The sequence below is a fragment of the Colias croceus genome, chromosome 13 (assembly GCF_905220415.1).
Source record: "Colias croceus chromosome 13, ilColCroc2.1".
Classification (NCBI taxonomy): Eukaryota; Metazoa; Arthropoda; class Insecta; order Lepidoptera; family Pieridae; genus Colias; species Colias croceus.
The window spans coordinates 866613-1010791 of NC_059549.1; the positions used below are offsets into that span (position 1 = coordinate 866613).

General features: G+C 34.3%; 4 protein-coding genes across 4 annotated transcripts; 2 read left to right on the forward strand and 2 right to left on the reverse strand.

The window, feature by feature from the left end:
* Nucleotides 1-20937: 20937 nt before the first annotated feature.
* On the reverse strand, nucleotides 20938-108813 carry LOC123696703. The gene is made up of 17 exons (XM_045643056.1): nucleotides 108783-108813; nucleotides 67117-67209; nucleotides 56965-57596; nucleotides 56018-56149; nucleotides 54758-54936; nucleotides 53963-54102; nucleotides 53398-53534; nucleotides 49437-49622; nucleotides 45783-45923; nucleotides 44875-45013; nucleotides 42771-42971; nucleotides 41403-41562; nucleotides 39138-39327; nucleotides 38324-38494; nucleotides 26474-26639; nucleotides 21704-21819; nucleotides 20938-21419 (listed from the first exon to the last, which is right to left on the reverse strand). The coding sequence occupies exons 2-17, from the start codon at nucleotides 67163-67165 to the stop codon at nucleotides 20952-20954; spliced, it is 3207 nt and encodes a 1068-aa protein (XP_045499012.1). The 5' UTR covers nucleotides 67166-67209; nucleotides 108783-108813; the 3' UTR covers nucleotides 20938-20951.
* On the reverse strand, nucleotides 83856-84472 carry LOC123696701 (fungus-induced protein 1-like). Its single transcript, XM_045643055.1, has 2 exons — nucleotides 84459-84472; nucleotides 83856-84119 (listed from the first exon to the last, which is right to left on the reverse strand). Exon 2 carries the CDS (start codon nucleotides 84117-84119, stop codon nucleotides 83886-83888), a length of 234 nt encoding a protein of 77 aa, XP_045499011.1. The 5' UTR covers nucleotides 84459-84472; the 3' UTR covers nucleotides 83856-83885.
* A 27922-nt stretch (nucleotides 108814-136735) lies between the features above and the next one.
* LOC123696700 lies at nucleotides 136736-137569 on the forward strand. The gene has a single exon (XM_045643054.1). It carries the CDS (start codon nucleotides 136761-136763, stop codon nucleotides 137319-137321), a length of 561 nt encoding a protein of 186 aa, XP_045499010.1. The 5' UTR covers nucleotides 136736-136760; the 3' UTR covers nucleotides 137322-137569.
* A 3996-nt stretch (nucleotides 137570-141565) lies between these two features.
* Nucleotides 141566-143576, forward strand: LOC123697026. The gene is made up of 3 exons (XM_045643444.1): nucleotides 141566-141665; nucleotides 141954-142209; nucleotides 143051-143576. Exons 1-3 carry the CDS (start codon nucleotides 141566-141568, stop codon nucleotides 143574-143576), a joined length of 882 nt encoding a protein of 293 aa, XP_045499400.1.
* The last annotated feature ends 603 nt before the right edge of the window (nucleotides 143577-144179 follow it).

The following is a 144179-nucleotide window of genomic DNA, read 5'->3' on the forward strand; positions in this document are numbered from 1 at the left end:
TACCTATAAACCATACGGTGAATACCAAGCTACAGCTGGAGTATAATAGGTATTATGAGATAATGATGACTGTGATGAAGGTGACGATAATATAAATGTCATTTTGATCATCAACGGGTTTAAGAAAACGTTAACTTTAACCCTAAACTTATGCATACCTACCCTTAACTGTTAATTTAGAGCTTTTTATAAAAATCTTTAAACAATCTATATTCTTAACTTAATTATTTTACAATCTATATTCTTAACTTAATTCTTAACACATGCTTACCTTAAACCTTTAATTTAAACCTTAATTTACAAGAAAATACCACAAAATGTGGTTGCAAAATTATGTCCATTTATGCACTTGACGTTCCTATGCTATTAAAATATCGTCAGAGCATTAACGAAACATAACTTTGTAAATGAGAACATACTTCGTGAAGTTAGAGGTACACCGATGTGGTTGTACAAAGCATTTTGCTTAGATGCTATGAAAGCTTTATGTAAATAAGTTATTAACTATTGTGTAGAATATTTCAAAATTACAAGAATATCTCGTGAGTTAGAATTTAAAATAAATTACAATTTACTACTAAAATTTGAAGAAGATAATGGAAGAGAGTTGTGATTAAAATTTTTAACGCATGAAACGTTAGATATCTAGGTATGGTATGGCATAATAAAGCTATTTTTTTTATTTCTTTTTTAAGTTCACTTCTTCTAACAAGACGTATTTGAATTCATAGTTCTCATAATAAAAGTAAATTTTACAGTGAGCTCAAAAATTACTAAACTGATTTAATGAGCTTTCAATAAGAAAGCTTCATAATAGACTCTTGTTTTTGTTAAGTTAAGCATCTGATTTTACTTACAAAACCCTACAAATTACGATTAAAGATTAAAGTATCAAATAGAAGTGAAAACTAGAGCCACAAGAACAGATATTTGACTTGTTAATTCGACCAATCAAAGCGAAGCCTGTCGAGTTGGTAACGGCGAATGTCAAAATCAGTTTGAACTCCATTCATTTTGGCGAACGTTCGTACCAATGGATGGAAGTTAATTTCTAACTGCACTGTGTTAAACTAGATTTTGTGGTAATTGCATTTTCTTCGAGTAAAGTATTTTCTGCTATTATTTCAGTAAGGTGTATTGGGGTCGTTTCGAATGAAAAAACTACAATGTGTAATCAACACGTGATTGATTTAAAAATGTTTATGTAATTATTATAAAACATATATATATATTCATAAAACACCTCACGATACATACAATAAAACGATCCCCTGAAGCAGAATTCCGAAATATTCGAAATTACCCCACATCTGAAATTCCCCCAATGCGCTACAATATGTTCGTTTATAATTATTATGTCTGCAGTTACATTCAGAGAGGACAGATTATTTGTTTAGTAAGTTAGTTCGTATAGGGATACACTTAAATCATAGCAAATAAATACTGTTTATTATTTCACGAGAAGAAAGCTAGTTGCTTAGTCATAATAAATTTATTATCATGTAACTTAATACCATCCCAAAATCTTTTTTTCTTTCAATTATTAACACCGAACATAATGAAAGACAAATTTCTTCTGATAAAGAAATTGCACCCTTACCATGCAAATTACCAACAATTTTCTATCACCTAGGTATATCATTTTTTTTCTACAAAACCTGATTAAGGAGATTCGAATATAAATATACGATTTAACAAATAAATTCTTCGTAGGTGGCGTGTGATAACGAGCTGGGTGGTAATTGAATAAAATTGAACAGTAAAATAGCAGTTTATTCGTGATCACGACGGATGACAATTATCCTTCCGGTACGATAGATTTGTGCAATTTCGTTCAGGCTATGACACAAGCGGAAATGTGAGAGAACGAATCATATCACTTCATTTAGTTTGAAGTTTGAAGCGTTTGAAGTCATACAAGTGGTTATTTACAAAGTACACTTTCCTCGCTAGACATCCTCGCACATTATTGTTGAAAAAGTACCCTAATGGCTTGGAACATATTAAGGGCTTGATACTGTTGCAACTAGAAAATATAGCCACATTGACTCTTTAATAAAATCGACGATCGGGTCCTCTAGGATAACATTAGCCTGTTTTGTAAGGATTTCACAATTTTTACAGTTATCATGATAATCAAAAACAAATATAACAAACCATTAAATAACTAAATAGTAAAAAAATATTTCATCGCTACTCTATTATTCTTTGTTCTTCTGAACAGAAAAAAAGATAATAAGCAATCGATGTCCCTATTCAAGTATTTTTACCAGTTATGTATTCAGTATCTTTTAGTTTTCATATAATATTTTAGATTTCGCGGTTTTCGTGGCCCAAGTTCGCTCAATTTAACTTCTTGTTATGCTCGACGTTAATTAATTTAAATTATATTTTTCGACAGACGTTGTTAGTAGCGAATATTGGACATATGTGGGAGTTCTGGGAATATTATAACATTCATTTTTGATGTTTTTATTATTATGAGTTTTAATTAACCGCTAGGGTATATGATATTTTCTATTTATCAGTAAAGTATTAGGATATGTGGTGGTAGTGGCTGAGTGGTTAAGCACTGGTTTAGTTTAAAGTCGAAACTACATGGATTTTTCAATGAAATGTATTCGAATAGTAGGAAAACGTCGTGAAGAACATCTCTAACAAAAAGTTTGGTGACATGTGACATCTAACTACCTGCATTTGGTCATAACCCTGCGAAAATTATGATGAAATAGCTTGAAAGTGTTGAAATAAAAGATGAATTTTGTATATGCATATAATATGCATGCAAGCACTGAAATATAATAATGTATGTGCAAGAAAACAACACACATATAAACTACTATCCAGTATGTATAATACTAAAAGCAAAACACATTGAAACATATTACTTATTTAAGTACTTTCAGTTATCACTACTACTTACTATCTACATAGTATTATAGTAAAACCAAAACGCAGATATTTAAACGTATTCACAGTCAAACATATTCTCTATAGATATAATTCAACACATCAAAACCAAAGCTACAATGACAAAGCTTTTACCATTACAAGCCCATCCAGCAAAACATCGTTTAAACCAAGGTTTAAACGAGACTAGTTATCTATTCAGGTGCCTTTTGTCTCGGTACACAAAAGGCCACGGAAGTGGGGGAGGGGGGGAACTAGTAGTGGGAGGGAGGGGGGTACTAATTGCATCCCGCCTGCAAGTAATTAGCAGATCTGGATACCTTGCTCTGTGATTAGCGTGGAATGGTTTTCGATATTTGCAAGTTTGGGTGCGGGATTATTTTAATATGATAGTTTAATGGGAAATGTTTTGGATATACGCGATTGTAAGCAGTTTTAGTTACAAGGAGATAACTGTTCTATTGTCATAATTTTATCTTACATTTTACACTATAATTTATATACTGGATTACATTAAGAATGTTTGGTTTTCCAAGGGTTTTCCTATGTTTCTTGATTACCAGATAATTGAATCACATAATTTAAGTTCTTATGTCCAATGATTTTCTACAATTCAATTTAAACAACACCGTTGAATTCAATGCGTGTGCTTAATCAATTAAAAAAACTAGTTTATACATTTTGAATTTTTTATTCGAAACAAACTCTAACTAACTTAAACTGCATAATTACCAGTTAGAAATTCTAACAAACAAGAAAGAATTGCTGACCTCTTTTATTAAATAAAGCTGTATTTACAGTGACCGTATTGTACTTGTTTAGTAATTATTTCTTGGTTTCAAATATTGTTGATAACTATTACTTCATTTTATATTTAACTAGCTTTCCACCCGCAGCTTCACCCGCGCTGTTAAAGAAAAACCCGCATGGTTCCCGTTCCCGTAGGAGTTCCGGGGTAAAACCTATCCTATTTCCCGGGGTAAAAAGGAGCCTATGACCTTTCTCAAAATATCTCTATACCAAATTTCATGAAAATTGGTTCAGTGGTTTAGGCGTGATTGAGTTACAGACAGACAGACAGAGTTACTTTCGCATTTTTATTATTAGTATGGATTTTTTGTGTGGAGCGTAGTTCGTTAATAGTTTAAATAAATGTCGAAAGAGGCAAGAAATTATAAGAATTAATTAATAGGTAAGACAAAATATGTTTGCATTTTGCTGTCAAATGTTTTAATAAATGTTGACAGCGCTGATTAGTTGCCCCGAACGTGCGTGAACATTTTTTTCTTTTTGCATCTAAAAGTAATTAAAAACTTAAAGGATAAAACGAAATAACATGACATAGATGTGACATAGGTTTATTATATACTTTTAACAAATCCTCACTGTAAAGTATTTTAATTCCCCGTTTAATAATATAGATTCAGCTAATAATACACGCTAACGAAGTGTCATGTCCAGTCGCCATATTTATTTCTACAAAACATAGAAGCCAGTGCAGTGATCTGGGCTGACCTAATTTTATGGACGGCAAAAACTTAGCTAATGGTACTGTGAAGTGATACATTCGTTGATGTAGAGTACTGGATGTGGCGCTATTACTCTATTTTTTTATATTTGTTATGACGTCGCGTTTAATTCATACAGGGTGACTGGTTAGACGTCAGACGCATTTTGACAGGAGTTTTGCTAATCAGCTGTCCGATTTCCATACAAAGTCCAATTTTTTTTCTACGAATTCAGAAAAATTGTAGAACAAAAGTTGTTCAGTTTCATAAGTAGAAGCTCCTGTCTAAATTCGTCTCACGTCTTACCTTTCACCTGGTATTTATACACATTAGACAACCCAGTTTTATTTGACCAGAGTTTTGAATGAAGATTAAAAAAAAATGCTTTTTACAGGTATATTAGCTTTTATCATATTTCAGGGTTCCTACGACAAACTATTTATCGTAGCACGTCTACAGACTACGTTCCACTGCTACGAGCTACGTCACATGCTACATTCGAAATAATTAACAGTCCTAATTATTACTTCAGTCATAGATAGCGCTGTAAGAAAACACCCTTAAATCTTATCCAGTACTAATTTAGCACTAGATCTTCGTTGGCTAAGTGACCATTAATTCGGGGCCACTCACCCGAGACAATCTAAATGACCAACCCCGAATTATCCCCTGCAACTATGAATTTTGTATGTATAATATGAAATAGTATGTACTTGTCTTTGTTTGATGTACTTGTCTTGGTTTAATGAGGGTATAAAGGGACGCTTCAAGTATTTGACTGCTTTAAGTATGTTATAATAAATTGTGGATCAATTGCGGTGTCAGATAAAATCCTAAATCTATACTAATATTATAAAGCTGAAGAGTTTGTTTGTTTGTTTGAACGCACTAATCTCGGGAACTACTGGTCCGATTTCAAAAATTCTTTCGGTGTTAGATAGCCCATTTATCGAGGAAGGTTATATTATCACGCTACGGGCAACAGGAGTGGAGCCACGGGGTTGAAACCGCGCGGAGCAGCTAGTATAAGATATGCTTCGATTTTGTTTGAGCTCTATAATACAATTCAAAAGTAATAATGATTTACTGACTACTTATTCATTAAAAAAAGTCCTTTAATTTAGAGCAAATCTGTATCGCTACAGATCTTGATACTTCACAAGTAAAAAAATTTGATAAAAAATTACAAATTATATAAAAAGTGAGTAGAACATTGTGAAATTTAAAAGCACCTAAGTAGTTGTTATTTTTGTCTATTTTACCATTGTGACATAAAATAAGAGATATAATTATGATTAATGTAACGAAAAATCATTATAGATATCCTTATGCTACTATTGTATGTGTGAGTGACTAACTGCGTTTGTGTGTGTTAACTAATTGTGCCTTTAACGGTTTAAAGGATTTCTTTGACAGACAATCCTCACGTGGATTCCGTAATTAAGTACTTAGGTACATAATGAAACATCTGGGCCTTATCCCTTTACATTACAATAAATTAAATGTTTTGTGTGGCTTCACTTAACTAAGTAGGTTTTATGAAATGGTTTCAATCGCTAGTGTATTTAATGAAAAGTTATATTAAATTTCTTTTATAAATATGTAAAAAATATGGAACTACTTTGTATTATGCCACTAGCTGTGCCCCGCAGTTTTACCCACATTGCTCCGCTCCTATTGGTTTTTGCGTGATAAACTAGGACTCCAGCCTTCCTCAATACATAGCTAACACTGAAATAATTTTCAAATCGGTCCCCTAGTTCCTAAGATTAGCGCGTTCAATCAAACAAACAAACTCTTCAACTTTATAATATTAGTATAGATTTGCTTTTTACTATTTTAATAGTTGAACGTAGTAATCGTAACTTCCATAGCTTTTGACATAATTATTATACAGTTAAGTTACTTGACATGAGAAATAAAGAAACAAAGATTGTGAAGTGATTAAACAAATACTTAAAAGACTTAAAAAGTTTAAAAGAAAGTGAGTTGTAGAAATAGGTTGGCAGGTCAGGCACACTGAACTTAAGAAGTGTGTTTTTGTTCTATATAAACTAAACTAATATATTTAAGTTTAAAACTGAAAACCTCATTTTTATTTTCCTTGCTGTGTACCTATACAATGAAGAATAAATAAATAAATCCTTAAAATGTTAGAAATACAACTGAACTCAGTATCATCGTCAGACTTAACAAAAAATGCATTTTAATCATCCATTTACGAGATTCAAATTTACATACCTACACTTCATTATATTAAATTAATAAAAAAACCCCTGATACCAGTATAGGGAATTTACAATATTCACATTATTAAATGAATGCCATTTATTAATCCTTACTGAAATTCCATTAAGGTCCATTAATTAATTAATTCCAATTATGAAATGTTTTACCTGCCATAATTATATTTTGTAGTTACATTTACAAGCTTTCCGCCCCGGCTTCGCCCGTGGTACATGTTTGCGTTTTCGTTTCACAAAAACCATCCTCGCCGTTTCAGCCGTTCTCGAGTCTTTTACTTTAACACATTTAGCGTTTTATTTTTATATTATACTAGCTTTCCACCCGCGACTTTACCCGCTTTGTCTAAAACCTAAAAAAATACTAAATATTCTTAAACTCAAAACTCAAACATTCAAACATTCATTTATTCAATTAGACTACTATTTAGTAGCACTTTCGAATCGTCATTACATAATTATTTTAACATTTACCACCGATTCGGAAAGCAGTGATCTATGGAGAAGAATCGGCAAGAAACTCCATAGTTGCTCTTTTAAAATCATGTCGATATTACATAATATGTAACTTATATCTAAATACATAATATATCATAATATACAAAGAACTGTCCTGTGGTTTTTACGCGACAACCCTCCATGGGTTTTTATCGTCCATATATTCCTGAATACTGTAGTACGCTCTCTGAACTAGTACATTTTTTATATAAGTTTTAAATTTAGAACTACTAAACTCTCTAATATTATGAGGAATTCTATTGTAAAAGCGTATACCTTGACCCATAAATGAATTTTTAACTTTAGCTAATCGAAAAAATGGCATTTCAATTCTATTTCTGTTCCTTGTGCCATAACAGTGTCTATCTCCTACTCTTGTGTGTAAGTCGGCGTTTTTGTGTACATGCAAAATATTATTAAATATATACTGTGATGGTAGAGTAAGTATACCAGTATTCTTAAAGAGATCTCTTAGTGAGTCCCGAGCACGTAAATTATATATAGAGCGAATGGCTCTTTTCTGTAAGATAAATATAGTTTCTATATCTGCTGCCCTATTAAATACTAAAACCTTTCTCATTAATCACTCTATTTATAAAAAAAAACCGCATCAAAATCCGTTGCGTAGTTTTAAAGATTAAAGCATACATAGGGACATAGGGACAGAGAAAGCGACTTTGTTTTATACTATGTAGTAGTATGTATACGTATAATGTTTTTCAGTGTAAACCGTTGACTAAACCAGGAGATAACGTAGCCTATAAATTATTCAGCAATCAGAGGCTGCAATTCTCACTTGAGACACTTGCAGACATCTGTGTCTAGACTTTAAATACGTGTCTTCAGTCTAACTAATTGTACTCGAGAATTGCCTGAGGATTTTGGGAATTAAAGCTATTGGAACTTTAGTTACAGATATTTCAAATATCCATATTGAGTAATATAAATAAATTTCTAATAATAATATTATGGAAGTACTGAATTATATAATGCTGAAAAAGATTGGATATTTTCATACTAAGGTAATTCGTCCCTTATTTATCTAATTACTAGCTGCGCTTCGACGTTTCACCCACATGGCTCTGCTCCTGTTGGTCAGCGTAATGTTATAACATTGTAATGTTATAATATATTATAGCCTATGCCTATGCCCTATAGCCTACCTTGATAAATGAGCTATCTAACCAAGATAATTTTTCAAATCGGGCCAGTAGTTCCTGAGATTAGAGCGCTCAAACAAACAAACTCTTCAGCTTTATAATATTAGTATACATTTTCTTCTCCTACTATTACTTGACGCTAAATGGTAAGTTACTTGCACATTCACGAGAAAACAACGGAACGAATTTGTATGTTTGACAAAGACATATATATAATACTAGCTTTCCACCCGCAGCTTCGCCCGCGCAGTCAAAGAAAAACCCGCATAGTTCCCGTTCCCGTGGGATTTCCGTGATAAAACCTATCCTATTTCCCGGGGTAAAAAGTAGCCTATGTCCTTTCTCGGGTATGAAAATATCTCTATACCAAATTTCATGCAAATTGGTTCAGTAGTTAAGGTGTGATTGAGTAACAGCATTTATAATATTAAGTATGGATTTTGCAATAGCATTGAGCCAATTTCTATACACTACACTGTACGCATAAGTGAAGTCAGAAACAAGCATGTATTTAAACGTTATAAAAACAAAATCGTCCCATGAAAACCACCAACAAACAAGAATTTACCGCAAGCATACTAAAAAACAAAATATTCAAAACTTCTGCTCCATTAATATGAAATTGCGTCGTAAATTCCAGCTGTTAATAATAATATCACGTTATTAGTAAAGAATTTAATATCAGTGCTCCAATTACGCTGCATGCCGCGTGACCACGGATCGATTAGCTCGAGACAAGCTTGTCAGTTTCGCCTTTCCACCAGAGTTGTGCTACAATATTGCCTTTGATATTCACCAATCAAATTCATGTGCATATAGGTACTGGTGGGATTGGATTCAACTAAAGTATGTTTTACTATGGATTGATTCGTGCTATGGATGTGCATGTGGGAGATTTTTTCGAGGATAATAGTTTGACAATGAAAAATGCGCTGCGCTACGCTTCGCCATATCTGCGCCAGCCCTAACTTTACTACATGGTATATAAAACAAAGTCGCTTTCTCTGTTCTTGTATGTTTAAATCGTTAAAACTACGCAACGGATTTTGTTGTGATTTTTTTAATAAAGTGATTCAGAAGGTTTTAGTAAGTATATAATTTATTAGGTTTAAGACAAAGCGGGCGAAGCCGCGGGCGGTTAGCTAGTTTGGAATAAATTGGATACAATGTTTATGGGTTTGATTATAAGTAAATTAAAAAAATACTGTGTGTAAAAATTACCGTGCGGTAGAACTTTAACCTAGGTACTCAAGGTCAAAGGCTATCGCTTCTGCATAGCCGAGGCTTATAATATGACCACAATTATTTTGTCTATTATTTCAAAATGAGTACAAAAACTGGTAGCGTTAAATGCGATAATAATTACGAAAATAAAATCGTACTTTGTTTTACTGAGAGATCAATAATTATTGATTACTTTGTAAGTTTGAAATATTATGACATGTACATTTTATAATATAACTAGCTTACCACCCGCGGCTTCACCCGCTTTCTCTAAAACGATTTGAGATTTAAACTATCCTATCTCTCAAGTTGGATCGAACTGCACATAGTGTGCGAATTTTATTATAATCGGTTAAGTGGTTTAGGAGTCCATTGAGGACAAACATTGTGACACGAGATTTATATAATATATATATATAAGATATAAGATAAGATAAGAAAGATAAGATAAGATTAAGATAAGATGGAATTAACTTATTTAATTAGTATGTTGTATTCTCTATCTCTATCCATTCTTTGAGAGTAATGAACAAAAAATTATTCTAATAACTTAGGCCCCGGAACCACAGACAATAGAAAATCTATTGTGTCTGGGACCGATCGGGCCGCTTGGGGCTCAATGGGTTATAAGACATAATATTTAAGGGTTATGAAAATAAAACAAACATTCAATAAAAACACTTTATTTTATCACAAACAAAAATATGGCAATACTTGTATTTGTATATGGACATCCATTTTAAATTTCTAAGTGCAATAACTTAAAATTATATATTTATATAAAACAAATAAAAATCATACAATATTTTTTAATCAAATGACTAGAAATAAATAATTGAGATCAAATTAAAATATTAACAATTCTTTTTAAAAATATCCATTTACAAAATTTATTTCAATGAATCCTGTTATCTAATGTTCTTATATTTTTCTATTTTATGTGTTTCGATGCTTTCCTCAATAAGAAATGCTTTTATAAATAATATATATATTATGTATTATGAAATTAATTTTTAATTATTATAAAAGTGATTTCTTATAGTATCACCTATTGAGTATAATATATAGGTAATTAATGAAATAAAATTCAACATGTTTTAATAAAAAAGAATAAGTACCTAACATAAAAGGTTTTTAAAATACTATTTGTTACAAAAAATATTACAAATGAGAATTAATAAACGACTTGTGTTAACGTTTAAATGATGTTTTAGTTCATAAACAAAAATACTTTACATAATATTAGTACAGGAAGTACTTTAAATAAATAAATTTAAATCAAATTACCTATGCGCAAAATTAAAATATGTACTTATCACGTAAAATATTTTAGAGTTTCATCATATTATATACTATGTAAAATGTATACAATAGTAATGTGTATCTAATGTGTATGTATATTTATTGTTCAATACAAACTAAGGCCCATTTATTAAAAATTGTTTATCTGCGACCTTTCTCTATAACTGTCATATTAATAATTTGACTTATGAAAAGAAAGCAACAATTTTAAACTATATTTATACTGTACTAGTGGTTCGCCCCGGCTTCGCCCGTGGTACCTACATGTTTAAACTATCCTATCTCTGAAGTTGGATCGAACTGCACATGGTGTGCGAATTTTATTATAATCGGTTAAGTGGTTTAGGAGTCCATTGAGGACAAACATTGTACAAGAGATTTATATATATTAAGATGGGTCTGAAAATTAAATTAGCAATACTAAGGGGTAATCAATATAATAGCATAATATATATGTAGTTGCAAATACTAAACAATTTTTTCTACATCAATCCCATATTCTCAATCGAATCATATCACATAGATATTGATAGATATTGTTTTTTCTAAGAATATATTTTATCTTTTGTTAAACGCTCATATTAGGTACTTACAAAGATTATTATTATAAATTGTAATAAAAAATAAAATTATTAAGATAATTATTATCTTAATATCAAATTGAGTTATATTTTATGCTTAGTAAAAAAAAAATCCGTATTAATTTCGTGCTTTAATATGAGCGTTTTACAAGTAATACAATAACGTTCCAATCAATCTAAAATATATCTAAAGAAGGATAATTTTGAATAATTTAATGTATTGCACTGCCCGAAGTCAGTCTTCAAATAAATATTAAAAACCAGTGCTTTTTTACTTTAATATTGTGATACAATTACTCTACATAATTTAAAGGTTATAAAACTCTATGATACTTTATCGTTCTACAATGGGAACTGTTGTTATACAAAACTGCAGATTTTTGAAGTGAAACTTCTTTATCGGGGTTGGTAAAAAATTTGTGTAACATTTTTCCGTTACGCGCCATCTTTTTCTTATCCCTACCACGCGTGATTTGACGTATTTCTGGAAAGTTGCATATAGTAAATTATTTTTTGAAAAATAAGGTCACAAAGAAATTTCACTTCTTACGTGTGTACACTACTAGTACACGCACACATTTTTTTATTTAGTCTATTCGTAATGTATGAAAAATGTTCATTAATTTCATGTTTTATTTACCATACACATACGTGAATTTCACTTTTTCTCCATTGGCATTGTAGTACGTAGAAATATATTATGAAAAAATATTTCTTGTGCTCCAAAAAATAATAACATAATCAAAGGTAGAGACGAACTTTTTAAAATAATTAATTTATGATGCCTGGAAGAGATCACTCTTTAGTCATAAGGCCGCCCTCTATGCTAGTTTAGCCATAAGTTTTAGTTTTAAGTAATTTGCATTATCTAGCATATTAAGGTGTTATAAATTAATAAATAATTTTAAAATAATTATGAAAACAATATAATATACTTCGTAATCAATTTAAAACTTAGAAAATAATATATTAAACTGCAGTTTTGTATAACAACACAGTTAATATTATGTTAAAAATATAGAATGTGATAGGTTGATGATATGAATGTATTTATTCACAATTTGGTCCTTTACAACTAATGGGGGTCTACGGTGTTATTATTGTGTGTAAATAAATTAACGGCAGTTGAAATTAGAAGAGCAATACGGACTTAATCTTCATAAATCAGAACTACCCTTGGATCACATACAATATCAGGTTATTGATGAGACGTAGGAATGATGCATATACTAGGGCAAAGTATTCTAAACATGATAGTCATAAATTATATTATATGGAGTTAAAGAAAGAGGTTGCGAATGCGATTGAGCGTGAAAAAACATGTTATTTTGAAACGTTTGTAAACACGAATTTAAATAACCCGCGTCTACTCTGGAATAATGTTAAAAAAAATGTTAATATCAGTAAAAGTACTGACAATGCGTTGCCGGAGCATCTTAGAAAGCCGGATGATATAAATTGTCATTTTTTAAATATTCCTGGTAGATCATGCGCGTCTAAAGAGGACTTACATTTCTTTTTAAATAACAAAAAAGGGTCTTCACTGTTTTCTTTTGCGGCTGTCTCTAAAGACGAGGTGTTTAAGCATTTCAGATCATTGCATTCTAATGCTATTGGTTACGACGGAATCTCACTAGATATGTTAAAATTATCCTTGCCCTTTACTCTTGAAACAATTACGAATATCATAAACACATCACTTAAGACTTCCACTTTCCCTTCCACCTGGCGTAAAGCGCTCATTAAACCACTGCCCAAAACTAACAATCCAAATTGTCTTAAAGATCTAAGACCAATTAGTATTTTGCCATGTCTATCAAAGATTCTCGAGAAAGTTGTATGTGAGCAAGTCAGGCGCTACTTAGATTTAAATGATATGTTGCCAACTAGGCAATCGGGATTTAGGAAGCAAAATAGTACCATAACAGCTCTGTTGGATGTGGTTGACAATATGCTTGAGGCACAGGATCGAGGAGAGGGGAGTCTGTTAATCCTCTTAGACTACTCCAGAGCCTTCGATTGTATCAATATTGAATTGCTTCTCTGCAAGCTTTCATACTACGGCTTTGATGATAACTCTTTACAGTGGTTTAAAAGTTATCTTTCTTACCGCTCACAAATGGTCGAGTTAAAAGCGGACAGTAGTCAAAGTGCATGTTCGTCTGCATGGGCGGAAGTTTCCAGAGGAGTACCGCAAGGTTCTATTCTTGGTCCTCTTTTGTTTATTTTGTATACAGCCGATGTAACGCAATGCATAAGGCATTGCAAATATCATATGTATGCGGACGACATCCAATTATACCTCTCGTTCAAGGCGAGTGAGATGGACAACGCTCTGGAAAGGCTACATGATGATTTGAGTCGTATATCGGTTTGGTCAGAATCTAATTGTCTTTCTCTCAATTCTAGCAAAACCAAATATATGATCATAGGCACAACTCATCAAATCAATTCAATATTGGCTCAACAACCTACCATATTTCTAAACGGAGAACCAATAGAAAGAGTGACTGAAGCGCGTAATCTTGGTGTAGTGTTTGATGAAGGCTTGCGATTTCACAAGCACATTTTAAATATTTCAAAAAACTGTTTTTACCGACTGAAACTGCTTTACCGGATTAGACAGTCCTTGAGTGTAAATGTCAGGAAATTGCTTTGTGAGTCGCTTATCTTGTCGAAATTTAATTACGCGGATGTGGTTGTAGGGCCTAGGTTGCTTGAATCAACGAAAAAAATAGTGCAACGGGTGCAAAATGCGTGTGCCCGCTATTGCTACAATATTCCCTATCGTGATCATGTTACACCGTACTTGATCAAACACAACTCACTTAAAATGGAATATCGTACCCACTTACACCTGGCTACGCTTCTCTTTAATTTATTAAAATATAGAGTACCTGTATACTTGTACAATAAATTGAAATGGTTGGCGGATAATAATACAACCTACGAGACTAGACACGCAAACTCTTTGTTGGAAATTCCCCTGCATAGAACATCTACTTTTAGGGGGTGTTTTAGGTATCGAGCATCAAAATGTTGGAACGACCTACCGCCGCCTATTCGTTCACAACAAAGCTTATCGTCTTTCAAAAAAAAGTTAAAGTCATATCTTCTTGATTTACAAAAACGTTAACAAGAAAAAATTAGCATCCCCAATATTTATTTAATTGTTTGTTTATTTATATATATTTTTTTTTATTTTATTTTATTTACTTTTTTTTTTATAAAATATTGCTTCCCCATTATTGTTCTTATTTGTTTATAGATTATTTAAGTATTTATCCAATAACCTCTTTGCTACTTTAAGTCAATGTGTAATATTATCTATTCACTAAGTAAGTATAATTATAATCAAGTACCTGTTTATTACAATATTTAAATATATATATATTATTTTTTTTAATAACTTTTCACTGCAGTTTGAGCAATAATACATCCACTGTCAGCAAGGCATCCTGAGGCAACCACTGAAAATCAGTGTATTGCACTGAGTGGCAGGCCTATTGTGGAATACATTATATTTAAGTTAGATTTAAGTTTCTTGTTTCTTTTTTTTGTATTTTTGGTATATGTATATCCATAATAAACGTATTTTCATTTCATTTCATTTCATTTCATAAATCAATCAATCAACCATATTTTATTGATAAGAAAATATAATGTTAAACATTAGATTATGGGCCGATTTTTCAATCCTTGGTTAAAATTAACCGTCCGATAAAGTATTACACGAACATTTTAAAATGTCACCTGTAAACTGTCAAATACGGACAATTAGAATATAATATTGTTGAAATGGTAGTTTAATACGTTATTCGATGAATAAGTTTTAACCAAGGATTGAAAAATCAGCCCTTAACCTAATATTAACACAATACTTATAAGATTCGAGACAATTACTCTCGAAGAAAAATATTTACGTTCGAATGCAAAGAGCTTTTTCATTGAAAAAAAAATTTGAACATTAGTGTTGTAATTTTAATGCTTTCTGCTTTTTTATATTATTGGAGTCTACCCACGACATCGCTACAGCGCGCACGCAAGAAATATCGCACGTAAAAATCATAGTGTTTATTTACTGTTCTTACGACTAAAGTTATAATAAATAAGTGTGAAAGATGCCGACAAAAAAATGTGCAAACTGTAATAAAAATATAACTTTAAAGCAACCAGGTCTAGAGTGTAGTAGATGTAACAAATCAGTCCACGCGTCAACCGTTTGTGCAAAGTTAACCGGCAAGCAACTGGCTGCACTTCGTAACTCTGACGGTTTGGAATGGAGCTGCGATCACTGCCTCAGTAATGTGTCTAGTCGTTCTTCCTTCTTCGTAACGCCAGACGAAAGCTCAGACGACGAGGATGCCCGCTCCAGCTCGACCCTCGATCAAAAAAAACTAGTGGCGAGTATTACACGAGAAATGCAAAAAATCATCAAGGCCGAACTCGGCGATCTAACAACCGCAATGGAACATATGAATGGACAGATGACCGATCTCGAAGAATTAGTAAAAAGGCAGGAAAATACCATCAAAACATTACTTAACAAAAACACCGACCTAATTAACAAAAATAAAAATCTAGAACTTCGGATTGCGGCTGCTGAACAGCATATTAATGAAATTGATCAAAAATTGCTAGCCTGTACTATTGAAATTGCAGGAGTTCCAGAAGCTACCAATCAAAATCTAAATAGTGTGTTGGAAAGTGTTGCCCAGAACTTACAAGTTAACATATGTGATGTACTATCATCCCGCCGCATGCCAAAACCCCAGAATCGTCCCCAACCAGGAAACATCATCGTGGAGGTCAAATCAAATGTGGTGCGTAATCAATGGCTTGCATCAGCTAAACAAAAAGAAATCACGGTTGGTGATATCTTGCCCCGATTGCCCTCAGATCAAGCGACACGTCGTGTGTTTGTCCGCGAAGCATTAACCCACCGTACAAAAACCCTCCTCTACAATGCTCAACAAAAATTAAAAGACAGTTACAAGTTTGTGTGGTGCAAGGCTGGTGTTGTGTACGCTAAAAAACTTGATGATAAAAGTCGGCCATTTATAATAAGATCTTTGTCCGATATAGAATCCTTGTTATCTAAGTAAGTAGGTAATACATTGTGTCATATTACCTATATATCTTGTATTCTACATCTAATATTAATAAGTAATAGGTATAACAAATAAAGCCTTAATTTTAAAATTTCTTTTTCAAGCATTAATGGCCAAAATAAATACATATAATCACTGTTTAGAAATATTTGATTGTACAACAGTCAATTCATTTATTAATTGTGTACCCTTTAACCAAATAATTTTTTTATGCTTGCATGTGAATATCAGATCTTTAATAAAGAATTATTCTAAACTACTAGTACTCATAAATTCTTGTAAGTGTCCGATTGATGTTATTGTTTTAACAGAAGTAGGTATCTCTCATTCAATTTGTAATTTATATAACATACCTGGTTATAAAATGCACACTGAGCTACGATCCAAACAAAAAGGAAGTGGAATAATAGTTTATGTTAAAACTTATCTTAAATTTACTACAATACCCATCAAAAATACTAGCTTTGAATCAATTATTGGTACTTTAATTACAGCCGATAACTACTCCGTAACACTATGTGCATTTTATAGACCACCTCAAACAAATAAGAACACTTTTGTGAACGAGCTATCTAATGTATTGGATAACAATAAGACATCCAATGTAATCATACTCGGGGACGCAAATATAGACTTAAAATCATACACTGCTATTAAAAACACTTATTTTGATATGTTGTCCGAGCACGGATTCTCAATGGGAATTTCAGATTATACTCGAATCGAAATGAAGTTAGACAAAATAACAAAGTCTTGTATCGACCATTTATTTACACGATTAACCACTATGAATCCGTGCACGGCCGTGGTCGATACCGTTCTGGCAGATCACCGAGTTCTTTTGTTAGCTTGTGAAAGTATTCGTACGCATCTTATACAGCGTGATTCCATAATTTGTAATAAAATGTTTTATGATAGTAAAATATTATTTGAGGAACTAAATAACATAGATTGGTCTGTAACAAAAAATATGTCCTGCCCTACAAACATTTACAATTTTATTCGATCCAACTTTAAATCTGCTTATGATAAATCTTGTAAATATAAAAAACAAATTAATATCAAAAAAGTTAAACAACCGTGGATTAAACAATATATGATAAAAATGTGCGATGAACGCGATAAATTATTTAATAAATGGAAAAAAGACACATCAAATAAATGCCTCAGAGTAAAATATAATAAAATCCGCAATAAAATTAATAAAATATTTGAAATTAAACGAAATAAATATTATGAAAATGAAATAAAAATGAATACAAAAAATCCCCGCAAACTCTGGCAAATCATAAATTCAATATGTGGTAGGGCTGCTCTGTCAATTGATGAATTTATTACCAATGCTTTTGATACAGAAAAAGAGACGTGCGCTGTCATCGACAATAAATTTGCGAATGAATTCAGAAATGCAGTTAAAAAAATTTTACCTTCCTGTCCGAATAATCTTCTATATGATAAACATTACATCAGACTAACCAACGTTAGCATCTATTTAAAAAAAGCCAACCCTAAAACTATAAAAAAGATTATTTTGAATCTTAATAGCCGAAAGGCGCCTGGTAGCGATGGCATTAGAGTAATAGACGTTAAAAGTATCTCAAGTAAAATAGCAACTGCCATTTCACATCTTATCAACACTAGTTTTCTGTCAGGAATATATCCTAATGAGTTGAAGCAAAGCTGCGTTCGTCCTATATATAAAAAAGGAAAACAAGCCGACGTAACCAACTATCGACCAATATCCCTTTTGTCGTCTATAGATAAAATCATTGAGAAATTTATAAGTGATCAAATACACTTGTTCTATTCTAAAAATAACGTAATCTGTAATAATCAATATGGTTTTCAACCACGTAAAAGCACCACTTCTCTTCTTTCAGATTTTTCGGACACCGTGAACATTCACCTGGATAACAAAAAACATGTTTTAGCTCTTTTCATAGACTTTTCTAGTTAGTACTTTTCTCTCTTTTTTTTTTTAATAAATTCTGTGAGTCGTGTGTTACCTGTTACTGAAGGAACAGCCCAAGGGTCGGTGATCGGTCCCCTCCATTTTATCACTTACGTAAATGACATGAATAACGTTCTTAAGCACCGCACTTCCTACCAATATGCGGATGATACTTGTTTGCTAGTTGCAAATCATAATGTTGAAAATGCGCTTGTTAATCTACAACAGGATTTTGATCGTATAAATAAATGGTGCCACGATAATGGTCTTGTTCTTAATGCAGATAAAACCAAATTAGTACATATTCGCTCTCCGTACAATAAAACATTGTTCGATGCAAACAATGTGATAGTAGCTCATAATCATTATTGTTTGCATCAACATAATGTGCGTAATTGTAATTGTCCTAAAATCGAAACTGTAAGTAGTCACACGTATCTGGGACTTATAATTGACAGTAAGTTTAACTGGCAGCCACATATCAGCTCTGTTTGTGATCGACTCCGAGCTATTCTAGCTAATATAAAAATTATTAAAAATAAAATGCCTTTCAAAATTTTGCTAATGATATATAACGCCCTAGTCAATAATATTATAAGCTACGGTATAAGTAGCTACGCCCGAACCTTTAAAAGCTATTTGAAGAACATTGAATCACTACAACTAAGAATATTAAAACAAATAGTATCTCCTAAGATAAAAACATTATGTAAAAATAGTAATGAAAATCTCTTTCACCATTGTAAAGTTTTGCCGGTGGAATCTTTGTTCCATTACACTATATTAAAAGAACAATTCTTTAACTTTGACCTGCAGAAAAAACTTGATATAGGTCTACCAGAATCTGATGGCATATTTATATTTAAGAAATAAAAGATTTTCATGTGGCAACTTATTTGACAACTATCAAATTGGTTGTCAAATTATTTGTCTTTTTGCAGTTGATGAATATTTTTTAGGATTTTGTCTAAAAAATATTCGAAAATGTCGAAAAAGCCGCTGCGATCACAAGCAAGAGGTGTTGTTTATAATGTGTATAGAAAAACATTCGATGAAGAAGGGTCAAACACATCACAATTTTCAATTTTGAAGATTTTATTGGTAAATTGGACTTACCCGCTTTGATACTTTAAATTAAAAAATATTATATGTAGGTAACTATAATATTGTTTGTTGATTAGAATATAATTTTATGAAAACTTATTACAGGAGTTTCCAATATGGCTATTCGTCAAGTCCAAGCTGTCCAAGTCAATTTTATAATGTGTGTTTCTGTTAATACTTACGAAAATAAACATAGTTTTATTTTATTTTTATTTTATTTTATAAAAAAATTGTAGGCAGTTTTGATCTACATTATCATTATAATATTATCGACATTTTCACATGGCATACTGGTAATGAATATACAAATATAGGTACCTATGTGTAAATAATATGTAATAATATGTATTACCTGTATAAAAGTAATATGTATAATTGTATATTACACATGTAAATATGTACCTACATAATATTAAGTGGATATCTCATTATTAAGTATAGTATTGTCCACTTATGTAATGTGACTAATGATATTGAGGACAAAATAAAAAAATAAGCAGTATCAAGATCGTTCAGTCCATTTTCCCCAGGGTTGCACACTTAAAATTTTGATTTCCCTAATTGCCATCAGATTCTGGTTTACCTATAACGTAATCATTACCCGTCAACAAACCAACCAACGCTTAATCATTCCAAAAATAACTAACATTTACGGTAAAAGAACAACTCGTTATTTAGTTCCTCAATTATTAAATAATCTTGATTTGAACTTTAAAAAAACCATAAATAATAATAATGTTAAATCTAAATTAAAATTGCATTTTGTAAACAACCTGTATAATGTGGCATAATTATTGTATCTAACTTGTCGCGAGCACACGAGCACGCTGTGCATTGAATTTTGTCGTGGATGGATTGCTTTGCATGCCGGACAAATCTTCGTGGTTTTTGGCATGTTCAATTATAATGTATTTTTTCTTTTATTGATAAATAAATTAAAAAAAAAAAATATAGTCCGTACTACTCTTTGTATATTGTTACTACAATAATAATTAAAGTTAAATAAATGCAAAAGCGTAATATACATGATGCCTTACTCTATTTTACAAGTTGGATAATTCGCTTTGAGCTTGTGAGTCCACGATTGTAAGCAAATTAGGAAATTTCTAAATTTTGTATATACAGTTTTTCTAAGTGCGTTTATAATAGTGGTAAGTTTCCAATTATAGTAAAAACTGATTATGCAAACAATTATTGATTTGTATGTCTGTTTACTTCGGTCTTATCTCTGAGGACCTAACTTCATAGGTATTTTATTTGCCCATACGTGATGTTTAAAAGTATTTGGGTTCATTATATTTTGAAAAAATATTAATTTAATGTTCTTGCTCTAACTGGAAACTTTCCTAAACTCAACATTTACACTTTAACATCGAATCTATCAACTAATCGATTACTATCTGGCGAGTCATCCGCGAATTTTATCTCATTAGACGAATCGTCTGCAAATCGGATATCATTGAAATCGCTTCGTTTCAACGTGGAGTCCTTTTCTCTGCCCTCCATTACTCTTTTTAGGGTCGAGTCGTCGGATTTTTTATGAACTTTAACAGGAGACATTAGAGTTAGTTCCTTCATGGGTATGTTCACGGGATTATCGCCTTTCTTCCTCTTGTTTTTCCTGGGTAGTTTGGGCGAGTTTTGCAAGTCGCTAATGCTGAAGTTCAATGGGTGGATGACGCTGCTCCTGTCTATGACTTTTCGCATGGATTTTATGGATTCGTTCGATCTGTTGGTTGGGTTTCGTTTGAGGGTGGCTGTTGGTCTGTCTTCAGGTGACTCTGTGTTGCTGCCCGGGTCTGGTCGCAGTTCCTTTGGAACGATTTCCTGTGAGAATTTAAATTCAATGAATTTGAATCACAAATTAGATTTTGACTGCTGTTTTAATAGCAAGGTTACATTATTAAAACAATATTTATTATCTATAAATATACCATTAAATTAGTTGATTTTAGTTGTAAAAAAATGTGATACTAAGTGTTAATAATTGCACTATTCTCTCGACTGACAATTAAAAAGGACTTAAACAAAAGAGTATGAATTCATTTACAAATTTTAACTTCACTTGTTGGAAATTTATAATTAAAAATATCTTTTCTTATTTTACTTACCTCATAAATAGGAGCTTTGTTGTCATCAACCTCTCTCATGATGTCCCCCTCCTCAAGAGGGGGTATCCAGACTAAAAAAGCGGGATCCATTCCTAGATACGAGCCAGGAACAGAACCTAGGACAATGTGATATATCATTTCTCAACGATACTTTACTATGGTGCCTATTTTATTATAAGTTTCTATGATTCATACAATTATAATATGACAAGACAATATAGATTCTTATTAGAGGAATATGAAAGCTTTTATTTTTGGATTCATAAAAAGGGGCCTATTTCCATCATTAAAAAATATTTTTATTGATCGAGAGGTGTCTAAAATATTTGGAGGATTTATTCCATAAGAGCCGATTTCTCAATCCTTGGTTAAAATTTATCCGTCCATTAATGTATTACACGAACATTTTAAAATGTCACCTGTAAACTGTCATATACGGATAATTAGAATAGATTTTTGAAATGGTAGTTTAATACGATATTCGATGAACAAGTTTTAACCACCGATTGAAAAATCAGCCCTTAATCACGTAAATTAATAATTATTAGATACACTTGTATTATTATGAGACAAAATAATGAAATATCAAAGATGGGATTAATACAAAAATTATCTTTCAATGCGTCTAAACTGGGTGTTATTATTCAAATTTATAGACTCAAATCAAGCAAACTAAATTCGATAGACTATTTGTTAACCTCACTATTTAAATGAAGTTTTATACTATAGTGAATCGTTAATATAATTTCTGTTTAATAGAAAACGGAATACACATGTTTTGCTTTTCCTTAACTTAACTGGCTAAGGGTAGCGACCCTCTGTATGTTTGTATTACCGGATTCAGGGAAAGAATGGATATAAACAAGGCTACCCTTTCCCACCTTGAAGTAGGGTTCCGCTTACCGGATAAGCCCTAATGAAACAAACGTTGGTTTTATTTAATGCGTGTTTTATGAAATTACGTGTTTTTGGGAATGAGATATAATTTATATTAATGAAAATAAGCTAGCTTGTTGTATTTTCGTAATCTGGTATCTAAAGTTTGTTTCTTGTTTAAAATTCAATGCTGCTGTACTTCACATTGAGATAATATTAATATGGAGCAGACACCACGAACAAAATCTGTGCGCCAAGCGCGGCGGCGCGGGGCGCGCGAATGACGGCTAGACAGTCATAGATTATGCGATGTCACTGACTCACCGCTATAGAGGCGACACTTTGTTTCATTCTGTCTATTTTATTGGGTGCCACTCCTTACATGCACGTTGACTTGAAATTTTCTTTGTACTTACTTAATATTTATTTTAGGTATAAACTGACTTTACTACGCGGGGCTAACAATATCTGGCATATAATATAGGATGATGACTATTTATAGTGACGTCATATGGAATAATTTAATTTTTTTCGTGTTTTAGGTTCAGTCAGGGCTATGGGAAGTTTTATTCCTTACAAATTGAGCCTTTTTTAGAAAAAAAAATAATGTTTCCCTTTCTTCACGGCCCAGACATGGAAACCTTGAATAGAAAAAATATTAATTACTTATCTCTGAACTAGCGGTCCGCCCCGGCTTCGCCCGTGGCACATATTTCGCAATAAAAAGTAGCCTATGTTCTTTCTCAGGGTCTTAAGATTGTCTGTGCCAAAGGAGAATGCCCATGAAAGTATGGACCACAGTACAGTGTTGCGTCAATGCCAGAGTGGTTTTGGAGGGTTCTTCGATATTCAAAAGATTTTTACCAATTGATTTTTTTGTGATAAAAACAGGGGTTTTCAAGATATTGAGAAAAATGTGAAATAATCTCAAAACTTAAATAACCCCGATTTAGTTAGGTTTATGTGTGATTTAGGTAACATTTTATCGTCCAAAGGTTATTTTTCGATTAACATATTTAATATATGCGTAGAGCTTATGCTTTTAGACAAAGTCTATCTGTTCATCGGCTAGTGTAGGTAGGCACCAGAAATCTTCCGGGACGGATTTCAAGAAAACCTAAATATTATATACTTAAAAAATGCCAATTGAGTTTTTATTCGGTTTACATGTTGTTGTTGTTGTTGTTGTTGTTGTTGTTGTTTGAATCATTTTTTCACTACATATTCGAAGAAAGAAAGAAATAAGAAATAACTGGTTACCTACCAAGCTATGTCATAATAATATTTTTTTTATATATACATATTTATATTATTTTACTTCACTATCTTTGTTAAAACAACCTACAGTGTATAAACAATACCTTAAAGAGTGATTTTATGTTAATTGAATTTTTTTGTAATTCAATGAAAACAATAATATAATCGATATTAATACATTTAGCTATTTACCATAGTAAATGTAATAAGTTACCGCTTGGTTACCGTGGTAACCGGTAATGGATACTAAATCTATAATAACGGATCTAAACAATTACATGTCTTATTAGATTTTACAAAACATTCCCTGTTCAAAATATATTTTCCGATGGTAAGAAGGCCTCTAAATTGCCGAGATTTTTTTTAATAGTATTGTTGTCTTGATGCATGAGAAAAACCAGTACCAAAAATGGGCATTCTCCTTTCATCAAAATCGGTCCAGTAGTTTATGAGCCTATTAATTACAATCAAACAAACAAACAAAGTTTTCCTCTTTATAATATTAGTGCAGATAAATAAATAATAATTCAATTATACGTTCAAGTCAGTAGCTTATACAATATCAATTAAAAACTTGATTAAAATCAATTAACAAAAAAAAAAAATTGGTGATTAAGTAATTGATTTTCATATTTCATGATTTCACCTTTTTTCAATTAACAACCAGTCTATGCTTTTCTAAATATGTAAAATTATTATTTTATACTATAAAAATATACGCCAGCAAATATTACTAACAACACTTATTTCATGCCCAATGTCATATCTTAAATTTTTAATCTATGACAAAATGTCGCCCGCCAAAAATTTTGCTCTAACTAAGTTTTAAAAATTATTATCTAGTTACTTACTGATGAAAAGTTATTCCTTTGCACTTTTCCGTATTCTTTGTATTATTTGTTCAATATCGTAACACACACGTAGGCATATTTGATGCGTTTCACTTTAAAACAAATAAAAAATGAGCGTGACGTTCGCGCCAATGCAAGCAGCAAGCGACTGAGTGCAGTTACGCCACATGACGTATGTTGAGTGGAACATAAGTGATGTAGGCGGTATCGTCTCCATATTAATATTATCTCAATGGTACTTCATGATTTTGTTGAAATATTGATGAAAGCGATTGTAGAATTTTCTAGACGGCTTTATGTCATACACAATAGCCTTGCCACGTTATTAAATATATATATTAAATCTTAATATATATAAATCTCGTGTCACAATGTTTGTCCTCAATGGACTCCTAAACCACTTAACCGATTATAATAAAATTCACACACCATGTGCAGTTTGATCCAACTTGAGAGATAGGATAGGTTTTATCCCGGAAATCCCACGGGAAAGGGAACTATGCGGGGTTTTCTATGAAAACGCGGGCGAAGCCGCGGGCGGAAAGCTAGTATATAATATATTATAAAGGCAATCGATTGATAAAAATAGCGCCAGCTTATATTGAATGCCAACGGGATCATTAGCACTAATTGTAATGGATTTTTAGATAGTTCAAAAAGCATTTAGATTTCTAACTTCTAACTTACCAGATCTAAGTTTTTTTTACTTCGAATTAGATTTCAAGTCTTTATTTATAATTCTAGAATTTCAATACAAATTAATAGATCATTTAATAATCGCATAACTAATTACATAATGATATTATAATTAAAAGTGCTCCTGAAGTGGCACATTGTGGCTAATTAGAAGGAATTTACTTACACTAGTGTGCCATTTTTGAACATCGAATGTTGTGTTGGTAACCTATCTACACTTTAGTCCAGTTGCAGAGCTTGACCGACCGTCAGTGCGTACCGTCGGTCCTGACGATACGCATCAACAATTGTATGACTATGACACTAAGGGCGGCCGTACACGGACCGCTCGAGCAGTTAACAGCTGAGCGCCGTACACGGACGGCTCGAGCGGTCGGCGTCAACTGCTCGAGCCGTCGGTTGTTGACCGCTCGAGCCGTCGCTACCAACCGCTCAAGCGGTTGATTTTTTTGACTAGTCAAGTCATTGATTTTCACGGGGGAAGGGAGCCGTCGACGGCTCTAGCGCAGTCAACGGCTCGAGCAGTCAGTGTATGCCTCACGACCGCTCGCGAGCCGTCAACGGCACGGTGGAATTTCGTCATGCAGTTGACGGCTTGAAGCGGTCGCGATGGCTCGAGCCGTCACGTGTACGGCGGTGAATGAATGCCTGTTCACCGCGCGGTCGCGGCTTCAAGCGGTTGGTCTCAACTGCTTGAAGCGGTCCGTGTACGGCCGCCCTAATGCGCATGACAATACGCGTGCGTATGGTCGGTCTAGCTATGAACGGTTTTATGAATTTCCATACATATGACAAGCGCGACTGACGTACGCACTGATGGTCGGTCAAGCTCTGCAACCGGCCTTAGTTATAATATCATTGATATTAGAGTTCTGACAGACGAACGGCAAGTTGTGAACGGCAGAGGCTTCAGCCGTCGCCGCCTGTCGACGGTCGGCAGTAGCGCAGTCAATATGTCGACGGCTGCCGTCGACGTGCCGACGGCCGAAGTAGCCTCTGCCATTCACAACTTGCCGTTCGTCTGTTAGAACGTTACACGTAGTTACACGTAAATTAAAGTACAACAAACAAAGCCAATATTCACATTTACCCGCATTATTGACTTCATAGTCGTAGTAGTCGATCTCCATCTCGGGGTGTGAAGTGAGGCTCAGGTCGGACCGCAGTAGCCGCCGGTTCGACGTTTCTTTGGTGCGTTTGGCGTTGTCCCTCACTCGGGCGGAGGACACCCCACTTAAGGCGGGGGAGTACCAACCCTGGGTAAAAAAAGGAATAATTATGATTTTTTAATTATATTAAAAGTAGCGTTGAAATTCCATGGCTCAGACGGGAGTCCGAGAGGCTAGGCTGGTCCGTTTTGATAAAATTTTGAATTGTGATCGTTTTTTTAATGTATTATCCTTACTTCCTAATAATATTTACAATAAAACTGTGAGGATGAAAGTGTGTTTGTATGTTTGTTTCCTTTCACAAAAAAATACTGGACGAAAACTAGTAAATAATTTATATTTAATCTTATCTCCATAGGTACACCTTTTTACGATGAAAGATATAAAAGTACCATATTATATTATTTTGAATGAGTTTTCCAGTAGAGTTATTCATAAATTAACAGATTGAAAATTTAATGGTGTACTCTTAGATCTACTGTTTGTTTTGTTAATGTGTTGGCATGTCCCTGATAAATGAATAATAATCCTTGCTATTTTTTCCAATATTTAAATATCTCTTTCATGAATAATTATTTCTGAAATTTGCAATAGGTACTTACTATCGATATCGGAAAGCTTTTCGCATGAAAAGTCGTTTATGAATAAGGTTCCAGGATAACTTTGTAGTGAATGAATAGAGGTATTAAACACTTGACCGTAATTTGAAGCTTACATATTGAGAAGGCACCTAGCTTTTTCCGCCTATTTTCCCTCTCTTTCTCGTTGTACGTATGCTATCTCTCTCGCACTCGGCACACCTCCCACCAGGTGGCGGGGCGCACGATAATGTGCAGGCGCTAAATCTTCTTCATTGGCGTCTAGCTTCCGCCGCCAGAAGGTTGTGTACCAGACTACAACCTTGGTGCTATTAAGTATTAAGTATTGCATATAGCAAGTGTAAAAATGTGTATCCCGTCGCATCGGTACAGTGAGTTATTTTACATCTATTCTAATGATATTTTACTTAAAAATGAGTAAAAATATTTTAAATCAACGGTATAACCGTTGGACTATTTAAAATGTTGAAGATTTTAATGAATCCTTCAGCAATAGTTTATTTTTCAATATGCTTAAATACTTAATAGCATGAATAAAGATATTTAAAATTAACGATACAACCGTTACATTTTACTTGAAACAGTAACTTTTCTTTTGAATTATTTTAGTATGTAATATATTTGAAATTAATATTTGAATCTTTAATACTGTGAGTAAAGCAATTTTAACGGATTTACCGTTCGGTTTTACTCGAATCGTTAATATAACTTTTGTAATTATTTGATATTGACTAGTCTATATATCAATTACCCTCTCTCGTATATAGATATTTTTATCATTTTATTTCATTTTTAATAATGTGTTTATATTACAAGGTTACAAGTGAATTTTTCGTGGAAAAATTTCAATTAATAGTATGGATAAATCCAAGGCTAACGCCTTATAGCCAACTCAAAGATTTACAGGCATGCAATCCATTGCTACGACTTTATTACATTGTCGTTATCACTAGGAACGGTTCGGAATTCAAATCATAGTTTATTACTAAAAATTATCGAACGAGATGAGTCAGCTCCAAGAACAAATTATATAATATTATGTATTAATTGCTGTTGTTTTTTTGCTGTTGAGGGCGCTACTGCGACACAGTAACAATATACTCCGTATTAAAACTACATTTAAAATCAAATTAAAGTGAGTTTAGTGATGCAAAATCGTGTAGAGTGTCAAAAATCGCGTGAATTTAATCATACAGTGAAGTCATAGTTAAAGTTACCGAAAAACTTACAAAAAACTTAAAACAGTGAAGTGTACACAAACAATAATATAACGAACTTTTTGAACCTTTTCTCGCAAATCCATGAACCAATACTATTCCAGTGACAATATATAAAAGTGAAACAGTGCAAATAAATAAAAACTGAGTAAATCTAAAACAAAAATTAAATAATATAACCTCATAACGGAATGATATTGCAAAAATTCATTTATCATTGTTGGTCGATATAAATAGTGAAACAGCGCCATCTACCAAAAAAGGTGCACACTATTTTCAACTTACGATCTACAGAAAAATCAATCGTGCTATTGCCGTAGCAGTACTATCTACCGCACAGAGAGGGCGTAACGAGTACCAAAACAAACCAGACACAATGGAGGAGATTATGAAAGCACTACAAAACATCCAAAAAGAACTGAACGACCAAAAAATTGAAATTCAGAAAAACGGTGAAAGGGTAACAGAACAAGTTACACAAAATATAACAAATAAATTGGAAGAAAAATTCGCCATATGGGAAGAAAAACACCAAAGTTTAAAAGAAAAAGTAGAAAACCAAGAAAGGAGAATTCAATTCATGGAAAAACAAGCAAGGGCAAGAAACATTATATTCTTTGGCATAGAGGAGGGCGAGTCATCGTATAAAATCCTTGAAAATAATATAATTAAATTCATCAACGAATTTCTATCTGTAAAACTAGAATACAGAGATATTCAGGAGGTAAAAAGATTAGGAAAAATAGGTGATAAACCGCGTCCCATACTTGTAACTTTTACTACCCTGGGCCTAAAGATCAACATTCTCAAGCAAAAAAATTTATTAAAAGACACCCAATACTACTTGAAAGAAGACTATCCTAAATATATTTTAGAAAAAAGGAAGGAACTACAAAAGGAAGCAAACAAAGAGCGCGAGAAAGGCAATAGAGTCACGATAAAATACGATAAATTAGTTGTTTTAAAATCAAACAACAAAAGAGCATTACCAACCTCACCTGAGCCTCAAAACTATCAACCGCAACAAACACGTATTTCACAAACCACCAAAAAGAATAAAACAAAAAATCCAAACTCACCAATACGCAGATCAAACAGTGTGTCGGAAGGTTACGTAAGACCAGGCTTACTAAACTACTTAGTAAACAAAAACGACAAGAATACTTTGCAGCACCAAAACAACGAAAATGTGAATAAAAACAACCAAATATAGCAACTACCGCTCCCCTCCCAAACGAATGTACCACTCAAACAAAATCAACAAAGAAACAATAACCATCTTCCAACACGGCTGGTCACCGAGGAAGATAACGACCAAAACCCTCCAACGATCTTAGCAAATAACAAAACACAAAAAGAGACAACCGTAATTCCTGAAACGCTACAAAAGCTATACATATTAACATACAATGTAAGAACACTGTCGACTTACAGTCACCTGATTGAACTAAAGGAAGCACTAAACAATGTTAAATTTGATGTAATTGGATTGGCTGAAATTCGACGTACCGGGACAAAAATCGAAGAATATGAAGACTTCATTCTCTGCTACACGGGGCTTACACAAGGGCTCTACGGAGTGGGCTTTCTAATTAACAAACGCCACAAAGAAAGTATAGAAAGTTTTACAAATATCAGTGAAAGAGTCGCTCTATTAAACTTAAATCTACATGGTTGCAAATTATCACTTATACAAGTGTACGCGCCCACAGAATCAGCAAAAGAAGAAGAGATCGAAAACTTTTACAATGAAATATACAAAGCACTCGACTTGTCTTACCAAGTTTACATAATCATGGGAGATTTTAATGCTAAAATTGGCCAACCAAAACCAGAAGAATATCTGATAATGAAACAACATGGATATGGTATTAGAAACCAAAGAGGACAAACACTGATTGACTTCGCTCTTGAAAACAAAATCTCGATCTTAAATACCTTTTTTAAAAAGAAACCAAATCGCAGGTGGACTTGGCGTTCGCCAAATACTAAACACAAAAATGAGATCGATTTTATTTTATCGAACAAACCAAGCATGATAAAAAATATCGAAGTTCTAAATCTCAGCTACTCCTCAGACCATAGACCAATTAGAGCGACATTTACGTGGACAAAACAAACAAAGAGTAGAAGCAGCTACACATCTTACCCAAACTCTAAGTTGATAACCGAAGAAGAAATCAAGAAATATAGAGAATGCGTCACCTACCACCTACCAGATTTATTATGCATTGACGAAAACACTCCAATTCAAACACACTACGATAAAATAGTTAGCATCATAACCCAGAGTCTTCAAAAAGCTAGACAAAACACAAACAAAAAGAATAACATCCTATCAGAAAGTACTAGAACACTTATAACAAGAAGACGAATACTACAACAAAACAAAAATAAAACAAGAACTATTAAAAATGAAATTGCTGCGTTATACAAACTTATAAGCAAAGAAATAAAACAAGACTACGCAAGTTACAGATCAAATACTATAGAAAAGCATCTTAAGCTAACAGGCAGCACAAAAAGAGCTTTCAAACAGTTAAAAACCAACAAAACTTGGGTGGAAGGTTTAAAAAAATGGGAACAAATATCAAATAAGCGTAGGGACGTTCTACATATAGCAACAAGCTTTTACGAAACTCTCTACAGCGACCAGAACCAGACGACCGCTTATCAAAACATAGAATACAACACTAACATAAAGAGCCTGACAACAACTGATAACATAGTAAAACCATTAGATAACAAGGAGGTAGCTGATACGATAAACAAGCTAAAAATTGAAAAAAGCCCCGGCCCAGACCATATCACAAATGAGGCCATAAAAACAGCGTGTTCCTTATTGACTACACCACTAACACAATTGTTTAACCGCATACTGAAATCGGCCAATATACCTACACAATGGTCTGAATCAAATATAATATTGATTTATAAAAAAGGAGCACCATATGACATCGCCAACTACAGACCAATAAGCTTACTGCCGTGCTTATACAAGATCTTTTCGTCTATTATAAATCGAAGAATAAGTGTCATTTTAGAACCCGAACAACCAATAGAACAAGCAGGCTTTAGGAAAAGCTTCTCTACCATCGACCACATTTATACTATAGACCTACTGATTGAAAAGTACCAAGAGAAACAAAGAAATCTACATATTGCCTTCATAGACTATAAAAAAGCGTTCGATACCGTAGCACATTCAAGTATCTGGAACGCTCTAGAAGAACAGGGGGTCAATTTTGAGTACATACGGATAATTAAAAGCATATACAATAACAGTTCAGGTAGAGTAAAACTGGAAAAAATCGGCCCAAGATTTCCCATACAAAGAGGAGTAAGACAGGGCGACCCGATGTCCCCGACACTGTTCATCGCTATCTTGGAGCATATATTAAGGAAGCTTGACTGGAAAAACTGCGGCCTATATATCGGTGGAAAGTACTTGTGCCATCTCCGTTTCGCGGACGATATAGTTCTTCTCTCTGAATCAAGTACCCAACTACAGTACATGCTACAAACACTAAACGAATACAGCAAACAAATCGGCTTAGAGATGAATCTAACTAAAACGATGTTAATGACAAACAGTAGAGTGAAACCCACAATTTCAGTTGACAACAAAACATTAAATTATACAGATACATATATTTACTTGGGTAAACAAATCAGTTTTGACAAAACAAACAACGACCAAGAGGTAGAAAGACGGATACAACTCGCCTGGAATAAATATTGGAGCCTGAAAGAAATATTCAAAAGCAATATGGCGATACAAATTAAATCTAAGGTCATGACGTCTTGCCTCTTACCATGTATAACGTACGCCTGTCAAACCTGGAAATTCACCAACAGTATAAGACAGAAAATATCTACATGTCAACGAGGCATGGAGCGCAGTATGCTCAACATAAGAAAGATACAAAAAATAAGACATACTAAAATCAGACAAATAACAAAAGCTACTGACGCACTAAACCAGTCTCTAAAACTCAAATGGAAGTGGGCGGGACATGTAGCGCGACTTCAAGACCAGAGATGGACAAGGAGAGTAACGTCATGGTCCGGCCCTCTGGGCAAGCGCTGCAGAGGAAGGCCGCTTACGAGATGGCAGGACGATATTGTCAGGACGGCTGGCCATGACTGGATACATAAAGCCCTGAATAGGGAAAAATGGAAAACGTTGGAGGAGGCCTTTACCCGAGGAGGGGTTCTGGAAAACAAATCAAAATACTGAAAAAAAAACATTAAAAACTACAAATATATTTAAATTAATATAAACAAGACAAATATAGGTTAAGTTTAGTAAAAAAAAAAAAAACAAATGTTATTTAAGTTTCTTGTTTTCTGGAAATATAAGGCTTTTTATTTTTATTATTTATTATTAATTGCTGTTAGCGTAATTGCATGAATCACGGCGTGTCAGAACATGTCGTGATATGTTATAAATTGTACGGGAGTTGGCCGCTTTGAATAATGACTGAATTCGCTCATGTATGTATGTACCATGAATATACCACACATTCAAGACTGTACGTGTCCTTTTAAGAGTATTTATCTGATCCGTATTTATGTGAAAACTAGCGGTCCGCCCCGGCGCCGCCCGTGGTACATATTCACGTTTTCTCTACATAAGAACCATCCTAGTACTTCAAGGAATATAATAAAAAATTAAAGAAATCGGTTCAGCTGTTCTAAAGGTATGCGCTTACCAACACATTTTGGGATTCACTTTTATATTATATAGATAGACATATTACACACGGATAATTTGATTGAAAATTACGTTTCCTATGTTTCAAATAATGCAAATTTTTGGTTAAAACGTGTAAGTACCAAAAATTTTACAATTAAGATTCTCTGGTTTACCGAAATTGAGCTGAAAGGGACGTTATCGTATAGTTATCGGAATGCCTTAATTAGTAATTAGGTTTAGAGACATTTGTTTCAAAGGATTTACAATTCACTTATTCTAACGTTTTAGAATAATATTATAAACTTGTACACCTTGACAAAAAGTAAAAAATTGCGGGTGAGTGGAGATTATTTTGTGCATTATTATCGTCCTACGACGGTATGGCTGCGTTCGTAAGGAATGTTAACGGATATAAAGCAACTAAATGTGACATCGATTTCATGAACTGAAATGAATATTATTCGAAGTTCTTTTTAAAATTTAGTGTAAATTATTTGAATTATGAATTTTGTATTAACTAAAGTCCTTTTTTATACATAATGAAAAATTACCTTTGTCAAATCAATTCTTATTTCATCCTGGACAGCTCTCGCTAGCATTGAAAAATAAGTTAAAGGACCTTGTTAATTGTTATATTATTTAAATTAATATTAACTGCTAATTTTTTATTAGCACCTTAAACCTTGATCAGAGCAAAATACATAAATATGTGGCCGCTACTCCTAACAGGGGTTAGCCATGCAACTTATGCAATTACCATCCCTCGTGCAGCCGTCGCTCGCAGGGAAATGGTGCAAATATATATCATCCCTCGCGGGGCTTTGATTACAACCGTCCATTACGGGGAAATGGTGCAAATATATATCAGCCCTCGCGGGGCTTTGATTACAACCGTCCATTCCGGGGAAATGGTGCAAATATATATCAGCCCTCGCGGGGCTTTGATTACAACCGTCCATTACGGGGAAATGGTGCAAATATATATCAGCCCTCGCGGGGCTTTGATTACAACCGTCAATTACGGGGAAATGGTGCAAATATATATCAGCCCTCGCGGGGCTTTTTTACGGTTGGTGCAAATTTACGAAGGATTGATCAATAAAATGATCATAGATATTTGCTTTCGCCAACAAGGACCCACGAAAGAAGTTTTAGAGATGACAGTAACGGATCTTCACTCTAATAAGGTAGGTAGAAAAAGGTTTTTGAAATCTACTTCATAGAGGGACATCTATACAATATAAGTATAGTAATATAACCTACTATACAATATTAGAGACGTTAAGTAATGGGCGCATGAAATTTGAACTTCGTTTTCCTAAAAGGGTACCGCTTACGCTCATTTAATCAGGAAACCATTGGTTTACCAATTATGGAAATTGGATCTGAACAAATTGTATTAACCAATGCAGAGCCTATTCACAACAAAGGAAAGCGAGTCGGATCAAGTATCATCTCGTAGATGAATAGTGGCGATGGTTTCGAGGAAGCCCCTACGTCACCAAACCTGTGTCAACGCGACGGTATGTTAAGTGTCGTAATTCAATGGCACTAGCCGACCAATTTTCACATAAAAACATCGGAAGAGACCAAAACGATTGAATATAACAAATGACAATTGATTGTCTCATACCTCTTCTAGGTCTTATGACCTCTCATAGGCCTATTTTAGTTACCCGGTCTTGTAGGCAATTTATTCGACTCGCATATCAACCCATTTGGCCTCATTATGGCACCCATGAGGTTTCTTCAGGGGTCAAACAATAAATCGCTAAAGGACTAGGATAATCATTTGCTTCGACAGTTTCTTGTTATTCCACCAGGATTATTATATATGATAAACGTTGATACACCTATCAACGTAAACGAGTGCTGTGATTACTGATGGTTGATTTACTTAGGATAGAGGATAAATAACGGAAAGTCAATCTTTCCAAACAAAAGCCTCGTGTTATAAGACATTACTTGGAACCCCTACCCTTCACGAGAAAGCTCTGCCAAAGGACTTCTCATTTCTTTGATTTGAAGGGGGGGGGGTTGCAATAAATGCAATGCAATACAGACTATACTACTAGACTATGCATTTAAAACATTACCAAGTCTGGTAAGCGAACTAAACATTGCTAGTTTAGTTCTTGCTATATCGCTGTCCGTGCCGGCTTCTCGTGTTTACGGGCGAATTAAGTTTGTCTGTAGTCATATATACAATGCTATGCAGAGGATATACTGTATTTAAAATATGACATAGTCAGGTAAGCGAACTAAACTGCTAGTTTAGTTCTTGCTATGTCGCTGTCCGTGGCTGCCTCTCGTGGTTACGGATGAATAAACTAATGTCCTATCTTCGCATCCAAAACCAACTGTCCTCTCATAATCTTAACACAGATTCTTTCGACACAGCTCTCCACGAGCTCAGTTCTTCAATTTTGCACTCGCAGAACTGCGGACAACACATGAGCAATGCCTCCATTGTTAGCAGTTACAATCAAGGGGTAGCTAAAGTAAGCTAGCCGTATTAGGGACGTTGGAACAACCGACCATATACAGGGCAACTTTCTTTTGTCTAGTGTGTTGCTTAGACTGTCGTAGGCTTCCTACGCAACAAAGATGGAATCAGATCTGCACCCTTAATGCAGTTAATCGAAAGGAGATACTTTCAGACGATGATAGTATTCAAAAATCCACCATATTCCTGAACATAATAATAATAGCATAGTTAAGCTAATAATCTCTCTTGCCATTGGCCTGTAGCAGAATTCCTCGGCGATAGATTTGTTTTCGTTAGAGCGAGTAAGGGTTGTTGAGATATGAGAAACCCTAGTCAGTTCGAGACCTGAACAACGTGTAAGAGTACCGCTATTTCAGTAGTAGTAGCACCGATAGGGACGAAGGAATTCTGGAAAGCGGAACTGAAGACCCGGTCAACAGCACCATCCACCTAATAGACAGTGTTCAGTGCTGCACCACTAGTCTGCAAAATGACTCTGAAAGTGACAAGGTGACAAATGTGGAGAAAGTCAAATGATATCGTCGGAATAAAAATCCTCTTTGCCTCCGTCTACCCAAAACACATACGGAGTAGCTAGTAGTAGTTGGTTGAACCGGATAAATTTGGCTCATTTCCTATCTGTTGATGGCCTAGTGTTATACATAAACGGCCTTACTAATAAAAAGTTAAACAATGGATAAATTTCTACCATTTTATACAATAGCTGTGTCCTGCTCTTGCTCACATGAAACGTCAATCATAAAAACAAGACAGGTTATTGCAATGACTGATCCATTGCATAGCGAATGGGTAACATTTTATTAGTAAGGCCGAAACACTATTATTATAAATAAATCTGTGGTCACGTTATGTAACTCCGAGACTTTCGGTAAATAAGTTCTAATGCAAGTCATAATATTGTATATATCTTAAAATCAATTTTATTAAAACGAACGTACTTAGCTGTAGTAATAGCACGTTTGTTTACAGCACAGCACAGATAAGCTCTTATGTTTTTAGTCTCTAACTCCCTTGAGTTCAGTTATCATAAACATAATATAGTGTTATTATAAATAATATATCAGTATTTGTTTCCAGTACATATACAGCAACCATTTTAGCGTAGAAGTAGAAAGTAAGAGTATTATTATTTGGTATTCTTGCCTCATCGGTGATCGGCTGTTGCTTAATTTTGTAAGCATCATCTAGTCTAATAGTACTTTAGATGAAATTTACGCTAAAGTAACTTTATTTTTTCAAGCCCAAAAGATTAACTAAGGTATGCTTGAAACAAATTCATAAGTTCTAACACTTTTAATCATTATGATTTATTTTTTGGTTCTTATTTGATTAACTTTTCTTCTGTAATTGTTAAAATATAGATAATAAAAATTTGTGTGATTTATTGTTATACTATCGGCACACCTTACTATTACAAATAAAGTAATAAGTAATTACTTATGTATTCAAATTCACATTGGCGTCCATATAATTATTATACACCAGGTGGGTAACAAACGGGTCTCAATATGTAGGTAAGCTTCAAATTACGGTCAAGTGTTTAATAGCTGTGTTTTACCTGAAAATAAAACACATATTAAATACTTACCTATATTTGAAGCTTACACTTAACGTCCACCTGTTGAGGATTTCGACTCAATGAAGAAGATTTAGCGCCTGCACATTATCGTGCGCCCCGCCACCTGGTGGGAGGTGTGCCGAGTGCGAGAGAGATAGCATACGTACAACGAGAAAGAGAGGGAAAATAGGCGGAAAAAGCTAGGTGCCTTCTCAATATGTAAGCTTCAAATATAGGTAAGTATTTAATATGTGTTTTATTTTCAGGTAAAACACAGCTATTATAAACATTGAGTGTCAACCTCATTAAAGAGACGGGACTAGCACTTTAAGAGTCATTTTAGGAGATTTTTATCAGAATCCTTGGGGAAGCGAAATCAATTATATTATGTGGTTAATAATTATATTGAGTATTTTGTCAAAGGTTACAACAAAAAACGGAAAATGAATAATTAAATTAGACATCTTTTTGAAAATATTTTTAATAAAAAAAATATCATAAAATGTTTAGCGTATTCTTTGAACCGATAATTTCTTACTTCTCTTCTAATTTCTAAGTTTCTGTGTAGCATTTGAAACATTTAAGAAATAAGTTGTTAATAGCAACACAGTCAAAGATATTAAGTTAATGTTCTCTAGAAACAGTAATATAAAATTAAAACAGATAAAATGAAATAGAAAACAAACTCTAACAGTGTTTAATTACCTACACGAAAACAGTCTGAACATTATTAAAATGATAATAAGTATTTAAATATAACTAACACTAGCGGTACGCCCGTACCTTACCCGTTACCCGCCCGCCCGTTACCCGTGGTACATAATATTATCGCATATAGCACTAAGTGATCACTTGCATATCTAACGGTGAAACAATGTCTTAAATTAATCCAGTAGTTTCTAAGATTAACGCGTTCAAACTAACAAACACTTCAGTTATATATAAGTACTAACTTTCCAACCGCGGCTTCGCCCGCGTTTTGAAAGAAAAACCCGCATAGTTCCCGTTCCCGTGGGATTTCCGGGATGAAACCTATCCTATGTGTTAATCCAAGTTACCTTCTATGTGTGTGCTAAATTTAATTGTAATCGGTTCAGTAGTATTTGCGTGAAAGAGAAACAAACACACACACATCCTCAAAAACTAACTATCGCAAATTGCAATATTGCCATCTTCTCCACATACTCACGTTTGTAAGCGTAGCAGCTGAAGTAGAAGACACAACACTCTCTCTGTCCTTGTCCCACACACTGTCTCGGTCCTTCTCGCTGCAGCTGTCCCGCTCGCTCACACTGGTCACGCTTGTGCTGATTTCTGCGGTAATAGCTTCGCTCGTAGAGGCTTGTTGTGGTGACGTCACCTATATCATTTTTAAAATTAATTTCTATTGAATTCTATGTGATAATCTATTTTTCTTATTAAATAAAAATCATAGAAAAGGCTATAAAATGGAAGCTACGAGGATCAAAACAAGATGGAAGATAAAACGTCCGTTTCTCTGTCAAAATTCTGTTTATTTTTATTACCTACTTCATGTTAACCCCTTCGAAAGTTGCTCAATCCCGAGGTTTGGCTATTTTACTTTTTAGTTTATTTTTTGTTTGTCTCTACAAACGTGAATGCGTTTTAAATAAAACAGATAAGAAATATTTCCATTGAATTTTAGTAAGATAGACTTAAAGTTGTATAAATGAGAAAAAGTATTCTTTGTTTTGTTCCAAGCTTCCATCCAATCATAAATTTACAACCCCTTCCAGAGTTGAATTATTCAGCGTCAAAATGTAAAGTATTATACAAAAAATGTTGCTTATTACCAGTCGATATATCTTTGTCAAAAAATAATAAGAAATATTTTTTTAAAGTTATGATTGTTCCAATGCTTTTTCCTATAAAGACGTTAGAATACATACCGGTGGTAAACGTTAAAAAATTATATGACGATTCAAAAGTGCTTTTATAAGAAGTCTAATTGTGTAAATAAAGGTTTGAGTTTGAGTTTGTACCTGAGCAGAAACATGCGTGGACACAGTATGGGACCGGCGCAGAGGCGACGCTTTAGCCCCACTGGTGAGGGGCGCACTGCTGGACGACACGTTCTCAGGCGTCACTGTGGCCTGTGACGCGTGGCTCCCCGCACTGCACGCGCTGGCGATACTCGCTGCGTCTTCCGCGTCGGATATATCGTCTTCATCTCTGTGGAATGTCATTATTATTTGCCTTTTTTTTAATAGGGATTAAAATTTTTTGACGTAACAACGTCTTATAATTCGATAGAGCCGCCTGCACGCACGAAAAAACATGACTCATGCGGCGTTACCTCGCTCTGAGGCGTTCCATGTAAGGCTTGAAGTGCGAGCGAGAGCGCGGAACGAACGACAAAGAAGCACAATCGGACGTTGTCACGTTCAACTATCGTCAGTAAAGCAACTTTACAGACGACCAATTTTTTTTTAGTACCTAAAAATTTAGGTCAGAATCCAAAATAATAGTCAAGAGGCAGATGGCAAACGATTTGCAAACAATATTGGTGGTCTTGTGCAGAATATTGTTTTCTAAATGTATTAAGTGAAATAAAGTTAAATAAATAGTGAAATAAAGTTTTGTTATTTCAGTTTGAATCAAAATGAAGATTAAAACACACACACACACTTGTAAAAATCCTAAAATGACACAGTTCATACAGATTTTAATTACTTAGTTAAAAAAATAAAACAATATTTCGTATACGGAATTTTACCAGCTAGCCATAAAGATAAATCTAAAATCCTTAACAACCCTTAAATTAATTCCAAAACCAAACACAAAATACGAAACAAAATAAAAGAATACATTACTAAACAATTCCATTTAATCAGAATCAACAACGCTCGATCAAAAATTGATTTCAAAGTTCATTGACAGTGAGTATGAGCAATTACCCTTCAAACCCGAATTCAAGTACTCCAACAAGTCTATTAATTGTGTATTACATTCAATGGCTTGAACGTGTACAAACAATGAGTCTATAGGACTCTAATTACACCCTGAAGCCCTAGACGTATTTCGGTCATAATTAGTGTTGTACTTGATCACACGTTTTGAATGGATGGAAAACAAATGGCTTATTGGGTGTAGAAATATTTTTGTATAGGACAGGTATTGAACAGTCAATAATTAAGCCTTGTGGCTATTTAAGGTGGGGATTTATTTTCTTTTTAAACAGGTCTTTGACAATAAAAAAAGTTGAAACAAAAATTACAATTAGAAAACTATTTTAGATATTCCGATTTTCTTTATAGGATTTGATTTTTTATCAAAATTAATCATTTGTTTCAATTTCACTGCTTTCAAAAGCGTTTAGATTTGTCATATTAAACAATTTAGATACAAAGCATTTGAGTAGATGCTATTGGAAAATTTATCTTACAGTAACTAAATAAGATTCAATAAACTATAACCGCAGACTTTATAAAATATGAAATTTCAGTCAACGTATCAAAATTGGAACCATGCCCATCATAAAGAAACGGTAGCAGCCAAGTTTGTAAGCACGACTGAATTTTATATCACAGTTGTCTGAACTTGTCTCTGTAACTTCGTTTTTATCAAAAACAATTTAAGTTAAAGTATCTGCAAATGATCGCAAAAGTTTTAATTTCAATTTTACAAAAACGGAGACGAAGATTGCATTTTAGAATATTATTTTATATTTTTTAAGTTTATTTATGGAGGTTGTAAACTTTATTCCCTACACGAATGCAATATTTATATAACATTTACCAGGGATAGATATGTAGTAAATCACAAAATAATTAGTTATAATTTAAGTCTATGAAAAGAAACCCCATATCGAAGCAAATTAACTAAATATCACATACAAAACACATTATATTACATTTAAGTAATAATGATAACTGCGTTAAAAACAACCGACTTCAAACTTGCACTTGCAACATTTAAAAATACAGACAAAAATGCTCATAAAATAAAAACTACTGGGCCTATCCGAATAAAATTTTTATGGGACCAATTCGACACCATCCCGCATCAAACAAAAAAAAAAGAATAACATAAATCGGTTCAAAAACCTCGGAGTAATCGGTGTACATACATAAAAAAAAACATACCGGCCGAATTGATAACCTCCTCCTTTTTTTTAAAGTCGGTTAATAAATGTTGTTTTTAAACTATTTCTGATTCATTATAGTTTTACAGTAATTAAAGTATAGCGTTTCTAGTGATAACAGTTCTAGATAACACAATTGAATACCCCCAAGAAAGATACCAACCTTTGATCCACAATTTCCGAGCCTCTATCCGCGTCCCTTAACCTCGTGTGTCTAGTTCTAGCTGGTAGCAGTCGTCGCAGAGACACTCCCCCCACCACCTCACTGAGCAACGTGCTCCGGGATCCTGATGTCGCTCCTAGCTCTAGTGATGCTGAACATGCTGTAGAGAGATTAGGAGATGACGAAGATATTCTACACTAGCTTCCGCCCGCGACTCCGTCCGCGCGGATGTCGGTCTTCGCGTGGATGGTTTATTTCTCCATTTTGAGTAACTCTAACAATGACATCTTAAAAATATCTATTGGACCCAAATACGGCTAGGCCTATAATAATACGTAACGCGTGTTCGCGGTTCTACAGAACAACGTCTATGGAAAAAACTGAAAAATTAAGATTAATTTTTTTCTACCTATTTTTCCAGGATAAAAAGTATCCTATTTTACGCCCAGGATAATAAGGTATAATTATACCAAGTTTCATCGAAATCGAACCGTTAGTTTTCACGTGATGCCTGAACATACAGACAGACAGACAGACAGACAAAAATTTTTTTAATCACATATTTGGGTTTGGTATCGATCCAGTAACACCCCCTGGTATTTATTTTTTCTATATTTTCAATGTACAGAATTGACCCTTCTACAGATTTATTATATGTATAGATAATAGAGAATAATACAGAATATAATCAATCTAAAGAGCTGGCGATGCACTTGGTGTAAGTCAATTGCAAATGCATGTTGTGCAAGTACTTGGTTTTAGGTGATTACTGTCGCCGATAATAATAGTCGATATGCTAGAGACAATTATATTAATTATTACGATTGTTGTGACGATAATTAAAATGGAGTTAAGTAGAAAACGATCAAAGTTAGTATCAATTCTGTCAATTGAAATAAATTTTCTCTCGTATTACAGGATTTTGGAGTTACAGAGGAATGTAACATTTATAACGTTATTATTTACCTGAATGATTGAAATGATGAATTTTTTAAATTTCATTATAGGGCCGATTTTTCAATGCTTGGATAAAACTTATTCGTCGAATAATATATAAAACTACCATTTTAAAAACGTATTCTAATTGCCCGTATTTGACAGTTAACGTGACATTTTAATATTATCGTGTAATACCACATGTAATAGATACTTTATTGGGCGGATAAGTTTTATCCAAGCATTGAAAAATCGGCCCTAAACAAAATCTACAATTACCTATTCATTATAAGACACATAATATAATCCATATAATCCTTTAAAATGAGAAATTTATAACATAAAAGCCGTGTGGCTTTGATGGTGTAAATCTCTATACCTATTAAACCTATTATAGGTAGTTTTAATTTAGTTTGGTGAAACGAATGGTACCGTCGCTGTCAGTGAGCGACTCCTTGTCCGCAGCCCGCTGGTAGGCCCTGGTGCGGTGCGCGCTGTGCACAGCCAGCAGCACTGCGGCCGCAGCGGCCAGCGCGGCGAGCGCGGCGGCCGCCCCCCGCGCGCCGCCGCCGCCGCGCCACCACGCGCCCGTGCCCACCGACGCCCACGCTGCGGACGCGTTGCGGATGGGCTCTGGGGACGAGGTTTGGGTATTAGACAGAAAGAAAGGAAATACATTTAATCACAAATACAACATTTTAGCTTACGACTAATACATTTTGAGAACAATAGAAAATAAAAAATAAATATTACATCAGATATATTCTAGTATTTGGTCAGTATTTGTGATAAGGTGGACTACTCAGCATTTGCCTCTCCGTATTAGTGGAGAGGCGCCGGTTTTCAGTAGTCCCCTCTACTTGCTACGCTTGGAGCACCAGAACGGTTTTTTTTTTTTTTTTTGGGTAGTAAAATAAATAGCATAAACGCTTGTTATAATTTTGAGATAGGTGAATAAAAGATAAGTAAGACAGTTATAATTACAAGTGATAACTGCGTTAAAAACAACCGACTTCAAACTTGCACTTGCAAAATTTACAAATACCTACAGACAAAAATGCTCATAAAATAAAAACTACTGGGCCTATCCGAATAAAATTTTTATGGGACCAATTCGACACCATCCCGCATCAAACAAAAAAAGAATCACGTAAATCGGTTCAGAAACCTCGGAGTAATCAGTGTACATACATAAAAAAAAAAAAAAAATATACCGGCCGAATTGATAATCTCCTCCTTTTATTTGAAGTCGGTTAAAAATAGAAAAGAAACAATATATTATATTATATCTAAATATAAAAATGAAATATATATAAACATACACATATAAATATATACATAATGCATGCATTCCGTACAAGTATTATAAAAAACGACGTGTGACTGCCGCGGTAAAGCTATTGCATAGCATGCCTTCAAGCCTCGCCTCCGAGCCCGTCGGAGTGGGGAGCGTGAGGTTTTTCGTTACGCAATTTCTCGATTCGGTCCTCGCGCTCAAGGCTCGCGATAGAAGCTATGCAATAGCTTAAAAAAACAGTTTTATCCATACTAATTATAAAAGTGAAATTTTGGCAGCCATGTAAGCGTAAAATATGTTATGATTTCACAAAACTAAAATTGTTATTCGTGGTTGGTGGTTTTATCATGGCTAGTAAGGTATTGCAATAAGTAAAGATATACTATCGCTACACTAACAGCTAGTGTTTCGAAGATATGGTTTTCTACTTCTCCCAAGAGAGATTCATTAAGGCATTTTATCTTATTACATTAAATGATTAACATGTTATCTAGATTGCTGTCAAGATTATTTGGAATTCCAATATTAAATTACATATAACATACACGTGTGAAATAATATTTATCATTTTTAAGCTATTGCATAGCTTCTATCGCGGGCCTTGAGCGCGGGGACCGAATCGAGAAATTCCGTAACGAAAAACCTCACGCTCCCCACTCCGACTAGCACTCCGACATAGCATGCAATAGCTTTACCACGGCAGTCCCCGAGTGACACACGTCTTTATTTTAATTTAGTTAAAAACATCTGTCACCAAGATTATGTTTAAGAGGGGTTAGGCGGTCAGCGAAAATTCAGCTATTCGGGCCTGAGGTAAGCGGTGAGGGGGTCCGCGTTTAGTATGGAATCAACGTGCTCCAAACTAAAAATCGTAAGCGCCATTCACATTTTTATCAAAAAGTGAATGAAAATATTTAGTATTTTCTAAATCTAAAACAGTCACGAAATCGACAAGGTAAATACCTATGTATTTGTGATTTTATACGAATTATTATCGTAAAATACGGTTGTAATGAGCATTTATATGATATTTTAGAGGTAACTTCAGGATTTTTTTTATCGAGCAAAATGTTTCCAATCGTGTTTTGGAAACAGTCATCCCATCACACATACATTCTGTAATACATATTAGAAATTCCAGTGCGAAAAAACTTCAATATTTTCAATTATAGCTCATAGAAAACAGTCCATTTTGCCGTGTTCACCTACTAAGGCCCCTTAAAGATTCTTGCTACTAACCTATCTGTGTAGCATGCGCCAGGAACCCTCCCGTGCACCGCTCGCTGGTGTCAGCCGACCGCAGCTCAATGAGTATATGTCTGCCTCCAGCTATCTCCACCATACCACTGCTATCTGTCGTCGTTTCTACGTCTTCTGACTGTGTGAATAGACATCATTATCATCAGCGTGTACACTAATACTAAATTTTCGATCTTAAACATAGAATTGATTTCATGGGATATAGTTTTACTTATATCCCATGAAATCAACATATAATAAGTTCAACATTTAAAATAAAGTCATCTTGCCGGTTCTTCTCCATAGATACTGCTTTCCGAATCGGCGGTAAATGTTAAAAATACTTATGTAATGACGATTCGAAAGTGCTACTAAAAGTAGTCTAATTGAATATATAAATGTTTGAGTTTGAGTTTATAATCTGCTTTATGTTTTTGCCAAATTCCTTGTTTTCATTTGTTTCTACAAATACAAATTCATAGCACAACGCTAACATTTACTACTGTTACAATTTATTATTGAAGAGTTCACATAAAAATCACCAGGACAAGTGATAACTGCGTTAAAAATAAAAACAACCGACTTCAAACTTGCACTTGCAACATTTACAAATACAGACAAAATTTGCTCATAAAATAAAAACTACTGGGCCTATCCGAATAAAATTTTTAAGGGACCAATTCGGCACCATCCCGCATCGAACAAAAAAAGAATCACGTAAATCGGTCCAGAAACCTCGGAGTAATCGGTGTACATACATAAAAATAGATAACCTCCTCCTTTATTTTTAAGTCGGTTAAAAATGTATCTGCACATGGCACTATACCAAGTTTCATCAGAAGAATTCACAAACACAGCACGAAAAATATAATATCTCAGCAAGTGAAATATTTAACTATATTACATACCACAGCAGCACTATCAGGTCCGTCCCAAGAAGCTAGCAGTGGGGACCCTAAAGAGTCACCGTTACGTGCCCGAAGGGACTGCCCCGCACAGGGCAAGCGCACTGCTTCGAAACGCACGCGCACTATCAGTCCTTCTTCAGCCTGTAGAATAAAAATAAATATAAGAAGGTAACTAAAGAGAGTCTAGTGTAGTAACTACCTCAGACTTTCAGAGGCAGAAACTTTGTGTTACAAGGGTGCCAAAATTGTTATTTTTTTGTCATTGAAGTACATTCGTATCAAATAAAATTTTGTTTTCCTTGCTAATGCTTTGCGTTAGTTAATAGAAAAATTACTTTTAAAATATGCTTTTTGAAATGTTTTGGTAACGAAGTACTTCTAGTTTTAACGATACTACGTTTTGAAAGTATTAGGTATATGTAACTCAAATCTATTTCTATCTATTGAACAGAATATATTATGTATTATCTTCAACAAGAATCTTGTCACACCGTCATACAATAAACAAGCCGTAATCCCAGCAAAATATCTTCAATATAAGTTCGTAAAACCGATACCGTCAATATTATTGTAGACTCGCCAGTTGGCTAGGCTAGATAATAATATTTTGTTAGGGACAGTCACGTTACAAGTCTGTCAGTTAGTAACTTCGACCAACTGTCGAACTAAGATTGGAATTGTTTATTTGTATTGAGCTAAAGTTAGAAAAGCGTTGATTATTAGGCTCAGATTACTGTAGTTTCTTTATCTTTGTCTTTTTAGGTTCAGAATACTTTGATGATAATAGCCTGTCACTATTGATTTATGGCATTTATTTGTAAGTTTTATTGTAACAATAGCTTTATTGTTGTTGTAATACGATAGTGTAAGATCTTTAGAGGTAATAAGAAGTATAATACAATAATACAGAATACAATTGCTCTTTCTCTTAATGATTTCCAACGATGCTACTTGGTTTACATTTTCAAATTTCTAGCAACGTGGAACATCATATAGTCATCCAGTTATGAAGTTCTAAATTTATTTGTGCACTAGTTCAGCTAATTAATTACACTGCACATCAAACTGCAACATCAAAAATTGCATCCGAAAGTTATCGAGTTAAAACAAACTCGGTTATTCAGAGCAAAATTTATAGTGTCTAAAACGATGTCAAGCGTTGAAAATTTATGATTTCCTAGTTTCCTGGAAAATTATTGAATACCCGGTAAACTAAACGAGCCTGTACGGGAGTTATCGATGGAAGCAAGTTTTGATGGCTTACTGAAATTCAATATAACTTCCATCGAAACAGAAATGAGATACAGTTTTTAATAGTGTTGAGAATCGAGAATCAATTTGGTAAATAAGCTAGTAATAACGTTTTGGTGTTTATTTGAGATAAAATAGATATTATAATAAATTTTAAGGATGAAAATAAAACGGAGAATAAAAATTAAACAAAGCTGTCTTTCGAAATATTTCTGTTTTTCAGTTGTAGATTAGAGCCTATTTACATATATTGAATCACTAGCGGTCCGCCCCGGCTTCGCCCGTGGTACATATTTACGTTTTCTCTACATAAGAACCATCCTTGCACTTCCACAAACACAATTTAAAAAAAAAGAATTATCGAAATCGGTTCAGCCGTTCACACGTGATGCCGTGACAACGCGAAAAGGGTTTCATTTTTATTATATACTAGCGGTCCGCCCCGGCTTCGCCCGTGGTTCATATTTCGCAATAATAAGTAGCCTATGTCCTTTCTCGGGTATCAAAATATCTCCATACCAAATTTCATGCAAATTAGTTCAGTAGTTTAGGCGTGATTGAGTAACAGACAGACAGACAGACAGAGTTACTTTCGCATTTATTATTAGTATGGATAGATAATGATGATGATGATGATAATTGAAGATTATAATTAATATAGTCATTTATTCGTACAAACAACACACAAGACGTTTCATTTAACATTTCAATTATATATTTTACTTTGAAATAAAATCAAACTATTCAAAAATACCTTAGCTAAATATTATTTAAAATATATTATATCACAAGTATGTGGCAAGTTCATCGTAATTTCCATCTATTTAAAATTACCTTAATTGCCAATTATTATAGCTTCCATATTTATATATCTGTATTTTTTACCAAACAATATGCGATACGCAAATATTCGTCATAAGAATAAACGTATCTGAAGTAACTGTTTATAAAATAAAATGCGGAAAATTTATTTTTTCAGTAAACTGCAATACGAATGTTTGTATCAACCCGCTTCATTCATTCACTTATGTTTATATCTGGTGGTTTATATCAATAGTGTTTCGAAGCAGAATAAATACTTTTTCATTGAAACTGTGTGTTTTTATTGTTTTCGTTATATTTAATTAGTTGAAGAATTACAGTGCTTGGATATAGTTTTTTAGGGAAGTAAAATTTAATATGTTTGCGTATAATGTGACTGTACTACCGTAACGTCCACATTTAGTATGGTTTTGTTTTGAAATTTTTGTTTGGTATTCATAATGCATTTATAATTAATTGAACGTTTCTGTAAAAAACAGGCTATCTCTTCAGCTATCATTTGAAATTTTCTATTTGTGTATAATATGTATAAACATGTGTTTGAAGTAACAGTTCCATTTGTTTATATTTGTACCAATACTATAAACTATGAAATATTACCTACATAATTCAACTACTGAACGAAATTTGAAAATCCATACTAATATTATAAATGCGAAAGTAACTCTGTCTGTCTGTCTGTCTGTTACTCAATCACGCCAAAACTACTGAACCAATTATCATGAAATTTGGTATGGATATATTTTAATACCCGAGAAAGGACATAGGCTACTTTTATCCCGAGAAAATAACGCAATCCCGGAAATCCCACGAAATCGGGAACTATTCGGGTTTTTCTTTGACTGCGCGGGTGAAGCTGCGGGTGGGAAGCTAGTATTTAAACAATTGTCTTTATAGACACCTACCAAGGTGTGAGGAAACATTTGTGTAATTGTAACACGCTATACCTATGTGCTATTTTTTAATGAAATTAATTTAATATAAGATACTATTTATTCAAATATTACTACTAGTATAGAAAATGTGATAATACGTAGGAAATATTAATATTCGTAACTGTTTAGTAAAGAGCTTTGCATAGTTTCCCTTGTACATAATAAAACGATATTGAGATGCCTTAAATGGTCTGACGAAATTTCTGGGCAACTCAGTCGTAATTGCCATCCTCACTCATAACTAACTTATTGCATCGAGTCTAACTTGTTTAGGGCACTCAAGTTTGGGCTAGCTTAGACCGTTTCAAAATCGTCCTGTAGTTTGTACTTTGTATGTGTTATGATCTTAGTTACTTTACTTATTACAATTAAAGTATATTCGTGAAACTAGGATTAGTAGTGAAAAGTAGATTATAAGCATTTCTAACTCTTATTTATTCAATAATCGGACTGATGTCATGTCGGCATGTCTTTTGTTCGTTCAAAAATGGCTGATCAAATTTAATTATAATTAGTATGTTGAATTAGTTCCTGCTTAACATTTAACTGCTTAAATTTACATTTAAGAACTGTTTAAAAACTAACAAAGTAAGTCCGTGCAAATTTGGGGCAGGTATTTTTTATTTCTACTTGTAGTTAAATTTACCTGCAAAAGCCAGAATGATCTAGCAGGGCAGACTCTAGCAGACCCCGCAAGTAGTCTGGCGATGGGAGCTAGATGCAGAACACAACCACAGCGACATCTCGCACCGATTTCAGCTACCACCATTGAGGAGTCTCCCGCCCACGGTCTGGCAGAACACTCGCATGCTGCTAACTCTACTGCTTGGCCCTGGTAATGAATAATTTATTTTAAGAATAGACAGACAATAGCACTATAAACTTATTTGACGTAAAGATTGTAAGGTAATGTAAAAATTCTGTAGATGGGAAGAAGGAATACTTAGGAGGTTTATATTAAATTGTTTGTGTGAGGTTTCTGCGTAATGTGAAGCATAATAACAATGTTTATAAATTACTATTGTATTGTAAAGAGCTGGACGTGATTTTTATTCGTTTATTTTTCGCTTTTAAAAACAGCTGCTGCTTTAAAAATAACACCACAATAGTAAATGTAAAAAAACACAAATATCTTAAAATAAAATATACTTTATTTCAATTCAAAACACCTGTGAAAAAATTCTCTAATGTCAAATACCTCATAGAAAAAATAATTTATACGTTTACAAACTATGATTAAGAACTAGTCTAATCTTCTTTCTGTTCCTCTGTCACTTGCGCATCCTCATCTTTTTCACCTGCATCACCCTCTTTCCCTGTATCTTCCTCTTTTACTCCTTCACTTTCCTCCCCCTCAACATGCTCTTTACCATCATGTTCCTCAGTTCCTTCACCTTCTACATGTTCACCTTCTGCTTCCTCTGGAACTTCTAATATCACCGACTTAGATTTCCTTTCAGCATCAAGCCGTGCTTTCGAAATCATCGCCGCTTGTGAGTACTGCAAATCTTTGAGTATAGACTTCTGTATTTCCAATTTACTGTGTTCCAGTTTCTGACCGATACTCATCTCACTTTCTGGTATTTCTTCAGGTTCTCCTTCGCTCGAGCTCACAGAAGACTGTGTTGAAGTCATGAAAGACGGTAAACTATCTTTTGGTACTAGCGGTGGTTCCGTCGATGGAGGAACTAATTTGACGCTAGGAATGGTCTTTATGCTTCCAAGAGATGCTGAAGAAGCCACAACCGTCTCTGATGAACGTTGTTCAGCTCCAACTGATTCTTTAGATGGAGCTTTTGCCATAGTTTTTGCAGCAGTTTTCTTTTGAGCTGGTTTAGGCATAAACCCGAGATCACCTTCTTCATACACGCGTCCAAACGAAGCCAACGTATCCATAGATTCTGCTCGTTGCATTTCTTGATATTGTGATATAATTTCAAGTAAACGTGCAAGTAGAAGTTGCCTATCCATTATTTCTCTTGACGGATCTTTTGTCGCCCAATCATCCAGTTTTAGAGCAGCTTGAACTGCTATTGCAGCTTCTCTTAATATCTTCTTTAACTTTGCACACTCTTTGAACACTTTTGAAGCTTCAACGGTAGCTTTATTTTGATCACTCATTCTAGCGTGTAGGTTTTGTTCTAAAATTCGTACTTGTAATGATAAATTTTCATTGTCTTTTGATAGTTTTTGTACTTTTACCTCAAGGGTTTCGAAATCATAGTTTTTCTTTTCAAAGAGCGCTTTTTCTTTTCGAATATCTTGAAAGGCGGATGTTAATTGATCGATTACTTTAACTTGAATAACATTTTTATTGATAGCTTTATCTCTTTCCTCCTCGGCAAGTTCTTTTGCCACACGAGCAGCTCTTTCACTTTCTTTGTATTTCTCATTCTGTTCAGCTAATTTCGCTTGTGTTGATAGAATGCTATCCAATTCATTATTTATAGCAATATTTTCTCGGATGACTCTGTGAGTTGAAGCAGCTATTCTAAGTTCAGTGGCATCTTGGAAATCTTGTGCAAGTTGTAAAAGTCTGGCTTCCATTTCTTTTTTCAGTTTATCTTTGCCAATGACAAATTTTTTTTCAGCGTCATAAATAATCCTTTTATACTTCATCTCTTGATCTTTAAAAGCCTGTTCTTGGTTGTCAAACTTTCTCATCAAGTCATCTCGTATTGCTCTGAATTCTTCTAACGTGTTTAATTTACCCGCTAGAAGTTTATTTTCTGACGTCAATTGATCTTTCATTATTGTAAAATTCCTTTCTAACTCGTTAACAGTTTCTTTGAATTGGGCCGTTTCAATTTCTCTCGTTTCCTCTAATCCCTTAACTTTTTCTTTGAGTTCATTGTTTTCTTCGTTCTTCAAGTTGAGAGTTTTCTTTAAGTAGGCGATAATATCAGCTCTATCTTCATCCAATTTATCGTAAGCTTTTTGAAGTTCTTCATTGCGTTGTTCGTATTCATCAACTGCTGCGCGAAGTCTTGCTATTTTACGATTGCAGTCGGTAACTTGAAGTTCCAAAAATGTTCTTTCTACTTCGGTGAATCCTGCTCCCCCTTTATGACCTCCCTCTTCTTTGCCCTCTTTACCTTTATCCTTTTTTGGAGCCATATTTGTGTATAATAATTAACTAAAATAAAAAATCCAAATACAAGTTAATGCGCGAATGTTGACATGACATATTATATTGAACAAACACTGTGTTGCTAGGCAACACTTAAACATTCGTATTGGTTTCTATGGCAATAGTTATACATCAAAAGAGTTTGTATTGTATAGGTAATTTCACAGGTAATTTATATGTTGACCTTATTGTGCTAGATCAGCAATACCTTACCAATGTACAGATTATTCAATCATTCTGGCCCATAAAATGTTATAAACGCATACGAATAGGAATAAGTAACAACTAACAACACATCCATATTTTATTATTTTCAAACAGTTAGTGTTCAAATATTAAAAAAAAACCTGGATATTTCCAATAGTTTTCAATGATGTTATCCTCGTATTTTATCACTTTCTTCTTATATTATCCAAACCTTTAGACATGACGTCATTGTAAGTACACAAAATCGAATAAATTTTTGAATTATATTTAACTAGTTTTCCGCCCGCGGCTTCGCCCACGCAGTCAAAGAAAAACCCGCATAGTCCCGTTCCCGTGGGATTTCCGGGATTGCGTCATTTTCGCGGGATAAATCATAAAAAGTAGCCTATGTCCTTTCTCGAGTATCAAAATATCTCCATACCAAATTTCATGAAAATTGGTTCAGTAGTTTAAGCGTGATTGAGTAACAGACAGACAGACATAGTTCAGGATACATCGCCCATTTTTGAAAGTGACTACTATCAAGCTAATTTTCCGTTTGTAGCTTTATTTTGATGAGACGTCCAATAATTTCGTGTACGAAAGTCTCGATTGTGGTAGCTATAAGAGATAATAAGGATAAAAATTTTTGATTTGATGGTTCTCAAATATTTATTACTAACTGAATTTTTTTTTGTTCAATCTCAAGATAATTACCTAAATTATTCGAAAAAATATTTGTCCTACAAAATCTATGGTTGGTTCAAAGAGTCCCCCTTTCCAAAGTGTATCGATAACGAGGTCAACATAAATGATTACTAACAAGCTGATTTTTTTGTTTTCACTTAGTTAATGTTTATATAATTCAACAGACATATTGTCCTACAAATTGCGTAATAAATATTTGAGAACCATCAAATCAAAAAATATTATCCTTGTTATCTCTGTTAGCTACCACAATCGAGAGTTTCGTACACGAAATTATTCGGTGTCTCATCAAAATAAAGCTACAAACGGAAAATCAGCTTGATAGTAGTCACTTGCAAAAATGGGCGATGTATCCTGAACTAACAGAGTTACTTTCGCATTTATAATATTAGTATGGATTTCAAAAATTATTTACTAACTTGAATATGAGCAACACCTGTTGAAATTCGTATTACAGGTAAAATTTTAGCTGTAATACATTTTGCTTATTGTTAGTTTCATTTGTGTGACTATATTCCACTTTTGATACAAATAATCGGGTACATTTACACCAATCATCACAAAATACATGTCATTTACATACCTCACAGTACTTAGCTCCATACGCGGGTGGAGGGGAGTCGCAGAAGCGATGCCGGCTGCGCGTGCGCGTGGAACAGTGCGCGGGCGCGGGGCATGCTGACCAGGGTGACCATTCGCCCCAACCCCCGGCACCGCCGTCTTGTTAATAAATAAAAATAAAGAGCGTGTGTGTGGAGCTCACGTGTCAGAAGTGAAACTTCTTTGGCATGATTAGAAAATACCAAAATCGTCGCCTTACTCCACGACGGTATTGCTGCCTTGAAATTTTACTCTCAACGCGCCTTAAAAAGTTTCACTTTTTGTTCAATTGTCAAGCTAAATTTAAAATGTCCTTTGCTTTTCCGTAGCGACATAGAAGCTTTAAAATTATAGTATACTAGCGGTCCGCCCCGGCTTCGCCCGTGGTACATATACACGTTTTCTCTACATAAGAACCATCCTCATACTTCAAGGAATATAATAAAAAAATAATTAAAGAAATCGGTTCAGCTGTTCTAAAGTTATGCGCTTACCAACACATTTTGGGATTCATTTTTATAGTTATATCATCTACAGTATGCTCATACCTGATAAAGGCAGCGTAGGCAGACAGTCCATCCGTACGTCCGCGACCGCGCCCGTGACAGCCTGCGACACGTACACGAAACAATACTCCGGGTATCGCTCGCTGAAGAGACGGCAGTCGAATGTTGCTGTGTGCTGACCACTGCATAAATATTATAAAATATAAGCTACTTACTAATATCTTAAGTAGTACTTAAGTATTTTGAAATAAAATTCGCTTTAGAAATAGAAAACATTTTACACGTTAACACGCAAAATAAACTAAGAATTCATGACATATTATATTATAATACAATATGTTAAGAACTTATCACTGACAAGCGATCTCTGCCAGACAATATTTGAATCAATATAAGGATTTAGATTAAAAATTTAAACTATTAAATACAAACATTGTTTAAGCTAGCAAAATAATATGTTGTATTGATAACTTGATCGAAGCAATTTTCGAGATCTTGACATAAAAAATATATTATTATCCAACTTACCGGCGCACCCGCCGCTCGGCCACGTATCTCAGCCGCTCAGCGTCGCGGCCGAACACGCGCACCCGGTCAGCACCGTCCAGCACGCACCCCGAGTGCGTACATAAAGTTGTTTATCCAATCTTACCATCCTTGTTATAAAAATAGCCACTCAAGAATGCACCCTAATTCCAAGATAAAGAACGCATTATCCATTGTCGCTCTGCATCGCAGTCGACAATAGATAATGTTGAGCCGATGGCAGCCACTCCAAATTTGTCACACAGAAATGCACCCTGTAAACTGTAGAATAAAGTTCATTATCCAACGTACCGTCGCACCCGCCGCTCAGCCACGTATCTCAGCCGCTCGGCGTCGCGGCCGAACACGCGCACCCGATCCGCGCCGTCCAGCACGCACTCGGGGTACTGAAAGAGGACTCGCACGCCATCCCCGCATGGGAACACGGAGCCACCATGGACGTTGAGCACGAATTGGTCTGACCAATCCGCCTGGTAGAATAAGATTTACATTGTAATTAATTACCATCCTATATTTTACTGGTTGTATAAGAGAAACATATTCGTGGAATTATAAAACATCGTCATCTACAAAATAATAAAAAACAAGTATTAAAACTGGGCAAACGTAAACATTCATAAATGTTTATAAACAATGAATACGCTTATTTCTGTGCTTATTTCAAAAACATCCAGATTCTAGATAATAATTGAGTTAACTAAACAAACGAGAGGAATTCTATTTTTAGCAGGCTGGATGTGAGTTTTTCGTGATGATACAAAATTGACTGTTAACTACACTTTAATACAAATGCCTTGTTATGTTATAACCGCTCCCCACGTCAACCTTTCTAATATTTTAATGTAATGCAACACAAAAATTAAAGATAACAGATATAATATAATATGAATATAATCCCAGAATCCCTAAAACAATGAAATTTAAATAGTCATCCGCCATATCACGGAACGGCCAATGAATAAGTAAATGCCCAAACGGAGAGGTAAAAATTCATCCACAACGCGATGAAACTCAATAAACAAAACTTTACACATTACGCGGTTCGGACGGATCCTAATAAATAAAGGGTCTGGATGAAATATTGAGAGGCCACTCGAAAACAAATGGCGAAGAACCTGTATTGAGTTTACGGGAGTTTTATGACGAAGTAAAGATGCATAATAAACTGAGCCCGATTGAGCGATGAACGACTTTATGAATATTGTAATGGGTTTTGTGGCTGCGGAGTTGTGATTTTATGGGATTAATATGAGGTAATGTTATTAAATTTTAGAATAGCTGTGCGTTATATGGGTGATAGGTAAAATAAGCTGCTGTTAATTTAGTGCGAGCTATAACTATAACACCTGATTAAAATATGCATCATAATTTTAACTTTGTCGTCTATGATTGATTAAAATCTATGTATTCAAAGAAAAAAAAAACTTGCCGCAGGGAATGAAAACTGAATTAATCTCAAAGATTCAATACTAAGTAAGATTATTGCTGGTTACAAAGATGTTAAAAAATAAATAAATAATCAAACCTTAAAAAAATAATAAATAATCTTACCTTAACAAAAGCCATAGCTAAGTCTTGAGGACCAGCTGCGGCTGCTGGTCGTAATGTTAAAGCATAGTCTCCCGCCTGACCGAAGTGTTCACAGCGTAGTGTCATGGTTCTACGACCAGGGAAGCCGTACATCTGTTAGAGAAATATCTTATTTAGTCAGGTAATTGATAAAGAATTATTGTATGATTGAGTTACATGTCACTTTATACAATTAAGATTCATTATCTGAGAGACAAGTCAAAGTTAAGAGATCTTTTATACTGTCGTATTTCTACATATTTTTTTCGCAAATCTTTTGGAGTCGAATGTGCAGTTACAATAAAAATAATCAACATAATACTTTGAAATAATTTAGTTTTAGTAAAAACAAATTCAACTTTTAAAGAACTTGCGAAACACGGCAAAAAGATTCATTTGTATTTCACAAGACTTTATTCCACGGTTTAAGGTTAAGCGTCCTCTTTCAAATGTACAACTTCGTATTAATTATAGTGAATCCTTTAGAGGATTTAGCGAAATTGCACCTGAACATTTGCATTGCACTTGAATCAAATTACTAAAGAGCTTTCAACTGCTTCCATCACGTTGTCATTCAGATTTATTTCACAAAAGATTAAACTCAGATTTCTTAAACGTAACATTAAGAAAACGGAGTTTAATCTTTTGTGGTGAAATCACAGTTAAATATATAAATAAACATTTTTCAGGACAATTTTCACACACGGCACGATCTGATCCCCTACTTAGCTTTCGCTTGTTTTATGGAAATCAGATGACTGATAAACATATTTTTATTGTTTTACATAGATACTTAACACCCAGACACAGAGCAAACATCCATGTTCATCACACAAATATTTGCCCCGGGTGGAAATCGAACCCTCGACCTCAATGCTGAATGCTTAGAAATAAAAAAAATATTTTAAATTCTGTACAAATTCACCAACCTGTTCTGAATAGAGTACATGAGCGTGCGAGCTGATGTTTTTACCATCGCACAACACAGCACCACCGCTCGAATGGCCACAGTATAGAAGTTCCAACCAAAAATCTGCACTCGTCTGCACTGGAGTACACACCACCTTCGGGAACTCCAGAATTGCAGTCACTTGCCTCTCCGGATACGTCTGAATTTGTTCTGGAGTGACATCCAAACTAGCCGTCGGCCACATGACATCAAACTTCCAAGATTTCACCACACTGTCCCCCGTTTCCATAATTCCACCATCGGACACTTCTCTCTTAACTTTAACGGTATTGATGGTGGTATTTTCAAAGTCGAGGAAGGTTTCTTTGTCAGCGACTATTTCTAGGTAGTAAATGCCTCCTCTAGAGAAGTAGCCGCAGGGTAGGGTGAGTCGGCTTTCCGCGTCTAGAGCTAAAGGCATGGTTGCTAGGAGGGTGCGTCCGTCGTCGTCATCTCGGGCGAGGCGCACACGCAAGCTGCCAGCGGTCGCGCCACGGACGTAGATGTGGACGTCCCCGCCCAAAGCGACCAGGGTCGTGGGTATCTCGACCCATACTTGGTTGAGGTCAACGCGTTCTTCGCTTGTGTAAGGATTTACGAAGAATGCTCCACCTGTAATTGAATATTTTGTTTAAAGATCTCAAAGCAGACTAGGATAATATTATTTTAAAAGGAGTTCAATGTAGACAAAATTCTTATTAAAATGGTATTGTATTTTAGAAATTAATTTATTGAGCTGACTTGATAAGAAGATTATTATTTCAGTAAAATGAGTTAAATTCAGACACAATTATTCTTAAAATAGAATTGTATTTTAGAAACTAATTTTGTATCAAATAACAAAATAAACATCTTTTCAATGTTAATTTATAATCAATATAAATTTCTAAGAAAGAAAAAACTGCGAAAGAACAATTAATGTACAATATTATGATCAAACTAGCGGTCCGCCAAGGCTTCGCCCGTGGTACATATTTCGCAATAAAAGGTTATAAGCCTATGTTTTTTCTCAGGGTCTAAAGATTGTGTGTGCCAAATTTCATTAAAATCGGTCCAGAAGTTTATGCGTGAAAACCATACATACATACATATCTAGTTACAAACCTATAATATTACTAAAGATAAAATTGATTAACCCTTAAGAGAAATGATACCTATCTAGTTTTATATAATTTCGTGATAATTTTGCTGTAAACTTTACAATGTATTTCAGAGTTTATAAAAATAATGACAATAACGCTCATGTCTTACTTAAAATCTTTTTAGCAGGCTCATTTCGCGCATAAAATGTATATCACTCATTCATAGACTTTATTTTCATAAAATATACTTAAATTCTTCCATAAATTGCCTAACAGCGGTTTCATTATAACCACTTTAAAATTCATAAGCGTTCTTGAACATTAACGTCTTCACTTTGAACGTAAAAACTAGGTTTATTAAAGTTGAAAAATAATCAAACAGAGCTCTAATGGAGTGTAAAACAGTTCTAAAGGACAGAGATTAAATCTTTCGCAGAACGATGGCTGTGGGTCTCAATTAAATTTTGAATATTGAATTGAAGGGACTATGTATTATCGCTTTGGATTCTGTGATCCTTGTAGACAGGTTGATTGATGATTGGTAATTAAGTCATCATGTTTGTTAAAGATTATATCGCAAATTCAAGAAATTGGTGATGTGTGATTTGAAACATGTTCAATACAAACACTATTACAAATTGACGAAGGTAAATTATAATAAGGGATTAACTATAGTAGTATATATAGTTTTATATTATTATAAAACTATATATACTACTATAGTTAATCCCTTGCTTATTAAAGTGAAACTTTTATTACATCGTCTCAAAATTTTTGGTCTGTGTAGCGCATGTCGCGTGACGCCCGATACGTACGATAATTATCGTACAAATACGATAATTTTTAGTTAAATGTCTATAGTGTGAAAAAAAGTTTCACTTTTACCGTGGTTTCATAAAACCACACAAAATTTTAAGATTTTTTATAACATAAAAATAACTACGTTAAAAACAACCGACTTCAAAAACGGAAAAGTAAAAAATAAAAAAGATTTGATATTATTCTACATAATATTATTTAGATGTGCTATTTACCAAAAAGGTTTGATGTCGGTGCACGGGCTTAATACTAAGTGCTTAGTTCTTGGCAGGAGTCAATTTGACGCAGACTATCTTTCTAGGGTTAAAAATATTAAAAGATCAACCTCTAAAAGTATGAAATAAGAGATTAAATGTTTGTACACGGTTAAAATTAGGGGACGCAGCTACTATAATTCTCATAAAGAAAAATAAAAATTTATGAGCAAGGAAAAGTTAAAATATTATTTTTTGCTCCGTTTATACGTAGAACGACACCAACATTATACCATTTTATTATACCTAATTTTACTTGCTTTTTAGCTAATTCTCAAGAATATAAACAAATAAGTTTAAGTAGGTCATTATGTACATTGCCACTATAAACTTAAAAAATCTAAGGCTTCGCGCAGTTCGCTCGCAATATTTCTCCCATGATAAAAAACGTTCATTCAAAAAATTTTCAAGCTCAACTCGATTCTCACGGTCGTCAAATTATGAAAATTGCGCAAATTTCAATGTTGATTATTTTGGACATTTCTCACGGGACAAGGAGAAGAAATTGTTATTCATGAAGTTTGGCAAATTGTTGGAAAAACACAGTAAAGATTAAAATTTCATATAAAATCTTGTATCTAAACGTCTTCTAATATTATAAAACTGAAGAGTTTGTTTGTTTGGACGCGCTAATCTAAAGAACTAGGTACTTGGTCCGATTTGAAAAAATTTTTCGGTGTTAATCGAGGAATGCTATATAATATCACCACGCTAAGACTTAACAGGTGAGCACTGCGATTAAAACCGCGGGACACTGCTGGTATATGATATAGGTATCTATTGTTTCAGGTAGAAACACCTTAAGTTTGTTTTCGTCAATAATAATAAGAGGTTTTCCTACTGTTTCTTGAGATTATCCTAAGTAAACGAATTTTCTATTCGTTTTCAAAAACACTCTTTCATACAAATACAATTAAGTTTTTTATCCCTGTATCAATATAAAGTATTTAAACCATACAAATACAAAGAACTCATTAAACACAATTATTAGCTTAAGTATTCAGGAACAATAATATTAATCAGAGCTCAGAACAAAGGGATAAACAAATATAATTTAACGCCCGAAATGTCTTACATTTTCAGACCGCAGAAATTGATGCGTCTTCAGCTAACCAGTATAACTTGACCCCTACATTTTGAGCGCCCTTTGAAATTACTTACAAACTAAAGTTGTGCTAACAAATGATGGGTCAACGTAAATTGGTGTACATAAGTACCATTAATTCGGGAAGCTGATATAAATTGCAAGTTTTATTTGCGAAATACATTTTACGGTGTATAAGTGTGGCGGGAAAAAGATTTATGTTGTCTTATGAGATCAAAGTGTCGTTAGGAATTGTTGATTACGTCTTTATTCTATTTTTTTCACTCATTTGTTGGGGAAACTTGGACCGTTTTGAGGGGTTTTTGTAAGCGGCAGAAGCGGATTTTTACAACGACATGCCAATTATATTGTTATATTATGCTTTGCTCATTGATGACACATTTTGTTATTACGTAATAAACGGAATTAAAATAATTGTCACTATAAAATTGCACTTAAAAAAAGGAAAGTGTGCTGAAAAACCGAAAAAATACGGTGATACAGTCTTGATACCCATATCAAGATGATATAATATAATGAATGAATAAATTGCTTTCATTATGTACTCAATACCATTTATTGTTATTGTTATTAGATAATGAATAAAAACACACTTTTCAAAATCATGGTTACCAGACGGGGGTATTACTAAAATAATCCATTCTTAAGCGTTATTGGTAGCTTTGGCTTTGCGTGTATTACAGCCAAAATAAATGTGTCTGCTCTCCACCCTTAGGGCATTTACACGCGATCGACTGAAAATTTTCTTAGAATTAATTATCAATTCAAATTAAATCATTACCAGGAGTATCATTATTAAAAGACTTCAAAAAAAGGAGGAGGTTATCAATTCAGCCGGTATGTTTTTTTTTTATGTATGTACACCGATACTCCGGCGATTACTCCGAGGTTTCTGAACCGATTTACGTGATTCTTTTTTTGTTCGATGCGAGATGGTGTCGAATTGGTCCCATAAAAATTTTATTCGGATAGGCCCAGTAGTTTTTATTTTATGAGCATTTTTGTCTGTTTGTATTTTTAAATGTTGCAAGTGCAAGTTTGAAGTCGTTTTTAACGCAGTTATCACTTGTAATGTATTCAGTGGTAGAGTAACTCATACTTAGGGAAATGCATGTCTCATTTATTTATTCCTCCCCAATCTCATTTAAATACTTCACTACATCATACTAGTACTTATAAAATAAAGACGCTTTCTCTGTCCCTACGTCCCCTTGTATGCTTAAATCTTTAAAACTACGCAACGGATTTTGATGCGGTAATTTAAATAGATAGAGTGATTCGAGAGGAACGTTTTAGCGTGGTCACGGGAAAACACGGGAAAAAGATAATACTCACGTAAAATTATACACAAGACAAAAAAACATACATTCATCCTCACAATTTATTTATATTCTTCTCATTATTTACAGCTATTTTATTAATATTATCCATAATCTAGTATTAACGGGTAATTAATTTGATATATGAACCGGGAATCGATCAGGTCCGTAGCCACAACTCAAGCATACAAACATTCGTTTTTATATAGGTATTTCAATAAATTAAAAAATTAATTATAACGTTGTTTATTGTATTTCAAACTCAAACTAAAACATTTATGTATTCAATTAGACTTCTTCTAGAAACACTTTTGAACCATTTTTCAATTTACCACCGATTCGGAAAGCAGTATCTATGGAGAAGAACCGGCAAGAAACTCCATACTCTTTTACATTTAATAGTAAATTTTAACGTTAAATTAATAATAGGCTAAAAACTGAATTAACTAAGCCTTATTATTAAAAGAAATAAAAATGTTCTGGCATAAAAATTAATAATAATATCGTACTTTAAAATACTTCACCGTAAGCTTCAGCGATTTCCATATAAGTTTGACTATTCTCTAAGATAAATAAAATAAGTAAATGCAAACAGAAAAAACATATACCTATCGGTGAATAATGAGATGTTCATGGACTTCTCATATTAATATTTACTTTTAAAGTAAAAGTAGATAATAATAATTTATAAATTACCTTTAACAGCACATGTGTCGATGACCTTTATTTTTGGAAGAATCACACCGCCTTTTCTGATTATTATGACGTCATTTTCATCATTTTTCACTCTTTTTAATAACAATTTACTCAATTTTCTTATAATTAATTTATTAGGTAACACTGCTTATAACAACAATTTTTTGTAACTAAAAATGCTATATAATTATGGCGGCATATTTGAAATTAGAACACACTGAGAATTAAAAAGTTAATTTTTTATGGCGCCGCGCTGCGTCCAAAAACAATTAACGTTTACAAAAAAAAAAAATTAATACATAATATTATCTAATAATTTTAAAAATAATTAAGTACTTAAGACAGATATTAATTATGACGATAAAAAAAGTATCCACAAATTATAACGTATAAAAATAAACTTTTAGTTTTACATAAAATATTATTTCTTTTAATAATAATTGACATGAGCCTAGTACCACTACGTCAGTAATATTAATTATCTGCATAAATTATAATATGTATACCGTAATATATTATTGGTTTGGGTATAGGTAAACTCGGAGCAATTAACTAGGTATAAAGCTCACTGTATGTTCTAGAATCTAGATTATATTAAAGTGCCATAAAATTTTATTATCTGTATATTAATCGTGACCATAAATTATTCGATTCATTTATTTATGGAAATGAATACGGTAAATTTAAGAAGTGTTTAATTTTGTAGATACCTTCGTAAATAAATATTATTTGTCATGAACAAATTAATATATTTTGTACCTACTGTGAGTATTATAAGCGGGAAAGAAAAAAAAAGAAGTTATTGTTTTAAAGGTATGTACCTACTTTCAAATGTTTATAATTATGTACGTTTTAGGTTATATTGTTGTTTAAAATAGTTGATAAATTCAGGTTTATAATATAAACTTCAATTTTAAATTCTACAACCACAGAATACTTAGCAATAGCTTATGCTAACTTTATTGTGTTTTCTTGACTTGCTTTTGTTTTCTTCGTGTTATTTTACACCATAACTAATTAATTAATTGTATACAAGTGTTGACTTATTTTTTTTTTATTTTTTTTTTATTTTTTTTTATTTATACAAGTGTTGACATTTAACAAATTATTACTTATGCTAAAATGTCTGGTAAGGTTAAAAGTTGAAAACGTATTGATTTTGTAATTATTATTTTTTGTTTTATAAGAGCTGTTAGGTGAGTGGGTTAGATTAAGCAATGCATTTTTTGTCTTTCCTTTTATAATTAATGACGATTTCTAGTCATCTGAACATAATTTTGTCGTCACAAAAACATGTTAGATCTAATATTATACTGAATAAAACCTACGTGAATTAACGGATACAATAATGCTTTTCCTGAAAAGAAATTTTTAGATCTTAACTAAATGTTAAATAAACGCTAGTGTGTACAAAACCATATTTTGATCTGTTATCATAAAATGTTGTTTTTCAAAGCCTTTGTTTACGTCGACTCGATAATTCTGTGCCTCCAGTGAATAAGGGAATAACTCAAAAACAGCACTTTTCAGGAGAGACAAAAAACTATATATCAACACTAAATCTTTGTAACTTCAAATTTTTAAGCTTGTATGGGTAAGATATGATGTTAGACTTTAGTTTTACATATAAACAGATATTGTAACAACCCCATAAATATACTTTTTTCGTGTTTTTTTGTAGTTGTGGCCTTATGAACGAGTACTTCATGGAATAACTCAATGTATTCACATAATTTTTTTTTTGCTCTTTGCAATATAACGACTTATGCCCTAATGCACTATGTTCATAGTCGCATAACACGACTTATATTATTGCCAGTTTTGGTTTTATAGAAATAATGCGACTTATCATGCTTGAAATTTGTGTACTTTATGACTCAATTGAGGCCTTTTAGTGGAACAACCATGCATGTAGCTTGAAAAACGAATGAAGTCAACGGATTTTTTATCGTTATTAGATATAATAAAAACAAAACAACATTTAGGTGTTTATGCATTTAACCTTAGAAGTCCAATCTACGTAAATTTGATGTACACCGCGGCGAAATATCTTTGTCTTTTCTATATTTACCATCGAATCACTTCGAAATCCAGAAACAACTCATTAGCCGTCGAGACCTAGCAGTACATAGTTGGCTCTTCCCGGTAAATTCCGCCATTTTGTAGTAAAGAGGATGTTGTACGTCATTTTGATTGGGCTTTTCGTAACTTTTACGATTGTTTAAAAAAAATATTTTGTGATTTATTTGAATATTTTTTTTCCAAGTCACGTTTTACATGATATAAGTAGTATACTATATATTGAGTATAAAATGGGATCCAGAAAACTTTAACACTAGGACGAAAAACCTTCAATTTTAGTAAATGACTGTTGTCCTCCGCTGGATTTGTCATTTGGACTCCAAGAAAGAGGATTGGGTGGCTGAGATGTTGTCTGGTGGTTATAAACGAATATGTCATGGTGGTTATACATTGAGGATACAAGCACTATAAAGAGATAAGAGAAGCTCGAAAACCATATTCCTGTATGTTCAGTTACCTTACAGGGAAAGTTATAGGTGGTCTGTGGCGATATTTTACGGCATGATATGAAATTTTAACAATTTCTATATCTTATAATATCAAAATAATATAGATAAATAAAGAAAAAACAATGAGCCGCAATGCAGCCGCAATCGATATTGCGGATTTTTTCCTATAAAAAAGGCAAATTACAGTGGCTAAAACGCTATATGAGAGAGAACACAATATTCAAGACTGGTTATAATTTTTTTTTCTATGCGTCTATAATTATAGTATTATTGGTTAGATTACATTAAAAAAAACTAAGTTGTTATTTTTTATAAAACTTACCCAATTATAAGAAAAAAATATAAGTTTAACATTTTTGTTGGCTTTTTTAGAAAATTCAATTATCGTTCTGTATTTATATAAACAAAGAGTATAATATAATTAAATGCACTTAATGTGTTAATTAAAACTGTATTTTTATCTATTGCAAAAAATAGTTAATTTCCATAGAAATATTATTAGTATCCCAAGTTGACTGATAAAAACATTTTTTTTTAAATATAAAGATTTATTATTGCATATTTATTGAAAAAACGATTGAAAAATATTATAAAGCAAAAAGAAATAGTGTCTGTTGTTTCCGTGCAGTATTCAAATAGACCAATAGTTTGGAAAATCCAAAAGTGCACGCCTCATAATCTCATCCTTTACAATAAAATTGATTATTTATAAAGAGTACACTATAAATATAAAAAAGAAATAAAATAAAACAGTTGGAAAAGTAAAGAAAGCGGTACCGTAGTAATTGAGCTATTTTTCTTGTGGCCCCACCTAGATGTGAAACTGCGCAGGTTTAAGGGACTGACTACCAACTTATTTTTTTAAACCTTGGCTTATAGTATAAAGAATCGAGTTTATAATGGTGAATTTTGAGTACACTATAAATATAAAAAAAATATAAAAAATAAAGAATATATATAGATATACTAAAATTATGGAGAACAGTCGATATTTTTTTTTTGTTTATTTAATAACAATTAAACCACATCGAATCAGACCCTGAAAAATGAAAGGGTTCTATTCCTGAGCATACTCAAGCGTAAGTGAAAAAAAAAGACTCGATTAGTAAAGTATTTCGGTCGCTATCGTGTTAACAAGAAAATCCTCCGCACATACAGACACACGGACGTCCAAGACAGAACTTTTTTAAACTGTTTTTTAACTAGTTTAAATAACAAAAATGACATCAAAAATATCATGAATGTTAAAAATTGTGTTTTTCTTAATATGTGTGTGTGTGTATTATCTTACAAGTGCAATGTATGATACATAAAGACATTTTAAGTTTGAAAAATCAGATGTTTTGCGCGAAGTGACAGTAGTACCCACCTCAACGCTTCGCTTATGAGGCGTGCAATAGCAACACGGCATTAATGCGAAACTGTTTCATTTCGTCACTTGAACCAATGACACAGAGTTGTTCCTTTATGCTCATGTTAGAAAAATGACACAAATGCGTTTATATACTAAAATAGTGTTAGCACGGATGGAACAAAATGAGTTATGTCTTTATTCAAAAAGTATAACTACACATACGTCCTTGTGTTCGTGGGTTATTTTGACTCGAGACGAATAGTTCCTTTGCGATTGCCTAAAATGATGGATAAGGTAACTTATACCGTTAATCACACCCTACTTATACCGTTTGGGTCATTCGAAAAAATGGGTTAAGATGCAGCTAGAGATATGTCCTTTTGATATGTTGTGTATTTTGACGAGCTGAATCCAATGGTGCAATAAAAACCAAAGGGAATAACTCGTCTTACTCCCTTATTCACTGGAGGCACAGAATTTATAGAAGGGGTTGCGGTGAATAAAATACTTTTTCGCTCGCTAATGTTTTTGTTAAAAGATTTATGGAGTAACTTGACCGGCGGCTAACGGGCTTGGGGAATTTAGATTCTTTTTCAAGTGTGCTAAAGTATTTTTTCGCGTAGTAACAATTTTATTGAGGTGTTAAAGTACATACGTACTTGTAGGTAGTGTTAAGCGAAATAAAATTGATGAATGATGAATATTTATACAAAAAAAATTGTAAAGAATGTTGTCATTTTTTAAAGTATGTCAGTATTATAATACTGCAAATTCAATAGGTAGGTAAGTATATTTTTTTAGGTGTAAGGTGAGATTCAAACCTGGTTCATACCACCAATGCAATAGTCTGCTAGACTTTATAAATTAAACTCTATAAATTTATCTGAAAGATAACTCTATCACTATTTCAAATATTTTGAGACAAATCTTTCATCTTTATAATATTATTGTTATAGATAAAAAAACACTAACCAGCCAAAACCAGTAGCCGCAAGACAGCGGCGATGTGCGCGCGGCACATCGCGTCACCGCGCCATCAATCTACCCTCCGCCCAGCCATAGTTTCTGTAACAAAATTATATCATATTTAATAAAATTATTGCTTGTATAACATAGATCACAGTCATACCACAGTGAATACGAACAGTTCACTAACACACACACACAACGGTGCATTTACATCAAACGAGCGAATGGTGGTTCTAACGCCACTATATCAAATTATCTAAGTGTAAACAGGCGTAGAGCATTTTTTCATTGTGCGTTCTAAAATATTCTATGTAATGTAATTTACTGAATAACACTGAATACGAGTTTTCGTTTGTAACAAACTAAAAGGTCACGAAAGAATGCTCTTGCTCTAACTCTAGCGTTCTGTTCGTTTGATGTAAATGCACCGTTAGACAACTAAGTTTTAATATCTATACTACCTATACGTATTCTATTTACTGTAGTCATAGAGTATGTAACAAAATATTATACATTTAATAACCAAGTACATATTACACCTTTGTGGACATACGGAGCTGCGTAATTGTTGAACGAATATAAATATCAATACCTAAAAATGTTTAAAAATGCAATTAATGCCCTAATCTAGAAAAATTTATAGGTAATACATATTACAGAACAACGGTTGTGCTAATCGTACATAATTTCATTACAAGCGACATCTATTAATCAAGAGCTAACATACAAACAGCAACTCAAACTAATATTGACCGGTCCGGTCTAGTAATAACCGGTTATATCCGGATATAACCTGCTACAGCGGGCTACGACCGGATTACGACTTTCATAAATTCGCAACTGGTTCATATTCCGTTTGATGTTTGTGTTCGAACGATTAAACGTGAATTTTAGTGATTATGCCCTCACTAATCTAGGGATTAGTGAGAAACTAAGGGAAAATTAATTCAAAGCTTGGTGACATAGATACTAAACTAAGGATACATTTCGATGCCGTTGGTAATTTTTTTATTATTTGAGTCTTCTGTGTTGAAGTAAGTACCTAGTAGTATAGCTTCTTAGTCTAGGGATACAAATAGACATAAACAACAGTTACAAACATAATTATAATGTTAAGCATATATACCATTAGGTATTCATTTTACTTCGACTAAAATGATTTAATTTTATCGTGATAAGAACAATCAGTTGATTTTTAATAAAAAATTCGTCGTAGCTCCTACAACTATGGTTATGAAAGAGTATTTAATAATATTATCTGAGGAATATAAAACTGCTTATTTAGACCTACACTCATAAAACTCTTTCGCGAATAGAATACGGGAAAACTGATATAAATGTTAACTTAAAACATTGATATACTCTTGATAATTTTGTTCCTTTTCAATACAACAGATTTTTTTTTATATTTGACGATATGACAAACTAATTTAGTTGATGAACTGTTATTAATTTCCCACTATCTGTAAGTTTATAATATACAAACTGGAATAACTTGACCAAAGATAACTAAACTAAATGAAGTGGCAGAGAACATTCAATAAGCCCAGGATGAAATATGGCCGCTACAAATCAACATGGCCACTGACCGAGCCCATTATTTACGCTAAAACACTGCTTTTAGGAATGATTGAATTGAATAACTGAAACAAGAACATAACTTCATTAATTAATTCTGTATTTCGGGCAATGTTCATGTACAGGCTTAATAATTAAACATCTTACTAATATTATAAATGAGAAAGTTTGTGAGGATGTGTGTGTGTTTATATGTGTTTGTTACTCTTTCAAATACTACTGAACCGATTACAATAAAATTAGCACACATATAGAGAGTAACTTGGATTAACACATTAGGATAGGTTTTATCTCGGAAATCCCACGGGAACGGGAACTATGCGGGTTTTTATTGAAAACGCGGGCGAAGACGCGGGCGGAAAGCTAGTATTTATATAAGAAGGAAACACTACCACATAGCTGTATAAAGGCTGTATGTAACATATATGCAATATGTATAGATTTTTAAAACACTTGACGGATTTTAATGCGAATTTTTAATGATAGAGTTTAAGTACCTATACAGGTTGTATAATCGTTAAGTGTGCAAAGGCGATTTTTCCGTAACTATCACAGATAACCAAAAACTGAAATATTATCAAACAATATCGAAAGTACTTTACCTAATGAGTAAAATGGCCGTAATACATTTTTTTAAAATAAAACGGGAAATATCAAAAAAAAAATATTTCTCGTTTTACTTATTTTTAAAAATTTATTACGGCCATTTTACTCATTAGGTCAAGTACTTTCAATATCAGTTTAAAGTTTTTAACCGACTTCAAAAAAAGGAGGAGGTTATCAATTCGGCCGGTATATTTTTTTTTTTTTTTTTATGTATGTACACCGATTACTCCGAGGTTTCTGAACCGATTTACGTGATTCTTTTTTTGTTCGATGCGGGATGGTGTCGAATTGGTCCCATAAAAATTTTATTTGGATAGGCCCAGTAGTTTTTATTTTATGAGCATTTTTGTCTGTAGGTATTAGTAAATTTTGCAAGTGCAAGTTTGAAGTCGGTTGTTTTTAACGCAGTTATCACTTGTTTGATATCTGCAATAGTTTCGAAATAATCGCTTGTGCACACTTAACGATTGCACCCTGTATAGTTTGGTAAGTTTTAGATAGAGCGGAAAAAGGGAGAGGAAAACTAGTACCTAATATGTAAATAGAGACTATGAGTGGCCGTTAAATTTCTACATAATATAAAGTTCAATGAAATTGTTGGTGAAACTGAAATCTGAATATAGTAGGTAATAATTATAGGTACGTAACAGGTTATATTTTATGCTCCTTCAGGCTTCAATGACTTCTGAATTCTAAATATTATCATCAAAACAACTTTTTCTCTTATATAATTTTCTCTTCACATCTAATACCAAAGATAAATAAGTATTTATATAAAAGAACACACTGAAATAAATTCATCCATGGGAAACAAACACAGACCCACAAGTTAAAAAAAAATAATTTTTATTTAATTCGTACATTCATTTTATACACACATTCCATAGTTACATTTTTAATTTGTACAGACATTACAGTACAGTACAGTTGTACAGTCATTTTGCGTGCATTCGGTTAACCACAGAACAGAACTCGAACGACCAATATTGTTGCGGTTTTAATGAAATCATTATTGATAATTAAATTAGATACAATATTTAATAACTGATATTTTCAATACTTGATCGTTATGTGTAGGGTTCGTCAGGTTGATTTTTTAAAATGCATTTACATCTGTATGTTTGTATGTATATCTTACAGTCAAAACCCTTAATCAGTCAATAACGGTTTTGACCGACATCTTTTACTAACCTTATTGACCAATTTTACCAGTCAATAAGGTTTTTGACTGGTTAAGGGTTTTGACTGTAACATATACAACTCCTTCAGATTCGATTTTCACGGACAGATTCAACTCAAACTTTGTGTATGTACACTAATCAACGATCGGTGACAACAAAATAATATCATTATTTTAATCATGTTTTTTAACCGTACTATATTAATTATTGTATCTTGATTTACTTTAAAAAAAATAATTAATCAAGTTCTACGAATGGCTCCCTAAGGCTCTCCTAATGTTTTACTTAGTGATACGTAAATTTAGAGAAAACCAAGTAATTTCTATGTAAGTAAGTACTTATTTTATATCTTTAATCTATTCTATATATTGAATATCATAAATTATAAAGATTTTTGAATGTTTGTAACGAATAATCTCAAAAACAACTAAACAAATTTAAAATTTCCTTCACCATTACAAAGCTACATTATGCCTCAGTAATCATACATTTCCTCTTTATTTTTTGTCCAAGTCAACCCGGGCAGAGCCGGGATAAACGACTAGTAATTAATTAATTTACTTTAAACTCACCTGGGAATTTTTATGAATTATGAATATAATTCTCATGAGAAAAGGCTCGAAATAAAAAGCCTTTCCCGGGTCGCAACGTTTTAAAAAGCCCATTAATAGTTAATTACTCATTAAATAAAGCGTCGCCTTAAAGAATGTAAGAATATTGTGCCAATTTTATTTTTTTTTATAATTTCAAGTGAAGCATTTTTACCAAGATGAAATCCTACATTCACTTCTAGTTTTTTGCTTAGATTTTATTGATATCAGAACTGCTAAGTTGTTTGTGGCTAACCTTAACATCTATAGAGTACCAGGTTGTTTAAATCTAGATTATTTTATACTAGCTGCGCACCGCGGTTTCACAGGCGTGGCTCCGTTCCTGTTGGTCTTAGCCTGATGATATGTAGTCTATAGCCTTCCTCGATGAATGGGCTATCTAACACCGAAATATTTTTTCAAATCGGACAGCAGTTCCTGAGATTAGCGCGTTCAAACAAACAAACTATTCAGCTTTACATTTATATTACTAGCTTTCCGCCCGCGGCTTCGCCCGCTTTGTCTAAAACATAATAAATTATATACTAAAACCTTCCTCTTGAATCACTCTATCTATTAAAAAAAGCCGCATCAAAATCCGATGCGTAATTTTAAAGATTTAAGCATACATAGGGACAGAGAAACCGACTTTGTTTTATATTATGTAGTGATGAATGATTAAAATCCGTTAAAAAAAACTTTAATTTCCACAGAAACTCTTTTAAAACTACCCCATCCCCATATCTTAAAGCTTTCTGATAATCCATAACTTCAACCAAAATCAGTTTCAATGTGACGGTGATCGAATGAAGCACTCATTGTGTGAAGCTTCAGGTAAGAGTAACTTAGCAAGTTTTCTCATTATGAAGATGTCGACCGCCTCGTTAACAACTTTTGTGCTGTTACATGAGTGTTTTGAATACAAATATACTGGATTGGTTGTTAGGAGAGCTATGTTAATAGACTGCCTGATCGTAGGTTATAGTTTATCTATGTTTAAATTATTATTAACTAGCTTACTGCCCGCGGCTTTGTCCGCTTTGTCTAAAACCTAATAAATTATGTACTTCCTATTGAATCACTCTATCTATTAAAAAAAACCGCATCAAAATCCGTTGCGTAGTTTTAAAGATTTAAGCATACAAAGAGACATAGGGACAGAGAAAGCGACTTTGTTTTATACTATGTAGTGATAGTGAAGCTTGAAGAAAACGATATATCTACAGATTCAGCAATATTAAAGAGATAAACTATAAACAAAATATTAATCCTATAAACTCTGTGATATTATAAATTCGAAAGTGTGTTTGTTTGATTATTTTTGTTTCTTTATTTCTTCGTCACGTTCATGTCGTAACTGAGCGATTTAATAGGTATGTGAAATGTTTCAAAATATAAAATTTTTGCATCGAAGTTACTTTATGCCGTGGAATTACATCTCATACCGATAGGAATTTTATTATTGAATTTATATACCTATCCAAGCGTAAACAGGAACAAAAAATATGATAAAACAACAGAAAAACATTTTGATGAGTCCCATATAATATTGCCTTCTAAATTTCGATGCTATTTATAACGTAGATGTATTGACTCCCTCTGGGCTGTTATTTAGTTTATTATCAGTAATGTACTACGCTCGTCGCTATTAGTTAATTCCCAAAGTACTTGTAACTTTGTAGCAGGCTTATTTAGTACATGGGATCTAATCCTGTTTCGTACTTGAGATTAATGAATAATAGAATTTAGAAATGATAATATCACTTATATTGTGTTAGTAAACTTCTTATAACTCAAGAACGGTAGATATAATTTAAATATTTTTATTTTGTTAGCTGAAGACCGAGCTCTATGGCGTGCCTTAGGAGAGGCCTATGTCCAACAGTGGACGGAAAAAGGCTTAAGAGAGAGAGAGAGAGAGAAGTGTAAAGGGGAGCCGGAACGAGATGCTATTAAAAATGTGACCTATTTGTTTCAATAAGTTTATGTAGTTTTTTTTAACTGCTATAATGTCATAACAACAAAAAGCGAAAGAAGTCATTGAAGAAGTTAAAAACAATTTCATAGGTACTACAATATAAAAATGTACAAAAAAAAACTATAAACCGCGTGAAAGTTGTATGCAAACACTATTTTTGTGCATGTAATCGCCTCTTCATTGAATACATTATATTTTAACCTCTTTAAAAACATTAAACGATTTGCATTTTCAGTTCATTTAAAAGTTAACTGTGATAGATACTATAATCTAATAAAGTCCTTGGAATTAAGTTTCTCGAATCTCGTGTTACACGCAAAAGAACGTTCTTGATTAATTATGCCTTATATCGTAAATGCAGTTCACTGCATTATTTGTAATGCAGTTTTGTGGTTAAGTGTTAATTTACTTTGAAAATGTACTGAAAAATTAGGATTCGTTGTTAAAGATAATATTTTTTTTTATATCTAGTGCTGACAAAACAAAGGTCTCATTTACGAAGCCAATTCAATGTTTAGAGTGATTGCAGTGAAGTTTTGCGTAGTTGAGTTTAAGTTCAATTTGTTTTTCATCGTCTAGACTAGTCTATATCTCTGTATAAGATAAGAAAGTTGGATAAACTACATGTAAGTCTTTTATATGAATTTATCTCAATATAAATTTATTAATTGCTTCTTATCAAGAACCTACATAAATAAATTTCGAATAAATACCACTACATTCCAAAAATTATAAGTAATAATACTATTTATTGAAGATACTAAATGTGTCCCGCGTTTTTACCCGTATTGTTCCGCTCCTATTGGTCTTAGCCTGATGACATATGTATAGCCTATAGTCTTCCTCGATAAATAGATTATCTAACAGAGATATAATTTTACAAATCAGACCAGTAGAGCGTTAGCTCTACTATTAAGTACCTATTCTGTGCCAGTAGTTCCTGTGATTAGATAGATAGATAGATAGATAGATAGAAACATTTATTTAACTCCACAATACTTATATAACGTACACAATACAATTTAAATTAATAATGAAAACACAGATAACAAACAATTTCAAACAAATAAAAAACAAGTAAACAATTAAAATAACGATAGGTAACAATCTTATTAGTACAGAAAAAAAAAATAATAATAATAATAAAAATTAATGTGAGAAACAGTAAGTGGAGCCAAACCAGGTAGCCACTCAGTATATGTTGCAACACAGTTGCAACACTGATTTTCAGTGGCCCCTCTCTGTAGTGATTGGAGCGGCAGTACGTTCGCAAATATATTATATTATAATTAGAACATGTAAATAAAAAACACAAGATATACATACACATAAATAAATTTCAGATTTTTCAACAATAACAATACAATACATAATAATACAATAACAATACATAATAATCAGATAGAATGATAATATACCTACATAATATTAAATATGCTACGACCTAATGAAAAATACGCAACTAAGGCTGGATTTTGAACTCCTGTAAGAGATATTTTTTATATTTAATTTTAAAAGAGTTTAATGTGTTGGAGTTTAATATTGGTGGTGGAAGATTGTTCCAACACTTAGTTGCGGAGTATTTGAAACTTCCCCTGAAGGCAATTGTGAAACTCCTCGGCATGGCAAGTTTATGAAATGAGGAACGGGTGTCATAGGCGCTGCCTTCCCCCATCCAGGTTAGTTTATCGTATAGATATTTCGGGGCTTTCGTTATAACCACTCCAAAAAGGAGTGACGCGAGGTGCAACCGCCTACGATATTCCATTTTAAGGCACCTAGCCTCTACCAGGTACGGAGTAATATGGGTCCTGGGAGGAATATCCCAACAAAAACGCGCACACGCGTTTTGAACACGCTGTATCGCATTCTTGCTACGGCATAATAACCTGGGACCATACATAACGTCGGCATAATTGAACTTGGAGAGTACCAGACTCTCACAGAGTCGGATTCGTACATCGACGTTTAGGTGTTGTCGAATGCGATACAGGAGCTTAAGTCGATAAAAACAATTAGCTATAGTTGTATTCACATATTTTTCGAAACGAAGGTTTTCATCGAAGATCACTCCTAAATTTCGAGCCTCATTTACGCGTTCTATAGAATTATTTTCAATGAAAATAATTGGGTTCTCACACTCAATCCTACGGACCATATTAGGAGTGCCTAAAACCATATATTTTGTTTTATCCTTATTAAGCACCAGTGAGTTCTCGCGAGACCAAGCTGATATACGATCTAGATCGCTGTTAAGTTTTGCGGTTGATGCAGCTGTCTGTGAGGGATCAAATGAAATATATAATTGAATGTCATCAGCATAGGCATGGTACTTACAGTGCTGTATACAATCAAAAATATCGGCACTGTAGAGAATATACAGCAATGGACCGAGTATAGATCCCTGAGGTACACCCCTGGTTACTGGTGTACACTGAGAAAATGAAACTGATCCGTCCTCCTTGTTCACGGCAACCGTTTGGCACCGTTTACCACTGAGGTAGCTACTGAACCACGCCACCGACTGCGAACTGAAACCATAAAATGTTAGCTTGGATAACAGCAATGGCACATTGAGAGTATCGAAAGCACGTGAGTAATCTAGCAACACCAACAACGTACCCTTGCCACTATCGTGCGCGCTCAAAATATTGTCCAGCACGTCAGTCAACGCCGTAGCCGTACTTCGGTTCTTACGAAAACCGGATTGTAATTCAGGCAATATATTATTGCCCTCAAGATACGCCATCAATTGCTTATGCACAACTTTTTCAAGCACCTTTGACAGACAGGGCAGAATGCTAATCGGGCGGAGGTCTTTATCAGCTAAGGGATTTTCTTTTTTGGGGATAGGTTTTACAAGTGCATGTTGCCATAATGCTGGAAAGGTACTGGATGATATAGAACTGTTAACAATGTCCGTTAGCACCGTTAAGGTCATAGACGTTGTTAGATGGAACATGTCTAGTGATATATCATCAACACCAATGGCTTGTGATTTTAACTCTTGTAAAGCTTTTAAAACAGTGTCCTGAGACACTGGCTTTAGATTAAAAGAAGCGTCACTATGACGATAATGTTGATATCTCGTAAGTGTTTGGGGGAGAACATGATCGTGTCCAGGTATGTCAAGAAAATGAGCACTTAATTTGTTTGGGTCGCGGAGATGCGTTGGAAGGATAGGGTCTGACCTCTGTTTGACATTAACCTGAGCCTTTATATGTTTCCATAACACTTGCGAGTTTTTAATATTAGCATTGATGAAAGTGTCAAAGTATACCGTTTTTTCGCGAAAGATAGCCGAATTTACATACTTTTTAAGTTCAGTGTAAAACGCTTTATGACAAGACTTTTTAGATCGTCGAAAAGCATCATGAGCCACATCCCGACGCCTCATCATCATTTTTATATTGTAGGTCAACCAAGGAGGATATTTATGTTTTATACAGATAGTCTTTTTGGGTGCATGGAGATCAAAAACATATAAAATAAGAGCAGTTAGAGCGGTCACTTTGTCATTGACATCATTCAAACCAGAAATAAACTCCCAATCTAAGGACCGTAGTGTTTTGTTGAAATCCTCCAAGTTGATATCTTTAATTGGCCTTGATGAGATCCACTTTGGTGTCGGCTTATCAATTTTGAAGTCAAAAGTGCATGAAACAAATGCGTGACCACTAAGGTCCTTGATATAGTCTATTTCAGTATTCAATACAGTGGCATTAGTACACACCAAATCAAGTAACGTTTCACTCGTATTCGTAAAATGCGTAGGATTAGAGATAATCTGCTTTAAGTTGGTAGCAATTAAGAAATCATTTAATTTTTGGTAATTAATGTGATTTACATCTAAAAAATTTACATTGAAATCTCCGACAAGAATAATATTATCACTCCATATGAATGAACCCACAGATTCCATTAAAGCTGCCAAAAATAGATCTATCGACATCCATGGCGGTCGATATGCCGTGCCGATGACAATAGTTACACGACGCACCACTACCTTAATCCACATCTGCTCAACCTCATAATTACTAGGGTGAGACAATGTACGTGCATTAATGCCATTCCTAATATAATATCCTACACCTCCACCACGGGAACGAACACTCGGAGGGCGTGGTACATGCCGGAGACAATACCCGGGGACACGAGGTGCACGACCGCTTTCTCCTTCCCGGAGCCAAGTCTCGTTAATGGCCAGCAGGTCCACACCGTGTCGGTCCATCGCGACTAGAAACTCATCATGCCGAGTACCAAGGGATCCAGGATTTAGCAAACCAATTTTAAGTTTATTTTTAAGACCAAACATCATTTACAATACAATAGCACAAAATACAAATAATATATAGGTAGGAGTAGTTTAAAAAGATAATTTGAATACGATGCTTTAAAAAGAAATAATATTAGAATTAATATGTTCAGTGGAACGACATGATAAGCTTGAAATATGTAATATAATATAATATAATTACATGTAGTATAGAATATAGATAATAATATGAATAAAATACATTTTAATACATTTACACAGCAATAAAATTTGTAAATATTTTGAATTCGTCTACCGCCCAATACGTGACAAAATAGCATAATAAAGAATAAAAAAGAAATAACTACTACTTCCACGTAATATCTACAACAATAACCGTGTCTTAAATATTTAATACTATAGATTGTCATTTTTTTGCCTACAAAAAATAAGAATCCATACATATTAACATACAATAGTAGACAGCACACAACTATTATGAAATGATTGTTGAAGTTATAAAAAATGATGATGACAATAGTAATTAATGAGTGAATAAGTTCATGATATTGATTACAGGCTAGTTCTAAACAACTTATTATTATAGTTAGCAACAAATTAATCTTTACCAAAAACACTATCTATATCCCCTATTGATTGTATATAACAAATTCTTGAATTAGAGTCTTTTCTAGCATATATTCGACCACCCCTAGTCCATATAAAACGCCAATCATGTCCCTTTTGTCGTGCTAAATAGAACAGATTGCGATTCGTACGAGTTAGATGTTCATTTATATAAAACCGGTTTGTTGTTGTGCCTATCCCAGTACCGGCCGTGTCCGCGCCGCGTCGCACGCGCGCCGCGCGTAGAAGCTCGTCTCGCAGATGCCGTCTAGATAAGCGAACGACAATCGCGCGTGGTTTTGAAGTGACGTTAGAACTCTGGATAGTGTTTTGATGACGACGTAGACCAACGCGTTTAGCAGATACTATATCATGTTCACTCAACTCGACCCCTATTTTTTGTGCCAGCGTAATCACTACATGTATAGGGTTTTCATTACTGGACTCAACTACACCTGTTACTTCCACATCGTTGAGTAGGTTTAGTTTTTTAGTTTTTATTAGCGCGTTGCAAACAAACTCTTCAGCTTTACATTATAGTGTGATTATAGTATAAATTACTAAAACGGCACATTAATTGACCAAAGAACATTTGAAATATACAAAACGATTATTCATAGTATAATAGCAGTATAATAGACGTAATTACTACACCATTAATATTCCGGACAGTTACTTAATAGACAAATGGTTCCTTGTTTGGACATTAGACGAAGGCAGGTGCTTGTCTTGGGATTAACATAGGTACAGATGTTGTATGGTTTTACTTGTCGTTTTGATCTTAGCGTGATGATATATAGCCTTCCTCGATGAATGGGCTATCTAACACTGAAAGAATTTAACAAAACAAGAAAACAAACATTTTGCGTTTCATTTTTACTATTATTAGTTAAATGCAAGTTAAATGATATAGATATTAATTATGACGGTTCAAACGTCAAGATATTAAATGATTTAATAATCGAATTCGTAAATGATGAAGGTATTTCTAATACAATGTCCTAAATTGATTTACTCAATGGAAATTGAAGGAATGTAGGCAAGGCTTAAGAGAATTCCCAATTAATTGAATCACAAGGGTTTGTGCGACAAAAGCCTTAATTAGTGAAATTGTAACCCTACATGTGTACATAGGAACGCATTAAATTTGTCATAAATATTTATTTGGATATTAATATCTATGGATGTAGTGATAAGTTAGTTTTTGCTTCAGACAATGCTCATATTATTATGTCATATTATGCTTCCCAAATCTCAATATAATTTGTAGGCTGGGTAAAATATTATGTAAACAATTTGTAACATTCGTGTATAAAAATAAATTTAATTTCATGAAATACAACATTTCATTATGTTCTACAAATCATACAATTTAAATATAAATATAACAACTGCATGTTTTTATAAACAAACATGACTAAAATTGTTGAGTTTTTGGAAAATATTAATTTTAAGTTTTAACTTACAAAACCGAAAACTCCTTATCTTATAGATTATTTACCTACTAGTTAACTCCCTACTGCCCATAACATATTATTATGTCCCAAGACACAAGTATTTCACTTAGTTTGGGACCCACTGTCGTACATTAATTTTAAAATACAAATGGACAAATAAATACAAATATGATACCTATATCATAAGTCACTCTACAGGCATATAATAAGCGACGAATTTAACATTAAATAGATTTTAATATTCAATTATTCTTTACTAGCGAGGATTTATTTTTGTAAAGGTTGAGAATTCTACAGAAATGCTTATCACATTAATTAGAGAATGGGGTATTTGTTCGTCTATTGTAATATCTGTTCGAGTGGAAATCGTTTATTTGGATTCTACGAAAGGTCCAGTTTGATGTTTCATTTCATGTCCTCTTATTTGAAGATATGTAATATATGATAGATTTATATCTATGCAAATGATTCTATAGTCAATGTCAAATCAGGAAATCTTAATTGTATTTCATTGTAATAAAGGTATCTAGATAATATATAATGATAATATCTATAATGATTAATCTGTCGTCTAGGTTAAGTTATTAATTACCTCCATCTTTTAAATTATAAAAGTAATTATAGCATAATATACTCCAAAACCTACAATACCACAAAATGACAGAAAGGGTTAAATCGACTTTACCAAGTACCCAAAGATCTTACGATTGATAAACTTGCACATTATAACCATACATTATTCGAATTAACCCGTAACTTGCCTGTACGCGGGTGTTAAGATCCCAAGTTCCCAATGTCCAAATGTGTTTAGGGTACAGAACTTAGTCAATGGTGGATTAGTAATCTCGTAGAGTGGAAAGATACCGTTTTGGAGAAGATTGTATTAAATTTGTACTTGTATTATTATGCAGATTTAAAGCTCGACTACTGACTATTCCAATGAATAAATTCAATTTCAAATATTTATTTATTCAATTGCACTTCTGAATCGTCATCGTTTTATAATTTACCACCGGTTTGGATTAATTATTCTATTGTATTTTAGAAGGTGAGTATTTTTAACATGTTTTTTTTTTTTCAAAGAAATTTATTATATTCCGTCGGTAAATATTTAGTCATTTAATAAAATGATTGCGGAAACAAAATAACTTTGTTTGCACCTTAAAAGACTACAACAAAAAATATTTTTAATTAATAAACAACGAGAAATATAATTCAAACTAAACCCTTTACTAATCCCGTGTGTGTACGCAAACAACACCTGTATTTAAGTGCGTTATTAAAATTTCACATCACACCCGGGCTAGGGTTAATATACTCGCTATAAACCCACCTCTAGAGTGTCATATAACGTTAGTGTTGCTAAAATACCTCAACCGTTATACCGCCTCTACACGCTCGTGCGAACAGCGAATACGTTTATGTGAGCGGTAAAATATGCATTCGTCCTTCTTCGAATGTGTGAATGCGGCATTATGTTAGGAGTTTAGTAAGGAATATAACTCGCGACGATGGAGTATCGAATCAAAATTTCCATTGACTGATTATATGTATATAGCGTATATCATGGTCAATATTGTTTTGAAAATATTGGGAAAATTGTTAATTTGCATGTTTTTTTTTTAATTTTGACGTAATGAAAGCTTTCATAATAAATAGATTACCTATTTTAGATATATAAATAATCATTATCCGTTATCCGTGAGATTCATTTCAATAGTCAACCACAATGCAAATTAATATTAATGATAGAGCAGCACAGTAATCGCAGTATCACACAAAACCAAAGCATAAAGCATGCTATTTATGAACTTAACATTAAAAGCTTGCACAGACAAATACGGTCTGTCAAACATTGCTAAACTCCGATCTTACCCCCGGGGAGGTGAAAAGTCAAATTGAAAGCATTTTCAAAGTCGAAGTTGTGTGCATCTACGAATCCCTACCGATTTGAATATCTCACCGAGGAAACTTATTTCGCGGGACTCAGATATATCCGTACGATGTGCATTTGTTTATATTGTGCGGGAAGTTATATTAAAATGTTCGCTCGCTTCGCTTCGGTTTTGAGTGGGTTTATATTGAGAGGAAGGAATGAATCTTGAAACGGTTTGGTTTTCCGTAATTATTGCAGATATCAAAAAACTTTAAACTGATATCTAAAGCCCTTTACCTAATGAGTAAAACGACAATAATAACTTTTTAAAATAAAACGGGAAATATCCTAAAAAATTACATCAAAGACGCCCATACATTTAATATGGTAGTAAAGTAAAGGACGACTCTAGAGCGCAGTCTAAATGTTTTAATATCTTGTTCGCCTAAATAACTAACATCAACACTGAAATCAATAATTTGTAGAGACGTACTGTCAAGGATTATATGAAATTATGGGTTTTAAAGTTACTAGCATAATATTTTAGATGATGAAAGAAGATGAAAAACGAAAAATACATAAACTATTCTCAGCGTAAAGACAAGTAATTTATAAACTGCATATATTACATCTATCATGGACAATTTCATATTACGGAATAATATTTATACGATCAAACGTGTCGAGACCCAGTACGGATTTCACACTCGAGTGGTGTAAAAGTGATTGATCTTGAGTTTTTCTCGAACGGTAGTAACAAATGATTGGTGCTATTTGGTAGAGTCTTTTATGTAAGCTAGTGTCACTAATGTAAATGTATTGTTATGTTTGTGGAGCAAACACGCATCATCTGTTAATGGTAGATAGACAAATAAATAAATAAATAAATATTTCAGTACAATTTTCACACACGGCACGATCTGATCCCATACTAAGCTTTCGCTTGTGTTACGGAAACCAAAACCAAACATACATATTATATAACTAGCTTTCCGCCCGCGGCTTCGCCCGCGTTTTCAAAGAAAAACCCGCATAGTTCCCGTTCCCGAGGGATTTCCGAGATAAAACCTATCCTATCTCTCAAGTTGGAACGAACTGCACATGGTGTGCGAATTTTATTATAATCGGTTAAGTGGTTTAGGAGTCCATTGAGGACAAACATTGTGACACGAGATTTATATAATATATTAAGAAGAAAGATTTTAAATAAATACTGATATAGATAATTAACACCCAGACACAGAGTAAACATCTATGTTCATCACACAAATAATTTCCCCGGGTGGGAATCGAAGCCACGAAGGCTTGGATGGCAGAGCCACTACCAACTAAGCCAAACGGTCAGTCATAATGCTGAATGAAAAACTGTTGAACTGCTTAATTACCTAGCAGAAGTTTTTCTTCCATATTTTGGACCTTGAGTCGTCGGTATCAATGTATGTATAATAATCAAATCTAATAATGTAATGTTACTGACAAATTGTAGTTTCACTTTCATTATGAGGAAAAACTTTTACTATGTATTGTTTCTTCTTGATGGAAGAACATTTGAGACCAGTATAACTTCTTGAAGGAACAACGTTTTAGACTATAAATATTGTAGTATTTAGAATAATATTCCTTGACCTAGTTCACTGTTCAGTCTATTCATCCTAACCATAGATCCTGACTACTCATGTCCAAGCAAGGTACTAAAATCCCATCCTGTTTTCACACACACAATATATCAAGGCAATGGAGTAGAATTGGCAACAACGCTCCATTTGTTGCTTGCCAAGAACATTCGACTTTGATAAAACTTTTATATTTTATATTTTCTACCTCTGCATACGTTTTCTGCATAGACGTAGGAAATTTTTAAATACATACTATATGTGGTATTCGGTAAAGAATGAAGATTTTGTTTGTTTGTTTGCTTGAACGCGCTAATCTCAGAAACTACGGGTCCGATTGGAAAAATTATTCCACTGTAAGATAGTGCATTTATCGAGGAAGGCTAGTGACGGTATGACTTATGGGAGCGGAGCAATACGGGAAAAACAGCACGGCATAGCTAGTTAAGAATTTAAAAAAAGTTATATTTCATGTTTTTTGTAAATTATATTTTTTATTATTTTGTAGGTAAATTATTATTGCCTTTATTGTTGTTAAGTCATATACCTATTCCTTAAACATAAGTGTGTAATGTGTATATAGATCTACATCATAGTAAACATAATTAATCATTAGTGGTTTACTGTAGACATATAGTTCAGAGTGGTCTAGTATTTACACACTATAGATGATAGATGGCGTGGAGTGTCCCTTACGATAAGAGTTATAGATTTATTAGATTGTTAGTTTGGTGTCATGAGGGATGATGTTTGGTAATATGAAAGGAAGACACTTTCAAGATTTATAATTTTACTTCGTAGCTATATTTTAAATTACTTATGATTACGCTTTGCATTGTTGAGTCGTAGAGTCCCTCTTAAACTTAGAAACCTAGCACAGTGTATTCACATTAAATAATTATAAGGTAGAAATGTGTGTATGTGTTATGTATGAGCGTCTATATCTGTGTTTGTGTAGTGTGCATTAAATAAAATAACAAATAAAAATCAACAATTTATTCAACTAACAAATCAATAGTAAGAATACAGATTCCGGCCCGGGTAACCGCCATAATATCCTCTGCTGTAGTACGGCCGGTACGTGCCATAAGATCCGTAGCCGTTCCCGTAACCGCCGCCGTAACCGCTGCCGTAACCGTAGCTTGGGTATTGACCGTAACCGGAGTAGTAGGGACGGCTATAAAGGTAGCCCTGGGCAAAGCCGAGGGCTACCATGAGGCACGCGAAGATTAGGAGGGATTTCATCTGAAATTAAGTTTTATTTTGATGAAAATTAGCAAAAAATACATCACATTTAAAAGCATGTTTGTCGAAATAATGTATTTATTAGTTTCTAATAAATTTCACATTTCACTCATTTTGCTTGGTTTTTGGATTTCATTTTGGTATTTTTTTGCAACGATGTAGGTAGGACTTACATCATTCCGAAATAGATAAATAGTATTTTTTTATCAGCATAGTTAAATAATAAAGTAAAAGTATTTTAAACGTTTACTCAAATAAAAATTGAACACCTTTAAATATCTCTAAATACTGTAGAATTTTCCTAATAATCGTTAATAATATTTAAAAAAAAATTCTTACCTTGACACCAGTTTTCCAACAGAAACCAATGTACTATAACTACAGATGAAATAAATTTCCTTATATATAAAATTTTCTTATCATTACATTACTCAGTTATCACAATAAATCGATTGATTCATTAAAAGACGATCATACAAAGTGGAAACTTCTTAATTGTAGTTTTTTTTTTTATGACATCATTTTTAAAAAATGCATCGGGTAATTCCCGATTCATCAGATAATTATTCCTAAACTAAACAACATTAATATTGTGAGTAGGTACGTATAACGATACAAATATTAAATATATTTTCCTAGTAGGTACTGAAGTTGCACTAAACACTAAACACTAGTTGCACTAAATACTATGCTAACAATCAAGGTTTGCTTGTAATACAGTTATAGTTATTATGATTATATAGGTTTATATTTCAGTGGGTGAATTCACTTACATTCTTCAATTAAAATATGTCTTAACAATACTACACTAACAATAACAAACCTTTTATTTTATTTCATTATAAAACGCATTTAATAAATGCAATGTAAAATAAGTGTTACAAACATATTATTATCAATTTTCTAGAACTTTCCAAACTATTAGAAACTTATGCATAGACGTAGGAAAATTTTGAATATTACATGTGGTATTCGGTAAAGAATAATAAATACGATTCATCTGTACTAATATAATAAAGCTGAAGAATTTCTTTGTTTGCTTGAACGCGCTAATCTCAGAAACTACGGGTCCGATTGGAAAAATTATTTCACTGTAAGATAGTGACGGTATGACTTATGGGAGCGGAGCAATACGGGCAAAACAGCACGACATAGCTAGTTAAGAATTTAAAAAAAGTTATATTTCATGTTTTTTGTAGGTAGGTAAATTATTGCCTTTATTTTTGTTAAGTCATATACCTATTCCCATGCCTATTCCATAAACATAAGTGTGTATCTAGATCTACATCATAGTAAACATAATTAATCATTAGTGGTTTACAGTAGACATGTAGGTAGCTCAGAGTGGTCAAATATTTACACACTATAGAACCATATGGATGATAGATGGCGTGGAGTGTCCCTTACGATAAGAGTTATAGATTTATTAGATTGCTGATATGGTGTCATGAGGGATGTTGTTTGGCAATGTGAAAGAACGGTCGAGATTAATCTTTATTGTAACTGTGCTTTTAGCGTATTCTCACATTCATTAAAAGGAGATGGAAATATAGTTTATTTATTTATTCAAATTAAATACACACAACAGGCCACGATCTTGCCGGGTCCATAGGCGCCATATCAATTTTACGAGCAGATCGCAACCCAACAAAATGTGTACAATTACAATACTACAATGGGATACAGCTTAAAGTTATCTAAAGCGTATTACAATAATTTCATATTTAAAAATCCGATAATTCAATATTACATATAAAAGAAAGACAATAAAAATAATGGTTACATTACACAATACATTAACAACAAAACTAGGACATCATTTCAAGTTTCGACAGATATGTTCTTTGAATATGTTTATAGTTATGTGTAAGTGCATGTGTATCTCTGTGTGTGTGTGCGTCTATATCTGTGTTTGTAAAAGTGTTTTAAATAAAATAACATCATTAAAAATCAACAATTTATTCAACTACCAAATCAATAGTAAGAATACAGATTCCGACCCGGGTAACCGTCATAATATCCGGCCGGCCGGTACGTGCCATAAGATCCGTAACCGTTGCCGTAATCGCCGCCGTAACCGCTGCCGTAACCGTAGCTCGGGTATTGACCGTAACCAGAGTAGGGACGGCTGTAGAGGCAGCCCTGGGCAAAGCCGAGGGCTACCATGAGGCAAGCGAGGATTAGGAGAGATTTCATCTGAAAGTTAGTTTTATTAATACACATCACCAATAAAAATCAGCAGTGAATATGTTTTTTTTATCAATTTTAAGCGGTTTTGTCGCAATAATGTATTTATTTGTTTCTAGTTTCACATTTCACTCATTTTGCTTAGTTTTCGGATTTCATTTTTGTATGTATTTTGCGACTATGCATGTGTATGTATGATGTCATACTGAAATACAGTAAATCCATACTAATATTATAAATGCGAAAGTAACTCTGTCTGTCTGTCTGTTACTCACTCACGCCTTAACTACTGAACCAATTTGCATGAAATTCGGTATAGAGATATTTTGATACCCGAGAAAGGACATAGGCTACTTTTTACCCCGGCCCCCGGGACATAGGATAGGTTTTATCACGGAAATTCCACGGGAACGGGAACTATACGGGTCTTTGACTGCGCGAGCGAAGCCGCGGGCGGAAAGCTACTTATATATGTATATATTTAATATTTATTTTTATGTAAGCTAGTGTCATTAATGTGAACATAAATGTATTGTTATATTTTAGCATAAAAGATATTTTAAAATGTATTTCTAAAATGTTTACCTAGGTACTTAAAATATAAAAATTGAACACCTTTAAATATCTCTAAAAACTTTAGCATTTTTTTTTTCTGAGTAATACAATATTTAAAAGACAATTCTTACCTTGACACCAGTTTTCCAACAGAAACCAATGTACTATATCTACAGATGAAATAAATTTCCTTATATATAAAATTTCCTAATTATTACATTACTCAGATACCACAACAAATGGATTGGTTCATTAAAAGATGATCATACAAAGTGGAATTATAGTTTTTTTAAAGACAACATACTTAAAAAATGCATCGGATAATTCCCATACAGATAATTATTACTTAACTATGCAACATTAATATTGTGAATTCGTATAACGACACAAATATTAAAAATATTTTACTAGTAGTGGAGTTTATCAATCAAGGTTTTTTTTGTAATAGTTATAAGTATTTTAAAACATTGTTTTTTATTTCAGTGGGTAAATACGAAATTCACTTACATTCTTCAATTAAAATATGTTTTAACAATACTACACTAACAATAACAAACCTTTTATTTTATTTCATTAAATAAGTGTATAAAATAAGTGTTACAAACATATATCGATCTTTTATAAAATATCACAAATATTTCGTCAATTTTCTAGAATGTTCCAAACTATTGGAAACTTATGCATTTAATCTCAAGGAATACGTTCATATGAGTGAGGAAATGAAAACGCTTCGCTGAATACCAAGCAAGGCGTAATGTATTGAACTTTTTATAAAAACATCGAGTTTATAGAATAAATCAAATGTATTGGAGTTGTCTTACGTGTGAGTTATATTTATGTGTTGAGTTTTTTACATCTTACTAATATCATAAATGTGTCTACATTTCTTATTATAAAGATACTTTGTATTTTTAAAACTTATTGTTTATACGAGTTATTAAGAGATTGTCTTTAAGTTTTCATTTTCGTTTTCACCAGTAGAAAGTTAGATAATTTCTGAGTAACAAACATACTGCCATGCCGGTTTCACAACTTTATTTTTGTACTGTATAACTTAATTATTAGTAAATAATTTATGAAAATGTAATAAAAAAGTGTTAAATATGCTATCAGGGACATTGTCAGCAAGCGCGAGCGGTGAAACTTAGTTTTACCCAGATAAAATGGAAAGTTAAGCGTTCAATATAAAATTATGTAAATTGTAATTATGGAAAAATCTCTAGAGCATCTGATTCATAATAAATTTCACGAAGAACTATTACCAGTTATTAGGATATTAAGGATCTATAAGAACACTAGCAATCTATTAACGCATATAAAATGCTATAAAAAATATTATCAACTCCATAGACAGCCTTTTGAAAGTCAAAATAGTATAAAATTGCATTCATTTGAATGGGAACCGAGGCTAGCGCCGATGTTCATGAAATAACGCTTTCAACTGAATATCAACTGTTGCAGGCTGGATTGAAGTAATACATTCTATACTAGCTTTCACCCACGACTTGCTTGCTATGCAATTTTAGTTATGTTAAGTATCCTGCGTACAAATGTGCAACTTCTGTTTAATGATGTGCTTTATGGATATCGTATGTCTAATAGGTAAGTGGTATTAGTGCATCGTTTCATTACTTGAAGATTAGTTTTTTATGGATATTGAAGGAACGTTAAGACGAGGTATTACCTAGTGTAAAAAATTGAGATATACCAATTCATGTATTTACACTATCATATATTTTACTGGAGAAGGGAATAGTGATTTGATCTAATTTAGATAAATAGCGATTTGATTAGATTAATTATAATTAGTATTTAACTATATAACAAAAATAAAACATATTGTGTGTTTATGTGCATTGTGCAGTGCACATTTCAAATTAACGCACATACGCATTTTAAATGTAATATTCATCTATAAATTGAAAAAGCAACTTAAAAAGTACAGTCAATTAAAATTAAAACAAATAAAATCATCACATTTCTAATCATTTATTCGAACAAGCCATATCAATAATCATTGTGCCAATTTCTTGGATTTGCACTATCCTCAGGGATACCCAGGGGAATATCCCCCATTGGAATATCCATTACCAGGGTAATCCCCATTAGGGTATCCCCCATTAGGGTATCCCCCATTAGGGTATCCTCCATTAGGGTATCCCCCATTTCCCCCGTATATCCCAGGGGACCTTGAAGGAAATCTAGGATCGTATCGGGGTATAATTACTCGGTTGTACCGCTTGTTGTGATGGTACCGGCGTCTAGCTGATACCGAAGCAAATAAAAACAGAGCTACAGAAAATAATATGAGTTTTATGTTCATCTGAAAAAAGAAATATTTGTATTTACATCTTATTAGTTTGTTAATGCGATAGTAAGAAAAGATAAATGAATTAAAATGGATGATCGGATGTAGATTACGTTTGGAAATCTTTTGCCAATGCATTAAAATTAATTTAAGAATAATTATATTATGATAATAAAAATAAAACAACAATTTACCTTTGTAACAGGATTATCCAATGAAACAAGCAAACAACCGTAATTTAGTTCTTTTATACCGATAGTTAGTCTAATAATAGAATATTAAAAATCTATTAACACAAATCGATAGAGCGATTATGATGTTAACCGTAAAAACAAATAAGTTGTAGATATGGTTATATTATATTGCATATCCTTTATTATTTGAGTTTTAAGAAATAATTATTTTTAAAACATTTTAGAGATTACCAGTTAAGCTTTGGCATGATAAATCGACTTTAAACTACGAAATGCCGGTTTTCTAATACCTTTCTATGAATTTAGAAGCTATTAACACTGTTCAATTTTAATTTATTCACTCATTAGCTAGAATCACAAATTAGCAAATTAGCACAGTGCAAATTAATTAGTATTTTCATATTAAACAGGCGCTTGGAAATTATTTTCCATTTGTCTGCAAGTGCATGGGAAATTAGTTCAATTAGTATTTTCAATAATTAAACAGCTATAATTTAAATGTAATATCGTGTTACATTGTTTTTAATTTTAATGAGATAATTTTGAAATTGTAGTTCATTTGCAATCTACACTGAGTCAATTTCAAGTTTTGTGGTTACGAGATACGATTTGGCAGTGAGACAGATTCGTTTCGGCACTTATTTTATTTGTTTAATGGATAATTTCATTCACAATAATCCTCTCTTGTCATCTTGAAAGTATTTACTTTTAATATTCTTAAGAACATGTGTTCTTAGGTATGTACCTAACTAAGGTAGATGTTTTTTCGATTTATGTAAAAAATGTTTAATAAGTTAAAGGGCAGTGACAAAGTGATTCCCTGAATGTTAATACATTTTATTTTTGTAAAAATCTTGTAGAAAAAACTGTAAACTTACTGAAAGAACTAAAGCATAGCAAAAAAACTAACTTTTTACATAGTTCTATTATATGTTTTTTCAGATGAAGTATCTAATAATATTATGGCTTGCGGTGGCGTCTGCGGCAATGCAGATGCAATGGGACCTATCTGGGCAAAACCGACCAAATTATGATGATCACACATCACAAGGACGAGGCTTCTTGCATCAGCTCTTTTATCATCGGCCGAGTTATATTTCGCAGAGACCGATGTATTCAAAAGTTAATGTTAATGATTTTAAAGTCGGTTCGCCACTATTGGAAGTGTATAGACGGAGATTGTCTCGTGGTGGTTGGATTAACTCTTAAATAAATGAAACAAAATTGCATATTTTGAAAAAAATATTAACAATATTGAATTAATCATGTCTATAGCAACCCTAAAGTCTATAATTTAAAAATGTAGAGTAAAATCAATCCAAGAATTTCGTCCTTGTATAATTTTACTTATTCTTATTGTTTGTCGCCAGTTATTGTTAGTAAAATGTATAATAAATGTTTTGCCTCTTGTTTTGTGTTTTATTTTTGATTAATTAACTCTTTAAGGATGTCTCATTGTTTTAGCACAAACAATTTAAATACATTCGGTCCTACACATTACATTCTTCTACGCAAAAAAAAAGTACAAGCTCTCCTTATACTTTTTTCTGTAAAGCATAGGTAATATACATAGTAAAGAAAAAGGCAAGTTCAATTTCAATATTTATTCAAACTACAATTAAATTTATTAATATACAATTCTAAGTGGTGAATTTGATACTCTTCTATAGGGATACAAATTCTTTCTGACTGGATATACAGCCTGATTCCAACCACGCTGTATGGGAAAACGGAATGGTATTCTATCTAGATTCAGGTTTTGGAATGACTTTTGGAATAAACTTTGTAATGGGCGTTGGTATACTCTTTGTAATTGATTGTTTTCACTTTGGAATGGATTGCGGTATGAACTTTGTATCGGGCTGCGGTATGAATTGTCTATTGGGCTGAGGTACGAATTTTGTAATGGGCTGCGGAAGGAACTTTGTATCGGGCTGCGGAAGGAACTTTGTATCGGGCTGCGGTATGAACTTACGATTGGGCTGCGGTATGAATTTTCTATTGGCCTGAGGTACGCATTTTGTAATGGGCTGCGGAAGGAACTTTGTAAGGGGCTGCGGTAGGAATTTTGTATCGGCCTGCGGTATGAACTTTCTATCGGGTTGCGAGTTACATTTTGAAATTTATCGCGGTCATTTCGTAGGGGCTCTTCACTTGTAGTTTCGATTGGATTACGGTATAAATTTTGAATTGGTTGCTTTTCAATTTGGAAGGGGCTGCGATATATATTTTGTAATGGCTTGTGATTTGCAATTTGATATGTGTTGTGATTAATACTTTCAATTGGATTTCGATAAAACGTTTGAAGTGGGCTTTGCCTATCAATTTGGAAGGGATTGCGGTATGAAGATTGTAACGGGCTACGGTACAAGCTTTCTAATGGGTTTTGCTTTACAATTTCGAATGGGCTGCGATTTAAAATTTCAATTGGAGTACGATATAAACTTTGGAGTGGGTCTTGACTTTCAAATTGGAATGAATTGCGGTACGAATTTTGTAATGAGTTATGGTATGAGTTTTGTCTTGGATTTTGACGTTCAATTTGGCTGCGGTATAAACTCTGCAATGGATTACGGTTTACAATTTGGAATGGGTTACGGTATACAGTTTGTAAGGGGATTCTGTTAATTACTTGGAATGGGCGGTATACATTTTGGATTGGATTGCGGTATAACCTTTGTAATGGATTCTGGTAGCCCCTTTCAACTGTGTTGCGGTACAAATTAGGATATACATGCGAAATAGCGAACGGGTTTGACTTCTCGATCAAGTTTTGATACGATTTTTCGAATATTCCCGGATATAGAGATGCTGCAGAGGGGTACGAAGTGTGGTAGGCATTTTTGTAGAAATATGAGTTGTGGTTTTCATTTGAGTACGAGAACGGGACGTTCTCGTGTGCTTTTGGCATTGATAGTAGTGGGTTTGTTTGCGGTGTATTCTTCAAACGGTATCTCTGGAGATTTGGCCAGATATCAGGAAGAGAAGCAGGCTTGTTGTACAGCTGTTCTTGATGGGATGGATCCCATTGATCCCACATTTGTTCAGCCACCGCCGATGTGAGGCATATAGCAATACTTAGAAGTAGCTTCATCTGTAAAAAAATGTAGTTGTATAATTTTCAGAAATAGCATCAATTATAATAAAGTAATATAAAGCGTTATCTAATTACATTCGTAAGTAGGTAATTAGTTTATAATAATTAACCACAGACCTCATAATTAATACATGGAAAATACCATTTTGCATGAAATGGATATTTTGAACACTATAATCAATGAATAAGTGTATTATAACGAATGAATGAGTGTAAATTCAAATATATTTTATATATTATGAAATAAATGTTATTAAAGGCTTAACAGTTGTAAAGGTACATTAAATATCTAGACACGCGGCAGCGTGTCAAGCCGAGTTCAAGCGAAGAGAACTGGCGAGCAGCAGCCGTGTGTATATTTACACGAACCATTTCGAGCCACTTTTCACCCCCTTATAACTCGAAAACTATTTAAGTTAAATAAACCAAATTTGGTACATATCAAGAGGACCTCAAGATAAACAAGAACCTTAAATTTCATAAATACAGATTAAACAGTTGCGTAGATATTAATATCCAAAAATCGCAATTTTTAAGACTGACTGACTTATAGACATATACAAAACCTAACCCACTTCCAGATGACCTAGAAAGTTCAAATTTTGTAATCAACTAGGTAATAGTGAGTGTACAAAGGAAAAAATCAGAAAATACTGAATTTAATTTGTATTTAATTTTTTTTTCAATGACATTAATTTTGTTTGTATGGAAAAATGGAAAAGTTTAAAAAAATAGAAAATAGTATATTCACCTTACTAGTCTTTAAAAATAGATCAAAACTAATCAGTGGCCGAAAAAAATTTTGAAATCCATCAATAAATGACTGAGATATAGATTATTGAAGTTTACATATTTTAGGACGAAACATCTGTAGATTCGAAGCGCCTCTGACATCACACTCACTCGCGCTAGTATCGCTAGGGCTGATCACTTCGATTGCATGATTTCTTTATTCAAAAGTGTTATTAAACGTAAAATAAAAGAAAATTGTAATAAAAATATTGCTCATACAGTTAAAAATAATATATAATTTTACATATTCACATTTAATTATTCTTTATTTATGAGTGTTTAGTTTAGTTTTAATTTCAGTGTAAATAAATAAATAAATAAAATCTTTATTTTGCTTTAAACATGGTATTCAATGGTGATACAATTATATTAATAAAGCACAAACATGTTCAGCCAATACAAGCATGCAAAAATAATTACCATAAATGGTGTAATGGAAGAAGGCTTCGTCGAAGGTCGAAATGATTTAATTTGCGTAATATTAATATGAGTGAAACATCTTTAGGCGCGTTTAGAGTAAAATTTCAAGATCGCTTCATGGCAATACCGTAACGTCATGGAGTAAGGCGAAAAGGATAAGGTTTTTAGAACCTCACAAAATATAAACAGTATGTCAAACTAGCCTCATCAAATTATGGGGTTCAATAGGTCATTTGTTGTTTGCTTGGTGAAAATAATTATATTATTCAAATTAAAAAAAGTTATATTTTGGAATAAACATTGTTCTCTAAGGGAAAATAAAACAATTGAGTTTTCAGTCAACCTAAGAACTTAATACATCTTTGTAAATAAATTTCTGGACTGTCTGCAGAACTTGGCACACATTTAGATCTCATTTCTTTTTTTGGCAAATTAAGTCAACGATTGAACTCGGCTCCAAATTTCACATTTATGTTTTTGGTGGGATAATTTTTACACTGATAATCCTCATAAAAATCTATCTAAATAAAAATCGGATAGGCGGATAAAAATAACTTTTATAATTACTTCAGGGCAATATTAAGGGTATATAGATTTTAGAAGCCTCTTCGAGGACTCCTCAGTTGAGATGGTATTCTTTTAATTAAGCTTACAACCCTCATAACTCTTGAGAAATTTCGATACGCGCCATTTTTATTTGAAAATCGATTTTTTTCTCTCTAATTATATCAAACAAACTGAATACAATGAAATATTTAAAAAGGTAATACCTACCTATTATAATATCAAACAAGCTGAATACAATTAGGAGTTATTTTAAAAGGTAGGACAAAATTGAACTGAAAATAGATTAAATAACTTTATACACATTGAAAAGGAAATTCACTGATTTTGTGCGAGTGAACCCAGTATTCATAATCACTGGATCAAAAATAATTAAATTAAAAAAATCTTCAAAGTTAATTACAAAATATGAATGACTATCAAAGCCATTAATATTTTGTTTTCGTTAATATTTTTTTTTGTCTCGAATTATCAAATTTTAGCCAGGACATTCGTCGTATTCGTTAGCCAACGTCCGTTTGAAAATTATTTACTGTGTTTTTCTTACTTATGGAAACTATAAACTAAAATTTATTATAATATTATAAATTAAACTTACCTTAAAAGCTGATTGTGATGATGAGTGATCAGCTTCTGATGAAAAACATTAAATTCCCGGTCTTTTTATATTAAAATATAAGAACAAGTTAATAGAAATGCGGTTACAAAAATAACTGATAACAAAATTCTGCATCAATCTTATCAAGATCATTATTTTATCTGTCTATTAAGATGCTCTTTTATCTTGCGACAAATGATCGAATTGTAATGACATTAGAAAGTGAATTTAGTTTTCTTAGTTATTCTAACGAACGTAGTTAGCTCTTCAAAACACTTTTAAGTTAGTCTCATGAAGAAAATAATATAATATATTATGTAAGTATTTTAAACAATGTAATAATAACATAATGTCGTGAATATTCTTAAAAGTACTTTTTAACAAAATTAGGATTAAAGCGGGCATTATCTAATTTAATTCATGTGAGTTCAAAGATATTATGAATTTTTAATGAAAATAACATGTTTATAATATTAGAGCTTTTCTTTCATTTACCTACTTACTTCAGGGGCATAATTTTTATCGTGACAAATACTATGCCTATGTAATTTCTCATTACTTAATCAATCTCTGTTTCAAATATCATCAAAATTCGTTCAGTCGTTTAGGCATTTCATCGTAGACGGACAAATAAAATTACTTTCACTATTTTAATATTAGTGGGAACTAGGGATGTATTTTTTGCTTCAACCCACGATTATTTTTGCATATTGCTTTAATAATAAAATAATTAGGTATATTTTACATTGAAGCTTTAAGGAATTTAGTGAATTTTGAATCCATAAGCTTTTAACATTTGTTTCTCATCATCATCATCATCATCATGAAGGAATTTAGTGAATTTTGAATCCATAAGCTTTTAACATTTGTTTCTATTAATAACTTACTAAATCTTGAATCCTTTGGAAACTTACAGAATTGTCTTCTATAAGTAAATAACAACTTACGTTATCAATACGAGAGGTAACCTACAAATTGGAAACCTATATCCGACTAGAGCTAATCAGGGACTCTAAACAAAACATACGACGCAATAACCCGCCTTCAGTCGAGTAATTACAGAAATAAATCCCGTTCAATTTAGCACAAGAAAACATTCAAGTTTAAAAAAGTAATTAAGGAAACTTTTTAATTCGTTTTATTATAATACGATTAGAGAATACACTTTGCAAATGAAAGTTTTTAATGAACTTAGTTGTTTTGTTGCAATTGTGATTTTTTTGTAGGTACAGTGTTGGGCAATTAAAATAAATTATAACATTTAGAATTTTATTAAAATTTTGCCGTTTCTATGAGAAATTGTTTTTAACGCTTCCTACTCTAAGCTTACTTGTTATTCGAGAATTTAAATGCAATTCTATATTCTTTACTAGCCTTAACTTTTTAAATATAGCCACGTACCTATTTCAAAAATCACATAACTGGTAAAATAGTCTTCGAAATAAATCATTAGTTCTCAACGTTACTTAATAAAATTAAACTTATAAACATCACCTTTTTATATTACTACAAATTAATTATATTATATACACATTCATTTGATTTTCAGCGATTTTTTGTATATTATACTGCTTAAAACTTAGTTCAGTATGATCGGTTTCTACCAATATTCTTCCCAAAAACTAAAAGGCCGTGGCGCCAACGGCAGTCTGGCACCACTCGAATTATCGTATATTTTGCAACAATTTACACAGAAAGTATTGCCAATTTCGCACCTCCCAGTTTTGGGGAAAATGGCCATAAAACAAATGAAATGTCCCGCTGTTCCCCACAAAAGAGATTCAATTCCCCCAGGAATGGCACTTCGCCGGGTTTCTAAGGAAACATAATGTAAATAAAAAAGTTCCAAGTAATATTTTTGCAGAAGCTCCATGTTGAGTGTTGTCGCTAAATTAGTATTAAATATGATGGAATGCCGGTTTAGATGACAGTTTTTATTTACTCCAGAAATGTACGGAAATACTCACTCTAATATTTTTTGTTATTCGGAGCGACGTGATAATAAAGCGAGTATTAGGGAAATAATTTTGCTATAAAAGGTACCATAGTATCGCAGAACTTATTCTTCATTTTAGAAATTCATTTGTTTGAAATAACTATTGGTATATACCTCTTTAATGTTTATCATGTCTATATAGTTTCCAAATACTCTATTAACCTATTTAACTGTTGAATTGCTGTGATCCAATTTAATTCAAAAACGCATTTAAAAATTATTTTGACAATCATTATGCAATATACAGGTTACCTATATTCATCCCTGCCTTATTAATGTAAATAAAAATAAATAGAGGCACAGATTAGATACTAGGAAGAGGCTATTAATTTTTACTATAGGTTTCTACTATTAGATATAGTGACACCTGTTTGTGTATGTACGTACACTAATATCAATCATTATAATATGTACATATTCAAGATAAGGAATCGGTCAGGAAGAACATTATACCTGTTCATAAAACTCCAAGAGAACTCAGGAAATCGAAATAATCCCCTCTAACGGAACACAAACTAAGTTTTCGGACCGGTACGACCGTCGAAACGCAATTACGTTTATGATTGTTCCTGTTACGTGAAATGTGGAGTAATCTACGGAAACCTAACTGTGGGATGAGGCATTTTGAACCTGTCTTTTTCGACTTTACTGACCTAATAAGCAAAGGTATACCAAACTTGCTAACTCTATATGGGATACAATTTGATATGAGATAAACGGTGAGATAAAATGCACATAGGTAATATTATAATAATATTAAACCAAAATTGTATTTATTTATTTACAAAGATCCATGCAACAGTTGTTACATAAGCAACTCGCTATACAATTATATAATAACTTTTATAATTTATATGCACAACAATAAAATGAACACAATATGCACAGAAGCAACATGCAAAAATAAATTAGGCGACATACCTAATTCATTAGAAAAACGTATAGTAAAAATATTTTGAAATTACCCCTTTTCTCATTAGAGTTATTTAATTCCGTTTATCCTGGAAATCAATGTTGTTCAAGTCAGCATATAATATAATATACCTATATAACGGTTCTAAAAATAACACATACCTACTTATTTTACTTTTTAGAGATACGTCCTTTCTTAGCACAACATAATATGGATAAATATTTTCTTCGCAACGTATAAAAAAAAAAAAAAAAAAACTAAAACATCTAGCATAATATTCGATGCAAAACATGTTGTCATGTTATGAAAATGAAACTAAATCTACAACATACATAGAATAACGGATTAAAAACGAATTCACAGAATTTCTAGATTTTTGTTTAAGCCGGGAAAATCTGTGTAGAGATAAAAACATTTTGATGTTGCTAGTTTTTACGAGAAATACGCCAATTTATTTTATTTTAGAATGTACTAGAATTAATCATTTTACTATGGACTTACTATATATTATAAATTCTTGAAACGTCCTTTGAATAAAGTTTTGTCGAGGTGAAGAAGTTACTGTTCACACGGAGAATAAAAAGCTATTGGAATTGTGTAAATCTATTCTTTCTACGTGGTTTCCAATTTACATGTCAGCAGTGTAATTGAATTTAAAAGGAATAGAAAATGTAGTGTTGGTGTAGTTATAATGGGTGTCCAGCTACTGGGAAAGGAAAATCTTTACATTGTAATTTAGTTCTGAATTTTAAAATTCAATTGCAAATACCATTCCATCTATGTTCTGTTATCTATTAATTTATAGCAGGAAAGCCTTGTTCCAACGGATTTTTTTTACAGTCAGGTTAAAGTTCCTACTACGTGACTAATCGTTATAAACACGAGTGACCTTGTCCCTTTCTTCATGAAAGTGTGAAGAAAACTTGTTTGTACACGCTAACCTAGTGTGTAAGTAAAATTCATTACCTCCCTACATCTATCAAAAGGCAGGTCCACACAGAGCGCGCAGCCTCGCAAAGCATTTTACGCGCGAGGCTGTTCGGCAATGATTTTATAATTAAAAAGGTGTACATGTTGTATTACCACTGCAGAAGTTGCGCGTCGAAATGTGGCTAATCTCTTATTGGTCACGATAGATTAATTATGGCATCATATTTGGACATCCAATTACGTACGTCATCGTGCTCTTTTTGAAAGTCTAATGTAACCTATCTATGCCTTTTTGCTAGTAATATCATTGCTGTTCGTCTATGTGGACGTTGTTTGGCCAACGAAAGTGCAGTAAGCAGTAAAGTTTGCAGCCGCTTTCTTCATCCACATAGACCGAGCCTCGCGAACAATTGCCGCGCTTTTGCGAGGCTGCTCGCTCTGTGTGGTCCCGCCTTATACCACATCTATCAATTACGTTCCCGTGTTGTGTTGTAATTCATCATGCGCTTGACGGACAAAACAACGTGTCTGAAACAATAATAATCATTAATGGAGCGGAAAAACTGGTGTCGCTCGCAAGTTTGGCTCTGGCTTGTTGGAACTCGATTATTTCATTGTTTTGAAGGATTGACTGTGTAATGTTCTTGGATATAAGGTATATGAGCATTATTTGTGGTAACTAAATGCACTTTCTTAAAATACTATTGTATATAATAAGGTTGGTAACGCAACTTCTAGGTGTTTTTTATTTTAATCTGTCATCAAAAACGCATAATTTCTTTTTTTTTCAGGAAGTCATCAATTACGAATTCTAGTGTTCGTTATGATCGATAGGCAGAAAATGATGATCAGCTGTTCTGCAACATTATTCAGCTTTTTCATGTAAAGAAGAAATTAAAAGTTAAACATGTTATAATAATAATCACAGTTAAGACTTTTTATTAAAAGCAATACATAGTAGGTATAATATGCAATACAAGTAATATAAAATACCTACACTACTGACAAACTTACCACGTACATAAATTTGTAAAAAAAAAGTTTCTGAAAGCGTCTATGATCAAACTCTAATAATAAAAAAACTCTAAAAAGATACAACTACCATCTAAATTATTCGAATCACAATATACGAGATTAACTTATTGCGAGTAGAAAATGGACGGTATCTTACTCTAAAACGAATGCTAATAGTTTCTCGAAATAGCATTCGGAAATCGGAGGAAATCCACCGGTTCGATGGAACACAAACTGAATTATTTGACCGGTGGGGACTCGCAGTCCCTCCATGATTGTAATGTTCCGTAGAACTTAGAAATTGCGAAAAGATGGAGAATTTAATTGTGTTGTTGGTGTTTATTCCTTTTAATGTGCTCTTGTTGAGGCAAATTAAATTATTTAGCATAGGTAAATCTTAATGGCACCTAGCCATTAAGATTTACCTATGCTAAATAATTATACTTTTTTTTTGTATAATCGTTGGAATGATACCTATCATTCCAACGATTATACAAAAAAAAAGTATTATTCACTAACTATGAGGTTGTTTGTCTTGTTATATTTTTAATTTCTCTTGCCTTGCTGTTTCATGAAATGTAATAAAAATTATCTTTTAAGTCTGCAGCTGGGAGGCTGAGCGACTTAACAAAGTTTCACAAAGCCTTTTCAATTACTTATTCGCGCTTTTCTTGCATTTTTCTTTATTTGTTATTGTTATAGTTCTTTAAGCTTTCATTTAAAGCAAATCTTTTAGATTCGAGATATTATTTATAAAAAAGCTACCTTCAATTATTGAAGGTAGCTTTTTAGAAATCAATTCGGAAAATGAAGAAGGGTATGATAATTAATCTGAAAAATAGTCTATATTATAACTTATTCAAAAAATATGAATATTTTATATTTATAATCTGTAGGTAAGTAGGAACTAATACATAAATTTATATAATCTATAATATAAAAATGAATCGCAAAATGTGTTGGTAAGCGCATAAATCGAGAACAACTGAACCGATTTCATTAATTCTTTTTTTATTACATTTCTTGAAGTACGAGGATAGTTCTTATGGAGTCGAGAAAACGTAAAAATGTACCACGGGCGAAGCCGGGGCGGACCGCTAGTATTCATATAAAATATGATTACACCTGTACAATATTAGATACACGTCTTATTCTCTCAGTAAGAAAAATTGAAAATCTGAATTTCTGAGTTCTATATTATTACTTTGCAGGGAATAGAATTAATAAAGTGGAGTGAACTATAATGTATGTGTCGATAAATTTTAAATACAATAACTTAAAATGAAAATTAATGTGTATTAAGTTTGCAATACTTATTTACTGTAGCTCTGTAATTATAATTGAATTGTGGTTTTGTTAATAATATGTTGTGTTGTTGGATAATTATTGTAATAGTGAAAATGAAAGCTGTAAAAATTTTATTTGATGCTTACTACCTATTAATTGTTCATAGCAACCTTTGTGTTTCATATATTTAATTGTATATAGTAAGTATAAAAAATATAACCGCGTTCAATAATTTACAGATTTGTATTTATATAAGTGCACTTCATATTATAAGTGCATTGGGCAGACATCCTTTAAACAGATAAAGACATGAAAACCTAACAGAGAACACAAAATACATAGAATCGATTCTTGCAAGAGCTTACATTGTTACTTCGCTAGACATATAAATTGTCAACGACATGACTCAATGGAAAGGCCTAGAACATAACGAGCTGATCGATGCAGTCTGCACGAATGTGGGAAATATTTAGTGCAGCAGGTGCTCTATGCCTTTTTAGTTCTGTAGTGATATGGAAATTTGAACTTTATTGCTAGAGAGTTAGAGTTTAGAATTGATTGGGTGAATTGTATTGAACGATGATTTAGAATGTAGGGGCGCAGAAAATAAACCGTATTTTCTGCGTTCGCTGTTAATTATTTTACACCGAAGATTTATTTTGTCTATAAGAATAATAATATAAAGTTAATCATAAAAATATGTAAACTGGTGTCATTCGTTTAATTACGTATTTATTTAAGCATTAGTTGCGGAAAATGTGATACCTCTATGTTTTTATTTAGATTTTTAGCAGAATACAACCAGCATCTGAAGTCACAACGTAAAAAAATGTGTAAATCTACCAGTGCAAATGTAAACCAAAAAATAATTTATTACCGAAATGAAAATAATAATGTGCCGTAATGTAATAAATAACTCTGAATATAAGAGCTTTTAGAGTATCCATTATAACTTTTTGTAACATTAAGAATAACTTTGCTTGCGAAATTGTCATTGTGTCTTTTGGATTTGAAGTCACACAATTTTATTACTGGGAACATGACATTCAGAAATATAAATAAGTAAATAAAATGTAATAGCCTAATATATTATTTAAAACTCGAGACATAATAAATTGACTAACAATTGGTTAAATAACGTTGAATTAAGTTTATTTATTACACAACCTATTTATTTATCAAAACATTTTTATTACCTTTCAAAAGTACGTGACATGTAAAAATTAAAAATATTACAAAAAGAAACACCCCTATTTGTAATTTTCCTATATTAGTACCGTAAACATAAATCGCCACTAAGCAGATTGCACCTTTTATTTGATAACTTCATATACTTCTTGTTATTGTCAGGCTTTTGAATAAAAAACAGTTTTCCTCCTTGTTCAGTGGCATACTTAAAGCGAAATTTTTATGATAAATATGTATGTACTTTCAAATGTATCACCGCAGATCAAGGAAAGTTTCATTAAAACATGCATATATTATCGTCTTCCTTTTTTATAATATTATTTGTAATTGATTATTGAGACATTACGTACAATTTTCCTCGTCTCTTATGATCCGTTTGGAGAAATTTATAAGAACTAAATGATGCTTCATGCGATGATACTTCATTTTCTCATACCTACAACATTATAATACTGTTATATGAAAAAAAAAACGCTTTGGAGCTAAGTTTGGAGCTGTTAAATTAAAACTATAATTTATTTAAACTGAATTCAACCTATACCTACTATCTCTATTTATTGTGTCGACTCAACAAATTAAACAAAACCAAAGGTAACTAGAGGGATTCAGGATTGCGGTCGATCGATCGCTGCAGCGCTGCAAAGTCGTGCCGTTTAGAAAAGCAGCGGAGATTGCAAAACCGCAAGCGAATGTCGAGATAATATATGATGCATCTTGCAGCGGCTTTATTAGCTGTATTCACATTTGGCTAAATACCAAACCGTTAATGATATTAGTTGAGAAATATGATGCTGGTTTAAATTGGATGACATTTTCAAACATATTATTAGCATATCTTTCCTTTATTTCCAAATTCACCAATTCACTAGTTATTCCATGATCAATACAAAATAGGTGTTCGTTATAATAGCATTACCATTTTATCTATACTAATATTATAAAGCTGAAGAGTTTGTTTGTTTGTTTGAACGCGTTAATCTCAGGAACTGGTCCTATTTGAAAAATTATTTCGGTGTTAGACAGTCCATTTATCGAGGAAGGCTATAGGCTATATACCATCACGCTAAGGGCGGCCGTACACGGACCGCTCGAGCAGTTAACGGCTGAGCGACGTACACGGACGGCTCGAGCGGTCGGCGTCAACTGCTCGAGCCGTCGGTTGTTGACCGCTCGAGCCGTCGCTACCAACCGCTCGAGCCGTTGATTTTTTTGACTAGTCAAGTCATTGATTTTCAGGGGTAAAGGGAGCCGTCGACGGCTCTAGCGCAGTCAACGGCTCGAGCAGTCAGTGTATGCCTCACGACCGCTCGCGAGCCGTCAACGGCACAGTGGAATTTCGTCATGCAGTTGACGGCTTGAAGCGGTCGCGACGGCTCGAGCCGTCATGTGTACGGCGGTGCATGAATGCCTATAGTTCACCGCGCGGTCGCGGCTTCAAGCGGTCGGTCTCAACTGCTTGAAGCGGTCCGTGTACGGCCGCCCTAAGACCAACAGAAGCGGAGTCACGCGGGTGAAACCGCGGAGCGCAGCTAGTTATTACATAAAATGTCCTTCATCGATGATCGACGAGAGAATTCGTGTTCCTCTACAACTATCAGTAGCAAAGCTCTAAACTAAACTGATTCAATAACACGATAGATATTGGCAGAGTATTCTGTCCAATGCCACATCGATGCCAAAACTAACCATAAAACCGTGTTCAAGTATACATACACATAGTATGTCCGTATTTAAGCAAAAAGGAACCACCCAGCAAACACGCACTTCTGAGATATCAAAGGATTTACAAAAACATTTGCAGCTCTGTTAGATGAAGAAAAATTAATATTTATTTTATTTAAATTCATTGATAAATTACTTATTTAAGTATGTGTATATAAATTTGTTCTGAATATTCTTAAACTTTCTAGATAATTAAGAAAATGTGCATGTGGTTCCTTTTAACATTTATCAATTGATAGGTTTTCTCTTATACAAAAAAGAACCACAACCCAGGGATTTTAATGATATAAATGAAACAATGTATTTATAATATCGTAATAATGCTTTAATTAAAAAGATATATAAAATAATACTTATAGAGGACGTTCATTCGACGTTATCATCAAATTGGATTTCGAAATCCACCGTGTCTAGTCCATCTATATGGTCTTCTATTGCATCATCACTAATAAAATTGTTATAAAAACTCTGTGCATATTGTGGAATGAGATGTAATATGGCCTGAATATCGCTTGAAGGTGAAGAAAGCTTCTCCAGAGGCATCGACGTATAAGGTTCTTCGTTATCTTCTGTAATAAAAAGAAAAAAGCTTTAAATCAAAACAATAAAGCCACGTGGCTTTTATATGTAGATATAAGGCGACAGCAAAATATTATTAGTTCTTATAAAGCCGTTTCCCTACTAGACGACTAAGTATGTTGCAGGTACATGCGCCATGTACAAAAAACTGGCTAAGTGCGAATCGGACTCGCGCAACGAAGAGTTCCGTACCATTATCTATAAAAACGGCAAAAAAATCACGGTTTATTGTATGGGAGTCTCTTAAATATTTATTTTATTATTGTTTTTTTAGTATTTGTTGTTACAGCGGCATCAGAAATACATCATCTATTAAAATTTTGACTGTCTTACTATCACAGTTCATGAGACAGAGGGACAGACAGACAGACGGACAGCGGAGTCTTAGTAATAGGGTCTCGTTTTACCCTTGGGGTACGGAACCCTAAAAATCACACGCAACAGTGACCAAACCTAGCAAAAAATAAAATAAACTTGTTAAAATTTTGAATTTCGTGGGCTAATTCATCGACAGTTGTTTTTAAAACAGGGTTTAGTAGTTTCGTCTCATAATGACAGATGAATCGTAACAAAATGACTCTTAATAATTCGACTCGCCTTCGTGAACAACAACAGTGTCGTTAAAATACGTAAATCCACACAGGATTCCTCTTGTACTTACTAATTAATGAACTATCTTTTTAAAATCACTCCACAGTCGGGAATGAATCAAAAGTGGAGCGTACCTGCATCTCATAGATTCAATAAGTACTTAAATGCATTAAATAAAACTACTTACCCGTTGTATCTTCATTATTATCTTCGGGTTTCGTCTCCAATGCTTTTCTTACCAATTGCTTCCTTATTTATTACTAAACATTTTCACATTTAATTTTAAGGGTATTTAACAAAAAAATAGAACTTACTTCGCGGAGAAAAAAACGGCCGTCACGTATTTGAAATACTTCGCTGAATGTCACCTATATTGACAGATGTTCGACGTTTTACCTACTTTAAAAATTGGAGTTTAGCACTTTGAGCTATTTAAGACGTAATGAAATACGTTGTTTAAAGAGGAGAAGCATTGTGCACAAGTCAAGGCATTTGGTACCGTATAGCGATGATGGGTCTTAGGATGTTTTACAATATTTATTTATGCATGATAGAACCGAATGCTTGTGGTTTTATTTTGCAATAAAAATTACAATTAAATTATGAATTTATTTTACGCATAACCATACCACTGAAACCTGGTTCCATTTTGTGTATTAAAAATAATTGTTATTAATAGAAATATGTGTAATGTATAATGGTACCTAGTATGTGCGGATCTGTTTTGTATAAAATGACATGATAGTAATATCGTTTATTTCTTTGAACAAAGCAGTCCCGTGGTGCTGTGGTTCGGTTTTGCTTCATATATATTATTCGTTGTTGCTGGTGGTTCCTTTCTGCTTTTAGTATACCTTGTTTCCAAGGTAAAAATCATGTGGTTCTTGTTTGTATAAGAATTTAGACCACTTTTAAATGAGTATTCTTCAAGAAACCAAAAAAAGCAAATTTGTCGAGTGGTTCCATTTTGCATAAATACGGACGTATATAAATCAATGTAATATAGGCGACTGGCACACCGCACCGCACTACGCAGCGTCGCGCGAAAATGTTTGATCTAATGTATGCAATTTCTTTCAATGTATTGAACTGTGCATGCTTTTTATACAACTGATACTCACAAGAAACGTTAGAATACGCAATGACGCTGCTTAGCGTAGCGACGTAGCATGTGAATGCGTCACCTATGTGCATCAATTGCACGCACGTGAATGCGATTTATGTGTACTGTGCGTATTTTCTGTACAAACGAAAATACTTACAAGCAACATTAGTAAACGCATTCACGCGCTACGCTGTTTGGTACGGGCGACGCAGCGTAGCGTGCGAATGCGTAATCTAATGTTCTATTGTTTGCATTTGCACGCACGTTAATGCGTTTTCAGTGTAATGTGAGTGTTTTCTATACAGAGATAAAAGTAACGTTAGAAAACGCGCTAACGCACTACGCTGCGTGTTGCGTGGCAGTATGCCAGTCGCCATACACTCGTAACGTCCGAACCAGCGTAAGTTGATCCGACTTGTTTGGACATATTCCAAAAGCGTGTTTCCCAAAATTATGCACTTCGCTGTCACATGCATGGGATCATTAGGGCTATTGGTCGTTTGGTTCTGTAGTTCTGTAAGTAATGCTTTATTTGGCTTTAACTTTAAAATCCAGTTCCAAAGTGCACTTAAAGGGGTTTTCAATTAGAGAGAGCCGCTAGAGACCATACAACGACAAATGCACGACGAATGTAATCTATATCAATAATTTTTTTATGTTATGAAATATTATTTATTTTCTCTAAAAACTTTTTATATTCTAGTATTATATATTTAAGTAAAGTACAATCCACCTGTCTCATCAGTAGCATCGAATAGTTAAAGGCGCTACTTGAGTAAGACAAAAAGACTCGTACTTTCAATATAATATGTTGACGCTTTCATTAAAGTTGTACAATAAACACATATAAACAGTAAAATGCGAAGAGTAATATATTAACATCTGTTTCTTAATATACGTACTTAATAAAGAACTACCCATGTAGAATTAATACAGAATCAAATAACTTATGTACATTCAAATATATATTAGCACCTAAAACAAACATCTCTAGACACACATTCATTATAAAGTTAATTATTTCAACAAATGTTATATTGGAACATAATTATAGAAGGATATTAGTTTTCTAGCTCTAATTAGTACTTCAATTAAAACCTTGTATGGTTATGACGTAGGCCAGTGGCGTAGCGTGGCTTAAGGAGGCCCTGTATCATTGTGTTGTCACCCCAAGTTTTTTACAAACATCAGAAATGTCGATATTATATTGGTTTTTTATAGAATTTTTATTTTTATTTTTAAATTTTTAATTAGAATTTCTAAGCAATCCTTTTAACATATACAGATATATACGAATATATACGATATATACGAATGATGTTATAGCGATAACATCATTCGTATATATATGTAACGGACTGCTTTAGACTTTAAACGGACAGATTTACAAACTTTGTACACTATGTTGATGATGAATGATAGACAATACAATACAATACAATGATATCAATTATTTTAAGATACACATACAATATATATTAGGACTCCCTTTAGTTGGGGGCCCCATACCTATCTATAGTAATCTATACTAATATTATAAAGCTGAAGAGTTTGTTTGTTTGAACGCGCTAATCTCAGGAACTACTGGTCCGATTTGAAAAATTCTTTCAGTGTTAGATAGCCCATTCATCGAGAAACGTATAGGCTATATATCATCACGCTAAGACCAACAGGAACGGAGCCACGCGGGTGAAACAGCGGAGTGCAGCTAGTAATTCATATGGCTGATAGAGTACGCCCCGTAAGGCCTAAATATGGCGCTTGGATGTTGTCCAACGAATGTTGTTGATAAGTGAGAAAATTATGCTCGTAACCTAGATTGTCATCATCAATCATAATTACTAGACTAGACTTGATTTCTTTCGGGCAAGGTAATATATCAAAGGCGTATAAAAATGTGTTTTACGTGTTTCTTTTCTTTTTGGTCAAGTAAAAAGTGACCTCATTGGTTTAGGTCAAAATTTGCGAAGGGATATTTTCAAGTACTATCGTTTCTCTTTGTAAATGACTAAGCCGCCCACGCTACAATAAGTTTAAATCATGTTTCATTATCCAATAATTGTATTGTTATTTGTGTTATTTTGTTGGACTGAAGACATAATAATACAGTCAAAAACATATAGTACCTGTTTCATCACTTGCTCGTAAATGCTTATAGCCATCTTTCTTAAATAATAATTTATCAGTTTAACTGCTAATACTATATAATACATATCCAGATGCTATGAAACTGGCCATTAGGCTTAAAATACTTACAATATTATATTAATTAGAATTCATGTTCTATTTTACAACGTGGTAAGTACATTTCTCTTGAATGTAGAGCCTACTATGAAATGACAGAATCAATTTCTATGCACCATACTTGAAAACAATCTATGGTGATTAATTTGTTACGCAATTAATCGTATTATTATAAAGTTTTTTTCGTATTACATAACATTTACAAGTACTTTATAGGTATCAAAATCTATCTTAGTATCAAAAAGTAGATGAAAATGTTGCTCTATGTTATAAATTTGGAATAAGTTAAAGTTGCCTTTAGCAATTTATCTGAAAGTGTGCGTAAACTTTAAAGTACACAAACTGGTTTAAGAAAAATTAAGAGTTATAAAATACTCACGTATTGCTGCAGGATTTATGTAATCTGAAAAAATGCAAAGCTTCATTAGAATAATAAATAACACTTAAATAATTTTCTACATTTAAAAGACCCGAATGGTATTTCAGTTAACCAATATAATTAATTGATTTTAATGTTATAATAATGCTAAGATCAATTTTACCAATTCATATACATAATAACTACTTTGAAAAGGTTAAAAAAACTGAACGAAATAAAAAAAAGTCATGAACAGTGTTAACAACTCAAACCGACGATACCTCTATAAAATTAATAAGTTATCGAATAACTTAATTAGTTAAACTAATATATTATTAATTAATACATTCAATATATTAACTAAAAACATCGTCAAATTCAACACATGTTTTAGGAAAGCACACGTTGTTTGCGCAGCTGGATAAAAACGCCTAAGTACCGCGCCGCTTTTCTTGCGATGAAATTTATTGTGAAAACATACGGAACGAGAACATGAATATAAACGACGCGGCCGTCATCAGAAAAATTGTATGATTTTTACAGTATCTTTCTTTTGAAGAAGATATAGTTATCTGTGTTCCCAGACGAGTACAATAGGGGGTCTTCAAGCAAAGAGTGAACCGGTACCTACTAGGGAAGCGCGTGCCATCTTAGCCATCAGGCGAGATTGTGGTGAAGCGCTTCCTTATCTAGATTAAAAATAAATATTATTTTTATGAAATTTACTAAGTCAGTCATTTAATTAAGATAGAGACCTTATGTATGAAGATTTACAAAAAAAGCTATAACTTGCCATAAAATGTATTTTATTGTTCTACCAATGCAAGCAATGTTCGAACTATATTTGAAACCAAACCCTCTAAATTACATGAAACATGCTATATTCAATAAAGAGCAATTACGTTACGTTACCTTATAACGAGAAGTTTGAAGAATAAACAAGGTTGAAACATCTTTTCAATTGGAGTCGTAAAACATACAACAATCGTTACAAGATATTGTTCAAATATAAACGTCCACTGCTTGCTCTCAACAATTGGGAATCAGTTCACAAAACTTATTCTCATTATTATTATCATACCAATATAATATTATCATCATCAACCATAATACGATCTAAAAATGCGAATACCACTTCTGAAATCTGTGCCTCCAGTGAATAAGGGAATAACTCAAAAACAGCACTTTTCAGGAGAGACAAAAAACTATATATCAACACTAAATCTTTGTAACTTCAAATTTTTAAGCTTGTATGGGTAAGATATGATGTTAGACTTTAGTTTAACATATAAACAGATATTGTAGCAACCCCATAAATATACTTTTTTCGTGTTTTTTTGTAGTTGTGGCCTTATGAACGAGTACTTCATGGAATAACTCAATGTATTCACATAATTTTTTTTTGCTCTTTGCAATATAACGACTTATGCCCTAATGCACTATGTTCATAGTCGCATAACACGACTTATATTATTGCCAGTTTTGGTTTTATAGAAATAATGCGACTTATCATGCTTGAAATTTGTGTACTTTATGACTCAATTGAGGCCTTTTAGTGGAACAACCATGCATGTAGCTTGAAAAACGAATGAAATCAACGGATTTTTTATCGTTATTAGATATAATAAAAACAAAACAACATTTAGGTGTTTATGCATTTAACCTTAGAAGTCCAATCTACGTAAATTTGATGTACACCGCGGCGAAATATCTTTGTCTTTTCTATATTTACCATCGAATCACTTCGAAATCCAGAAACAACTCATTAGCCGTCGAGACCTAGCAGTACATAGTTGGCTCTTCCCGGTAAATTCCGCCATTTTGTAGTAAAGAGGATGTTGTACGTCATTTGACGTATAATTGGGCTTTTCGTAACTTTTACGATTGTTTAAAAAAATATTTTGTGATGCGACCATTTCGTGAAATGGCCACTCATATCATGAAATGATCAAATCTACGATATGACCACGACAGTTATACATTGAGGATACAAGCACTATAAAGAGATAAGAGAAGCTCGAAAACCATATTCCTGTATGTTCAGTTACCTTAGGGAAAGTTATAGGTAGTCTGTGCCCTGTGGCGATATTTTACGGCATGATATGAAATTTTAACAATTTCTATATCTTATTTATTTTATTTTATTTTTTATTTTATTCATAAAAGGCACCTTACAGCTGTTATTAAGATAAATTATACAAATTACATATAAAAACGCCAATTACAAGGCACACCAGTAATAGTCCAATTGTGTGACAACAAGAGGTAAACTAATTAATTGTTTTCTTGTTGGGAACAATACTTGTTTTCTTTTTCTTTAACAAAAGTACAATTGTTCTTGATGAAACATAAAACGTACATAAAAAATAAATGTGACTTCTAGTAAACAAGCAATATCAACAAAATAACATTAAAGTTGAGAAAAAAACAAAAATAAAAATGAGCCTAATAATATGACTGTGTGAGTGAATATCAAAATAATATAGATAAATATAAAGAAAAAACAATGAGCTGCAGAGATTTTATGAAAAAATTAAGCACAGATTTGAAGGTGCCTTGGATGCAAATACGACTTGATGAGACTCTACGTGACAATATCCCAATTTCTTCAAAATATGTGGTACCAGAGTATCCATAATATTTTAACGATTATGCAGGAGTCAGGACCAAAATAGTATCGATATTGCGGATTTTTTCCTATAAAAAAGGCAAATTAAAGTGGCTAAAACGCTATATGAGAGAGAACACAATATTCATAATTGTCAAGACTGGTTATAATTTTTTTTTCTATGCGTCTATAATTATAGTATTATTGGTTAGATTAAATTAAAAAAAAACTAAGTAGTTATTTTTTATAAAACTTACCTAATTATAAGAAGAAAATATAAGTTTAACATTTTTGTTGGCTTTTTTAGAAAATTCAATTATCGTTCTGTATTTATATAAACAAAGAGTATAATATCATTAAATGCACTTAATGTGTTAATTAAAACTGTATTTTTATCTATTGGAAAAAATAGTTAATTTCCATAGAAATATTATTAGTATCCCAAGTTGACTGATCAATCAACCTTTTTTTTTAAATATAAAGATTTATTGTTGCATATTTATTGAAAAAACGATTGAAAAATATTTTAAAGCAAAAAGAAATAGTGTCTGTTGTTTCCGTGCAGTATTCAAATAGACCAATAGCAACACGGCATTAATGCGAAACTGTCTCATTTCGTCACTTGAACCAATGACACTAAGAGTTGTTCCTTTATGCTCATGTTAGAAAAATGACACAAATGCGTTTATATATACTAAAATAGTGTTAGCACGGATGGAACAAAATGAGTTATGTCTTTATTCAAAAAGTATAACTACACATACGTCCTTGTGTTCGTGGGTTATTTTGACTCGAGACGAATAGTTCCTTTGCGATTGCCTAAAATGATGGATAAGGTAACTTATACCGTTAATCACACCCTACTTATACCGTTTGGGTCATTCGAAAAAATGGGTTAGGATGCAGCTAGAGATATGTCCTTTTGATATGTTGTGTATTTTGACGAGCTGAATCCAATGGTGCAATAAAAACCAAAGGGAATAACTCGTCTTACTCCCTTATTCACTGGAGGCACAGAAATATTCAAGGAAGTTCCGCGCTCATTTCAAGTTACGTTCGTTAATAAATCGTCTCCGCGCGCTATATACCGTCATATATTTCAAGCTAAGACGTATTCGCTAAGGAGGTCGGGTCACAGTAATGAATTTGAGAGTTCCAGTCACTCTGAGCACTCTATATCACAGGGTGAAATACTTTTTATTTTTATGCTAGTGGAGCGGATTGTTCTAATTAAATTCCCCGTGTTTTTACTTTGTGTTTTGAAATAATTGGGTCGTTCAAAGATGGATGGTTGGGTTATGTTGGAGTTTGGAAGGATGAACAATATTATGAATTATTTTTTAAATATATTTGGTATAATAATTAGTACATATACCTAATTCATTAAACTACGATGACGCCTATCGTTCATCGTATCGTACATTGCATTCGTTGTTGTCAAAAAGGTAATTACGTCACATGGTATTTTCCTCCATACATCTGATGAGACTATTCTCTGGAACCAAAAAACAAGTTACAAAATGGAGTGTCTAGGTAGACACATAGATGAAAATGATGTAGAGACATGACTCTGGTTTCATCGCAAAGCCTACATTCTGCCTTTCTGTTAATGATATTAACAACTTCAAAGGAAAGACATTTTGTGATGACATGTCTCTTTAAAGAACTTGGTTACATTAAAAGAATTAACGCGTGGAATGACAGTATTTTAGGTGTATGTAGTTAGTAGTAGGTATGATGTCCTATCAAATCCTTACTTACGATAAATGCGAAAGTGTATTTTATTTTTTTGTCTTACTTTCACGACTCAATTGAGGTTTTACATGATATGATTGTTGTGTCTGGAGATAGTAAAATGGTAAGACCTAGGATTCTATTGACAGAGGTTAAATATATAATGGGAATTTACTTTGACTACGCAACCGAAACCGCAGGCGGAATTTTTTTTTATAAAGCTACAAGATACAGAAATATAATATATAGTACATATTTATTAGTGAAATAATTATTTCATATTTGCTTCAAAAGAAAACTTAATTGACCAAGTAATACAATATTAATTTTATTATTCAATTAATTAAGCACGCATCCTCTTGTTATTTGTAATAATATGATATAGAAATACTTGATTATTAACGTAGGATATATTATTTTCCCAATTAAGGTGACATCTGTCGTATTTGTTAGCCAATACTTTTATAAGAAGTACAGTTTTTCTATTATTACGTGGGATGTATCAATTATATCTGTAGGTACTAGCAATCCGCCCCGGCTTCGCCCGTGATACATGTTTACCTTTCTCGCCATAAAAACCATCCTCGCACTTCAAGGAATATTATAAAAAAAAATATCGAAATCGGTTCAGTCGTTCCCGAGTTTTGTGCTATGCAATACATTTTTATTAGATATATAGAAGATTAATGTTTTAAACCCACTTCAAATAAAGAAGGACTGTATTTTTATGGCTCTGTTGCCTGAGAACATTCGGCTAGTCAATCGATTTCTCATTTAAATTTGGTATAATTCTGACAATTTAAAAACGGTTTATTTAAGTTAAAAATAATTATGTAAAATATATCTTTTGTAATTGCAAATAGCACTGAAAGAATGTTTTGTAAAGTGGGAACCATTGTTAAAAATTTAAGAGTTCGGAGTGCAAAACTTAAAGGTTGGAAAAAGTTTTAAGGGAAGTTTAATAAAGAAGATTTTTGAAGAATCTTTATCGTTTATATTAGCGAATCTTTTATGTTATTGAAGATATACCTACATGTTTAGAACCAACAAGAACAAATATACTTACATATTTAGAATACCTATTTAAGAATCTAAATAATAAAAAAATTAAAAAAAATCGGAATGCTACCTCATGGTCATTTGAGCTATTACCTATATCTCTACATAGTACAAAACAAAGTATAAAACAGTATAAAACAAAGTCGCTTTCTCTGTCCCTATGTCCTTATGTCCCTATGTATGTTTAAATCTTTAAAACTACGCAACAGATTTTGATGCGGTTTTTTTAATAGATAGAGTGATTCAAGAGGAAGGTTTTAGTATATAATTTCAGGTTTTAGACAAAGCGGGCGAAGCCGCCGGCCGCCGGCGGTAAGCTTGTTATATATAAAAATATTTCATTTATAGAGCGATTCAATGCTCTATCCAAGTAGAAATTTAATTATTAGGTAGCAAGAAAAACAAATATTCCTAAGCTATTATAGGCGGCACAGAACTTACAGTATAACCTTACGCAATTTTTCAAACACTCCCTGGGGTCACAAAAAGCGTGTTTTACGTAAGCAATCGTCACACTTCACGAGTCGGGTCCATCGCACATCCCTAATCTGTATTTAATCGACCGACTACGAATGTGCTAGTCCGTGAAACCTGTCAACCCTAGCCGCTTTATAGGTTACATTTTTTATAGTGATGTTATAAAGGAGAGGCTTGTTTAGTATAGTAATGTATTGAAGTTTTCTGTATTATTATTTTTATTTATAATTTTGAGTTGTTTGTCGTAATCTTGAAAATAAATACGTTCTTTTGGTGGTTTTTGTTTTGAATAAAAATGGCTGAAATTTTCATAAAAATTGGGCAAAAAAAGATCAAAATCCAATTTGTTTTTTTATATCAACACACCCTATTTTTAACACCCTTTTATTAGCTCATATATGTTTATTTGTAAGTTTCTTTATAACTTATTCCTTTGTGGATCGGAGACAACTCAATAATTTCATGAGTTTATCTCATTAAAGCGTGTTTTTTTAATTTTTATCTAGCTATATTTATTCTCAAAGCAAACCTTTGTCACGTAGCCTATTGTGCCGTGGAAAGATAGAAAGGAATAAAACAATATACTTTGTATTATTTATTTTATTTTCTATAGCATTGTTTGAAACTGCGAAATGACTGCCACTGAAAATAACAGAAATAGTTTTTGTTCCGCAGCACAATTAAAAAACATTCAATTCCTCTGCAGTTTCTATTTCTTTATTGTTTTATGCTTTTAATTAAATGCGCCGTTAATTATTAAAAACAGATTATTTAGAACATCTTTTCCCCGCCATTTCTTTCACATGTCATCTTAATTTTGACCCTAAAGACACTTAGGGCCGATTTTTCAATGCTTGGTTAAAACTTATCCGTCCAATAAAGTTTTACACGGTAATATTAAAATGTCACGTAAACTGTCAAATAAGGACAATTAGAATACGTTTTTGAAATGGTATACAGGGTGTAATCGTTAAGTGTGCACAAGCGATTATTCCGTAACTATTGCAGATACCAAAAAACTTTAAACTGATATCGAAAGTACTTAACCTAATGAGTAAAATGGCCATAATAAATTTTTAAAAATAAAACGAGAAATATCCAAAAATGTTACATTAAACGCTCCCATACATTTTATTTCCCATACATTTTGTATTCATAGCAGATTTTCGAAGTGATGTCCTCATTGTGCAATACAATGAGGAGCTCTATTTACAGTTTCTAAATGAACTTCCCTTCAAATTTGCGAAGTAATTAAAGCAGAAAACCAAAAAAAGAAAGAAAAAGCTAAAATCTTTCATATTAAATGTACTAGGTTGATCCAAAAGTAATGATAATTGGGTATTTCCTGTGCACATAAAAATATAAAATAAATGTTTTTTGCTTGCTCATGTATTCATTCTCTAAGTAATCACAAAAAAATCATATCAATAGTCCACGTTTCCAATTATTTACATTAATTTGCATGTGAACCGTGCGTGCCAGAATGTTTCCCGACGCAAAGAAGAAACAACGATTCGACATGTAGAGGGTAAATTTCTAAATTTTTAATGATATCAGGATAATTTTTGGTCACGTTTTGTGATCATGGACATTATCCGAGTTCACCATGTTAATGCTGAAACCAAAAAACGATCAATGTCCTGGATGCGAGCTTCCAAAGTGACGATGAAGAAATTAAAGCGGTAGTTTTTTGGGACGCTGAAGGAATAATTATGGTGGAATATTTTAAAAAGGTAGCCACTTTATTGGGCTCTTACTAAACAGACCAAATTATAAGATTGCGGTAGGTTAGTAAGGAAAAGAGACATGGCAAACTGCGGACCTGAACGCTGTTTCACCAAGACAACGCACCAGATCGCAAAGCGTCAGTTGCGATGGCTGCCATTCAAAAATCGGCATTCCAAATGCTTGAACACCTACCCTATTTTTTAGATCTAGCTCCTATTTACTTTTATCTCTTTCCTCGGCACAAGAAACACTTTCTTAGCAATAAATTATTTTAAGACGACAGCGAAGTGATGGCCGCGTGGAGGGGTTTTTGTGGATGAAGTCAAAGTTTTTTTTTTTTAAGTTTAGGAAAAAAAATATTGAAGTATATTTTCTAGTTAGAAGACTATCTAGAGAACTACATAATTATTATAACTGTAATGACCTTTTTTAATATTGATTATCATTAATTTTGGATCAACCCATGTACATAGGATATTCGTATCTCATACTAAATGTATGGGAGGGTTTCAAGTTAATTTTTTAGATATTTCTCGTTTTACTTTTAAAAATTTATTATGGCCATTTTACTCATTAGGTTAAATACTTTCGATATCAGTTCAAAGTTTTTTGATATCTGTAATAGTTACGGAATAATCGCCTGTGCACACTTAACGATTACACCCTGTATAATACGTTATTCGATGAATAAGTTTTAACCAAGCATTGAAAAATCGACCCTTAATCGAAGCTAAAATCGAACTAATATAGTGGCACAAGTTTGTGTTCGTTACATTTTTACGTTGCTTTGATATTCTGTTTCTACTCTATATACTACACTTTACATGACATTAATCAGTATAATGTTCCTGACACACATGCCTCATTCCTTATTTCACAGTTTGGGCCTGAAAAGCAATTTTTTTGGGTCAATTGCGACAAAATTGTACGCTTCTGTAAACATTATTATGATTAATAGTAGAGACTCTGTCATCAAAATATATGAAGTTAATAAAATAATACTTTTGAATTTATGGTGTACACCATTTTTTAAATATATTAAAATATATTGAATTAGTTTTACGCACAGTTTATTACAATTAAATATACTCTCTCTCTCTCTCTCACACACACACTCACACACGCACACACATACACACAATCATATAAAATGTCACTCCGACACATAAAATTAAAATGTGTATTGACATTATAACCTCTTATTGATTTTCAAACGAAATATACAGGTACAAAAAGAAAATCGCAAAGGGAATATACAGGATGATAAGAATTCGAGATTACACAAGTGGCTAACTAGGGTGACTGCAATTCAGACACCCTCGATCCTCAAGCTTCTTGCCGTACAAAGGCGAGCATCCTACTTGAAAAATGATCACCCTGTATACATATTTTTTGTATAAAATAGCTCTTAAGACAAAGGCAGAAGGGCCAATATGGTTTACTTTTTTTGCTTGAACGTAGTACTGTGAAGGTTCTCGATTTTATTGAATGTTGGATTTTAGATAATCCTGGTTTAGTTGTTTTTTATTATTCTTTAATAAAAAAGAAATTATTTCGTTCAATGTTTAGGTTCTTGTTCTGGTACAAAAATAGATTGATATTTTCTACGTCTTACTCTGCTATAATATAAAAACAATCGCAAAATGTGTTTATAGCTAGAGCATAACTCGAGAACGGTTTAACCGATTTCATTAATTCTTTTTTTATAATATTCCTTGAAGGACGAGGATGGTTCTTATGGAGGAAAAACGTAAACACGCGACACAGCTAAAATGTTATATTTATTAAAATTCTATAACTTTTCCGGGTTACCAGCCATTAAATGTAAAATCCAAAATTCGAATTAAGATTAATCCCAAAAAGCACTTAAACCCTAACGTCACACGTATATCATACCAAAATCCGAACCGTTTTCAGGATTTTAATTTGTCAGTGACGCGATGTTAATGGAGTATTTCAAACTGGACCGTGACTCGGTGGAATTTTAGGTTTTCATCGTCGCTATTTAGAACGTTTTTTCAATTAAAAATGTAGGATAAGGTGTTTTTGGTTGGTGTTTTTGGAATGAGGCTGCAATATTTTATAGGTAGTTGTTTTCTTGCTGATCTGTAAATAGCAAATTTTCTCTAGTTTAAATTTGGAATATGTATATGAATTTCTGGTCTGAAAGAATCATTACTCGAAACTGTAAACTGTTTATTAAATGATAAAAAATCATAAACATATTAATTTTATTGTATTAAAAACATGCTTTTTGAGAATAGAAACAGAAGCTACATGAAAGTTAGCAGTTTAAACATAAACCCTTTATTTAAACCAATAGTTTGTAATGTACGCATAAAATAACTGCCTTTTCATAGATTTGATCGGAGAGATATGAAAAGAACACTTGATTGAAATCTAAATATAGCTATCAGAAAGATCTATCGATTTCAGGGCCTCAAATGCCGCACCTAGTAATTTCTTAAGTAGACACAAGCACGAATGGGAATGTTTAGAATGATCTGAATTCAAAAGTATACTTAGAATCAGTTTAATTTATTTACACAATATATAAGATATTTTATGATTTTTTTACCGACTTAAAAAATGTTGTTATTTCTTGGCTCTGTTACCTCAGAAACTTTGACTGGTTGAAACGATTTTGATAATTTTTACTTGAAAGCTGGGGCTTCTGAAATTTTTATGGCAGTTTTAAGGCTTTTGTTTAAAAAAATAATTATCATATGAAAGAAAGAATGAGGTTAATCCATATTAGTATGGATTAACCTAACATTTATTATAAATGCGAAAGTAACTCTGTCTGTCTGTCTGTTACTCAATCACGCCTAAACTATACTGAACCAATTTTCATGAAATTTTGTATGGAGATATTTTGATAGGTACCCGAGAAAGGACACAATCCCGGAAATCCCACGGGAACGGGAACTATGCTATTTTCTTAGACTGCGCGGGCGAAGCCGCGGGCGGAAACCTAGTACCCTATAATTACTGATATATCTCCAGTAAACAAATAATAAGAAGAATTGTACAGCAAAGAGCCTTTAAACTTCACATTTGTCGCTTGCAATTACTTATTTACCGTGTTGGTCTTTAATTAGCTGCAGTTAACTTCACGTAGCGTGTCTTGGCTCGAATTTCACTTTAATCACGATCAACTGCCACGTCTTTATTGGCTTTCGTTCTAGTGACGGATGTTTATAAATGGTAGTTGGTTACGAATAATGCTCAATGTTGTTAGATTAAGTCGTTTTTGTTCGTTAGGTAATACAAGAAGAGTTTAACAGAAATCTTATTTTATTGACAAGCTTCTTGATAAAGACACTGAAATGTATTATTATATAATGAAAAATATTATTTTTAACATGCTTGCATGATACGCTTACATAACTGATTTTTGTAATTTTCTTGTCATTATGCTTCGGCCTATCTCAATTATAATAATTAATAACAATATAGTTTCATCAACTTCAATTTGCAAACAAAGGGAAATCTCTGGCTTTACTATGTCTGTATGTATATAACACCTGATTAAGTTAATACACCTTGCCCTTAATCGACCACAAATGTGTATTCCACATAAATGGAAGTAATTTATGATGAACTAGCCCCATAATAAATAACGCCCTTCTTAGCTGTTTTTCTTTTATTTTATCTCACAGTTAACTAGGAATTTTACCTAACGAATTACCGGGGACACGTGTAGAACAAAAACATCTCTATTTGGCTTCTTCACATGAATAAATAAACCTCTTAATCCAGAGTCGCTCTTAATAAAACACATACTTAGCTATGTATATCACATGGTTTCGTCTTATATTGTGTTTCTCGTTAGCTCATACCGTAATTAATCGTTCCTTTGATTAATTATAATATTACTTTTAAGATTTATATACCAATCTATGTTCATGCGAATGTATGGTGAAATTACATATACATAAAACATACTTTTTTAATTTGGAGGGCGGAACTTTATATTAGAATCAGATATGGGGAAAAGTTTATCATATAGAAACCTTCGAATTATAAAAATGATTATGCGTAGAGGAAAACATGACGTGGCGCTTAATAAATGATATTAAATACCTGGATATTTTTTCATAAAACTTATTATTTGTTAATGAAATAAAATACACATTGTTCAGTGTTACATTTTCACACTTTACTACTGCATTGGATAGAAATTATAAAAAGTAGCATCTCTATATGTATCTATTATCTATTATATCTATCTATTATGTAAATAATTTGATAGACATAGGGTAGATAAAACCTTGAAGAAGGTCATAGTCTATTTATATCTGAAGAACAAACAATGTTGCCCTCTCATCTATGTCGATAGCTTAGTCGTCGAGCTTAACGTTAGATTTTTATTATATTTTTCTTTTGTTTTGGTCTTTATTATTTACCCACAATGTTCCGCTCCTGATGTTGGTAGCGTGATCATAGCCTTCCTCGATTAATGGGCTATCCAACACCGAAAGAATTTTGCAAATTGGACTAGTAGTTCCTGAGATTAGCGCGTTCAAACGAACAAACTCTTCAGCTTTATAATATTAGTAGATTTCACGTGAGATTTTACTCCTACATTAAAAAAATACGAAAAATAAGTCTGTCTATCTACAAAAATTCACAAAGATTTGTGCGAATAAATTCATAAGCTTTTGAACTGATCTGTTAAAGTATGGTGATACATTTTAAAGTTTCAGAGAAATCATTTCATAGGGCACAGGGTATTTTTGCGTATGCCGGGTAAACTGGGTACCTAATAAGGTTACATATAAAACAATATGGTAGAATTATTAGTTTTCTTTTATGGTTGAATATATTTAAGTACCATTTATACTAATATAATATTAGAATACGTGCTTCTAAAAGAAAGCTATCTAAATTAGCAAGTTAACAAATGTTGAAAATGATACGTTCGTGAATCCATACTACATCAAAAGCATAGGTATTCATTTAATTACGAGTGAAACTTTTAAATTACTCTTCAAATATTTGTTCATATGGAGATAATACCAATTCAGCATTCGTGCATTTTAGCCCATTTTCAAACATATTGGTTCCGTATATTCCACCCTTCTGACTTTTAAGTGAATTACTGAACATGGCATTCGGGAATATATTTTCGCATTACGTACCGGGGAATGGGGATCTTTTGATCGCGTTTTTAAGATCCTTTGTTCGATATTTGATAGTGAATTGTTTATGATGAGGTATCCTGGCAATCACGATACTATAGAGGGCCTAAGGGTGCTTTCCGAGTGAGTAATGTGTTTGTAAATGACCAATAGTATCGTTTCAAACTCTAAACACTTTAAACTTAATGAAGCGATACGATTGGTTATTTACAAACACATTCTCGCACACTATTGGTGGAAAAGCACTTTTAATGTCTATGATCAGTCGTCATTGTAGATTTTTATTCATAATCGTCGTAACGGGAGCACACATCGACTATCATTTGTTGGGCCAACACTGCCTATTGTGAAGAGGGCCCATGATAGTGAATTAATTATGTTGAGGTATCCTATGTAATATTCGTGAAATTTTAAAGAGTTGTTTGTGCGTCTAATTTGAGGATGTAAGGAATATGGATAAGGTATCGATGCTATAATATATGGATAAGGTATCTTTAAAATACCCATAGGTGTTATAAATAAGACCAGATAGATATCTACCTATCTAACTTTATACATTTTAAAGTACATATTATTTGTAGTAGGTAATATTAATTATTATATTAAGTATATATTATTCCATAATTTCATTAAGCTATGTATATTTGAAAACTTTTTACTGTGCCTATAGATACAATGAATGAGGTAAATTTTCATAATCACCCTTTTCCAAAAATATCATAGAGTAAATTAAGAATATAATGAAAAAAAAGTCAATATTTGATAACTCGCCGGCTGATAACACAAAATGAGATCTTAAAAATCACAATCTGAATTATTAAAGGTTTTTACCGCAACCTTCCTAAATTTATGATCTCATTTCCTTGCTACGAGTCAATGTTAAACCTTTACAATGAATGGGGATGTCTAGTCGCGTGGAAAAAGGAATAATTGATTTTGTCGTGGTCGTGGTTGGCGGCTTTATTTATGCACCGGTTACCATGGCAACGGTTTATGTACCATTTTATCAACTAGTGACAGTAGGTAAGTACAAATGTAAAAGTATTTAGGTCGAACTCCAGGACAGAAGTGTCGAAATGAATTAAAATTTACTTAAAAGATACTAGATACAACAACACCAAAACAATACATTAAAATCTGCTCAGTCGTTTTTGAGTAATAAGTTTTGTAATTAATACGGCTCATATACATAATATAGAAACGATGACTCGTCACAAGTTTAAGTGAAAAGGTTTACAGCAATACAGCAACTTGTTTGTGTTTAAGTTAGGACTGTTATTCTCACTTAAATCAAACTTTGGTGTTAAACTTCCAAGTTACCAAATTAGTAAGCGCATGATGCAACGAAACTTAATATTTGTCCGAGCCAAAGTTTATAGCAGCTAATTAGATCAAACTGATGTAAAGTATACTTTACTAGCTCCTCTTCCCGGCTTTACCCGAGATCAAATGTATAATTTCAATTAATTATATTTTACATAAAACACCAAAAAAAATATAGTCAAATTCAGAACCTCTTCCTATTTTTTAAGTCGGTAGAAAAACATTTAAATCTCACTAACTTATATACATTAAATATACATTAATAGGTTTTCAAAAACGTATTCCTGAAACCTTATCAACATCGCAGCCATTTAATATTCATTAGGTATTAATAATATAATAAATATGTTTATTCTATTCTATATATATATCATAGTCTAGGACATAACGATAGTAACGACCGCCTCCTTGGTACAGTGGTTGACGCGTGAGCGTAGAACCGAGGGGTCCTGGGTTCGATTCCCGGTGGAGACGAAGAAAAAAAATGTCTCAGTCTGGCAGGACACAGAAGGCTGATCACCTACTTGTCCCTAAAGAAAATCGATCAGTGAAACAGATGTATAATGCATGCCAATTACCCCACTTGGGTAATGGGACTTCACTTTTTTCAGAACATAACAATATACGTCGATCTCGACGTCTATAAAAAATACAGTACTTATTTAATAAGTCATAATATCAAAATATCTTATTTCTAAAGAAACTCTTGTATACAGTAAAACCTCCAATTTAAAGTTATTCACAGTGTTAGCGATCGACATAACCACGTGGTAAATATGTACATGAATAATTTAGATACGCATAATAGTATATTTTAATTTTTATAAATATTATGCTGAACTCATATAAGATGGGAAACCGCTCACCTATTTGGTGATGATTTGTATAACTTACTAATGATATTGTTTAATTATTGTAAATATCGTATTTTAGTTGTTTTGTGTAGATTTATATTATTTGTAAACTATAGAGTTGTACAACTATATGAGTTTTATAACATGTTTGAATAAATGATATTGTGTACTATGGGTACGAAATTGAAAGCAATTTGTTAGATGTTCTGTAAAGATTAAGAAAAAGTTTATTGTATTTGAAAATTTGGATTATTGTTTTGTGTCAATTTCAATTATTGCTAAGTTTTATAGTATGAAGAGAAAATGAATAATTTCAATCTAAGTTAAAGATATGTGCGAAATGGTTGTAAGTTCACTATAAAACTGCGGATTTGTATATGTAGACTATTGTATTGTACTACAAATTGTATATTATTTTAAAGGTATTTTTTGTGGCGTTAATGTGAAATATTTGTTTATTTGGTAAATTATAAATTAATAAAGTTACGAGCAAGTAAAGGGCTGGTCGATAGCGAAACGGGTTTGCACGATATACACGGTCATACATTTTCTGTTTCCGCACACAACATTTTTGGTTCTTCGAGCCGAATTCTGCATAGAACATTTTTGGTTCATTGGAGCCTGGTCCTTCGTTTATAAGAAGAAAACGTACGAAGAATTGAAGATGCCTATCACGAGGTCGCATAAGAAAACTCCGATTGATCGTCGTACGTCAAGACAAGATGATGAAAGCCGGCTAGAGCTAACGCCGATGAGTCACGACGTTACGACGGCAGATGTTGATGTTATATCAACATCACCGAGAACTCCGCCAGCCACAGAGACCCACGCCACTCACATGATGGCTGAAATGGGCACCCACGAGTCGAAGAGTAAGGATTTTGGATCAAAAGATACTCTTATATCGGCTACAGAAGGCCGTAAAGCGATGTCAGTTCGCTCGGCACAGGCTGGTGTACGAAAACGAACATTAGAAGCGAAACAAGAATTGCTTCAACGCGAATTGGAAGCAGCTCAAGCGGCTGCGCGATTAGCACGCGTTAAAATGGAACTCGCGGAATGTGAAAATGAGCTGTTAGAGTCCGATAGTGATGAAAATGACTTCAAATCGGAACATGTAGAAAATTGGATCGCTGAAACAAATTACGCCGATAACAATGAACAGTGCAATAAACCGTCTATACAAAAGCCAGCTAAGGAAGAATGCAAAAATCCGACTATTGAAGTGCAAACATTGGCGGATGCATTAAAGGAAATTATATGCACAAAAAATAACACGGCGGCGCAACCGAATTATATAAACGAATTGCCGCACTTTGACGGTATTAGTGATGAATGGATAGCATTCAAAACAGTTTATGACGATACAGCCCCATTGTTTAATGATGTACAAAACATGGCGCGATTACGAAGGGCAATAAAGGGTCGTGCACGTGAAGCAATAAAAAGTTTGCTTTATTCAGCCGCTAAGCCGAATGACGTCATCGACTCACTAAGACGCCGCTACGGTAGAACAGATGCTTTGGTTCTAGCTGAATTGGACAAACTACAAGCATTAAGAAAAATAACAAACGATCCTCGCGATGTGTGTATGTTCGCGAGTCAAATTAATAACAGCGTGGCGGCTATCAAAGGTTTGAAGAGACCCGAGTACCTACACGCGCCGCATATTGTGAAAACGATATTAGACAAGCTACCACAATCGTTTTTATATCGGTGGTATGATTTTATCGGCGACGAGGAACATGGTGTTTCGGATATTACACGTGTTTCGCAATGGCTGAATCGGGAAGCAGATCGCTGTGGATCACACGTGAGTCTTGGCGAAACAAACAATTGGAAAATGAATCGAAAGCATGTATATTACGGTGAAGAAAACGATGTGGCGTCATATAGTATCAGTGAAAGTAAGAACACGTGCTTTCACTGCAAAAAAGACCACGTGCTTAGTGAGTGCCCACGATTTATAAAACTATCTATTCAAGAACGTTGGGATATTGTTAAGAAGCATCGCGTATGTTTTAATTGCTTAAAAGGAAAGCATCGCAAAGAGAACTGTCGCAAATCACCATGCAAATATTGTAAACGGTTGCATCATTCGCTTTTGCATGTTGAATATGCCATGCAAAAGCCAGACAGTGATAGTGTGCATCAAGAGCCTGTAACGAATACAGTGAATAATGTGTGTGAACCTATGACGTCACGAGCTTATCTGAAAATGCTCGAAGTTGAAGTATTTGGGCCAAAGGGCTCTGAAAAAATTATTGCTCTGTTAGATGAAGGCTCTACAGTTACTTTATTGGACTCAGCTGTGGCAAAACGTATTGGTGCTAGTGGTTCGAAGACTCAACTTGTGATACAGACTGTGGGTGGAGGAAATATCGTGAATAGTGACAGTCAAGTGAAGTAAAGCTCAGTCAAGCTCTCGCAGTCAACGGAGCACAACGCTCTCTACGCACGAAATTGAAGATCTCACCAGCCCTTGAAAGCTCTACATTGAAGAAGTAACGCTGACTTTTATTTCGCTACGTTATTATAGCGAAGCCCGCGTGCTTCGCTCGCGGAATAAATCCCTCGCGTCTACATACGGGCTGTGACGGCACACCGCGTTTCCACGGGCGCTAGCAGAAGTGTCGGGAGTGGACGTGAACCAGCTACGAAGGCGTTCACTCAGTGTGCATAGTCACACACGTAGCGTATGGGCCGTGTATAAACATTCGCGTGAACTGCTTACGGGCACGCTCGTACTGCGTCTACCGCCGCGATATACACGGTCGCATAATATATTGTATCCACGCTACAACACACAGTAACATCAGAATACAATACAGTTTCTATGAAACTTGTAAGCCAAATTAGTACTTATATGATGTACTGTAGATATTAATTATCCCGGCAAAGTTTGTCGTAATCGCATTAAACGGAGACTGTATTACATGTCCTTACTGTGTATTATTTCCTCGTAGGGTAAACGCAGCTATCAACGACCCATCGAAAATCTGATGGTATTACCGACCTATAAAAGTAATTCGAAATTTAAACGTTTCCAGAACTATTCTAGCTATAGGTAGGCAAAGTTATATACGAATGTATTACTTGAGCATCGTATACTTTAACGTTAGAGTGAGTAACTGAGCAAAAAAGAGTTAAAATGCGTAAGTTGCTGCGGGGTAGCGTGGAAGCAGGACGTGTCGTACTGTTCCGTTGTTCCTTCGGGTAAGTACTGTGAGTATCTTTTTAAGACATTTACAAACAAATGACATCTATACTTTAATTTATATTACTAAATTTCAATGCATTTAAGTGTCAACTTTTCATTTCTTACAATATTTTATTAATAAAAAGTAATTTGAAACGATAAAACTTAAAATTAAAATGGGACGGTGTTAGCTTCACCAGTTTAAGTCGTGGCAGGTATCAACGACCCGTAAGTCGGCAATGGCAGCAACGTAACTTTTTGTTTTATTTTCTTTTATGTTATTATATCACACTAACACAAGTGGTTTTATGGACCAGTTTAAATCTAAGCTATGAGTCTTCATAAAAATCTATTAGCGACTAAACTTTTTTGTCTAGTGTTGTGTCTTTTAGCGTTGTCAATTTATACAAAGTTATGATATTTTCGAGGATCCCTATCGAATAGTTACAGTAGTAAATCATTGTTTTTTTTTTGTTTAAACAATATGCATTTGTTCATATTTTGTATGACATTAATCAATTATAATCTATTTTATAGTCTGATGGTCAAATGAATTAAAATAACCATTTTTTTAAGGGTCGGTAATACAATTTAGGTTTATACTTACATACTTTAATACCGACCCATGTGGGTCGGCAATAGCAACTATAGGAAGCTATTACCGATCGAATATAGATTGTTTAGTTTCTCATCTACAAATTCAAATTGCTTTATTTGCAGAATGTAGAATAAAGATGTTTGTATATACAGATAATATTGATCCTTAAACATTCTGCTCGTAATTGAGCGTGAAAATATATTTTTATCACTTTTATGACATAATAGGTGCCTATTAAAAATTAGGTCTTTGTCAACCGCTGCCTCCGACAAATTCTAAGAATTTACTGGCCTGAAAAGATCTCCAATGACCAACTATTGGAACGCTGCCACGAGACACCGATTTTCCTCCAAATCTTACGCCGTAAATGGACATGGATTGGCCACACTCTTAGAAGGGACACCTTACATATACCCAGGCAAGCCCTGGAGTGGACCCCGCAAGGAAAAAGAAAGCGTGGCCGTCCAAGACAATCCTGGCGTCGTTCCGTGGCAGCGGAGGCTAGGGCGATTGGTTTGACGTGGCCGGAGCTGAAGAGCGTAGCCCAAGACCGAACGCGATGGCGGCGCACTGTGGACGCCCTCTGCCCCACATAGGGGCCATAGGACCTTAATTATTATAATTATTATTAAAAATTATATTTTTTTAGGTTAAATTAACATAAAACATATAATTAGGTATATTTTTTCCAGAAATATGGAGCCACGAAAGCGGCGAAAAGTATTCAGTAAAACAAACTCGCCGAAGCAATCAATCAAATAGCATAACGAAATATCCTAGAGTTTGAAATCCTTAATTGAATATATGTACATTAATAGTATTATGTTGACAACAAAAAAATACGAATATATTTGCATTTTTATTTCATTTTATTAAGATCGGTAATCATCATCATCACTAGCTTCTATACATTCCATTGTTGGAAAAAGGCTTCCTCTCACATACGATCGGGAATAGCTGCATAAAAATCGTTAATAGCTTCACAGCCGTTTTTATGGGTCGGTAATAGCAACAATCGACTAAGTCACATTGAGAATTATTTTTTACAAGATAATCCTTTATTAGAATGTATTTGCTTCAATAAATACATTTTTTATACATAACACTAGCATATAAAATGAAATTATAAATCTTTAGAAGAACCAGTATACTTAAAAAATATGGTTGATTTTGAAATTGCCTTAGAGGGGTCGTTAATACCTGCGTTTACCTTACATGAACGAAGTTACTAGAATGTTTTAAGCGATTTAATAGTAGTAAATAGTAAGTACTTGCTCTACAACTTCAACTACCCGCAACATACCGGCAGTGGAATTTTTTAAAATTGTTTTAAATTCTTCGTTTTATGCATGTTATTTACTAGGTTTCCGCCCGCGGCTTCGCCCGCGCAGTCAAAGAAAAACCCGCAAAGTTCCCGCTCCCGTGGGATTTCCGGGATTGCGTCATTTTCCCGAGAAAGTAGCCTATGCCCTTTCTCGGGTATCAAGTTATCTCCATACCAAATTTCACGAAAATTGGTTCAGTAGTTTAGGCGTGATTGAGTAACCGACAGACAGACAGTTACTTTCGCGTTTATAATATGAGTATTGTTAATTATAAGAACAATTATTTTCAATTTAAAATTTTGCAGTAAAGTGATTAAAAATGATTAAGTCGTAAGTTTATTACTTAAACATTTTACACTACACATACAATATATTTTAAACATTTCCTATTGTAAGCGTATTTAAACTAATATATTCTGCAACGACCTTAGTGCAAGGGTCAAGAGGAAAGCCCCTAAGCAAATATGCGACCTTCTTGCCGTGGTTGATCGTGATTAGATTCTACAAAGTGCAATCGAATTTTCCTGATAAACTTAGTCAAAGTCAACTATTTATTTCGTTATAGGTCAAATTAATAATAAGTAGAGTTAATATTCAAAATATATCAATTATAAAAGTTTCGTTCAAAAGATATTGCCAATAGAGCGTAAAATTAATTATTTTTAATAAATCAGTTATTGATGTTTCGGTTAGTTTAGGATGGTTAATAGAAAATTTAAATTCTGTTATTATTCTAAACAATACCATAATTAGGTATAATATAATACACGCACGTTATGTAATATATTTCAAAAAGACGATGCAGTCTCCCATAATAATTATTATTACACGACAAGCCTTTGCCCGCAGAATTAAAAAAAAAAACATGTTCCTTCTTCGATTTTCCCGCGTAATTAAACGTCAAACGATCGTTAATGGCGCCAAACAAAAACAAGCGAACCCGTGAAAGTGACGCGTGGTGTACGTGCCTGAAATTAAAATGTTATTCTTGTTTTAAAACACGTTAGCGATTTGGTTAATTTTTTAGCCAAATATTTTTACACACGTTTTATTTTACAACGAAGAATACAAATGAGGCAAAATTATAATGTTTTCTGAACGGTGATAAAATTTGAATACTGATACTAATACTGGGGCCAAAAATATTTTTTCATAAAATCTAGAGATTTGAAAGGACTAGTAAATACAATGATTTATTGTTATCATAATAATAGGCAAAGTATTTGGCTTAAAATTTGAAATTGACGCTATTACGGGACCTATGAATACATCATAATTATTGTCCAAACAATGCACTTTAACAACAGTTGTTAGTGCCTAAGCAAATTTTATGCAGATTGCCTATTACCGTTAGTCAAAGCAAATATATTTGCACATTCAGAACATATCGGTTTTGTCAATATGATCACATAATTGTGTTTGATGGACGCCACATCGATTGGCAAGGTAAAATTATTCATATCACGATATGCGAATTGGCACAAGAGTAATTATGTAATTTATTAAAATAAAATTAATGGTTAAACCATCTATGTACTATAAATGTCTATGTAGTAGTCAAATTTCTGATATACGGTCTGTATATTATAAAACATTGAATTTTCGTTTTAAAGATAATGAAGGCAAAAAAAAACTGATTTAATTGCACTAAACTTTTCTCGATACATTTTATTGTCATATCTTCACTGCAGATTTAGTTATCACACATGCAAGGTGTCGTTAAACAAATACACTTCAACTTCGAAAAACATTTACTTAACCCAATATACGTGAAAGCTGTTACACGTCGTTTACATAATATTAAAAAGGCATGCAACCCTCAAGCGCGATAACAAAGACCTAATTAGTGCCGGCGAAAGATTTCACGAGTCATGAATATTAAACTGGGTAAGGCATTTTGTAAACTGATCACCGTTAGGAACCACGTCACGTACGCGCAATGAACAATGACAGCTCCTAATCGGACCTCTTACACAACTGATGATCTTCAGTTAGGGGGCCAATGTCACACGCTCGGCCAGAATATCGATGACACATCCGGAGTCTGCGGAAACTCAAAAATCACATGTTTATATCCCTATATATACGCTTTCGGCATTTGTGTCAGTATCATTCGGTAGCCAACCGTCGAAGTAACAACAATGAATACTTTCGTGTGTGTTCTCTTGCTCGCAGCAGTTGCGGTGGCTGAGCCGCCTAGATACCGCTTAGACAGGTTCAGATCTGCGAGACAAGAAGTCGAAGGCAGCGGTGCGCGTGCTCCGCGCTCGTGCTATCTCTTTTGCTCATACGCTACGCAATTCAGAGCGTACTACGCCACTTTGTGTATAAAGTTCGGTTGCTAGTCGCCCCACGTGGAGTTCGCCTTTGCCTGTTATACCCGGTTATAACCCGCAGCACCGCCTGCCGTTTTTCGGCGAAAGCCGTTAAGTGGAGAGGGCGGTGATGTGTGTTTAACACGTTTTAGCAGCGCAGGCAAACGCCCACGTGCTCCCCGATGGAGCATGCCGGACCCAAAGGCCCTTCTCAGGGCCACACAAATGTGACTCCCGCGCGCAGTTCGCGCCCGCGCATAGTCACGCGCACTGGCCGCGATGGAGTAGCCCGGTCGAGCTCGGCTCCCGGGCGCCCCTCCCGCCCCTTCTGGACGCAACCCCGTCAATGGGGATTACCTGAGGCCGCCGCCGCAGAGGACGTTCCTGACCCGGACCAGGAAGTATCACCACGCACCGCATTTCTGTCGGATGCCGTGCTGATCGACCGGTTCGTGTCGTCGGGCCTCCTGTCGCGCAAGCTGCGCGGCTGGTTGGCCTCTTACATCGAAATGAGACGAGGCGACCTGGCGCGCATACCGCTGGGCTGCTTGGAGGAGCCATCGCCGGAGGATGAACAGGTTTTGTTGGCAAAACTTGCCACCCTCCCGATCCCTCCGGGCAAGCCACGGGCGAGGCGCCGTCGCCTCCTCAGCAGCGACGAGGAGGAGGAGCAGGTCGAGGCGGCACAGGCCAAGCGGCCTTGCCAGACTCCCGCCCTCCTTCCCGCTACAACCACCACCACCACCACGGACTTCGAGAGCATGGACACGACCGCAGCCACACCCGCTCCGCCCACCTATGCGGCGGTAAGTGCAGGCGCCGTCGTGCCACCACTCCACCCACGCGATCCACGCCGCCCCCGCCGTATCAACGTGGAGGCCGCCGAGGAGCCGCAACCGGGCCCGTCCGGCATGCAGCGCGCCAGTGCGCCTGCGCAGCCGACCGCCCCCACACCGAGGGCGACAGCAGCGCCACCTAGCGCTGCCGCCCCCGCATCCACCGCTGCTACAACGGCGCCACCTAGCGGCGCGCCGAAAACACCCCGCTACCCGCCTATCGTGGTTGAGTCGCTCCCAAATTGGGCGACTCACCTACGTAACATCACCGCCTCGCTGGGGCGACAGGTAAGCGCGCGCGCCTACGGGACCGGCGTGCGCTTCTCGCCTCAGGACGAGGTGGAATACCGGGCGGTGGACAGGTACCTGCGCCGCATTCAGGAGGAGGGAGTTGAGATATCCTGGTTCTCCTACTCCCCTGAATCGGAGCGCAGTGTGAAGGTCGCCGTCCGTGGCCTTCCCGTCAACACCACGCCCGAGGAGCTCATGACCGCGCTGCGCGACCGGGGATATGACCCCGAGTTCGCGCGGCCCATCCGCGCCCGGAAAGGGCGCCCCGGATGCATATTCTTGGTCATACTAAGAAAGACCGAGAACCTCACGCCGGGCATATATGCAGTCAAAGAGCTGCTGTACATGCCCGGCGTCACCATAGAGGCGTGGCGCTCCAAGCGGGGCCCCGCGCAATGCCACAGGTGCCAGGGCTTCCGACACTCGTCGCACAATTGCCACAGGCCGCTTGCCTGTGTGCGTTGCGGCGAGAGCCACGCGACCGCGGACTGCCCGCGGCCAAGAGACGCCCCCGCCATCTGCGCAAATTGCGCGGGACCACACCCCGCCAACCACTCCTCTTGCCCGGTGCTGCGGCGCGAGGCCCGCAATAAAAAGGCGGGCCCGATAGCGCGCACCACGACCACACAGCAGCAGCCGCAGCAGCCGCGCGCCGCACCGAATGTGCGGCCTAGCGCGCCGGCGGCGCCACCCGCGCCCGTAGAGCCGGTGCCTCGTGGAGAGGCCCCCTCCACCGGTCTTATGGCGGCGGCGAACAACGCCCCCGCAACCACATCCGCAAGAAGAAACCGAAGGGGGCGCAGCGGTAAGAAACGTTCCCGCACGCAGCCCCCTCGGACCGCTACCGCCTCCGTGCTCCCTGCCGGCCCGCCCGCGCACATTCCGCAGGCGCCGGCGCATGCGCAGCAGCGCCAGCCCGAGCGCACACGAGCGCAGCCGCCGACCTCCGCTCGGGTAACTTCGGCGCAACGATCGCAGCCGAACTTACCCGAACCCGCCCGAGTACAAACCTCGACACAGCTCGGCCCAGCATCGGCACAGCTCGACCCAGCCAAGCGGACTGCGATGCGAGTGGCGTGCCAGGTGCTCCAGAGCATGCTGGCCGCGCTGGAGGAAGGCGCCGACCCGATCCCCATCATCATGCAGGGCCTGCTGACTCTCGCTCAACAGTGAGTAGCCGCTTCATTTACTGGAATGCGAGCGGGCTCAGCAAGGAGAGAGCGACATTACTGCGCCACCTCATGCGTGAACAACGAGTAGACGTCGTCCTCCTAAACGAGACGCACTTGGGCGCGGCTGACAAACTCAGCGCGTCTGGCTACGTCTCGTACAGACAGGACGAATGCTCCCCGCATGGGCGTAAGTACCGCGGACTTGCGATCCTTATCCGCAAGTCCATCCCTCACACCCCACTCCCCGCTTTCACATCCCAATCCTTTTCCGCGCTCGGCATCGAGGCGGAGTTTCCGGTGGGCAGGCTGCGTATGTATGCTGTATACAGGCCGCCCGGGGGGAGAGTTGACACGAACGAGGTGAAACGACTTTTCGCCTCGAGCGTGCCGACGATCGCCGCGGGCGACTGGAACAGTAAGCATTCGCACTGGTTATCCCGCCTCGATTGTTGCAACGGCAAAGCCCTTTATAACATTATCGATTATAACGACATTGTTATAGAGGGCCCTTCCGAACCCACTCACTATCCTCGTACAGACTCCCACCAAGCGGACGTCATCGACTTTACGATTCACAATGTGATCCGCCAGTCGATGTCGCAAACTGTTATTGTGGACGATCTCGGCTCAGACCACCTGCCGGTATTGGTCGAGATCACTGCAAACAGTTCCGCGCTTGCCCCATCCTACTCCCGCCGTTGTGTTAATTGGGAGTTATTTGCGAATACGCTTGAGCGCTCTACGCCCTCACGCGCGGTTTCAAGCGCCGAGGACGTGGAGATATTCGCGAATGGCTTGCATGAAGCACTCAAGTCCGCTCTTTCCCAAGCCACGACACTTAAACCGTCCACTTCCATACTCCCCCCCATTCCCGCTCACATCAAAGCCCTCATCCAGAAGAAGCGAGCTCTGCGACGGCAGTGGCAGCATTCGCGCTGTCCCACCCTCAAGCGGCAACTTGCTCGCTTGCGAGAGCAAGTTAGCGATGCGCTTGAGGCGAACAGGATCGAGGGCTGGCACCGTGCGATCGACTCGGCCGCCGAGGACTGGCCCTCGCTCCACAACCTCTGTCGCAGGCTTAAATCTTCAACTGCCCCCGCGCGCCCACTCACCGATTCCGCGGGTAATTATATATACGCCCCTCAGGGTCGCGCTGACTTGTTCGCCGAACATCTGGCACAAGTTTTTCAGCCGAACCCCCTGACGCCGTCGAGCGCCGCCCACGCAGCAGTGGTGAACGAACACCTGTCAGGTTTTCTAGCATCACCGATACCGCCCGCTGAGGAAGTATTCTTCACCTCCCCGTCCGCCGTCCGCCGTGCGATTTCGCGTACAAAGTTGCGCAAAGCGCCCGGTGAGGACGGCGTGACGAACGAATCCCTCCGCCACCTCCCCCGTAAAACAGTCGCGGCTTTGTCGCGGCTGTTTAACGGTATATTACGCACCGGCCATTTCCCTTCAGTGTGGAAAACCGGTCGCGTAATAATGATCCCGAAACCCGGCAAGAATGCCTCCTTAGCGGGCAGTTATCGACCCATCACCTTGTTGAGCACAGTCTCCAAGGTGTTCGAGTCACTACTGCTGCCTATGCTGCGTCCGTACGTGTCGCCGCGCGCTGAGCAATTCGGCTTTCGCTCGGCACATAGTACCACCCTTCAGATATCTAGAGTATTGCACCATGTTAGCTCCGCCTTGAACAGGAATGAGAGAGCGGTCGCAATATTTCTAGATATCGAAAAGGCTTTCGACCGCGTCTGGCACGAGGGTCTTATATATAAGATCCTTACCACTACCCAGTGTCCCGCGCGGCTTGTGAGGATATTGCACTCCTTCCTCACGGACCGCTCCTTTCACGTTTCCGTGTCCCCCGCCATTTCCCGAAACCACTCTGTGCAGGCGGGTGTCCCGCAGGGCAGCTGTTTATCGCCCGCGCTTTACTCCGCCTACACAGATGACTTCCCTTCCCCCGCGCTAAATTCTAATCAAATCCTCGCACTATATGCCGACGATGTAGCTTTGATCGCCGCATCGTTGAATACAACGCATGCGATGGTTAAGGCGCAACGCTGGCTCGATGAGTTGCCTGCGTATTTCGAGCGTTGGCGGATATCTGTCAACGCGCGAAAGACACAGGTGATTCGGTTCGGTGGTTTGACCCCCTCCCACCAACTCACTTTGGCTGGTGAGCAGATCCCATGGTCCGATACCGTCCTTTACCTAGGTGTAACTATTGATTGCAGGCTTCGCTTTAACAGCCACGTGAAGCAGGTAATCAACAAGTGCAAAGCCGCCCACGCCATACTTCGTCCGGTGTTATACGCTGAACTCCCGCTGCGTATAAAGGTAAGCGTTTATAAAACCTACCTACGGCCGCTCCTCACGTACGCTGCGCCCGCCTGGTATGTGTATGTGTGTGAAAGCCTGCGCCGCAGAATGCGCGCGCGGCAGTCACTCGCATTACGCGCTATCGCCGGCGCGCCGAGGTATGTGAGAAACGAGCTAATACGTAGCGATCTCGGTGTAGAAACGCTGGATGAGTTTATCCTTCGTCTCTCCCAAAATATGTTCTCGCGGGCGGACGCTTCCTCTCATCACCATCTCCGAGAGATTGCTCCGCACCGCGCCATTCCCGGGTCGCGTCGTCCAAATCCGCGCGACCTACTACCACCCCCCTCTCCTAAGGCGTCTACAGCGCCCTCCCACCAGCCGACGTTGGAAACAGCGTCGGTATCCAATCTAGCGCTTCCAGCGCCACCTGCCGCCCACGCACTCTGTGCGCCCCTTACTATTCCCTCCTACCAAATCCACTCCCACGCGCAAATAGCGCATTCCCTTATAATACCCCCACCCACGCAAGCCCCGCCTGCGACGGCGCACCCTACCGCGCCGTCTGTCGCCTCACCCTGCATAACTCCTACACAATCGGTACACAACGTACCCAGCCACTCCCACGCCTATCCCCACGCGCAATTGGCGCTTCCTACCTCACCAATCGGTTTTGTGTCGCTCCCGGGTTCCTTGTCCGTCCCCGGCCTAAAAAGTTCTGGCCGGGCTCGTAAAACCAAACACAGGTCGGTCGAGTCCTCGCAAAATGCGAAAAGGTTCAAAGCTTCCGAGTCGGGCACAGTCTCCTATACTGTGCCCCAAATACCTAAACAGGGCGGTTCGCCCCCACAGTAACCCGCCCGTATTAGCGGGCGGCGCTATCCACCTGCTGCAGGGGGCTTCCCGCCCCGATCAGCATTCCCCACGCAGCCTCCTAACGGAGGCCGCGTGTGTGAAGACCCCACTCGTCGTGTCAGTATCATTCGGTAGCCAACCGTCGAAGTAACAACAATGAATACTTTCGTGTGTGTTCTCTTGCTCGCAGCAGTTGCGGTGGCTGAGCCGCCTAGATACCGCTTAGACAGGTTCAGATCTGCGAGACAAGAAGTCGAAGGCAGCGGTGGTGACGCACCCTACCCAGCGGCTGGCTGGAGACCAGCGAAGGCGTTCGACTTACCCAACCGCCAAGAAGTTCCACCATCCACTTCCTACGGCGTGCCAGCTGACAGCTACGGTGCTCCTTTCAACACATACGCACCACCACAACCAGAATACGGAGTTCCAGAAGAACCAAAAGAAAACGAAGACTCTGAAAACGTCGAGCAAAAGGAAGACACAAACGCAAAACTCGAGGAAGCGCCAAAGAAAGACGCTGAAGTAATCAGCTCTCAAGGTGCTTACTACGTTTTGCTGCCAGGATCGCAGCTTCAAAGAGTTCAATTCCAAACCGAGAATGACATCAGGAACATGGCGTATACCGCAAAGCTGCAATACAAGAGCGAGGACAGAGCACCAATTTTCGTGTACACCGTACCACAGATACAGAATGCGGCATACGTACAGTTAATATGATTGGCCTTTACTATAGTGTATCGTTACAAATGAACGCTTCGTAGTGACAGGATTTGCTGAATATCAGCTCTACCAATTATACCCGGTATTACACTGTACCATGTTCTGTTATGTGATGATTTTTGGACTCTGGATAACCATTTAACTGTACAAAATTTCTGTATCAAAATTGTGTTCTACGAACTGCGCGCATTTGTACCGAATTATTTATTTTAATTTATCGAAATAAACGACAACTCAGTAGCGAATATGTTTTTTACTTCCTTAATTCAATAATTTGACTAATTGATTACAGATTCAGTTTTATGCATGATCTATATTATAAACTTAACTATTTTCTTACTACACTGTACAGTTTTCCCAATAATTGATGATACAATTTTCATTTTCAAAAACAAGTTACGCTTGAAACAAAACCACATACAGAACATGGTTCAATACTCGAAATTTTGTAAAAGAATTTTAATAACAATAACACAACGCAACTCATTATACAAACAACAACGTAATAGTCTGACCCACATAGTGTTAAAAAAAATAAAAGACGCATCTAATTCAAAAGAAATAGTTTACAGCAAGATCCAAAGGCTTATTATCTAACTAGCTGTGCCCCACGGCTCTACCCGCATTACTCCGCTCCAATTTATCTTAGCGTGATGATATATAGCCTATTGGCTATGTGCGAAGTGGGTGGTAGGGAACGGCAAATCGACCGTAGCTCACGACGTGGCAGAAATGTGAATTAATTCTGGGCTGTCATGTGTCAAATTGCTTTATTTTCATAACTTCCTTTATAATTTTAAGTAAAAACATAAAAATTAGCGATATCATAAGTACATGCTGTGTCGTAAATTGTAAAAATGGGAAAAACAGTTCCTGCAAGTTTAATTCGTTTCCAACATCAAAGGGGACATTACAGCAAAGACAAAAATGGATAGCTGCTGTGAAGAGAAAAAATTATTTTTCACCAGGAAGAAAATCGCTAGGTATAATATACACACTCACTTTTTCCACTACCTATTTTTTTCAATTTCGTTGAAAAACTAGTCGAAAATCGATATCACAAAAATATCTTCTCATCTAATTGACATCAGTTGAAATGATTTGACAGATGACAAGTCCCCTGAATAGTTGCGGCCACTAGGGGCGCTGTCATCGCGCACACAACGAATAGCCTTTCTCGATAAATGGGCTATCTAACACTGAAATACTTTTTTCAAATCGGACGTGTAATTCCTGAGATTAGCGCATTCATCCAAACAAACAAACTCTTCAGCTTTATAATATTAGTAAGCATTACATGCATCACCTATATAAATGACTGTGCATTGTAATTTGTAATGTACACAAACATTCTCATTCCTATAAAAGATTCCAGAAAACTTATCAACCTATTATCGATTTAAAAAAACACAATTGCAGCTGCAGTAATCGTATCATCGATTTAATCTCTTTAAACGTTGAACGAACTCTAGTCCTTTGAAATTAGATACCAAAAGGTTATAAAAAGGTATAGAGGAAACTATAAAATCGTCTAGGGTTCCGTCTAGAGGCCATAAAACTGTTAATTTATCCAGGATTTTAATTAGTGTAACATGGCGTCGATAGCGTGGAGAGAATTTTAAGTGACCAATTAAATTATACTTCACTACATAGTACATATAAGTCACTTTCTCTGTCCTTGTCCCTATGTATGCTTAAATCTTTAAAACTACGCAACGGATTTTGATGCGGTTTTTTTTAATAGATAGAGTAATTCAAGAGGAAGGTTTTAGTATATAATTTATTTTAGATAAAGCGGGCGAAGCCGCGGGCGGAGAGCTAGTTCATAATATAATGTTACTTTTAAAGAACAGAAATTCTAAAAGTAAAAGGTTTGTATTCACTTCAAGTTAATTTGATATCTGTTTCACATACATCGGCTTCTATATTTCATGTTCTGTTTTTGATTTAGTTTATAAAAGGCCTTTTGTAGGCCACATCGCCGCTTCCCATCAGGTGGGATTGTGGCCAAACTTCTGCCTATTGATGATAAAAAAAATCTAAATTGCTTTGTCAATGTACATTTTTGTTAATAATAATTTATGGAGTTTCTTGCCGGTTCTTCTCCATAGATACTGTTTTCCGAATCGGTGGTAAATTTTATAAATACTTATGTAATGACGATTCGAAGTGCTACTATATAGTAGTGTAATTGAATAAATGAATGTTTGAGTTTGAGTTTAATTTCCACAATTTGTAAAAAAAGAGCGTACCTATTTGTCTTATAAAATTTTAATAACTTTAATATGTTATGGTTGAATAATCAGATTTATTTATTTGTAAATTAATGAACCAATGAAATGTGAATTAATTTTAATACACTGAACTCAGTAATTATTACAGTATATTATATTATAATTTATAGCAATTAATAATCAACTTTATTTTATAACAGCAGTATGCAGTTTATACTGAAACTTACAATATAAATCCATTATTTGTTCATAAAATTGAAATTTACTGACAACTTAATTTGGTGTGTTCATTCTGTCGAATACGATACATTCGCCATTTTTGCTATTTTATACAGTTTTTTTAAATTTTCTCAAAAAAGAATTGCTTGTTATTTGAGAATACCTATGATCTCTATTTATTTTAAAAGTATTCATATAAAAAGTATATTAAAATATTAATTACAAATTACTTTTATTCTACTTATAAGATATGCGGAGGATATTTAGGAGCGAAAATTTCAATTTTTTTCGAATTAATGGTTTTGTAAATAAACCCTACGGACTTATCTATAAGTATATAAGACGTGCCACAAGCATTTTTTTTAATAAACGCAAACACTTCAGTACATAATATATGTAATATCTAATATATAAAAATCAATGCCACTTTTCGTTGTAATTCCATAACTCGAGAACGGCTGAACCGATTTCGATAATTCTTTTTTTATTATATTCCTTGAAGTACGAGGATGGTTCTTATGTAGAGAAAACGTTAATATGTACCACGGGCGAAGCCGGGGCGGACCGCTAGTATTATATATTATATAAATAGTGTCTACTCGCAATCGCTCATAAATTGTTTTAAAAAATATTGTCAAATGACACAATAATATACTGAAATCCTCCACTTTTTACGCTCAACTAGCTACAAACACTCGCCTCTAACCAGTTAAAAGACAGTTAAATCGACAGCACTATCCTAAAAGCAGAACAAAGGAAATGGAAAAGGAACAAATCGTTTTGTATACGAGAGACTGGGCGCAAGCTGGGCGCAAATAAAATTGACGGTCTTTGTGCATGTGACATAAGAGTATGAGTCTAATTTGGCTGTGTTGAATAATATAAATATTTACCTGGAATATGTTAATAATGATAAATATTATGTTAAGTATGATAATGTACAGATAGTAACAACTAATTTTATAAACGCAAGAGTTTGTAAGAATGTTTGGATGTTCATGAATGTTTGTTCAAGCAAAAACAGCTGATCGGATCTGTATGAATTTTGGTACAGAAATAGATTATAATCTGACTTAGCACATAGGATACTTTTAACCCGGCTACCAAGCGAGAGACGTCATGGGTTTTAGCTATTATACCATACTTAAGCAGTTTTAGTCTGTTATAAATAAAATTTTTACGATTTTTTTGAATAAAGATGCAAAATTCTGCCTCATTTTCAATCCAACAATATGCACTTTTATGACCTGTGTTTATGACCTTAGAGATGCGGCTGTATTGTAATCTATAATATAAAAATGAATCGCAAAATGTGTTGGTAAGCGCATAACTCGAGAACAACTGAACCGATTTCGTTAATTCTTTTTTTATTATATTCCTTGAAGTACGAGGATGGTTCTTTTGTAGAGAAAACGTTAATATGTACCACGGGCGAAGCCGGGGCACATATTAACGTTTTCTACGGACCGCTAGTTTAATATACAATGAATTCAAGGGAGTAAATTGCTGTGTAACTTTATTCCCGCGACCATGATATTGTATGTATTTTTATAATATTATTATGTTTATTCAAATTCCCTTATCCATTAAAAAATAAAACCTAAGATAAAACCTTCCTCAAGCGTATTTTATAAAATATTCACGTCAAAATCTCAAATGTCAAACGCAGTTCAGAACAAAAAAGTTTCACATCCAATCCTGACAATTCAATACGTTTGGGACTCAGATGTTTGGGATTAAGTTTTCTTCGTGTTCATTTTAAGAAAAACTTAGGATATAATAGAGGCAATGCTACGGCATGAATTGACTGAGATTGAACAACCTGTGTCATTGCTACCTAGGGATAAAACAGCTTGCTTGTGGATCTCTGATGTTATCATTCTACAATGTACGTATTTACGTAAACTATTAATATATTTAATCTCATATTGAGATTGAAAGCATAGTTTATGGCAAATTCATTAAAGTATTTTCGAAAAAGTAGAGTCTTAGTATCACTCTACTCTGGTTTTATTACTCTACGTAGTTAGAAATTATTACTTGATACTATACAATTTTAAGCTGTACATTAAATTTGATAAAGTCTGCTCCTTTTCCTTTGAAGCTTATTATACTACCTTTTTATCTCCCATCAGCAGACTTCTTCTTCTAATAATAATGACTGTAAGTTTTACAGGTATTTTGGTCTTCGCTGGAGCAGCCAGCATCATATACTGCGTGTGGTCTCCAGAACACTCCAAATACGACTACGACAAACTAGCCCGAATCATGTATCTCTACGACGCTCAAGCCTGTGGCTGCAACATCCGAGGCTCAAAGTCCATAACAACGTTACAATTTAGCAATGAGACGTATGGTCTGAATATTCGACCTATAAAGTACATGCCAGCGATTGTTACTGTGTCTACTAGGCTCTCAGCGAAAACAAGGAAGTAAGAACGGAAATAGTATGATAATGTATAAAGACCTATGTATACTGTCCATAATATTGCTATCTTTTAAAATATTATCTAACTGCCAAGCATCAAAATCCGTCCAGTGATTTTTGCATGAAAGAGTAGGATAACAAATTTTCATGTTTTATAGTTTTAGTAGGATAGGATTATAAGATAAAATATTTTATAAGAATTAAAGCAACAAAACGACGCACAGTATTTTTTTGACCCTTCTTTTGCGAGAGCCTAATTTTATTGAATGAACGTATGAATATATACATGACAAACGCAAGAGTAAAACTCCCATGAAGCTCACTATCATACTTTTCGAAAAAATGCAATCTGAATAAAAAGTACCGGTATTTTATATAATTCAATTTTTATTTTTTATTAATTTTTCTACCATTATAACACATTTTTTTGCATTGCGAGCGTCAAGGCTAGCCATAGGGCCAATTTTCGATCCATTCGGGGAAGAGCTGTGACTTCGCAATTTCGAGATAATCGCATAAATAACAAAATTTCATTTCTTTTTTTGTGACTGAACTTTTAAGAATAAGCAAATTATTTTTACTTCAAAACATAGTTATATGTATGGACTACTTCCACAAAAAAAACCGATCGCAAAAAGAGCGGATTTCGCGAGATTACCGTTACCTTCTCTTTAAATGTTGAAATGACAATTCATATTCTTCGATGTCTAAAGTCAAATTAGATAATATACTTGTAAAGGTGTTCCAAACATAAACATATAAATTTATAAAAATTCAACATTCATTAAATTGTTCAAACATATAACTTCTCCACTGATAATTACATTCAATTTATCTAATTACAGGTTCATCAAGTACTCCATACTAATTCACAGCTACTGGATGATAATTGCCATTGCGTTACGGATCTTCAGATTCGCGACCAAGCTACGCGTCTTGAAGTTCATTCTCTCCCTCAGTTACTACAGTTGCATATTCGTCATCTTATTCGACGTATCCATGGCCATTTTATACATATCACATATACAGCAGAGCTTGACCACTGGCATGATCTTGCGCTATAGCGGCTGGAGTGTTGATATGAAACTGGCCCACTACAATAGCTTCGGGGGTTGGCTTCCTATGATCGCTTCGATATGCTGGTTAAGGGGCATCATCATTTTCGGCTTGAACGTCTATATATGCAGGGTCATAAAACTTATGAAGAGAAGGATCTGGAAACGGGAGGTTAAGAAGAAGTTAATGTTGGAAGAAAATAGACCAATACCTGAGCCAAAGTATCAAGAACCAATGGATAGGAGTGTGCTGTATTATAGAACAGGGGAATATCAACCGACAGTGAAGAAAACGCATTTCCCTGTATTTTTCTAATGTAAAATAAAATATTAAAGATTAATAGCAAATATTATGTAGTTTTATTTCGTATCACCGCTTCTATAATTTCTGAATGAAATTTAATATGCTTGCGCTGCAAAAAGATTATATTCGAGATTATTATATATAGATTAACACTAGAGCGCACGCGCGGGGGACATAGGTCACCCAGTGTATTATATTGCTAAATATTTTTTTAAAGAATCGTGCTTGAGTGTTGTTGTCTCAGGTATTCCCCGACTACCAATCACCGGACATTTTAGCAGCGTGTCAGCTTCCTTGGTGCAACGAAGTGTACTCTGCGAAAATATAAAAGTACATGGGTGACGCATGTCCCCCGCGCGAGCGTTCTAGGAAGTTTTTGAAATCATACAATTACGAGTGAAAATCAAGTATACCCCTTTTATTTTTTACTGCTCTTATGATAAATTTATACTTTTAAGAAATTATTAATATATATTCTTAACTTAAATCGAAATAAAATACTCATATTCGAGTGCTAGGACATACTTATTTTTTATTGAAAATAAAATTTTATTGGATAAGAACAAATTATTCCTAAACTATATAATTAGATGATTATTTTTATAAAATGTGTAG

Bases quoted from the DNA above. Each gene is read 5' to 3' on its own strand.
- LOC123696703 (XM_045643056.1), bottom strand. From the start codon at position 67,165: ATGTGCCGCGCGCACATCGCCGCTGTCTTGCGGCTACTGGTTTTGGCT. The intron at 54,103-54,757 runs GTACGTTGGATA...ATATTTATGCAG, and splicing joins GCTGAGCGGCGGGTGCGACG to TGGTCAGCACACAGCAACAT. The intron at 41,563-42,770 runs GTACCATTCGTT...ATCTCTCTACAG, and splicing joins GTCGCTCACTGACAGCGACG to CATGTTCAGCATCACTAGAG.
- LOC123696701 (XM_045643055.1), bottom strand. From the start codon at position 84,119: ATGAAATCCCTCCTAATCTTCGCGTGCCTCATGGTAGCCCTCGGCTTT.
- LOC123696700 (XM_045643054.1), top strand. From the start codon at position 136,761: ATGAATACTTTCGTGTGTGTTCTCTTGCTCGCAGCAGTTGCGGTGGCT.
- LOC123697026 (XM_045643444.1), top strand. From the start codon at position 141,566: ATGCTACGGCATGAATTGACTGAGATTGAACAACCTGTGTCATTGCTA. The intron at 141,666-141,953 runs GTACGTATTTAC...TAAGTTTTACAG, and splicing joins TGATGTTATCATTCTACAAT to GTATTTTGGTCTTCGCTGGA. The intron at 142,210-143,050 runs GTAAGAACGGAA...ATCTAATTACAG, and splicing joins CTCTCAGCGAAAACAAGGAA to GTTCATCAAGTACTCCATAC.